The 144,179-nt window shown below is 40.7% G+C and overlaps 1 protein-coding gene across 5 annotated transcripts; it reads left to right on the top strand.

Moving 5' to 3' along the window:
• Window positions 1–70,037: 70,037 nt before the first annotated feature.
• Window positions 70,038–116,305, top strand: LOC147612157 (chromatin-remodeling ATPase INO80-like). 5 transcript variants are annotated; one of them, XM_086784027.1, is made up of 23 exons: window positions 70,038–70,552; window positions 70,752–70,821; window positions 71,062–71,125; window positions 71,225–72,078; window positions 72,207–72,398; window positions 72,476–72,586; window positions 72,954–73,375; window positions 73,486–73,594; window positions 73,809–73,889; window positions 74,005–74,177; window positions 74,262–74,387; window positions 89,614–89,775; window positions 89,897–89,954; window positions 90,412–90,642; window positions 90,792–90,938; window positions 91,033–91,563; window positions 102,065–102,322; window positions 102,459–102,566; window positions 111,027–111,121; window positions 111,198–111,354; window positions 111,455–111,658; window positions 111,764–111,952; window positions 115,512–116,305. In XM_086784027.1, exons 1-23 carry the CDS (start codon window positions 70,527–70,529, stop codon window positions 115,863–115,865), a joined length of 4,722 nt encoding a protein of 1,573 aa, XP_086640153.1. In that variant the 5' UTR covers window positions 70,038–70,526; the 3' UTR covers window positions 115,866–116,305. The 5 variants fall into 5 exon arrangements, with proteins under 5 accessions (XP_086640153.1, XP_086640154.1, XP_086640157.1 ...); XM_086784028.1 differs by having other exon boundaries at window positions 70,046–70,552; window positions 71,237–72,078; XM_086784031.1 differs by lacking the exon at window positions 70,752–70,821 and having other exon boundaries at window positions 70,098–70,552; window positions 71,237–72,078.
• Window positions 116,306–144,179: the final 27,874 nt, after the last annotated feature.

Genomic DNA, 144,179 nt, shown 5'->3' with positions numbered 1-144,179 from the left:
TGTAAAAGGACATGATGATGTCAATTATAAATCGTTGGATCTAGTGAAAATGATTCAAGTTTACCAAGTTTATTTTTGTTGAAATGTTTTAATAAATTGAGTTAAAGATAACTCTCTCTCTCTCTCTCTCTCACACACACACACACGCACACACACACGCATACGCATGCACGTACATATGGACACTCACGCACACGAATAACTATTAGGAAAACACTTTCAGAGTGAATACTTTCAAGAGTATGAGGTGAGGTGGGATGAGGTAAGATAAAGAGAATACGGAAGAGAGGGATATGAAATAAATCCATACTTTCTTGGTGTGATGATCATCAATGAATGTAACATAATACTTGCAACCTGCAATTGTTGTAATCTTGGTTGGTCTCCATACATCCGAATGTGTAATGTTTAATGCTCTTGCATTGACATGCTTTTCATGTGGAAAAGCATGTTTAGCCTGTTTACCAAGTTGGCATGTTTCACATATTTATGCATATCATCAGCTTTAAACTTTGGTAAACTCGTAATAATATTTTAGGTCTGCATAGACTTCAGTCATTGTGTATTCACATGACCAATGCACTTATCCATATATCAATATCTGCAATGATACATGTTCCATGCATAAACATGGTTGCCTTTTACCTCAGGCATGTTCACATCCAAAGTAAATATTCTACCATTTTTGTTATCCTTTACAACTAAGCGACACTAATTTTTGAAGTCATCCATAAAACATCCTTGGGATTAAACCTCACTTGCAAACCGTGCTCAACCATCTGTTCAACAAAAATCAGTCTTTATGTAATATTTAGAATATAAAGTATATTTGCTAAGTACTTCATTTTGCCATCCTACATAAACAATGGCACTTTACTAATATGCGCAATGGGATGCATAGTATTGTCACTTGTTTTTATATATCATATTTTTTTCATTTTTTTGCATGTCTCTAAAATACTCACCACCATGACCAGTCATGTGGTTAGAGGCATCGGAATCCACATACCATATATCTTTAGATCCTGACACATCTCTTGTTTTTGTGGAACTGAGCATGTGTTGCATCACAGACAGCTCTCACTTTTGTTCATCACCACCATGATTACTAGATGATGCATAGTTGTCTTGTTATAACTTTTCACTTTTAATGTCATCCAACTTTTTAAAGTAGTCATTTGCCAAGTGTCCTAGTTTGCCACAATAATAGCACTTTGATATTTGCACTCTAATTTCTTTGCCAATCACCTCGGTCCCTCTGGCTCCCCCTACCTCTAGATTGATCTTTTTCACATGTTTATGATTGTTGTTGCTACTACTGTTGCTCTGCGAATCATTGGACTGTTATCCATAATTCTGGTTTCCATGTCAGCTACCACCTTGGCCTTTAAAACATTTTCTATCTCTAGGCCAAAACAAGTAGAAACAAGATCTTTAATTATTCTGAAAAGGGGATTGATTACAGGGGAAGAAACTGGATATCTTGGGGGGCTGGGGAGGAATCTTACACTCTCCCACTTGAAAAACGCGAGATGTCCTCATCTCGCAAACTGGGGGTAATCCCGCATCAGTTCGGCTTCTTTCTCCCAGGTGGCATCTTCAAAAGGATAGAACTTCCATTTGACTAATAATTCTCTTAGAATTCTGTTCCTGAGAACCTTCTCTTGAACATCAAGGATTTCTTCAGGTTGGAGTTCCATCAGCCCTTGGGTTGAAGAAGTTAAGAGTTCATCACATTAAGCACATGATTCGGGGTCGGTACATACTTTTTAAGTAGGCTGACATGAAATACATTATGTACTTTGAAATGAGAAGGCAGAATAAGTTCATAGGCTAAGTCACCTACTTTCTTTGTAATCAGATATGGCCCACAGTATGTGGGGGATAACTTCTTGTACTTCCCAAGAGATAGAGAACTTCTTTTGGGGCGGCGTACTCGAATGAAGACCATATCTGCTTCTTTGAACTTTCTGTCTGACCTCTTCTTATCTGCATACTGCTTCTGTCTATCCTGGGTAGCTCTTAAATCTTTGCGGATTGGCTGCATCTGCTGCTGCTCCATGTCGTCAAGCATCTCTCTGGACATCTCGACCCTAATCAATGGGTCGGACCAAGTTAATGGTGTTAGGCAGTCTTGTCCATACAAAGCTTTGAAAGGGGTCATCCCGATGCTTCGGGGATAAGAGGCACTATAGGCGAGCTCGACTAGGTGCAGATAGCTTAGCCACTTCTTGCATGACCGAAGTATATCTTCGATTACTTGGTTCACCCTTTCTACTTGACCATCGGTCTCGGGGTGGTAAGCTATGCTGAGATCTAAGAAAGTTCCTACTGCTCAAAAAATGTAGTTCAAAATCTTGATGTGAACTTGGGATCTCGATCACTTACTATTCTCCTGGGTAGGCCATGCAATCTAAAGATTTCCTTGAGGAACACTCTGGCCACATCCATTGCAGTGTAGGTTTCTTTTATTGGAATCAGATGGGCAACTTTGGTTAGTCTCTATCAACAACTACCACGAAGATGGAGTTGTAACCTGATTGCACTGAAGGTAGTCCAGTAATAAAATCCATACTGATACATTCCCACTTCATCTAGGGGATGTCTAATGGATGTAACTTTCCAAGCATTTTTACTCTCTGCTTTGACTTTCTGACAATTCAGGCATTGACGTACATGATTAAGTACATCCTTTTTTTAGTCCAGGCCAAAAGAAGCTTTTCTTTACAGACATGTAGGTCTTGATGAAACCTGGATGTCGTGCAATAAGGCTGTCATCATGGGCTTTATTTAGAATTTGACCCTTAGTTCCCTCATCATTGGGAATGCATAGCCTACTATTGTAATACATAATTCCATCATCTAGGCTGTACCCTTGAAAACTCGGTTCAACTCGTGAGGAGTTTTGCTTTCCTGCATAAGTAGGGTAGCAATAGGGCCAAAGAATCTATTCTGCATGATCTTCTCTCTTGCTTCATTAATTAATGGATTTAACACCACTGTGATTGCAAGCAAGGAGGCTTTTCTGCTGAGGGCATCTGCTACTACATTTTCTTTGCCTGGGTGGTACTTGATTTCAAAATCAAATTCCTGCAGGGTCTGCATCCACCTTCTTTGGCGCATGTTGAGATCCTTCTGAGTGAAGATCCACTTTAAGCTCTGATGATCTATCATCAAAGTGAATCTTTGACCCAGTAGGTAATGTCTCCACAACTTCAGGGCATATACTACTAAAAGTAGCTCCAGGTTGTGGATAGCATAATTTCTCTCATGCGTTTTGAGTTTTCGGGATTCATAGGCCACTGCATAACCTTCCTGCATGAGTGCACCTCCCAGGGCAAAACCACTGGCATCAGTTATTACTATCTCAAAGGGTAGAGATAAATCTGGCAATTTTAGAACGGGATTGGTTACCAAGGCGGCGGTCTTCAGCTTATCAAAAGCACTCTAACACCTGGCAAACCATTGGAACGGAATATTCTTCTTGAGAAGATTAGTCAGGGGGAAAGCTATGAGAGCATACTTAGGTATAAAAATTCTTAGGTATACTTATGAGAGCATACTTAGGTATAAAAATTCTATACCAACCAGTTAATCCCAAGAATCCTCTGACTTCTTTCACTGTCTTTGGTTCAAGCCAATCTATGACTACTTGGACTTTTGCGAAATCTGGAGAAATTTCATCTTTGGATACCAAGAAGCCCAAGTATTCAACATGGTCGGCAAAGAAAGTGCATTTGCTCTTTTTTGCAAAGAGTTGGTGCTTCCTTAGAATCTCAGACGTGAGCTTCATGGTCAGCTGCATTCTTTGAGTTTCAAGGACTCAGAGGGATGAGCTTAGAAGTGAGAACAGATGTTTTGGATGTCAGGGTTTCAGTCACCAGCTTAAAGACTGCCCAACTCCTATCATGTCAAGAGGACAGGGAAGTCAAGGACCTAGAATGCAGAGACCAGCCCCTTCCTATCAGTCAAATCACCATCTCGTCAAAATCAGGGCAATCCCAGGAGGAATCCAGCTCAGCCATCTGCCTCTGTTCAGAGTAATCTCAGAACTCCCTTCTAGAACTGGGGTAACCAAAGACAAAGAGTTCCGCCCCAATCTGCAGCAGCCAGAGCAGTTACAATAACAGAAGTAGGGGAAGAGGAAAGAGGTTAGATTTATGCCGCAATTAAAAACCAAGGGCCAAATCGTCAATTCTTTGTCATCCATACTCCAGCTGAGTATAAGGGTGTCATTCAAACTTTTGATTGATTCAGGTAGTACTCATTCATTTATTTTCCCTGGATGCTTATGTAAGGTAGTCTTAGAACAAAAATCAGGGAAACCTATGCAAGTTAAATTGGCCAATGGGAAGATCCTTTTCACTCACCATGAGATAGATCTTATTCAGTTTAATCTAGATGGAAATATAGCTGACCATCAGTTCAAAGTCCTACCTTTGGGAGTTTTCGACGGGATCCTTGGAATGGATTGGCTCCACAAAAATCAAGCCGACATTCACTGTCATAATGGAACCATTTCCTTCCGTGACCTTCACCACGGAAACAAAGTTCAAGGAACCGGAATTTCAGGATCCCCAAGTCTGCAATTAGTAAAAGCTTCTAAGTTATTGAAAGGACTTAGAAAGAAGCAGCTCATTTACATTATCAAAATGAATCCGATAGACACAAAGTTAAAGGCTAAAGAACCAGAATGGTTAAGTGAGTATGATGATTTATTCCCAGCAGAGCTAACAGAGATGCCTCTAATTTGGGAAGTAGATCATGTGATAGAATTGACCCCCGAAGTTAGCCAGTAGCCCAGCGCACATATAGAATGCTAGTCCCTGAAGCCATTGAACTCAAGGAACAGCTTAGGTAGCTGTTAGAACAAGGGTTTGTAAGACCCAGTGTTTCACCTTGGGGAGTGCCAGTTCTCTTTTAGAAAAAGAAAGATGGAACTCTAAGACTTTATGTGGATTATAGAGGTCTCAATCAGCTGACAGTTAAGAATAAGTATCATATCCCCCCAGAATTGATGAGCTTCTGGACAAGCTAAGTGGAGCCCAGATCTTCACAAAGATAGATCTCAAATCAGGGTATTATCAGATCAAGATTAATGAGCAAGATATCCCAAAGACAGCCATCAATACTCGATACGGGCACTATGAAATTACAGTCATGCCGTTTGGATTGACAAATGCCCCAGCTACATTCAATCGCCTAATGCAGGACATTCTCAGAGAACACTTGGATGATTTTGTTCTTGTTTTCTTTAGAATTTTCAGCTTACATGGAGTTTTGTGAGCTTTAGGGATTGAGGGTTAATGTATTTGGCTCTGGGTAGGAGTAGAGTAACAGTGCATAAACACTATTAAGCTTTTACCAAGGGGGAGGCTTCGCGCTCTGACACCTGGCAAACCATCGGAATGGAATATTCTTCTTGAGAAGATTAGTCATCAGGGGGGAAGCTATGAGAGCATACATAGGTATAAAAATTCTATACCAACCAGTTAATCCCAAGAATCCTCTGACTTCTTTCACTGTCTTTGGTTCAAGCCAATCGATGACTCCTTGGACTTTTGCGAAATAATCTGGAGAAATTCCGTCTTTGGATACCAGGAAGCCCAAGTATTCAACATGGTTGGCAGAGAAAGTGAATTTGCTCTTTTTTGCAAAGAGTTGGTGCTTCCTTAGAATCTTAAGAACTTTTCGAACGTGTGCTTCATGGTCAGCTGCATTCTTTGAGTAAATCAGAATATCATCAGAAAACAAGAACAAAATCATCCAAGTATTCTCTGAGAATGTCCTACATTAGGCGATTTAATGTAGCTGGGGCATTTGTCAATCCAAATGGCATGACTGTAAATTCATAGTGCCCATATTGAGTATTGATGGCTGTCTTTGGGATATCTTGCTCATTAATCCTGATGATCTGATAATACCCTGATTTGAGATCTATCTTTGTGAAGATCTGGGCTCCACTTAGCCTGTCCAGAAGCTCATCAATTCTGGGGATAGGATACTTATTCTTAACTATCAGCAGCTGATTGATACCTCTGTAATCCACACAGAGTCTTAGCATTCCATCTTTCTTTTTCTGAAAGAGAACTGGCGCTCCCCAAGGTGAAACACTGGATCTTACAAACCCTTGTTCTAATAGCTGCCTAAGCTGTTCCTTGAGTTCAATGGCTTCAGGGGCTGGCATCTGTACGTGCACTGGGCTACTGGCTGAGCTCCGGGGGTCAATTCTATCACATGATCTACTTCCCGAATTGGAGGCATCTCTGTTAGCTCTGTTGGGAATAAATCATCATACTCACCTAACCATTCTGGTTCTTTAGCCTTTAACTTTGTGTCTATTGGATTCATTTTGACAACGTAAATGAGCTGCTTCTTTCTAAGTCCTTTCAATAATTTAGAAGCTTTTACTAATTGCACAGGGATCCTGAAATTTCGATTCCTTGAACTTTGTTTCGGTGAAGGTCACACTGAAGGAAATGGTTCCATTATGACAGTGAATGTTGGCTTGATTTTTGTGGAGCCAATCCATTCCAAGAATCCCGTCAAAAACTCCCAAAGGTAGGACTCTGAACTGACAGTCAGTTATATTTCCATCTAGATTAAACTGAATACGATTTGTCTCATGGTGAGTGAAAAGGATCTTCACACTTGCCAATTCAACTTGCATAGGTTTCCCTGATTTCTGTTCTAAGACTAGCTTACGCAAGCATCCAGGGGAAATAAATGAATGAGTACTGCCTGAATCAATCAAAAGTTTGAATGACACCCTTATACTCAACTGGAGTATGGATGACAAAGAATTGACGATTTGGCCCTTGGTTTTTAATTGCGGCATAAATATGACCTCTTTCCTCTTCCACTACTTCTACTATTGTAACTGCTCTAGCTACTGCAGATTGGGGCGGAACTCTTTGTCTTTGGTTACCCCAGTTCTGGGAGGAAGTTCTGAGATTACTCTGAACAGAGGCAGATGGCTGAGCTGGATTCCTCCTGGGATTGCCCTGATTTTGATGAGACGGTGATTTGACTGATAGGAAGGGGCTGGTCTCTGCATTCTAGGTCCTTGACTTCCCTGTCCTCTTGACATGGCAGGAGTTGGGCAGTATTTAAGCTGGTGACCGAAACCCTGACATCCAAAACATCTATTCTCACTTCTAAGCTCATCCCTTTGAATCCTTGAAAAAGGTGGGGCTTCTGAGAAAGTGTTCTGAGGGAAGGGTCTTCCTTCACTTCTGAATCTACCAGCGTCTTGATTCTGGATTGGGCCTTGCTGCCTCTTTGGGGGTGGAAAGATTGAAGCACTTCCCGGGGTTTGGAACCTTTTAAAGTGAGGGTGCAGGCTTTGGTGGGACCTTGACAACAAATGCCTTAGCAAAGTCCTTTGCCATTCTGACAGCTTCTGCCATTGAGACTGGTTTGGCATTTTTCACTAAAGTGTCTAATGGCTCGTTCATTCCTCGAATGAATCTGGCCATCAGCTGCTCTTCATCCAAAAGTGGGGAATATTTGAGGAGAAGGGCAAATGCTTGATGGTATTCTTCAATTGTCCGGCTATCCTACTTCAACTCCAAGAACTCATTCATTTTGGTTTCCAGGAAGCTCGGAGGATAGAACCTCTTTCTGAGGTAAGCTTTAAGATCTGACCAGGTCTGGGTATTTTCGTCAAGACGGTTTGTCTCGCAATGGTTCCTCCATGCGACCCTGGCCGTTTCCACAATTTTTAATCTAGCGAGAGCCATCTTGCTCCTCTCATTGTAATAACCGGTTACATCAAAGTACACTTCCATTGCCTCAATCTATTTTTTCACTGTTTCTCCTAACTGTTCCCCTTCACCCTTAAATGGACCAGGTTGTTGGGATCGGTGCAGGGCTTTACGAACGTCCGGATCTAACTCTTCATCATTGGTAAGAGAATCCGGCTGCCTAGCACGGGCCATGCGCCTCATGATTCTGACAAAACGAGATTTTTGTCAACTTAACTTCGTCTCATCAGATTTATGACTATTTAATTTTTGAGATTTATCTCTTAAATAATTAAATATTCCATCATAATCCTTAAAAACAAGATTCACTCTGATAATTTTGTTAACCAATATTCCCAACCACGAAATCAATTTGGAATCTTTTGCAAAACATCATTTACTATCAAAAGTTTTTGATATATACATAGAGCGTCTCGGCTCCAAAAGTCACTGCCTCAATCGCGTACGCATAAAAAGGCGATATTGCAATGGAGACATGCTGTGATATACACAATTCATCAATCACTGATAAGGGTGCTGTAATTCTACTTCTAGGAATAAAGTGGCTAAGAAGTGTAAAAATTCGGTAAGAATTTCTAAAATTCGGGGCGAATGATTAAACAGTTGGACATAATGAACAACTCCTAGCCCTATCAAGATCATGGCTAGTGAGATATTCTACCTGAGTCTTTGAAGTTGATTGGTATTGACGTTAATACATCAGCCTCCAAAGAACATGTGCTGACGTCGCTCTACTGGATCAGGAAAGTATAGATCCTCAAAGTGACGAGCAAGCCTCACTCTGCTTTCTCGGGTTGTAGTAGAGTTGATGAGATTTTCAAAGGCAAAGGCAATCATATCCTGACTCTGGGAAAGTCTAAGAATGCTAGACAGATTTGGGGTATCCATCTAAAAATCTAATTCAATTTATGAATTCATTTCAAACATAATCTTAGCAAGTGAAAACATTTTTTTCGCAAATTTACTTTAAAATTTTAGGCAATTTCTGCTGTTGTTTCATAAGTTTACAACAACGCTCTGATACCAACTATGGGATCCCACTACCCCCTCCACGGATCGGATTCCTGGTTGCTAGCAGTGGAAGTAGCTTCTTCTTGCGTGGGGCAGGGTTTCCCACACTCAGGGCCTCGCCCCCGAATGTCCGGACACAAGACTGATCTGGTGGTCATTCCGAAACCGAAACCGGGAAAATTTTCCTTGCCCGAAAAACGGGGACAATTCTACCTTTTTGATTTCCTTAACGAATTTTCTAACGGGGTTAAGAGACTAAACTAACCTTCACCTGATTAAACCAGATAGAAGGAAAACTATTACAGACTTAACTTGAAGAAATCAATGCTTTTTTCCTGATTGAATCAGGCACAGCCGTTGATCTATTCATTTGAGAAGTCTTCAGGTTTTTATTTAACTACTCGAGTTCTAAGCGTATTCCTATTATTCAAATTCATTATTAAACTCTACTGATTCCAGCCTACCGGCCCCATGGGTTAGCCACCGACCAACCACTGGAATTGGTAGAGCCAGACAATTACTCACCCACCCATAATTGAATGCCTTTCTTAACTTTTGCTTTCGAATACAGATACCACACACTCCTCTTTAAACTTTAACTTAAAAAACAATCCATTGACAAATAGTTATTGATTCAGATGTCATAACTTTATATTTCTATCCAATCCTTGTTTCTCAAAAAAAAAAAACAGTATCACTATGGACTCTCCGTTGAGACCAGCTGGTCAGCAACGAGATCCAGTATAACAGATTACAATAATCATTGGTCCATCATACAAATCTTCCACGACATACGCATGGGTGTCCTAGGCATCGCGAGCCTGTGCATCGCCTGGTCAGAACCCTCCAGGATCCTCCTTAGGTGTCCTCGCACTTCACTCAGGGATCGCTTCATCGACCCTCGTCTATCGTACCAAAAGCGCACCATTTTAACCATACCGAGGCTGGTCAAGGCTTTGCCGCGTGAGCTGTCCTTTTTGAACACTCCCCGCCAGCTATTGCAACCGAGCTTCACTTAGAAAAACACATACCAAATGCTCCCTCTAGCATTCTGGCATAAGATAGTCCTTTAAGAAAATGGGGTTTCTATGCAAGTTTTCAGTTTGATTTTCTTTTGAATACAATGAGTATATCTTAAATTAGTATCCCCAAAACTTCATAATCGTAATACTAAATTTCAAAATAGAATTCCTCAAATTCTGTAACCTTGATCTTGAGATCAATTCGAAGGGTCTTAACTTAGTTTCAGATTTGGTGGGAGATTTGAGTGTATTTTCCTGTACTGGTCACATCTTCTTTCCTCAAAACTGACGAAAGAGTTTGGTCTTGGTCATAGTCTGATTCAGGGTTCGAGTCTGATAAGGTTCTTCGTGAACTATCTTTCTCAAAAAGGGGGGGGATATTTCACTTTACTATTTTACTGAATTTTATTCATTGAATATTCACTTAGCTGATTTATAAATTAATCATAAATTTTGATGAATAAATTAATCATTTATCTGAAATTTTGACTTCGATAGATTTTTTGAATTTTCTCTTTATAATCCGAGTGAATATAAAACGATAGAAATTTCTCTCTCGCAGTATTTACTTATTCACTTATCAAATACTCATAGAAATTTCTCTCTCCTAGTATTCACTTATCAAATACTCATAGAAATCAAACATAGAATTAAAGAGAAATCTAATTTTGATATAAAAATTCTTTATGCATCTATTTATGCATAAAATCCAACTTCAATGGAAATAACACTTTTATATAAAAGAAAATCCTTTTATGCATCTATTTATGCATAAAATCAATTTAATAGGAATAACACTTTTAAAATAAAAAGAATTTCTTTATGCACCTTTTTATGCATAGAAATTAAATGTAATGAAAATAACACTTTTATAAATAAAAAGTGTTAAATAACACTTTTTAAATTAAAAAAATTCTATTATGCATCTTTCCATGCATAGAATTCAAATTCAATGAAAATAACACTTTTATAATAAAAATTTTCATTATGCATCTTTCCATTCATAGATATTAAATTCAATGAAAATAACACTTTTATAATAAAAAAATTCTATTATGCATCTTTCCATGCATAGAATTTAAATTCAATGAAAATAACACTTTATAATAAAATAATTTCTATTATGCATCTTTCCATGCATAGAATTTAAATTCAATGAAAATAACACTTTAATAATATTAAAAAAATTCTATTATGCATCTTTCCATGGTGGATAGAATTTAAATTCAAAGAAAATAACACTTTTATAATAAAAATAATTTCTATTATGCATCTTTCCATGCATAGAATTTAAATTCAATGAAAATAACACTTTTATAATAAAAAAAATTCTATTATGCATCTTTCCATGCATAGAATTTAAATTCAATGAAAATAACAGTTTTATAATTTAAAAATATTCTATTATGCTTCTTTCCATGCATAGAATTTAAATCTAATGAAAATAACACTTTTATAATTAAAAAATCTATTATTTCTATGCATAGAAATTAAATCTAATGAAAATAACAGTTTTATAATAAAAAGATTTCCAATATGCATCTTTCTATGCATAGAATTTAAATTCAATAATTAATATCAATGATATCCATGCATATTCATAGGTGAATATGTGCATGGAATAAATAAAAATATTTCTTTTAGAATGCACAAACGGTGGGGATTACTCTTTTAGCATAACATAAAAATAAACTTTATTTTTCACAAAATTTAAGAAAATTTTACCATAACTTCCTTTGTATGGCTAACCAATTTTCAATTTTCACATTCTATTTTCAATTTAAAATTAAGCCCAATTTCAAGTAAAGTACTCTAATCTACTTAATTTTCACTTTCTAGAGAGTAAACAATAAGAAAATTTTAATCAATTTATTTGTTACTCAATCTAGGATAAAGAAAGGCTGAATTCTTAAGGAAGAGAAGGGGGTAGCCTTTTCATCAAGGCATAACATCAAGATCAACTAAAAAAAGCAAAGAAATCAGAAAACCATATATTTGAATTTAAAAGTAGAATTTTTAGCTTACATGGAGTTTTGTGAGCTTTCCTTTGGCTTGAGGGATTGAGGGTTCTACTCTTGTTTGGATCAAGAGTGGCCACCAATTTCTTTGTAGAGGATTTAGTCAAAAACAATTGAATTATCAAGTGAATTCAATGTATTTGGCTCTGGTGGGTAGGAGTAGAGTAACAGTGCATAAACACTATTAAGCTTTTACAAAGGGGGAGGCTTCTATTTATAGGAAAAAGTGAGCCTCAAACCAAGCAAACTGATTCTAGAATTTTCCAGATCAGTTTGGTCAATTTTTAACCATTTTTGGATCAGTTCACCTTACTTTTTGGAACTAGACTTGAAATAGGAGAGAGGAGAGATGAAATATCTCATTTTATTGATTTAAAATGGGGAGTAATGATGAGAAAAAAGACACCTCCTTCCTGAGGGGGAATCCCCACTCTGAGGTGTCAAAATTTTATTTTTTTAATGTTTTCTTTGGTCCTTAGTCCACTCTTCATCTTATGTGAGTATTTACTCATTTTTTGGGGGGGGGGTTCTTTATTTCTTCAATTTATCTCTTCCCTACATTTGGATTAATCTGATTGGTCCCTCAGAACCTTAATCCAAAAATTTTTAAAATTTTGGATCCTTAGGCTGTCTTTTGAGCAGATTATAATTTATTTCTAATGCACCTTAGGAAATTCTTTTTAAACTTCTATTTCAGGGGAATTTATTTTAATAAGAAAGGATATTTTTCCATCCAAAGATATCTAAAAACTAAGTTATCTCTCTCTAGAACATTTTCTCTCTCTAGACCAAAACAGGTAAAAAAAGATCTTTTATTATTCTGAAAAGGGGATTGATTACAGGGGAAGAAACTGGACATCTTGGGGGGCTGGGGAGGAATTTTACAAGCATCCACCTCAAGGGCTACCACACAAACCACAAAACCCATATGTGCGACACAGGATACAAAAGCCCAAAAGAAAATTCGATCTCATCGCATGGGTAAACATAATGAAAACCTGACAATCCAAAGAAAGTCAGAAGATGAAACAAGTTCTAGTACGTCAGTGAGGATAAAACAAGTTCTGATTCGTCACTTAGTGCACTTAATAGACCAATCAAGAAACTAGAACCCGCCCAACCACCCCGAATTGAAAATCATGATCACATGACATATGTGGAACACAAAAAGCAACCTCAGGAGAGCATGCTTAGCATGGTTGAGTGTATTATAGGATCACCGATTGTGATTGAACCTCATAAGGCCAATCCTAAAAAAGCAGCCAAAATACAAAACCCAGAGGAGTACCACTTCCCCTTTCAGGAGGAAGACATACTCTCTACAGAAGAGTCATTAGAGACAGACTACACGAATTATGTGGTTGCGAAAGCACGTGAGGAATTCAATGAATCCCTTACAAAACTAAAGCAATCTCTCAAAACCTCATTGGGAGGAATGCTCTTCTCTCATGGTGAAGCCAGCATAGTATCAGCACTTGCACCTTTAATGGCTAAACATGAGTTATACCAAGATATAAAGAGCTACATAGGACAGGATTGTGAGGATTCGCAAGTTTCTAAAGAGAACTCGGTTAGAATTGTCAGAGGACCAAGTGTGCCATTGTACACATTGGGTACTCTTGAAAAAGTTGAGAGCCAAAAAGAGGATGAAAGTGAATGGGAATATGAAACTGAAACGGAATCTGAAGCTAAAACACATAACTGAAACATTCATGGTTCCTCTTGAAGATTCTATCATGGTATGGTTAAATTTTCCTACATGCAATGATGTTAAGCGAAAACACATGTGATTAGCCCTCAAGCTAGTCATAACATCATGAATAGACACTCGGGTTTCATTGGGACAACCTAAACTCATCCCTAAAGATAATGGTCTTGCAAGAGGAGCCAATGGTCAAAACATTGAAGTTCCAAGTTACTTTAGCTGTGCTACTCAAACAATCGGTGGAGATGTGGAATTTAGATTCCATGTTACCACAAAACCCCTTGAGTATGATGTCATCCTTGGCGGAACTTGGATATGTGACTTGTTGTATTCACTTGATAAATCCATGCAAAAAGTCACCTTGAACACTCCTGCAGGCATTGTGCAATTACTCTTACGGGAGGAAAAGACCTCGAAGGAACTGAAACTTCCAACATATCTTACTGAGAATATCCCAAGAATTATGGTTGGATTAGATCTTTCCAATAAAATCACCATAGTCCAAGCACAACTTTATCCAACAAGAGAACACAATCTCATGACCCTCGAGTTATGGGATTTATTAGGTCAACCAACACTCATGGCTCATCCTGAAAGAATTCCATTCACACAAGACTTGAACATGCCATGTTTGGGGTACTTTGAACATATAATGTATATTGAAACTAACCCCCTTACTTGCAAGTTTTTTGTGGTTGAGTATGTGTTAGAAGCAAATTTGATCTTGGGGCATAAATGGATTGTTGCTGCCCAAGCACCATTGTGCTCTGCCAGTGATAGGGTCATATGATGGTCAACGATACAAAGTTGACAATACCATACTCCAAGGAAGAGGAACCGACCCTAATAGATTTCTATGATGCTAAACAAAAGTTATAAGCCTCTTCCTTGGAAGCCTCTGTACACAAAGACCTATCATCTACATCAATGACCAGCTCAGACAAAGCACCTACCCCTTCCACTCCATCCTCACCAACAAAATCCAATGCCAAAAACTCACAATCAAGAGCTATTCTTGAAGAAGATCCCCAACCGACACCATCTATCTCTAAAATGGAACTCAAAGGAAAAGCCTCAGAGCCTATGCCTCTTCATCGGCAAACCTCACCAAAGAAGATGGCTACATACTCAAAAGCATCATCATTGATAGCCACTCCACAAGAGACTCTAGCCTCATCATCGTCAACAATGCACATGAGTCCCAAACCTGTAACCTCAGCGCCAACCAATGTCAAGGAGGGCCCCAACTTTCCGCATCAACCAAAAAGAAAACTCCACCAAAACCAAAATCAAGGCATTTTAATGGTATTAAGATGTGGGTGGAGAAGCAGCTACTTGTAGCTCAAGGCTACTACAAAGGTGTCAATCAAATTTGGGTGCCTTGATCATCAAAGCCTCTTCCTCAACGTAGCACTCAGAGGCTAAGAAAAAAGAAAAGTACTCCACAACACCATCCACAAAATCCTATGCGAGTTCCTCAGCAAACTCCAACATCTCAGCAAGTGTGGGTACCCAAAATATTACTGCAAGCACAAGGGTACTACCAAGGAAATACTAAGCGCATCACAAAGTCCCCTAAGCTTGCACAAAGAAGGAAGCCTCAACACCAAAAGCATCAGCCCACCAATTTATAATGTTCGTCAAAGATGGGTGCCTGTGCACGTGCTTCAATAACAAGGGTACTCTGATGGTAATCCCATCGTGTGGTTGCCAAAATCGAATAGAGTGAAGACAGCCTCGCTATCGACTTTAATCCCAACAGCTTCACCTAAAGTTGGACAAGAATGGAGGCCCAAACAACACCAAGCAAGTCACTCAACCACTATCGTGCATTCAGCACCTACACAAGAGCTTATGTGTTCAAGAAACCCCAATGGTAAGTAACCAACCCGCAGTCATACCTACCGCCTCGACATTAAATACCGCCTCGACAACATTTGAGCCAAAAATTCAAGAATCAATTCCCATGTCTACACAACGGAGACTTATGAGCACATCAAAGATGAACTCACAATGCTCTTTTCACCCCTTTGGATGTGAAGTGTAGGTGAGCCGCCACGCGGCAGACATAAGAACCTATCTCTCAACAAAAAGGAGAGTAGCCACAAGAACCTATTGCTTGCAAGGTAGTAACCGAAAAAAAAAAAGCACAAACACAAGGGAGTTACACATATGGCCTACCTAAAAGTGGTAGAATATCACAAGAAACTCCCACCTACAAGCTTGTCAATTCTCCCCACACAAAGGTCTTCAACGCGATCACGAGGACACAATCACCATCAGGAAGGGGGAAATGTTAACTCATTCCTAGGGTTAACAAGAGCTACCACCATTATCTTACATCAAGGAGTCAAGGTAGATACACCAAAGGGTCATACATTCAAGATATAAAGCAATGGTGTCCAAATCTACCATTTGGACAGGCGCTCGTAATGGTGTGACAGAGTATTTATGGTGATTCCTGCTTCAAGAGCATCTGGTAGCATGTAGGATGAAGTCCCAAGTGATGTGATGTACTTCATGGATATATTATGAGAGTAGTCATTGTAATAGCATTAGGCCTCTTATGAGCCTAAAGTGCCCGGTCGGTCACAGTTTAAGTGAGTGTGAACACTTATGGCCATGTATATATGTGAATTTCTCTCATAATGTAAAATACTCTCGCATTGTGCAATAGAGTCTTGCTCTTGCTAATCCTCTTGCAAATCTCTCTCTCTAATGGATGCTAGTGAGTGTGTGTGAGTGATGTGAGGTGAGAGGAGGGACGAGTACATGTAGTGCAATGCGATGGTGTGACAACGCTCGTGAGTTGTGGTGGAATTTCTTCTCAAAGAGTTGTAGATCTTGGAGACCATTGGAAATATCCTCACGATAGTTGCGGTTCACCAGGTAATCTCTTGTTGGATGTGTTTCAAGGGGGGTTAGGGTGAGCCATAACATGGAGGTGGTAACTGATTCTCCAAGAATTTGATTTTGAGATCCTCCTTCACCCAAGCAAACATCCGTCATGGAAGACCGCCTCTCCCACATCGACACTAGGGAGGTATTGAGGATTACTTTCATGATAATGTTATTTTTAAAGTTGATGCTGCTCTAGACTGGTATGGGGATGTTCCTGCCTTGCTTTGCATAGGACAATTTCTAGTTAGCATTAGCTCAAAGGATAACTGTTGGCTTTTTGGTGGAGTCAACCCTTCCAAATCATAGCTTGTCAACTCTACAAATCTAGTCATGATGGTGTTTTACGAAGGTGCGTCAGCACTAATGAAGTGCCTCACCTGGTCAAAGATACCCACTCTCGTCCTGGTGGTGATAACTATCCCGGCCACATTTCGGTGCCCTCTTGTTCCAACATGGCCTATGGTGGCCAACATGTTTAAAGTTTCCATTCAGTTTGCCAAATCTTGTGATACTTGCCAATGGTGCGAGCCCAAACCCACCCGTCAATCTCACCTACCCCTCACTTGGTCCCCATTTGAGAAATGGGCTCTTGATTCGTGGGGCCCATAGACCCAATGGCACACTCAAGCGGGTGCAGATACATTCTCATCGCCGACTGATTATGCGACCAATTGGGCAGAAGCCCAAGCCACCAAGGATTGCATGGCTCACATGATGGCTGGGTTCTTATACTAACACATCCTGGTCCGCTTTGGATGTCCTTTGGGGAAGTCACCAATGATAGAAGCTCCCACTTTGTTAATGAAATCATTACCACCTTATTAGGCAACTATAAGATCTTCCACCACAAGTTGTGTGCTTATTACCTTTGGGCCAATGGGCAGACAGAAAGCACCAACAAAGTGCTCTGTCACTTACTTCGCAACAAGATGTGCCATCAACACCCTAGTTCACTAATCCGAGGCTCTCCTTAGCACTTTGTGAGCTTATGAACCTGCCTTCAAAGCCACGACACACCACAGTCCCTTTCAGACGGCCTAAAGGCCATCTTGCCCTTCAACTTCAACCTAAGGTCATACCAGGTAGGGACCACCCACTAGGATGACACTACCCATAGTGCTTTGATGCTCCACCTGACCATCCTAGATGAAACTCGGGCATTAGCAAACCAGGATTTGGAGGTGGAAAAAATAGAAGGAAGGCATGGCATGATTAACATCTTAGAGAAAGCCTTGGTTCCAGGAAGGCCAACTGGTATACCAGGCTCGTTATTTGAAATGGGAAAAAATGCTAGTTTCAGCTTGGGAAGGACCATTTCTCATCCACCAAATTCTTTCTCCACGGCGCTGTGTAACTCCGCACTTTGGACAGCTTGGTTCTTCCCCACTGGTCAACGACTCAAGGATCAAGGCTTATTTCCCAAAAGCCTCCCCTTTACCCTCCCCTTAACCACATAATTTCCACCCCACCTTTCCCCAAAAAAAGTAGAAGAAGAAGGGGGGGAAAAAAAGGGGAAAAAAAAGGTCTCCCATCATAGTTTCCCCTTTGTCGACTCGCTCTTAATTGTTTTTTACTCTTCCCTCGTCCATCCACTGCTTAGCCTAATCCTCTCTAATCAACTCAACCACCCCCCTCTCCCAAATCGTTTCCCAAACCCAACCCCTCTTCCTCTCAACTCTCTCTTGTTGAAACTATGGATCAAGCTCTCCTACCACCAAAACATCTATCTAATCGAGCCTAATCTTATACAAATAAACATGATTAATCTAAGGTGGATGTAATTTAAGTTTACTCATGATGATGAGTATATGTAATAGACTCAAGCACAATTAGGTTACAAGATTAAGACTTGTACTCATAAAGAGACTTGAGATGTGTGCAAGTGGTATGATTCATTGCTTGAAACGCCCCCCTTTTATATGAGGAGGTACACCCTTGGGATTGTACATCAATGTGGGATAAATCCCTTTGCTCACATGGCTTCATGCTAGGCTTTGCACTTTCTTGGCTACTCATTCTCACTCCCTACCTCTTCCTTGTGCTCTTTGGTACCATATTTCTCAACACACCCCCTTGGTGTCAAATCTTTGAGCTAATCAAGGTGGTTGGATGTCAATTTTACAACATATTTTCACCCCCTCATTTCTAACTTGGCTGGATAACTCAAAGGCTCTTTAGCTTGGTTACTCTCTAGCTTAGAGGTTACTTTAGAGATTTTCAGGTTGATTTTCACTCCCCCAGGGTGCTGCTTTGGCAACTCTCTTGTGGTCGAGTGTTTTACATTTGCATCACTTCCCCTATCTGGCTACTCTCATAGGTGGTCAAGTGTGCTTAAATTTGCCTACTCATTTGGTGGCTTTTACAACATATGGTTTAGGTTAGGGTAGTGGTTGGTAGCTCGGTGCTGCTCATGTTGATGTCAATGTCGTGGTAGCCTCTTGTGGTTGCTATGACCTTGACTCCACTTCTTATTCTTTTTATCGATGACGTCTTCTTCTTCTTTTGACTCTTTGGTCTTTGTGTGTGCATACCTACGCTTACATACTCATTTGGTTGCAACATTTTTACAAGAGTTGTATGCTTCTTTTTCACATGCACATGCATTAGCTTGCTCATTTGGCCACCTACAACATGATAATTTTTGTTAAGAGTGTCGATTTCAAGGTTAAACATGTCGATGGATGATGACTTTAAATTCTTATTGATGAAGTTCCTAATTTTGATGGATATTTATTTCAAGGCCCAATTTTATGGATACCATGGTAATACAAAACTATGTTAGAAATACATGTTTGCTATTTCTCTTCTTACTACATGTGAACCGCCTCTTAAAAGAGGATAAGGTGCAATACCTTAGGATTTATTTTTATCCTTTTTTTAAGTGAAAACCTTATCACGCTTTTTTTGTGGCTTGAGACATCTACAAGTGCTGCCAAGCGATGGGAGCTGGCCGTATCTGCCTGCTTCTGGTGTGCTCATCACGGTTGCCTCCACGCTCACCGTACTAGAGATGTAGACCAATAAAGATCCACGCCGAGGAGAGGAGATGACGGAAGTGCTACTTTGATTCTCTTGCAGTGCCTAATGCGCTTGCTTATCTGATGCTCTTGCACTACTTGCTCTACTGATGTTTAGTTCGTGGCTTGCAAAGAAGCACAAGATGACTATGCTCCACTTGACAACCACGTGATTAACTGCAGTTTTCTCTTAACTACCCAACCTTTTACATATAAATAATATTTTCTAGTCAATACCCTCTCATGTGATATATCTTTGGGAAAGCTATTGAAGAGTAGATTCTAAATCCACATTCTTTTACAACTTTGGATTTGGTATTCTAAAGATACCAAAAAAAAAAGTAAATTGAAAAACAAATTCTCAAAGTAATGGGATTTTCCTAAACTTCCTAATATGGTCTTAACAAGATGCAAACAACTGGGGCGACTTGTATGAGATCTTCATTGAGACTTCAATTAAATAGAGTAAGAATGAGTTAAACAAAAAGGCAGATGAGCACACTAACAACATATCAATTCATTAATTTGAGAGCCATTTTATAAGCTGAATACAAAGATGCTTAGAGCCTACAACCTGTAATTAGGTACCCATAATTGTTGCCCATGATTATCTCCACCTCTCCTACATCAAAGGAGTCATTTCCTATATTCATGCAAAGGTGAATGTTTTGATGCTTTACTCTTACTCTTTGGTTTATTCATGGTAACCTCTAATGCTTAGTCCTAAAGGTGTTTCACACCCTAAGTGCTAATGCCCAATGCTAATCCTCGAGAGTGGTCATGTTTTGGACATACCCAACAAATCCCCCCCTCCAAATGATGTCCCTTGAGACCTATTTGGATTTACCATCTATGGTGGGTTTACCAACTAAGATTTAGGCTTTTTAGGAATATAATAAGAAGTGGGATGATTAAGGTGAAGACCTTTTTAGAATGCCCAATCATCTTGGACTATCTTGACAGCTTCAAGTGATGTAGAGATTGACCCTTCTTCTTCTTCTTCAACAAGGTTTGCTTGTGCCTTCTTTTTGTAGTAGCAATCTTTGTCGATGTGATTCCCTATTGCTACCCTACTTATGCAGGAATTATGTATTATAATAGCAGGCTATGCATTCCCAATGATGAGGGGACTAAGGGTCAAATTCTGAATGAAGCCCATGATAGCCTTATAGCAGGACATCCAGGTTTCATTAAGACCTACATGTCTGTAAAGAAAAGCTTCTTTTGCCCTGGACTAAAAAAGGATGTATTTAATCATGTACGTCAATGCCTGATATGTCAGAAAGTCAAAGCTGAGAGAGTAAAAATGCCCAGACAGATGCTTGATGACATGGAGCAGTAGATGTAGTCAATCCGCAAGGATATAAAAGTTACCCAGGATAGACAGAAGCAGTATATAGATAAGAAGAGGTCAGACAGAAAATTCGAAGAAGCAGATATGGTCTTCATTCGAGTACGCCCCAAAAGAAGTTCTCTATCTCTTGGGAAGTACAAGAAGTTATTCCCTAGATTCTGTGGGCCATGTCTGATTACAAAGAAAGTAGGTGACTTAGCCTATTAACTTCTTCTGCCTCCTCATCTCAAAGTACATAATGTATTTCATGTCAGCCTACTTAAGAAGTATGCACCGAGCCCGAATCATGTGCTTAATGAACTCTTAACTTCTTCAACCCAAGGGTAGATGGAACTCCAACTTGAAGAAATCCTTGATGTTCGAGAGAAGGTTCTCAAGAACAGAATTCTAACAGAATTATTAGTCAAATGGAAGTTCTATCCTTTTGAAGACGCCACCTGGGAGAAGAAAGCCGAACTGATGCGGGATTACGCCCAGCTTGCGAGATGAGGACATATTGCGTTTTTCAAGTGGGAGAGGATGTAAGATTCCTCCCCAACCCCTCAAGATGTCCAATTTCTTCCCTTGTAATCAATCCCCTTTTCAGAATAATAAGAGATCTTATTTCTACCTGTTTTGGCCTAGAGAGAGAAAATATTCTAGAGAGAGGTAATTCAATTTTTAGATATCTTTGGATGGAAAAATATCCCTTCTTATTAAAATAAATTCCCCTGAAACAGAAGTTTAAAAAGAAATTCCTAAGGTGCACAAAAGACCTTAGCCTAAGGGTCAAGATTTTCTGAAAATTTTGGATTAAGGTTCTTATTGACCAATAAGATTAATCCAAATGTAGGGAGGAGATAAGTTGAAGAATAAAAGAAAAACCTACCAAAAATGAGTAAATGCTCACATAATATGAAGAGTGGACTAAGGACCAAAGAAAAGAGTAAAAAAACTGAATTTTGACACCTCAGAGTGGGGATCTCCCCTCATGAAGTAGGCACCTTTTTTATCATCATTGCCCCCAATTTTTAATCAATAAAATGAGACATTTTCATCTCTCCTCGCTCTTGTTCAAAACTAGATCCAAAAAGTAAGCCGAACTGACCCAAAAATGGTCAAAAATTGACCAAACCGATCTGGAAAATTCTAGAATCAGTTTGCTTGGTTAGAGGCTCACTTTTTCCTATAAATAGAAGCCTCCCCCTTTGTAAAAGCTTACAGGTGTTTATGCACTGTTACTCTACTCCTGCCCTGAGCCATCTACATTGAATTTTTTAATAATTCAAATTGGTGGCCACTCTTGCTTCAAACAAGAGTAGAACCCCCAATCCCTCAAGCCAAAGGAGACCTTACAAGCTCCATATGTAAGCTAATTTTCTTACTTATTTATAAATTTTAATTCTATGATTTTCTTGATTTTTATGTTTTACAATTGATTGAATTAAATTCAAATACTATGCCTTTGAGGAAAAGGCCACCCCCTTCTCTTCTTTACATTCTAGCCTTTCTTAATCCTAGAAAGATTAACCATGGGATTAATTAAACTCTTCTTATTGTCTACTCTCTTGAATTTAGAAAATTGTGTAGATTAGAGTTCTATGAATCTAATTTGGGTTAATTTAAGTTAAATAAAGAATGATAAAAATGAGAAATGGTCAGCCATACAAAGGAGGTTATGGTAAAATTTTTCAAAAAGAAAGTTGTTTTTATGTTATTCCAAAAGGGTAATTCCCACCATTTTTGCATCTAATATAAATATACTAATTGCTCCATGTACATATTCACCTATGAATATGCATGGATATCACTGATATTAATTATTAAAATTGATTTCTATGCATAGAAAGATGCATAATGGAAATTTTTTATTATAAAAGTGTTATTTTCATTAAATTTGATTTTTATGCATAGAAAGATGCATAAAGGAATTTTTTTCTTATTACAAAAGTGTTATTCTTATTAAAATTGATTTTTATGCATAGAAAGATGCATAAAGGAATTTTTTTAATTACAAAAGTGTTATTCTTATTAAAATTGATTTCTATGCATAGAAAGATGCATAAAGGAAAATTTTTTATTACAAAAGTGTTATTCTTATTAAAATTGATCTTTTATGTATAGAAAGATGCATAAAGGAATTTTTTTATTATAAAAGTGTTATTCTTATTAAAATTTATTTCTATGCATAGAAATATGCATAAAAGATTTTTTTACTATAAAAGTGTTATTCTTATTAAAATTTGATTTTTATGCATAGAAAGATGCATAAAGGATTTTTTTAATTATAAAAGTGTTATTCTTATTAAATTTGATTTTTATGCATAAAAAGATGCATAAAGGAAATTTTTTATTACAAAAGTGTTATTCTTATTAAAATTGATTTTTATGCATAGAAAGATGCATAAAGGATACTTTTTTATTATAAAAGTGTTATTCTTATTAAATTAAATTTTTATGCATAGAAAGATGCATAAAGGAATTTTTTTATTATAAAAGCGTTATTCTTATAAAAATTGATTTTTATGCATGAATAGATGCATAAAGAAATTCTTTTTATTTTAAAAGTATTATTCCTATTAAATTTGATTTTATGCATAAATAGATGCATAAAAGGATTTTTTTATAAAAGTATTATTCCCATTGAAGTTGATTTTTATGCATAAATAGATGCATAAAGAATTTTTATATCAAAATTAGAATTCTCTTAAATTCTATGTTTACTCTAAGAGAGAAATTTCTATCGTTTTATATTCACACGGATTGTAAAAAGAAAATTTAGGAAATCTATCAAGATCAAAATATTCAGATAAATGATTAATTTATTCCTCATTGGAATTCATTACTAATTTAGAAGTCAGTTAAGTGAATATTCAAAGAAAGAAATTCAGTAAAATAGTAACTAAATTATCAAACCTTTTTGAGAAAGATAGTTTAGGAAAAATCTTATCCGACTCGAACCTTGAATCAGACTATGACCAAGACCAAACTCTTTTGTCAATTTTGAGGAAAGAAGGTGTGACCAGTTTAGAAAAATACTTTCAAAACTCTCGCCAAATCTGAAACTAAGTTTGAGACCCTTCGAATTGATCTGTGGATCAAGGTTATAGAATTCGAGGAATTCGGGTATGAAATTCAGAATTTTGATCAAGAAGTTTTGGGGATACTGATTCAAGAAATACTCCTTGTATTAAAAAGAAAATCAAACTGAAAACTTGCATAGAAACCCTGTTTTCTTAAAGGACTATCTTACACCAGAATGCTAGGGAGGGAGCATTTGGTATATGTTTTTCTAAGGGAAGTTCGGTTGCAACAGTTGGCAAGGAGTGTTCAAAGGATAGCTCACGCGGCAAAGCCTGCCAAGGTCTTAACTAGCCTCGGTATGGTTGAAAAATGGTGTGCTTCCGGTACGATGGGTGAGGGCCGACGAAGCGATCCCTGAGTGAAGTGCGAGGACACCTAAGGAGGATCTTGGAAGGTTTTGACCAGGTGATGCACGGGCTCGCGGTGCCTAGGACACCCATGCGTATGTCATGGAAGATATGTATGATGGATGAAATTACTATTGTAATCTGTTACTGTATCTCGTTTGCTGACCAGTGGGTCTCAACGGAGAGTCCACAGTGATACTGTTTTTTTGAGAAATAAGGGACTAGATGGAAATTTTGAGTTATAATATCTGTAACCAATAACAGTTTGTCAATGGATTATTTCATATGTTAAAGTTTTAAAGAGGAGTGTGTGTGTATTTGTATTCGAAAGCAAAAGTTAAGAAAGGCATTCAATTATGGGTGGGTGAGTAATTGTCTGGTTCTATCGATTCTAGTGGTTGGGTGGTGGCTAACCCATAGGCTGGATGGGGTTAGGCTGGAATCAATGGAGTTTTAATAATTAAATTGAAATAATAGGAATATGCTTAGAATTCGAGTAGTTAAATAAAACCTTGAAGAATTTCTCAAATGAGTAGATCAACGGCTGTGCTTGATTTCGGTTAGGAAAAAAGCGTTGCTTTCCTCAGATGATTAGATCAACGGATGTGCCTGATTTTGGTTAGGAAAAAGTGATGATTTCTTCAAATTAAGTCAGTGATAGTTTTTCCTTTATCTGGTTTAATCAGGTAAAGAATAGTTTAATCTCTTGAACCCGTTAGAAAATTTGTTAAGAAAATAAAAAAGGTAGAATTGTCCCCATTTTTCGGGCAAGGAAAATTTTCTCGGTTTCGGTTTTGGAATGACCACCAGATTAGTCTCGTGTTCAGACATTCGAGGGCGAGGCCCCAAGTGGGAAACCCTGCCCCACGCAAGAGGAAGCTACTTCCGCTCTAGCAACCGGGAATCCGATGCGCGGAGGGGGCAGAGGGGTCCCACATGCCATATTGGACTAAGCATATGCAAATAGTTCAAGAAAGCAATGAATTGTACCATGTTGTGCATTTGGATGCAAAAAATTTTCTTAGATCTTTGCTTTAAATGGTTCGAGGTTTGGATTTGGACTAGATGCAAATTAGATGATATTCTTCGCATCCTCAATTCATGCTTTCCAAAATATCAAATGAAATTCAAGTATGTGCTGAGCCAAGAGATGTGCCAAGACACTGGGATGTTCTTTAAAAGCCCTATGTTCTTTGGCTATGAGCATGCTTACCACAAGAACCTACTAGCAATCTGGACTTATTTTCAAGACTCGGATGGAGACAACACTTTGATTTTTGATGACACACGGTATCAAATTATGTGGAACACGCCAGGTTTCTATCTTGTATTTCTAGAGCCATGGAATCAGACATCGAAGGAACTTCAAGGCGTCTTAAAAACTACAACTATCCATTGGTTGTGTCAATGGTTATATGCTCATAATAAGAGACGCTACACACAGAACAATAGGTGATGTCATTAAAGGAAAGGTGCTTTGGACACAAAAGCAATGTTCATTCACGTATGTTCTCACAAATCTTGTAAATATTTCAAGTCAAAAGACCCATCTTGACATACAAAATCTCAATGGGTATCCCTTCACTTGTATAACATAAATGTAATTTTAATGTGTACTCTCCTATGAGACAATGTACATTTCTCACCAGAAATAAAAATTTAATGTTATTTGCTAGAGCCTCAAGTCTTATGTATCTTGTTTATTGGTCTTCCTCTTTTATTATTCATGTAGAAGTCTCAAATTTGATTACAAATGCAAGTTATTTGAATCATTCTAGTTTATACCAATTCAAGTGTCAAGATCAGTAACTATCATGCATGGCCTATTGTTATTTGAATCATTCTAGTTTATACCAATTTAAGTGTCAAGATCAGTAGCCATCATGCATGGCATATCGTTTGTTGGTGTCTTCTTTCACATTATTTTATATTTTCATATTTTTCTCATCTTGTTCCACTCCCATTATAAACAAACAGAGGTACAAAATGGTCCTAGGGCCATTCCTCTATTAATACACGTTTTTGTTCTTAAATTTAAGAGAGTCTTGAGCAAGCATGCAATCATATTTACCTCTTCTAATGCCAGATAAGGCACATAGTTTAAGGGACCTATGTCGCAGCGTCTAGAGTAAAACTTATTCTATTATTTGAACTAAAACTTTACTTATTATTTGAAGGTGCACATTAGTGCTAGAATGGTTGATTGCCCACAAACTCCCATCTAACTTCAATGTGTTGCATATAGGGTTTGGTCTACTTTTATTTCAAAGCACCAAATTACATGAGTTTCTCTTTACTCTACAGCCTTAGAATGGTCCTAGGACCATTCTTTTATCTTGTTATTGGACTATTAAAATAACAGTGTGGCACATGGGGGCTCCTAATTTCATAGTATATATCATATATTTCCTAACAAGTTTGCACAGTCTTTTAATATTTTTTTCACATAAAAGCACACAAACATGAAAAACACGACCAACCTGGGAATGGGATTTTTCCCACTTTATCTAATATGGTGTTCATACTTGGACAGTATGTCCAAAACATACTACCTCTACACAAGCCAAATCACGTCACGTGATCTAATCAATGAAATATGATAGCTCACTTGAATCTTTTGTTTCAAACTTCTTCTTGCATCATTTACCTCATGAATATCAACATTATTGTCCCTTGTCACAATCAAGTCATCAACATAGATGAGCTACTAGCATAATGCCCATGTTAGACTTTTTCACATAAAGTGAAAAATATGATGTAGATACTCTCGTATCTTGACTTACCATGGTCTAGGTGCTTACTTTAAGACATACAAGAAAATATGATGTAGATACTCTCGTATCTTGTCTGACCATGCTCTAGGTGCTTACTTTAAGACATACAAGACTTTATGCAACTTGTAAATAAAACATTTGGGTGTACATACTCCTCATATCATGGTGGGGTTGAATCATGTAGACCTCCTTGTGTGAATCACCATGTGTAAAATTGTATTCTTTATATCCATTTTATGTAAAGATCATCCCGCTACATCCATAACAATGATTTCTCTCATCATGCCATCCTAGAAAATGGCTTGAAAGTCTCCTCATCATAGTCAATGCCATAGGTTTGTACATATCCTTTTGCTACCAATCTTGCCCTTGTACTTGCTTATAGACCCATATTAATTCTACTTTACTTTGTATACCCACTTGCATTCAATCACCTTCTCCTCCTTAGGCAAAGGCACCAAATCCCATGCCTCATTTCAATGCAGCCATCTTTTCATCCATGGTATCTTCACAATGCTTGGGTCTAAGTGCCTTCTCAAAAAATATGAGCTCTCTCTTATATGTATCTTTTTTTTTTTGGTTGTTGCTTTGACCATATATGCATAAATTTGGATTGTTTACCCATCATTATATCTCAATTTATCCATTGGATATCTAACCCTCGTAGATGTGCATACACTTGGATCACTGCCAGGTGTTCTCACCAGTTCTTTGGCTTTTTATACATAAGGTGTGACAACAATCGGGATCCCAAACCCCTCATCAAGGATCTATTCTAAGCTACTATTCCCATGATCAAGGATCTACTGAAATGTTAGACATTATGAAAGGTTGATCCATCTTCTTTTTTCCCTTACGTGATACAAGTGAATTTACTGAATTTTTAGCAGATGTAGTACCACTAAATGATGATATATTAGAATTTATGGCATTTTACTTCAACCTTCCTAACCAAGGTCTAGCCCCACTACTAGAGGACTCTCCTCGTCCACTAAGTACATGTGATTGATTTTCTGCTTTCCCTGTACTATAGCCACATTCTTGTTTACATCATGAGCCTCTATGGAATCCTTCACTTGTATATACTAGCTACTCATCTCATCAAATATAAGATACTTGCTCACTTGCATCTCACATGTAGTGAGCTTCTCATCTCATCAAACATAAGATACTTGCTCACTTGCATCTCACATGTAGTGAGGTTAAAGCATCTATAATCTTTCTACTCATTGAGATAATATCTAATAAAGATACATTTTTCTACCTTGGGATCCAATTTACTTTTGACCTTATCCCGTACATGTACATATGTAATACACCTAAACACTTTCAAGTGTGCCAAATCAAGTTTTCTACCAATAAAATTATGTTCAAGCATCCTACTACCAAGGTAGAAAAATGTATCTTTCTGCTTTCCCTTTACTATAGCCACATTCTTGTTTACATCATGAGCCTCTATGGAATCCTTCACTTGTATATACTAGCTACTCATCTCATCAAACATAAGATACTTGCTCACTTGCATCTCACATGTAGTGAGGTTAAAGCATCTATAATCTTTCTACTCATTGAGATAATATCTAATAAAGATACATTTTTCTACCTTGGGATCCAATTTACTTTTGACCTTATCCAGTACATGTACATATGTAATACACATGTAGTGAGGTTAAAGCATTAGTGAGGTTAAAGCATCTATAATCTTTCTACTCATTGAGATAATATCTAATAAAGATACATTTTTCTACCTTGGGATCCAATTTACTTTTGACCTTATCCAGTACATGTACATATGTAATACACCTAAACACTTTCAAGTGTGCCAAATCAAGTTTTCTACCAATAAAATTATGTTCAAGCATCCTACTACCACTTTTTCTCGACTCAATTCAATTAAGTATGAATTTCCGTTCTCTTTTGGATCCTCCCTTTCAAGAATTCCAGATTCCTTTTCTAGGGAATCTAGGAATAAGTTAGTCACAAGTATTTACATTCACCCAACTAAGCGTGTTTCTGGTCTTTTTCTGGGAAATCCCTTTTCCTGTTCAAAGTGTACTTAAGATTCTATTTTTTGAGAATTTAGATGTATACTTCATAATTCCAAAAGTTAATTATGTTCGTGATTCCTCTTTCTGATTTATCCATTTTTTCTCGGCGCATTCCTATGAATATTTTAACATTCTTTTCTCAATTTACCCAAAATAAAATATGCTCAATATTTCTCTTTTTGAATAAAAGATTTTTGCATACGATCTCTTGGGATTTACTAAATTAACTATACCCATAATTCCTCTTTCTGATTAAGAATTTATCAATGTTTTCTCGATGCACCCTTCTGAATATTTTCACATTCTTTTCTCTATTTTTCTAAAATAAAATATCATGAAAATCTCTCTTTTAGCATAAAATATTTATGCATACCTACTAATCCATTTTTATCTAAATGAATTATATTCATAATCATTTCTATAATTCTCATAAATTGAATGAATCTAAAAAATTTGTGCATAACCTTCTTTATTTTTCTAGAGAATGATAATGCTCAAAATTACACTTTTAATATAAAAATCATTTATGCATAAATTTCATTTTCTAATGATAAAGATTTTACCATAACTTCCCCATATTCTCTATGAAATGAGAATGCTTAAAATTCTACTTTTAGCATAAAAATTAATTATGCATAAAATTTATTTTCTAATGTTAAAAATTGTGCTATAGTTTTTCCACATTTTCTATGAAATGATAATACTCAAAATTACACTTTTAGAATAAAATTTATTATGCATAAACCTTCATTTTCTAATGATAACATTTTGCCATAGTTTTCCCACATTTTTAATGATTTGAGAATGTTCAAAATTACACTTTTAACATAAAAATTAGTTTATGCATAAACCTTAGCTTAAACATAAACATTAATTTATCATAAATTAAGAAAAACATGGTTTTAAGAAAAACCATAAAATAAAAATGCTTCCCAAGCATGAGGGAGGTTGGGGAGAAGATTACCATAAAAAAAAGAGAGTAAAACACCATTGGTTTAGGCTTACCCTTGGTTTTTGGCTTGATTCTTTAGGGAGATGTGAAGCGCTCAAAGAAGAAGCTTGGACACCAAGTAGAAGAGGCTAATCTCTAAGAGAAGAAGAGGATTAGTGAAGCTCCAAAGCTTCACAATGGAGAGGCAAGGTAGAGGGATAATGAAATTACACTAAATTGAAAATTACACTAGTATGTAAATACACTAAGATGAAAATACAAAGGAATGGGGGTCTATTTATAGGTGAGGGAGGCCACCAACCAAGTCGAACTGGGATCTAGAGGCTTCCAGCTTCAATTTGATCCAATTTGGACAAGTTAGGCTCACTTTTCTGGACTAGTTTGAAAGAGGAGAGAGGAGAGATGAAATATCTCATTTTTTTGAATTATAAATTAGGGTAATGATGAGCTTTTAGGTGCCTCCTTCATGAGCCCCCTCCCCCTTCCCGAGGTGTTAAAAATTCTATTTTTTTTACTAATAAGTCCCATTTTTTAACTAATAAATCCCAGTACTAGTCAACTCTTCATCTTATGTGAGAATTTACTCATTTTTGGGGATTTTCTTTTATTCTTGCATTTTTCTTATTCAAACACTTAGATTAATCCTATTGGCCCTTTAGAACACTCTTTGGACCTTAATATTTTTTTTTTGAAATTTGGTACCCCTAGGCTAAGGTGTCCAATACACATATTCAATTAATTTCTAATGCACATTGAAACTCTTTTTGAACTTAAGATAAAAGAAAAACTTTGTATCTAAAAATACCTCAAAATTGTATTATCTCTCTCTAGAATATTTTCTCTCTCTAGGCCAAAAACAAGGGAAAACAAGATCTTTTTCCATTATGAAGGGGGGATGATTACAAGAGTCTAAAGGGGAGGTGCTTACATCTTTTTATCATCAAAAGTGGGAAGGAGGAATCCTACAGTATCCAAAAATATCTCAAAACTGTATTATCTCTCTCTAGAATATTTTATCTCTCTAGGCCAAAAACAAGGAAAAACAATGCCTTTTTGCATTCTGAAAAAGGGAATAATATTTGGGGGTTGAAAGAAGAACTTATACATATTTTAGGAGCTCGGGAGGAATCTTACAGGGGCAAACTTGTAACAGTAATTTGGGCATACTTTAGGCTTACATATTTTTCAACCTCGGTTGTGTGAATATTGACATGAGCAATACGTTTATGTCGAATGTCAATGCTATATGTGTCATTTGAAAACATCACAACCTTTACTTCAGAGGCATGTTTACATTTAATACAAACACCAACGTAAATATGCTGCCAATTATGTTCCCCTTTATAGCCATAAGTTTGTAACCATATAGCATTGGTTATTGAAATCTTCTACATAATGTCCATGAGGTTGAAGTCAACTATGCTCAACCATTTAGCCAATAGAAACTAAGTTCTTTGTAATGTTTGAAACATGAAGTACATCATCAGCTAGGTACTTCATTTTGCCATCCTACATGGCACCTTATTAACATGCACAAAGGCTTTGGTTCATTTGAGAGAACTAACGAGGCAAGTAAGAGGCAAGAACAAGGCACAAGAAAAGACGTAGTACTACCCTAGTACTACACGAGTAAGGGTATTCCATATCTTTCTCTCTTTCTCCCCTGTATTCTCCTTATGGTATCAGAGCTCTGGTTTGTGTGAGAACTAAGGGGGTAAGAGGCAAGAACAAGCCACAAGTAAGAAGCAGTACTGCTATATGGGTAGGTAAGGGTATTTTCATCCCTTTTCCTCTTTGATTTTGGATCAACATCTTTGGTAGCTGGTGTGAGAGCTATAGGTAGACAAGGAAGTCATTGTCTCAGATTAAGGCATCCTTTTGGGCGAAGGAAGAAGATAATATTGTGTGTAGTTAACTATATTAAGTACATTTTTGCACGTTTCGATGCGATATAGGTACGTTTTAGACCTTGTTTTGGCTCTACAAGATTTCCGCATGAGTACTCCATGAAAGTGTTGATTTTAACTATATGTTCCCAATTTCTAGTCGAAGAAAAGTTGTAGCAAAAATTCGGTAAGACAGTCTATGTAGAGAATCTAAGTATTGTAGGTGTTGATGGATGTACGTTTATGTGATTGGTCATGTAAACATACATCCATCACATACAGTGACATTATAGACCTATTATAATGTCACATACAGTCAAATTATAGTAGGTCTATAGTACTACTGTTGAAGGCATGATCTTCTCTCTTGCTTCATTAATCAATGGATTCGACACCACTGTGATTGCAAGCAAGGAGGCTTTTCTACTGGGGGCATCTACCACATTTTCTTTGCCTGGGTAGTAATTGATTTCAAAATCAAATTCCTACAAGGTCTGCATCCACCTTCTTTGACGCATGTTGAGATCCTTCTGAGTGAAGATCCACTTTAAGCTCTGATGATCTGTTCATCAAAGTGAATCTTTGACCCAGTAGGTAATGTCTCCACAACTTCAGGGCATAGACTACTGAAAGTAGCTCCAGGTCGTGGACAGCATAATTTCTCTCATGCGTTCTGAGTTTTCGGGATTCATAGTCCACTGCATGACCTTCTTGCATGAGCGCACCTCCCAGGGCAAAACCACTGGCATCAATTACTACCTCAAAGGGTAGAGAGAAATTCGATAACTTCAGAACAGGATTGGTTACCAAGGCGGTCTTCACCTTATCAAAAGCGCTCTGACACCTGGCCGACCATTGAAACGGGGTATTCTTCTTGAGAAAATTAGTCAGGGAGGAAGCTATAAGAGCATACTTAGGTATAAAAATTCTATACCAACCAGTTAGTCCCAAGAATCCTCTGACTTCTTTCACTATCTTTAGTTCAGGCTTTTGGGGAATCTAGAGAAATTCTGTCTTTGGATACCAGAAAGCCCAAGTATTCAACATGGTCGACAGAGAAAGTGCATTTGCTCTTTTTTACAAAGAGTTGGTGCTTCCTTAGAATCTCAAGAACTTTACGGATGTGAGCTTCATGGTCAACTGCATTCTTTGAGTAAATCAGAATATCATCAAAGAAAACAAGAACAAAATCATCCAAGTATTCTCTGAGAATGTCCGCATTAGGCGATTGAATGTAGCTGGGGCATTTATCAATCCAAACGGCATGACAGTAAATTCATAGTGCCCATAGTGAGTATTGATGTGGCTGTCTTCAGGATATCTTGATCATTAATCCTAATCTAGTAATACCATGATTTGAGATCTATCTTTGTGAAGATCTGGGCTCCATTTAGCCTCTCCAAAAGCTCATCAAGTCTGGGCTCCATTTAGCCTCTCCAAAAGCTCATCAAGTCTGGGGATAGGATACTTATTCTTAACTGTCAGAAGCTGATTGAGACCTCTATAATTCACACATAGTCTTAACGCTCCATCTTTCTTTTTTTGAAAGAGAATTGGTGCTCCCCAAGGTGAAACACTGGGTCTTACAAACCCTTGTTCTAACAGCTACCTAAGCTATTCCTTGAGTTCAATGGCTTTAGGGACTGGCATTTTGTACGTGCGCTGGGCTACTGGCTGAGCTCTGGGGGTCAATTCTATCTCATGATCTACTTCCCGAATCGGAGGCATCTCAATTAGCTCTGCTGGGAATAAATCATCATACTCACTTAACCATTCTGGTTCTTTAGCCTTTAACTTTGTGTCTACCATATTCATTTTGACAACATAAATGAGCTGCTTCTTTCTAAGTCCTTTCAGTAACCTAGAGCTTTTACTAACAGATTTGGGGATCCAGAAATTCCAGTTCCTTGAACTTTATTCTTGTGAAGGTCACGGAAGGAAATGGTTCCATTGTGACAGTGAATGTCAGCTTGATTTTTGTGGAGCCAATCCATTCCAAGGATTCCGTTGAAAACTCCCAAAGGTAAGACTCTGAACTGGCAGTCAGTTACATTCCCATCTAGATTAAACTCAATATGATCTATCTTATGGTGAGTGAAAAGAATCTTCCCACTGGCCAATTTAACTTGCATAGGTTTCCCTGATTTCTGTTCTAAGACTAGCTTACGCAAGCATCCTGGGGACATAAATGGATGAGTACTGCCTGAATCAATCAAAAGCTTGAATGGCTTACACTTATACTCAGCTGGAGTATGGATGATAGAGAATTGACAATTTGGCCCTTGGTTTTCAATCACGGCATAAATCTGACCTCTTTCCTCTTCCACTTCTGCTATCGTAACTGCTCTGGCTGCTACTGCAGATTGGGGCGGAACTCTTTCTCTTTGGTTACCCTAGTTCTGGGAGGGAGTTCTGAGACTACTTTGAACAGAGGCAGATGGTTGAGCTGGAGTCCTCCTGGGATTGCTCTGATTTTGGCGAGACGGACCCTAATTTGATTGATACGAAGGGACTGGTCTCTGCACTCAGGGTCCTTGACTTCCTTGTCCTCGACATGGCAAGAGTCAAGCAGCCTTTAAGCTGGTGACCGAAACCCTGACACCCAAAACACCTGTTCTCACGTCTAAGTTCATCGCTCTGAATCCTTGAAAGAGGTGGGGCTTCTAAGAAAGTGTTCTGAGGGAAGGGTCTTCCTTCACTTCTGAATTTCCCAGCATCTTGATTCTGATTAGGGTCTTGCTGCCTCTTTGGGGGTGGAAAGTTTGAAGCACTTCTCGTGGTTTAGAATCTTTTAAACTTTGAGGGTGCAAGCTTCAACGGGACCTTAACAACAAATGCTTTAGCAAAGTCCTTATCCATTCTGACAGCCTCTGCCATTGAGATTGGTTTGGCATTTTTCAGTAAAGTGTCCAATGGCTCGTTCATCCCTCGAATGAATCTGGCCATCAGCTGCTCTTCATCCAAAAGTGGAGAATATTTGAGGAGAAGGGCAAATGCATGATGGTATTCTTCAATCGTCCGACTATCTTGCTTCAACTCCAAGAGCTCATTCATTTTGGTTTCTAGGAAGCCCGGAGGACAAAACCTCTTCCTGAGGTAAGCCTTAAGATTTGACTAGGTCTGGGTATTTCGGTCGAGAAGGTTTGTGCAATGGTTCCTCCATGCGACCTTGGCCGTTTCCACAATTTTCAATCTGGCGAGAGCCATCTTGCTCCTCTCACTATAACCGGTTACATCAAAATACTCTTCCATTGCCTCGATCCATTTTTCCACTACTTATCCTAACTATTTCCCTTCACGCTTGAAGGGACCAGGTTAGGATCGGTGTAGGGCTTTACGAATGTCCGGATCTAACTCTTCATCATCGATAAGAGGATCCGGCTGCCTAGCACGGGCCATGCGCCTCATGATTCTGACAAAACAATATTTTTGTCAACTTAACTTTGTCAACTAATCTATGACTATTTAATTTTTGAGATTTATTTCTTAAACAAATAAATATTCCATCATAATTCTTGAAAACAAGATTCACTCTGATACTTTTATTAACCAATATTCACAACCACCACGAAAACAATTTAGAATCTTTTGTAAAATATTATCAAAAGTTTTTGATATATACATAGAGCGTCTCGGCTCCAAAAGTCACCGCCTCAATCGCGTACGTATAAAAAGGCGATACTGCAATGGAGACATGCTATGATATACACGATTCATCATTGATAATGGTGCTATAATTCTTCTCCTAGGAATAAAGCGGCTAAGAAGTCTAAAAATACGGCAAGAATTTCTAAAATTTCGGGGGTGAGTGATTATAGAGTTGTACATAATGAATAACTCCTAGCCTTATCAAGATCATGGTTAGCGAGATATTCTGTTTGAGTCTCTATCGTTGATTGGTATTGACGTAAATACTTTGCCCTCCAGAGAACCACATATGCTCACATCGTTTTGCTGGATCAGGAAAGTATAGATCCTCAAAGTGACGAGCGAGTCTCACTCTGCTTTCTTGGGTTGTAGCAGAGTTGATGAGATTTTCAAAGGCAAAGGCAATCATATCCTGACTTTGGGAGAGTCCAGGAATGCTAGACAAATTTGGGGTATCCATTTAAAAATCTAGTTTAATTTATGAGTTCTCAATTTATGAAGTTCATTTCAAACATAATCTTAACAAGTGAAAATATTATTTCCCAGATTTACTTTAAAATTTTAGGCAATTTCTACTGCTGTTTTGTAAGTTTACAATAGTGCTCTGATACCAGCTGTGGGACCCCTCTGCCACCTCTGCACATATCAGATTCCCGGTTGCTAGCAGCAAAAGTAGCTTCCTCTTACACGGGGCAGGGTTTCCCACACTCAGGGCCTCACCCTTGAATGTCCGGACACGAGACTAATCTGGTGGTCATTCCAAAACCGAACGGGAAATTTTTCCTTGCCCAAAAAACGGGAACGATTCCACCTTTTTTATTTTCTTAACGAATTTTCTAACGGGTTCAAGAGATTAAACTATCCTTCACCTGATTAAACCAAATAGAAGGAAAACTATCACTGAGTTAATTTGAAGAAATTAACGCTTTTTCCTAATCGAAATCAAGCATAGCCGTTGATCTAATCATCTGACGAAATCAACGCTTTTTTCCTAACCAAAATCAGGCACAACCGTTGATCTACTCATTTGAGAAATTCTTTAAGGTTTTATTTAACTACTCAAATTCTAAGCGTATTCCTATTATTTCAATTTAATTATTAAAACTCCACTGATTCCAGCCTAACCCCATCCGGCCCATGGGTTAGCCACCACCCAACCACTGGAATCAGTAGAACCAGACAATTACTCACCCACCCATAATTGAATGCCTTTCTTAACTTTTACTTTCGAATATAGATACGCACACACTCCTCTTTAAAACTTAACATATGAAATAATCCATTGACAAATAGTTATTGGTTATACATATCATAACTCAAAATTTCCATCCAGTCCCTTGTTTCTCAAAAAAAACAGTATCACTCTTTGGACTCTCCATTGAGATCCACTGATCAGCAACAACGAGATCCAGTAACAGATTACAATAATCATTTCGTCCATCATATATATCTTCCACGACATATGCATGGGTGTCCTAGGCACCGCGAGCTCGTGCATCACCTGGCTAGAACCCTCCAGGATCCTCCTTAGGTGTCCGCACACTTCACTCTCAGGGAGACCGCTTCGTTGGCCCTCACCCATTGTACAGGAAGCACACCATTTTTCAACCATACCGAGCCTGGTCAAGACCTGCTTTGCCGCGTAAGCCGTCCTTTGAACACTCCCCGCCAGCTGTTGCAACCGAACTTCACTTAGAAAAATATATACCAAATGCTCCCTCTAGCATTCTGGCGTAAGACAGTCCTTTAAGAAAACAGGGTTTCTATGCAAGTTTTCAGTTTGATTTTCTTTTTAATACAAGGAGTATTTCTTGAATCAGTATCCCCAAAACTTCTTGATCGGAATTCTAAATTTCATACCATAATTCCTTGAATTCTATAACCTTGATCCACAGATCAATTCAAAGGGTCTCAAACTTAGTTTCAGATTTGGCGAGAGTTTTGAGAGTATTTTTCTAAACTGGTCACACCTTCTTTCCTCGTAACTGACAAAAGAGTTTGGTCTTGGTCATAGTCTGATTTAAGGTTCGAGTCGGATAAGATTTTTTCCTGAACTATCTTTCTCGAAAAGGTTTGATAATTCAGTTACTATTTTACTGAATTTCTTTCTTTGAATATTCACTTAACTGATTTCTAAATTAGTTATGAATTCCAATGAGGAATAAATTAAGCATTTATCTGAATATTTCGATCTCGATAGATTTCTTAAATTTTCTTTTTACAATCCGTGTGAATATAAAACGATAAAAATTTCTCTCTTAGAGTATTTAATTATTCATTTATCAAATACTCATAGATTTTAAATATAAAATTTAAGAGAATTCTAATTTTGATATAAAAATTCTTTATGTATCTATTTATGCATAAAAATCAACTTCAATGGGAATAACACTTTTATTTTAAAAAAAACCTTTTATGCATCTATTTAGGCATAAAATCAAATTTAATAGGAATAACACTTTTAAAATAAAAAGAATTTCTTTATGCATCTATTTATACATAAAAATCATTTTTTATAAGAATAAGGCTTTTATAATTAAAAAAATTCCTTTATGCATGTTTCTATGCATAAAAATTCAATTGAATAAGAATAACACTTTTATAATAAAAAAATATCCTTTATGCATCTTTCTATGCATAAAAATCAATTTTAATAACACTTTTGTAATAAAAAGTTTCCTTTATGTATCTTTCTATGCATAAAAATCAAATTTAATAAGAGTAGCACTTTTATAATAATAAAAATTCTTTTATGCATCTTTCTATGCATAAAAATCAAATTTAATAATAATAACACTTTAATAATAATAAAAATAACTTTATGCATCTTTCTATGCATAGAAATAAATTTTAATAAGAATAACACTTTTGTAATAAAAAAATTCTTTTATGCATCTTTCTATGCATAAAAATCAATTTTAATAAGAATAACACTTTTGTAATTAAAAAAATTTCCTTTATTCATAGAAATTAATTTTAATAAGAATAACACTTTTGTAATTAAAAAAATCCTTTGTGCATCTTTCTATGCATAAAAAATAATTTTAATAAGAATAACACTTTTGTAATAAGAAAAAAATTCCTTTATGCATCTTTCTATGCATAAAAATTAAATTTAATGAGAATAACACTTTTATAATAAAAAATTTCCATTATGCATCTTTCTATGCATAGAAATCAATTTTAATAATTAATATCAGTGATATCCATACATATTCATAGGTGAATACATACATGGAGTAATTAGAATATTTCTTTTAGATGCAAAAATGGTGGGAATTACTCTTTTGGAATAACATAAAAACAACTTTCTTTTCCACAAAATTCTGGAACATTTTTCCATAACCTCCTTTGTATGGCTGACCATTTCTCATTTTTATCATTCTTTATTTAACTTAAATTAATCCAAATTAGATTCATAGAACTCTAATCTATACAATTTTCTAAATTCAAGAGAGTAAACAATAAAAAGAGTTTAATTAATCCCTTAGTTAATCTTTCTAGGATTAAGAAAGGCTGGAATGTAAAGAAGAGAAAGGGGTGGTCTTTTCTTCAAAGGCATAGTATTTGAATTTAATTCAATCAACTGTAAAACATAAAAATCAAGAAAACCATATGAAAGATCCCTGTCCCCACCGCGCAACGAATTCAAGGGTGCTAGCAGTGGAAGTAGCACTTGTGCGCGGGGCAGGGTCCCTCACTTGGGGCCTCGCCCACCACGAATATCCAAACAAGATACTAATCCATCAGTTCTTCCAAAAACAAACCCGAAAAAACTTCCCTTGCTCGGAAAGCATGAGCGATTCCTCCAGGATAATTTTACTCTAACATAGTCAAAAGCCTTAACTAACTGAACTGATCTGAAACATAACTCGTAAGTCCCATAGTCAGATCAAGGAAAAGATTGCACTTGGATCATAGAGACCAATGCTTTTTTCCTCATTGAGAAGCACAGCCATTGATTCTTTTCCATAGAATAATTTTTATCCGGGATTTACTTCATCTATCGTACCATAACAGGATTGAGTCTCAATTTAGGGATCCATCAGTCCCATCCAGTCATGTGGGTTAGAACCGTCCAACCACTGTAGTGATGGGATCCATTTAAGAATTTGGTTAGGTTTTATCTCGGGTACCGGGGAAAAGAGTTCCCAGGCCCCCTAGCCAGATATTCATGCAAACGTAAAACTAGTCACACCACTTACACACCCAATATGACATTGCCTTTTTCACAAAATCAGCTTTTTTTAAAACAATCATTTAATGAAACCATAGTGTCACTGATCATAATCCTCCAAAATATCTGGTTGAATCCTAATTTCCAATTTTTCCTTCATCGGTGTACCTATGGCATCATTGGCAAACAACCAGAACGCTCAACACCTGTCCACTCAGGGGCCTTTTCGATAGTTCCTAGCTCATATAGTAACCGGCAATATTTTCACTTATAAAAATCAAAATGTAATCTCTGTTGAAGATCAGCAAGATTAACCAACAAATCCATATAAAAGAGCCATGGACTCATCCGTTGTTGTTGAGGACCAGCAAGGTCAATCAACCAGATTCATGCCCGAATTCAGAAAACAACTCTTACTCCTTGTTCCAATATCTTCCATGACGCACGTGTGGGTATCTTCGGTGACCCAGAGCCCGAGCATCATACGGTCAGAACCCTCTAGGATCCTTTGCAGGTCACCTAGCGCTTCACTCATAGGTCGCTTCCTTGGTCCCTCATCCACCGGAAGCTCACCATTTAAATCAAACCGAGGCTGGTCAAGACCTCAGCCAACCTTGATATGCAAGACATCCTCCATTGACTCTCCGTCTCAGCTGTTGCAGCTTTATCAGATTAGGTCTTCACACGACCTCATTCACAAGATGGTCAAAATGCTTCCCCAGCATTCTTGACATAAAACAGTCATTTAAAAAACAGGCCATAAATATAATTTCTATAACGAACTCTCGTCTTTCCACCTTGTTCCACATCAATCCACATTATTTAAATCACATCCATTTCATATGTATTCCCATTCTCATCACATCATTTTCCATCTCATCACATCTTTTCTCATTTATCCGCATTAGATCTCATCCACTCGCATCTACCCAATCTCCACATCTCATCACATCACATTCATTCACATCTCATCCAATCATATCTACCTCGATCCACATCACATCCATTTCACCTCACATCTCATTCATTCACATCTATCCCGATTCACATCACATTCACTCATATCCATCACATTCATTCTCATCACCATCCCATCACATATATAACATCACATCACATCTATCCACATCATATCTCATTCATACACATCTCATCTCATTCATCCAATCGTTCACCTGTACGACTTCTCACATATATAACATCACATCACATCTATCCACATCATATCTCATTCATACACATCTCATCCACATTCATCTAATCGTTCACCTGTACGACTTCTCACATCTATCCATACATTCATATCTATCACTACACATCCACATATATTCATGTCACATCACATCACATTCTTTCTCATACACATCCACATCCATTCTTTCACAAACATATCCACATCGATTCTTTCACATACATCCACATCCATTCTTTCATTTATACATTCATATCCATTTTCATCACATATCATCCACTCGTATTCCATATCATTCATTTACATCTCATATCATTCATTTTCATCACATATCATCCACTTGTATCCCATATCATTCATTTATATCCTGATTCACATGACATTACATCTCATCAATTCATTCACATCTATTTGATTCACATCACATCTATTCACCTCGCACCTCATCACCTCTATTCACATCACATCCATCCATCCATTTATTCACACCTATCTGATTCTCATCACATCTCATCACATCACATCCATCCATCCATCCATCCATTTATTCACACCTATCTGATTCTCATCGCATCTCATTACATCTATTCACCTCACATCTCATCACCTCTATTCACATCACATCCATTCATCCATTCATTCACATCCATCTAATTCACATCACATCTCATCACATCTATTCGCCTCTCATCTCATCACCTCTATTCACATCACATCACATCCATCCATTCATTCACATCTATCTGATTCACATCACATCTATTCACCTCGCATCTCATCACCTCTATTCACCTCTCATCTCATCACCTCTATTCACATCACATCCATCCATCCATTCATTCACATCTATCTGATTCACATCACATCTATTCACCTCGCATCTCATCACCTCTATTCACCTCACATCTCATCACCTCTATTCACATCACATCCATCCATCCACTCATTCACATCTATCTGATTCACATCACATCTCAGTACATCTCATCACCTCACATCTCATCACCTCTATTCACTTCACATCTATCCATCCATTCATTCACACCTATCTGATTCTCATCACATCTCATTACATCTATTCATAGAATTTAAACATAGAATTTAAGAGGATTCTAATTTTGATATAAAGATTCTTTACGCATCTATTTATGCATTTATAAAAATCAACTTCAGTGGGAATAACGCTTTTATGAAAATCCTTTTATGCATCTATTTATGCATAAAAATCAACTTTAATGAGAATAACACTTTTGAAATAAAAATAAATCCTTTATGCATCTTTCTATGCACAAAATCAATTTTAATGAGTAACACTTTTGAAATAAAAATAAATTTCCATTATGCATCTCTCTATGCATAGAAATCAATTTTAATAATTAATATCAGTGATATCCATGCATATTCATAGGTGAATATGTACATGGAGTAATTAGAATATTTCTTTTAGAATGCACAAACGGTGGGAATTACTCTTTTGGAATAACATAAAAATAAACTTTCTTTTCTACAAAATTCTAGAAAATTTTGCCATAACCTCCTTTGTATGGCTGACCATTTCTCATTTTCTCATTCTAACTTCAACTTAAATTAACCCAATCTAGATGTATATGAGTCTAACTACTCAATTTTCAGAAATCAAGAGAGTAAATAATAAGAAAAGTTTAATTTATCATTTAACTAATCTTCTAGGATTAAGAAAGGTTGAATTGTAAAGTAGAGAAGGGGGGTGGCCTTTTCATCAAGGCATAGCATTAGAATTTACTTCAATCAACTATAAAATAAGAAAATCAAGAAAACCATAGATTTAAAATTAAAAAAAGTAAGAAAATTTAGCTTACATGGAGCTTGTAAGCTCTCCTTTGTCTTGAGGGATTGAGGGTTCTACTCTTGTTTGAAGCAAGAGTGGCCACCAATTACTTTGGAGAGGATTAAGCCAAAAACAATTGAATTATCAAGAAATTCAATGTAAATGGCTCACAACAAGAGCAGAGTAACAGTGCATAAACACCATTAAGCTTGTACAAAGGGGGAGGCTTATATTTATAGAAAAAAGTGAACCTCTAACCAAGCAAAATGATTCTAGAATTTTTCAGATCAGTTTGGTCAATTTTTGACCATTTTTGGGTCAGTTTAGCTTACTTTTTGGATCTAGTTGTAATAGGAGAGAGGAGAGATAAAAATATCTCATTATTTTTTAGTTTAAAACTCCTCCACACATGTGAAACAAGCGCCTCCTTCATGAGGGGAGATCCCCACACTGAGGTGTCAAAAATACATCATTTTCTCTAAATATCTCTTAATTTTTAACTAATAAACCTTGTATTCAGTCAGCTCTTCATCTTATATGAGAATTTACTCATTTTTGGGGGTTTTTCTTTTATTCTTCAATTTATCTCCTCCCTACATTTGGATTAATCTTATTGGTCCATAGGAACCTTAATTGGACCATAATCCAAAAATTTCTAAAAATCTGGACCCTTAGGCTAAGGTCCTTTTTACCTATTTTCAATTAATTCCAATTGCACATTGGAAAGTTCTTTTTGGATTTCTGTTTTAGAGGAAACCATTTTAGACACTAGGAGGATTTTTATATCAAAAAATATCTCAATTTTGAATTACCTCCCTCTAGACATTTTCTCTCTCCAGGCCAAAATAGGGTAAAGTAGGATCTTTCTTTTATTTCAGAGAGGGGGATAATTATAAGATCAGAAGGGGAGGTTCTTACACCTGCACACCTCAAAAGCTGGAGGGAGGAATCTTACAAATCAACCAAGTGTTGATTGAGGAGCCCTTGGATGAAGTAGAAATCATGCACAAACCACTAGTATAAACCAATGTGGCATTGAGGGTTCTACTCTTGTTTGAAGCAAGAGTGGCCACCAATTCACTTTGGAGAGGATTAGGCCAAAAACAATTGAATTATTAAAAAATTCAATGTAGATAGCTCAGGGCAGGAGTAGAGTAACAGTGCATAAACACCATTGGAGAGGATTAGGCCAAAAACAATTAAATTATTAAAAAATTCAATGTAGATGGCTCAAGGCGGCAGGAGTAGAGTAACAGTGCATAAACACCATTAAGCTTTTACAAAGGGAGAGGCTTCTATTTATAGGAAAAACAATGGATTTGACGGCTTGCAAACATTTTGATTTGCCAAGATTTCTCCTATGCTATCATCTAAAATAGGAACACACATAATTAGCCAAATTCCTTCATTCATTACAAGACAAGGAAAGAATAAAAACCCTTTATGTCTAGGCTCAAACAAGGGCTTACTAGTGGTTAGTGATCTTGGGGCCATTTCAAAGAGAAATAGTGCAAAAGTGTGTATAGTAGGATGGCCCTAGGATCATTCTGCACCCCTTCTTACACGACAATATATTACCACAATATAATAGTCCTAGTAAGGCATGTTAATCTAGACCTTGAGAAAACTTACAGACAAAGGACTTGAGGACTTGAGGACTTATGGTCATGCAAAAATGACCCTAGGGCCATTCTTGCACTTGTTCCACATGAAAAGAATGGCCCTAGGGCCATTCTTTGGATGCCCCAAGGCCACTATTGAATGCGCTTTAAGGCCTTTGAGGCTAAACAAGGGCCTTATTTACCATAAAAAGAAAGGCCCCATGGCCATTCTTACACCTGTTGTGCATGAAAAGAATGGCCCTAAGGCCATTCTTTGATACACTGAGGAGAATACAAGAAAGTTGAATGATCCAAGAATGGCCCTAGGGCCATTCTTTGATGCCTAGAAGGATGCATGAAAGTTGGATGATCCACCAAGACAATGCTAGAATGGCCCGAGGTCCATTCTTGGATGCCCCATGGCCATCTCCAACATGACCTTGAGGACTTGGGGTCATGCAAGAATGGCCTAGGCCATTCTTGCTCTTGTTGTGCATGAAGATTCCCCATGGCCACTCATGCATGCTCTTTGAGACCTTCAAGGGAAAACAGTGACCTTATTTACCATAAAAGAATGGCCCTAGGTGTATGTTATAGAATGGTCCTAGGGCCATTCAAAACTCCTTGTGCAAAGCTATTAGTACAAGGTGCTAATCAAACCTTGAGCGAGGGGCTTTAAATTATAGAAGGACAAAAGAGAAGATACTAAATAATAGATTATAGAATGGTTTTTAGGTACATTATAAGAAACAAGTGGTATATAAACTTTATGTTGTGAACACACTTATGAACAAGCCTTGAGAGGGTGCACTCTGACGAAGAAATTGTCTGACAAAATATGAGAAAAATTGCAATAAAGAAGCCTCCTTAGAATAGTATGCACTCCTACTATAGGCTAAGGAGGTTCCCACTATAGGCTAACACTAGAAAAAATGCAACAAAGTTCAAGACCCTAAAGATTGAAATAATCCATCAAAACTTAAATAAAGAGAATAAACATGTACATCAAGAGAATAGAGTTATCTCCACAAAACTTGAATAGATTCATCACATCAAGAGAATAAACATGTACATCATTGTGAATATTTCTAAACTTCCAAGTTATATCTTGATTTAAAGTTCTTAATCCATTACATTACATGAATAGATCTTTTGGAAATTCTAAAACCTAGAAAAACCTGCGCACACAAAAGGTGATGATGAAAGTTAGAATGTTACAATACACAATTTCTGAATGTATCTGTAATATAGTGAGAAATTCTAGATAGGATAATACCTTTGCTCTACTTATTCCTGATATTTAGAAGACCATGATCGTTTAGTAATTTATTGATAAATGCCTTTGCCAACTGAGACCTCAAGTTACTCCCTCCTTTGGAGCTCCTTTACAACCCAATCTTTTAGCTAGAGAAAACAATTTTGATGGCTTCGGGCTTGAAATTTGAGGACCTTCTTTTATTAGAATATCCTTTATCTCATCTTTATCATCTCTCTTTCCACCTGTGTCCTTCACCTTAGAAGAGTCCTGTAATTGACTTGTAAGAGGAAGTTTACCAGTGTTGAACCTTGTTTGTGACCAAATCACATTATACTCTTGCCATTTGTCAATAACATCACTAACAAGGTTATATAAATTATGGCCATTCGATACTGGGAGGAGCTGACCATATCGATTATTTTCAACGACAATATGTATATCTTCTACATCATCAAGAAGCATTAAGTATGGTAGTAGCTATCCCATGAGAACATTGTCATCTTCCTTATCTAAATCAAACTTGTTTGGAAAGATGCAGTTATTAGAGGGAGCAACACAAGCTTTATATGGAGAGTCATCAATAAGAACTGTCCTCCCTGGATTATATTGAAAGGCTTTTGACATTCTTACAAGTGGTTTAAACATTGCCTCAACACCTGGGTTATCTAGCCTGAACACTTTTCTCTTCTCAAAACTATAACATGCATTCTGACTCCAAATAGCAAAGAAAGGAAGTATTCTCCTAGCTTTATCTTGCAAAGCTCTCACCATCTAGAGAACACTCTCCTGTGTTACAGTTGACCAAATACCAACATTGAATTTTTCTAAAACATTCTGCAAAAATGATATACACCCTGGACGAAGTATAAGGTATCTATTTGGAGCATACATAATGGATTGGTGTAGAGAACATGGCTGTAAGCAATGCTTCAAGAGTAATCCATTTAAATCCAATACCACAGTCAACATTGTTCTCTTAGATGTGTTTTGTATTGAAAAAATCTCCTTCTCAAGTGGAATTAACTCCTCACAACTTTAATAGCAATTTCATTCGTGCTAGTATCCATGATGCTTGATGTTATAGTAATTTCATATGGATCGTAAGAGGCTCTTGCACAAAATAACTCTAATGATAACATTTTTAAGCATGATATGGCCTAGACAATGGTGTACCCATATGCATTGTAAACAAATATGTTCTTTTTTAAGCAAATATTTTCTCAAGGAAATATATATCTACTTAAAAATAATAAAGCTCCTAGATAGAACTTTTGATATATTTGCTGCCGTAGCAGAATGGTTTCAATTCTAATGCATGAGAAATTTGCAACGACTTGGTAGCATCCACAGTTCATAATGCAAATCTCAACAAACTAAAGGGATGCACAAAACTTAACTAACAAGTAAACAGTTCTCAAACAAAAAGATGTGGTAGCCAATTTAATTCTCTAACTTACATAAAATTTAAACTATTATAACCTTGCTCTAGGAGCATTCTTTCCATGCACAATAGCATTAGGAATGGCCCTAGGGCCATTCTTGCATGACCCCAAGGCCATCCTTGCATGCTCTAATGGCCTGATTGCCATGTTAGAGTGGCCTTGGGCATCAAAAAATGGCCCTAGGGCCATTCTTCTCATGCACAACAATTGCAAAAATTATCCTAGGGTCATTCTTACATGCTTTAATGGCCTCAAGGTCATGTTGGAATGGCCCTAGGTCATCTATGCCCATAGAGCGGTGCTCTCCCGGCCATAATCTGTGAATCCGGTCGTAGGGCCATTCTTTTAATGCACAACCATTCCAAGAATAGACCATTATTCTCATGCACAAGGGCTATTCTATGATGCCCCAAGGCCAGTCCAACGCGACCTCTAGGGCCATTCTTCTAATGCACAAATAGGAATAGGAATGGCACTAGTAGGGATATTCTCACATGCTCTAATGCAAGCCCATGTTTGGGCATCTAAGAATGGCCCTAGGAGATTCTTGCATGCTCTAATGCAAGTCCATGTTGGAGTGACCTTGGGCATCTAAGAATGGCCCTAGGTTCTATCTTCTCATACACAACAATTGCAATGATGATCCTATGGCCATTCTGACATGCCCTAATGACCTGAAGGTCATGTTGAAATGACCTTGGCACATCTAATAATAGTCTTGGAGTCATTCTCACATGAACAAGAGGAGAAAGAATGGCCCTAGGCCATTCTTGCTTCACTCCAAGGCCACACTGGAGTTATCACAATGAGGCATCGAAGAATGGTCCTTAACCATTCTTAGTTAGCCTCAAGGCCATGTTGGAGTGGCTTGGGGCATTCAAGAATGGCCTAGGGCCAATCTTTCCATGCACGACAATTACACGAATAGACTATGTACAACATTGGGGCATTCAAGAATGGCCTAGGGCCATTCTTTCCATGCACGATAATTACACAAATAGACTATGTACAACAATCACGACGTTTACACTAAAACTATGAAAGAGATTAAGTTGGAAAAATAATTAAACGTGGCAATGTAAACGATTAATATTTCTATCGTCAATCATCAAGAATGTACATAGAATGAAAGAAATCTATAATTAGCTAACAACTCTTAACCAGCATGAATATTGCATAAGGTTTTCACATATATGTAGCCATACTCTATTGAATTGACATTCTTATCTAGTGTACACCAAGAGGGTAATTCTGGGTGAAGAGTAAAACAAACATTTGGTCTCATGTTTGTGCCTTAATAGTTGTTTATGTATCCTGCTACATTTCCATACTCTACATCACCAACAATGTACACCCTATCCTCTGGACTATCTACCTTGGGATCCTCTTCAAATTAGTACTTCAAAGATCTTGGATTCAACTTGCACAACTCCTTCCAAATCATGGAGATAATACTTGTCTCCACCATAATGAAGAATAGTCACACCTCTTGGAAGAGAAGAGGATTAAAAAAGTCCAAAACCTACTTCTCATATGGTTGAAGAATGGACCATAAAGGTTACATTATTAATTTCAAACATTTCATCAATTGGTAGGAAAAATGGATGTTCCAAGAGGATTACGCTCTCTCACATATTGCACAACACATGGTATAGGGAGCTATGCTTGATTTTCTGGGTCTGTACCAAGCACAAGCAGTATAAGTGAAATTAGAAACCCATGCTATAACTATTATATACTAGCTTGTGCATTATACATGGTTGTATGTAGATACGAGTTTACTTTGCACCATTAGTAGACACAAGGGAGAGTAGATAGGCACCTGTTGTACATTCTAATATCCAACAAGGTACAAAGGGAGTAGATGCCAATCTTCATCGAACACAAAAAAGCAAAAAGCATGTCTTGAAGCCAATATAAAATGGTAAGAAAGGTATAAATTGGATCTATGCCATTAAAGAAGAGAATATATCTCTTCTTTCATGTACGGAGAATAAATTTTCCCTGAGGCCACTCTATGCTCATCTATACGTGGAGAGATGAGAATTGACCTATTATATGCTCATCTATACGTGGAGAGATGAGAATTGACCTATTATGTGCGAAAAGCATGCAAGAAAGTTAGGTGATCCATCAAGCCCATTCTAGAATGTCCCCTGGGCCATTCTTGCATGCCCAAGAGCATCAAGAATGGGCCATTCTTACACTTGTTGTGCATGAAAAGAATGGCCCTAGGGCCATTCTTGTAGCCCCATGGCCATTCCAACACAACCTTAAGATTGAAAGAGGATGCAAGAATGGCCTTGGAGAATGGCATTCTTCGACTTGTGGTGCAAGAAACGAATGGCCCACGGGCCATTCTTGCACTTGTTGTGCATGACAAGAATGGCCATTCTTTCAGGCCACTCTTGAATACTCTTTCAGGCCTTATTTGCCATGAAAGAATGGCCCTAGAACCATTCTTGCACATGAGGCCATTCTAGGATGCCCCAAGGCCATTCTTACATGTTGTTTGAGGCATGTAAGGCAAGTAGTGACCATTTCTTTCACCTCCTATGCATGAAAACAATTGCCCTAGGGCCATTCTTGGATGTCCCATGGCCATCTCAAATATGACCTTGAAGCCATCGAGTCATGCAAGAATGGCCATGGGGCCATTTAAGGATTCCCAAGGGCCACTCTTACATGTTCTTTGAGGCCTTTAAGGCAAAATAAGGGCTTTATTTGCCATGCAAGGATGGCCTTAGGGGCCATTCTTAGATGCCCACGAGCATGCAAGAAGTTGGGTGATCTACCAAGCCCATGCTAAAATGGCCCCAGGGCCATTCTTGCATGCACAAGAGAATCAAGAATGGCCCATTCTTACACTTATTGTGCATGAAAATAATGGCCCCCTAATGTCATTCTTGGATGCCCCATGGCCATTCCAACACAACCTTAAGACCAAAAGAGGATGCATGGCCTTAGACTTAGAGAATAGCCCTAGGATCATGCAAGAATGGCCCACAAATTCTTGCATGCCCTAGGGCAACTCTCAGAGAGTGCTTTTTGAGGCCCTTATATCAAAATAGTGGCCTTAGTTGCCATGAAAGAATGTCCCTACTAGGGCCATTCTTGCACCTGTTGTGCAAGAATAGAATGGCCTTAGGGCCATTCTTGTGTGCCCAAGAGCAGAAAGTTTGGTGTGGCACCAAGGCTAGAATGGCCCCCGGCCATTCTTGGGTGCCCAAGAGCATGCAAGAATGGCCCTAGTGCCATTCTTGAGGTTGATGTGCCCAAGAGCATGCAAGAATGGCCCTAGTGCCATTCTTGAGGTTGATGTGCATAAAAATAATGGCTCTATGACCATTATTAAATCATTATATTGTGCATAAAAGAGACCATTATTAAATCATTATATTGTGCATAAAAGAGACCGTGCATAGCAAAAAAACCTGACTTTTCATATGTAGTTTGGACCTAGGGTCATTCTATTGTGCATAGAAGAGACAAGAATAACTTCCAACAAAATATTTAACTAGAAACCTTAAGGTAAACGACAAATTTATATTCAATAAAGAAAAATACATTTACAAAATCAATACCGCTAGCTCATGAGACTCCTTGTAGAAGAAAGCTCTCTCAGCATCTAGTGAACAGTTACACAAATTATTTTCTTTTCTCTGAGTGTATAAGCTTAGAAACCAACCCTGCAATAGAAATTTCTCATAGGCAAGGTTTGGGCTTCTTCAGCTGCTTACGAAACAGATGCTTAGGAGGTAGAAGTAGCAGTTAGTTGTGGGTTCTCAGGGATCTTTGCCCACTGTCTAACACTGATCTAACTTTGCAAACGCCAAGAGATTGGAATGCATGTCATCACGGTCTTAAGCTCTCTCAACTAGACATATTACCTCTCTTTTTGCCTTCAGTGCTTGCTTTGACACAAAGCCATTACTATATGCATCAATCATTATAAGATCTTGTATACATAGACTCTTTATGCACTGATCGATGACCATGGCCTTTTTCAATTGTAAAAAGACTATGGGGTCCATACTCTTTACTTTATCATACTCCAATGGTAACATAGTTGCATCTAAGATGGGACCCTGAGAGCGCCAACATAGTTGTCATAGCCTTCATATGTGTTTTCCTTGCTCAAAACATTAAGCACACTGAAGAGCTCGATTGCACCACTGCATGGTGCATCATGCACAAAATGTAGAGCACCATAGAACATTCTATGCCATCCAGGAACTTTCTGTATAGCATCTTGCAAATGCACAATATCAACAATCTTTAAAAAGGCAAGGAATGCATACTATGATTGTGAGACTGCTAGGATGCCATTCAACAATTGAGAAAATCTCTCAATGCTCCACTGCATATCTCTTGCACTTCCTTATGTGCTATCCAAGACGACACACAATCCAATCGGCATTTGATTTTGATAAAATCGAGCTAAAAAGTCCCCATATCCATCCTAAAATGACCTTGAGGCCTTAGGGTCATGTAAGAGTGGCCCTATGACCATTCTTTCACCTGTTGCACATGTAAAGAGGCCATCCCTAGATGCCCCAATGGCCATTGCAAAATGACCTTGAGGCCTTGAGGTCATGCAAGAATTGCCTTTGGGGTCATTCTTCCACCTATTGTCCATGAAAAGAATGGCCCTGTGACCATTCTTGGATGTCTCCATGGCCATCCCGAAAGGACCTTGAGGCCTTGGGGTCATGCTAGAATGGCCCTAGTGCCATTCTTCCACATGCTAGGTATGAAAAGAATGGCCATTCTTGGATGCCTCGATATCCATCCCAAAATGACCTTCAGGCCTTGGGGTCATGCAAGAATGGCCCTACGGCCATTCTTCCACCCGTTGTGCATGAAAAGAGGCCATCCTTGGATGTCCCATGGCTATTTCAAAATGACCTTGAGGCCTTGGGGTCATGCAAGAATGGCCTTTAGGGTCATTCTTCCACCTGTTGTGCATGAAACGAATGGGCCAGGGCCATTCTTGGATGCCCATTGCCATCCCAAGAATGATCTTGAGGCCTTGGGGTCATGCAAGAATGGGCCTAGGGCCATTCTTCCTCATGTTGTACATGAACAAAATGGCCCTAGGACCATTCTTTGATGCACCCATGGCCCCTTGGGGTCATGCAAGAATGGCCCTTTGGCCATTCTTGGATCCCCCCCACTATTTCATGCATTGTGCTGCATTTTAAAGTAAAATAGTGGATATTTTAGGCCTTGGAGTCATGTTGGAATGGTCCTTACACCTATTGTACATAAAAAGAATGGCCCTAAGGCCATTCGTGGGATACCCCATGGCCATCCCACAAATAACCTTGAGGCCTTGGGGTCATGCACGAATGAAAAAGAATGACATGGTCAAGGTGTCGATGAGTAGAAAATTATCCCAAGTTAGACTTAGTAGACTATCTTAAAGGTTTCCCCTAATTAGGAAGGGGGGACCTTACAATAGTTGTCGTGGAAATGTGTTAACCAATATGCGGTTAACAATCAAAATCTATTTCTCTTCCCTTTCCCTCTCCCTCTCCCTCCCTCTCTCTCTCTCTCTCCATCTCCCTCTCTCTCTATCCCTCTCTCTCTCTCTCTCTCTCTCTCTCTCTCTCTCACACACACACACACACAAATAGATTTATTTGCACGTAAATACTCAAAATCTTAACTTTAAGGAGAGGATAACTATTAAAGGAAAAAACAAACAATATCATACTTGCTGAAATAACTTCATGTACACAATTAAGTATCCTATGGGGCAACAATTTAAGTTTACAAAAAAAACACACAATTATCAGGTACAAAAAAGTCCATACAAACAAGAGATCTCTAACAAAATGAGCAAGTCCACACATTTACATCTTCTAGTTACCATGATTATTCTCTTTTATTCAATTCATGGCAACACTATATGGTCTATTAGCGCTTCTGAACTAGGTGTCTTTTTCTTGCACTTCCTTTCCAAGCTCCTCTCAAATAATAGATTCTTCATTGTCGCTTATGTAGCCATATGCACGCCAACTCTCTATTTTGTAGTACTCAATTTCATATTCCATTGATATACAATTCCATCTTTAAATGGACCATATTCATTGAGTTTGTTCCATAGCTTTTGTGCTTCTAGACTCTGCTGCATGCACTCTAACCTCTAACACTTCGCATCCATTCTAGCTCTTATCTTTCATCTGCACCCTTTTCTTAGACAAGACTGTGGAGATGGCTTCTTTGATATTTGGCATAGTACTGCTTGAGCTACACATTTTGGAAGAATGAGAGGGTGAGAGATAGAGGGTTTGGGGTTGATGTGAGAGAGAGACATAGAGGGAGAGAGGAACAACTTGTTGAGGGACTATGCATTTAAAGAGAGGGATTATGGTAGAACTAATGAGCTCCAATCCATACCTTTAGATAGTTTAAAGTTAGTCTAATTATAGCCTCCGCATGTCACTTTCAATAGGGACCTCTCCTTTTTTTGTTGCATGCAAAAAAGAGTGATGAAAGGAACACCTGATCCCATCCTATTTACAATCTAAACACTCGTTATTTGAAAAAGAAAAAGTGAATTCTAGTTTTATGTTTAATTTAATGAAAGTCAATTATCAGTACACTGTTCACAAGGTCATTTGAAAGACACAAATTCCCCAATTGTTGGCTTCATGGTAAAATCTTTCAAAACTATTTGTTTTATTTAAAAAAAAATCAGAGAATACTTCATAGGTTCTGGACAATGTGCGAAGACATGTAGGTCAAGAAATCCAAAACCTTAAAAAAACTTGACATAAACAGAAATACAACAAAACCATTCAATGGCTTTTATTCATGACACTACAAGTCCTCCCATCATGCCACTCTATGACATTTTAAAAAAGAGATAGACACAACACTTCCTTGGGCACACCATGCTCACATTGGCATTGACCTTTGGGCACTCAAAATCCTAGCCAGATCTTCCTTTTTAAGATGTGGCTAGTGTATAAACATGTTATTGTTTGCATCGAGCCCAAGTACACACATATAGACAATATACATGTGCTTACATAACCGACGTCATTTGCCACTTGCTCTCATCTAAAAATCTGAACATGTACAACATGGTATCTTTGTAATTGTGACATCATACCTCTCACCTTGTATCCTTGAAGAACGAGTCTCTACTACAAAATGCCTCATGTTCCATTTTCTTGAAAACCCTTTCTGCAATGATTAAAACTAACAAAGTGAGAGCATTGACTATCGTCTTGGCTGCTATCTGCGACACTCCTATCTTGTACCTTAGGGTTATGCATCTTGTTGTGTTCTCTTCTTGAAAACTCCCCTTCTATAGAACAAATACAGCTCCTTCTAGAGCTTGCACCTTGTAATATATATTTGTTACATTTTTTATTGTTGAATATTATTATAATCTTATAACCGATGTGAATAGCCTAGTCATGTGTGATATTGTATTAAGTCTCTCCTCAATGTCTTATACATTTTATGCTTGCTATTTAGACAATACGCATCTGCTAGATGGCCAACATTGTTGATACAGTTGGATGGTTGCAAGATGATCCAAAAAAAGATGAGGTAACAATAGTATTATTTGGTATTACAATGGTAATTTCAAGAACTATTATTAAATATATATTTAATTTCATTATTTTTAGGAACTTGTGCATAATGACGAAGTGTTTTATTTTACTTATTGTTAGGAATTTATGAGTAATGAAGTTGTGTCCATTATGTTTGCGAGAAGGAAGGTTAGGTGTGGACGCGTAACGCATACATCCACAAGTAAAACTATGCATTTGTGACCTATTCCAAAAGGCAATGTAGAAGTTATGGTCAAGAATTTTTTGAAGCAAGACATTCCCTTGTTGTATCCAATTGGGCAGGGTGACATGTATATGTTATATGATGTCATGAATTCATTTGTGATATGGGAAAAGGTTAACTTGGTGAGTGTACTTTGTTAGTGTCACTTTTGTGATTTGTGTACTTTATTTTGACTACTAACTAAAAGCAAATAGTTTAAAGGAGATGCGAGTACAATACATATGTCTCAGCAGACACTCACACAGCACATCCGGAAGTTCTCTTTCAACAATCACAAAAGGTTCCTGCAATTAAGACAACCAATGAGAGAGAGAGAGAGAGAGAGAGAGAGAGAGAGAGAGAGAGATAACAAGATAGTGATGAGGATTACATAGTGAAGGTGCCAGCAACATCTAGAAAGTGAGGCATGAAAAGGAAAGAAGATGACAACAATAATGACTACATAGAGAAGGTCCGCAAAAAAAGCCAAAAGGAAGAGGAAAATTGAAAGTAACACAAGTGGAGGCAGAAGATATACAAGTGAAATTAAAAGGCAAATCAAAAGCAAACAAGAATACCACTCAAACAGTGAGTGAGGATGACTAGGTCAAAGATGAGCAACAAGATGCTTTCGTTATCAACTATGGTAGGGAATTACATGTCGACATGCTATAAGAGGTCTTGGATAGATTGACGATATGACATGCTCTCAAAAGCTAAATATATAAATCGAAAAACCTATAGTAGCGATGACAAAGGTTTGTGGGATGAGATATGGAAGAGAAAAAACCAAGAGTTTGAGGATCAAATCAAAGGGACAGGGTGGAAGTGTTTTGTGTTTGGGATGGCAACCATTGCTTATATGCTTGGATGGAAGAAATAAAAAGAGGTATAGTGTTGTTATATATATCTTGTACCGTGCATAGAATATAGTTTTGTGTATTGAAATAATTTCAATGTAGCATTCACACAGGACAATTCAAGGCATACATTTATCGAGGCTCACCTATTGGATGTTTCCACACATGATAAAGTAGAGGTGTTATTGGTGATCTCTTGACTTAACAAGTGAGTATTCTAAGCTATATCTCGTTAAACTAAAATGTATGTAACTTCATTATTAAAACATAGCATTTAAACTTACAGCATTAATGAGAATGGATATGTGTGTTCCATGGTGACAACTAATAAGATATGCATGATTTATAAACTAGGATGCGCAAAAAAGAGATGTTGCTTCTCCAAGCTTCACCAAAGGACAAGAGGTGGATGGAGAAACATATGGAGAAGGAGTCTCGTGGTGGTCGACAACCGTGGTACAATTGTCCCTTACTGTTCTCTCACAAATTGTTTTGCAAGAGCAATGTCTTCTAATATCAATGGGTTTTGAGTCAATTGTAACCAAGCTAAAAATCTAATACTATGGAATATCATACTTGTAGGATGACTACCAGGACAGGCTACGTGAAACTCTCTAGTAAAAGGATTTTTTGGATCCTTACACCTTTCTAAGTAAGTGGAGAGAGGCATTTTATGAAGTTGATGCAAGGTATCAGAATGCAACTAGGAGACTTCCCAACAATGGTAGATCTAATTAATGGCAAAGATTTCTTAGGTTTGTATCTTCTCCTTGTTTATTTACCACAAAAGCAGCATGTAACATGTACTATTTATAAGTGTAATATATTGTACCTACTAAAGGATGTAGACAAGGACACAAGGGTTGTGCATCATGTGCCTCGTGGTAAGTGCAATTGCCAAAGTAGTGCTAACAATCTTGGAACTCATGCTAACCCAAGAACGGTACTAACTTTTCCATTATGAACAATGTGCGCAAACACGTAGGACTTCAAGAAGTTCTTGAAAAGAGAGATGCTATGGAGCCAAATTTTAGAACAAAGCATCTCGACAATCTAAAATATAAAGACAACCTACAAATTGAAATTTCTCGATAGTCACTGTACTCGAAACCAAAAGGAAGTACTTTAATTACACGTTTGACGAGCTAATTGAGAGATTAGTCTTTCTTCACAATTGACAAGTAGCCCAGATTAAAGCAAGCACCAAAGAGATGCGTATTCAAGTACTTTCTTGTTGACTAAGCTTCCGACACCTTGTTATATGGCACTGTATAGCCCACATTTTGCAATCCCTTTGGGTTGCATGCAGGTGGCTTAGAGCATGCACTTTAGCTCAAGAAATCAAGGCAATGCCCCCAATCATCAAGTCTTGGATGGATAGGTCCTCCACGACACAATGTACACAAATTTGCATGCTAATGATTTTTGGGAGGAGGATGTATTTCTTACTTGTCCTTGGTGGTTGGACTTCTCTCATGGAAAGTATCCTACAAAAAAGCAAGAAGAATTTCTACTATAAGAAAAGAAAAGGATAGTCAGCTAGTAAGTAAGCGTGATTTAAAAAATAATGAATAATGTTGGACCCACTCTATGTAAAAATAAACAACCATTGGTTTTATTTCATAGGGAAGAAGAATGAGAAGCCTGAAGGAAAAGCAGATTGGTACATGCAATAATGAGGATTCACCAGTTAATAATGAATCATGTGAGCCTCCTTCTTCTAAATCCAGAGCTGACACACTTGACCTCGTTGAGTGTTTAATATGCACATTGTAATTACAAGCAAACCTCCAACATATGAGTAGCCATAAGTAGAAGTAATGGAGTGTTGTGTGTGGCTCGAAGATTGTAACTGCACGCATGGATAAAGAATGACAACATGCAATATGGTTGCATCAAAGGATCACTTAGAACTTGTAGCTTGTGTGATTACTTACTTGGGTATTATTATAAATAGCAAACAGTCATGTATTTCAGATGTTATCTCGTTGAGGATAAGCTTTGACATGACCAACTACCCGTTATGGTCCTATATGATGCTACATATATTGGTAGCCAAAGAGCTATATCGAATGTTATGGTTGGTACTAAGAATTCCTCTAATGAACATGATACAAAAGGCACGTCTACAAGATGGACTAAGTTTCACATGGTGCATTACCACAGGATAGCATACCTCCTACACATGAACAAACAAAGTGGGATGGAAGAGATGTGCAGGCACATGCATTTCTTGATTTATCAGTCAAGAGGAGTATCATTCCACATTCAGTCATGTAGGATTGCTAAACATGCTTGGGATACACTTGCATCATTATGCTAGGTATGTAATGAAGCACGTGTTACTTATATATGCAAACAATAAGAGTCAAAGCATATGAATGAGGAAGACTCCATGGACAAATTCTTTTAAAAAAATCAAGGATTTCAAGGAGCATTTGGACAGTGTTGATGAAGTATATCCTGACAGTTCATTGGTGCCTATATATCCTGACAGTTCATTGGTGCCTAATGTCTTGAATGCGTTGTCGGACTTGTATCAAAGTTTTGCTTCTACCATCATACTCTTGATGAAAGGAAATCCAAATGCCTTGAAGTTTGAGGAGTTAGTTTCTATGCTCTTGCAAGAAGAGAAATCCAGGCAAAACAGATCTATCATGCATACAGGAGATCGAGTTTTTAGGACTAGTCAACAAAGAGGCAAAGGTAAATCCTTTCCTTAGGGTAGTTACAAGCCAGAATAAGATTCATCAGATAAGCCTACAAATAAGGAAGGCAATAAACCAAAGAAAAAAGGAAAATGTGTGAAGTAATCTGGTTGAGAAGGATTTTAGGAGACACACCCCAAAGAATGTCAACTTAGAGTATGTTGACTAGAAAGAAATCCATTTGAACATAATCACACTAAGGTGATGGGATGAATTGTATTAGAAAACTTGATCACCACACAAAAAGGGTTGCCATCATCAAAGTGCACCAGATTTTCTAAGGCAATAATCCTTTTGAAAGGGATGTGAACAATAAAGTATAACCTATCATCCATTGGAATGGTAAGATGACAAAAAGTACATAAGGCCATAATCTTGAAAAATCCTCAAAAGGGATGTTAACAATAAAGTATAATCTATCATCCATTGGAATGGCAAGATGACATGGCATGCCTAACATGCAAATGATCCTTGTACTACCAAGTTCCCTACTACCTATAGTCATAAATACTAAGCCTTTCATTGTTGCATTAATGGTGCAATACATCCTCGCGATGCTTTCAATAGCCTTAACCATATTTGGCCATTAGATCAACACATATGGGATCATAAAACAAATGAGAAGAAATGATGTTTCAATAAGACATAATAACAATAGGCAAAATATCATGTTCTCATTCTCACAAAGAGCCCATGTGACTCCATAATAGGCAAAATATCATGTTCTCATCTTCACAAAGAGCAAATAAAATCACATGATGCATGATCCCACCCCCTCTAAGAAAGTACCCCCCTATAAAATAAAATCTTAATAACGTTGATATTCTCATGGCCCCAACTATCACAACTACGATGATTACACTAAAATAGCTTTATGAATTGACATTTAGCTAATATACACATGATGGCTTTAGATAACATGTGCATGTTTGGCCATATATATTTAACCAAAAAAACCATGGCATTGTGTCAAAGTTCCCGAACACTTTGTAGCTACCATTAAATCACCCAAGCCAAGCCCATAAGGCCAAGGCTAACAAATCCATGACCATTTTGTAGCAAATGCCATGGAGGGTCCTAGGAATGCCAATTTTGCCATGCAGCCCACCACCCAATAAGGTCCTCTTTTCAAGCTATTTTTTTCTTTTTTTTAAAAACCTAAGCAAAAGGGATAAGCTTTTTATTCCAATCTTCTTTTGTGCTTAAAAATCAAGATACAATGGTTTAGAACAATAAAAATCATGGCTTCCTCCTTGTTGGAAGCAAAAGCATAGTCGCCTCCTCACCTCCTATATCAAAAGCAAAAAGTATATTGTAGTCTTTCTAATACAACTAAAAAAATAAAAAACATTTGTTTTTCTATGCTGGTATAAAATATGTATATTTAGAGGCTGGTGACTATAATGCTACTTGCATTATAAGCTTGAGGACTTGTAAGATTAGGACTTTGATTCTTCACCCACCCACATCCCAAATGGACCCTAAACTCGTGGTTATATAGACACATGATCTTCCGACTTCACCCCCTTAACCTTTCATTGGCTAACATTGCCTTTTCATTTAGCCAAATGTCTCTTCAGCTACCCCTAGAAGAGGTCGCTCTCTTTTGTGTCCCTTGGGCTTCCATTGTGCACCATTTACTTCCCCTTTTACTTTAACTTTAATGTCTATTAACCACTGCTTAGATGTTTCCTATTTGAAATCCCGTGAACCTTATTTATATACAAACCTTGTACATATAAATAATATTTCCTAGTCTTACCTTTCAGTGTTTTATGTCAATCTCGTAACATTTCTTCCTCCTTGAAAGAAAAGTTTTCATCCTCGAAGACAAACTTAGGAAACCTTTTTCTTTGGTGTAGCCACTCTTTCCCAAGTTGATTTTTCTTCTGGTCTATCTTTCCACTTTACTAAACATTCTTTAAACATAGAATGTCTAGTTTTCTTTTCTCGATATTCGAGAATCTTTTCAGGCTTGTGTGGAAGAATAGGTGGTTTTATAAAATCCACTATTGCTTCTATGTTGTCATTGTTCTCCATCTTGTGTTTCAATCTACTAACATGAAAGACATGATGCATTATGGAACCTTCAGGTAAAGCTACCTTGTAAGCTACACTTCTAATTTTTTAACGTATTGTATAAGGACCACAACACCTTGGACTTAATTTTGGAACTTTTCCACTTTTTAAAGTTTCTCACTTTTCAGAAACTTTTACATAAACTAATTCACCTTCTTCAAAATTAATTGTTCTTCTTTTACCTTTCTCATAACTAATAGAACAATCTTGTGCTCTTTTAACGTTGCTTCTTGCAATGTTTAGCATGTCTTGCATGTCTTTGAGAAAGTCTTTTACACTCTACAATTTTTCTTTTTGTAACCCTACTGCTATGGGTGCTCTAGGTTGAAATCTATACATTAGCATGAATGGACTAAAACTAGTAGCATAATGTTTAGCACTATTATAAGCAAATTCTAATAATGGAAGATACTACTTTATGAGTAACATATGATCGAAGCATATCTTCTAGGACTTGGTTAACCCTTTCCATCTGTCTCGCTTTGTAGATGTTCAGATGTACTCATACTAAGTTTGGTGTCTAAATTTTTGAACACTTCTTTCAAAAAATGGCTTGTAAACTTTGTATTTCGGTCGCTTACTATGTCTACTAGCAATCCATACAATCTATATAGATGATGTATAAACATTCTAGCTAATTTTGGTGTTTTTACTTCTTTTTTAGGTAGTATAAATTGTACCAATTTCTTTAAACTATCCACAACTACCCACACTCAATCATGCCCTCTACTTGTTTGCGGTAGTCCCACTATGAAATCCATAGAAATACTTTCTTACTTACCCTCAGGTATTTGTAGTGGTTTTAAGCACTCAGCTTTATTGACTTGGCACTTAGGGCATTTTATAACATAATTCTAGATGTCCTTCTTTAAACCTGCCCAATAAAATTGTCTTTTAACAAGTGCATAGGTCTTGAAAATTTGCGGGTGCCTCGCACTTAGATTATCATGACATTCTAGTAATATATTCTCATAAATATTTTCTTCTTTAGGTACACAAATGCGACCTTTATATAATAAGTACCCATTATCGGCGATGAACTTAAGTGATTCCTTTTAACCACTAAGTTTTTTTAGTGACACCTTTACATCACTAGTAGCTTCATTTTCTTTACTCTCTATTTGAGAGTTAACTTGATAGCTAGGTCTTTAGCACATTTTCCTTTTAAGTGAGCCAACAACTCACTTTCTAGTTGAGTAAAACTCAACTTATTTATCATGGGTGCTTGAATTAGAGCATTTGCCACGATATTAAATTTTCCTTTTCTATATTTGATTTGAAAATCAAACTCTTGTATGATTTGAGCCCGTCTAGTCTTCCTACCTCTTAACTCATTTTAAGTATTTAACCATTTAAGACTTTCATGGTCATATAATACTTCAAAATTGGCACCATACAAATAATGATGTCACTTTTTAAGAGCATGCATAACTGCAAACAGTTCTTTTTCATAAGTTGAATAGTTACTTTAAGCTTCCTTCAACTTTAAGCTTTCAAATGCAACTCCACTTTTGTAGTAATATTGCTCCTACATGAAAATTACTAGCATCCATTTCCAATACAACTAGTTCATTTGGATCCACTATTTGTAAAATAGGAGGAGTAGCTATTGCTACTTTCAATTTATCAAAACTAGTTTGTTGATCATGAGTCCAAATAAATTGTTTTACTTCTTCTTTAAGCTGGTTCACCATTAGAACATCTATCTTAGCATATTTCCTTATAAAATTTCAATAGAACCCTGTAAGTCCTAAAAAGGTTTGTAATTCATCTACATTGGATGGGGCCTTCCATCTCAATATAGCTTCAACTTTATCAGGATCCATACAAATCCCTTCTTCTTTTTTAAAGTCACAGTTAGATTTTTTAGCAAATAATTCATTTTTCCTCAATAATTAAAATACTGCTTTGTTCTAAATATTCAGGCAAATATTTTTCAACTTCTTGTCTTTCACTCAAACTTACTCTATAAGGTAGCTTACTAATTGGCTTTGAATCCTTTAAAACTTCTATGGGATTATTTATCCCTCTATCCGGAGGTAAACCTTTTGGAAATGTTTTCAAAAAAACATCTTTAAATTCTTCTAATAAATTGTTCAAAGAAGAGTTAATCACTTCACAAATACTTGAATCAAGCTTTTCATAATGGTTTTTAAATTGAGGCATTGCATAACACAAAAACATTTGTTCTATTCCATTATCTTGATGAAGCTTTTAGAGCTCAATATCACGTATCAAAGGAGAAAATGGTACATTGTTCTCTCCTTGCAATGTAATGAATTTTCCTTTATGCTCAAATGTTAGTGTATTATGCAAATAGCTTCTCGAAAGTGTTTCCCCCAGTGAAAATAACCGTTCTCTCCCAAGAATTACATCTGCGAGGGCGATAAACGCATTACTTGAAAATCAACTTCATACTCTTGAATCTTTATCCCAACTTGGTTTACCATAGTATCCCACTCATCTTTATCACAGCCCCACTGGCTATTGATACTATATACTTATGAGAACTTGGGACTTGAGGCAACATAAGTTTCTTAACCAAGTTGTAATTTAAAAAGTTGTGTGTGGCCGTATCATCTATGAGGATTCTAATTTTTTTATCTTTAATATTTCCATGCACTCGAACCAAATCATGTGGTCCAAATGATGGTTCCCACATAGATTTTGCCACCATACAACAATGCTTTTCATTAGAATGGTAAACCTCGATCAATTTATATTTAGGAGAATCCTTAAATGTCAACACTTGAATAGTGTGCACTACTCTTTCTTTAGGTTTATCATTACCATTCCTAGCAAGTTCTTGGTCCTTGGGACTTAGAACAATTTGTTTTATCATGTCTCGGCTCAAGACAAGAGAAGAAAAGTTTTTCTTTAATCGCTCTCTCAAAATCTTATTTTTTTAGAAACTTACTAGGATTAGATTTTTGCTTTCTTGAAGGTTCTTCCTTTTTAAAGAAAAAACCCTTTCTTTTTTTAGAGCCAAATTTTTCTCTATAAGATTTATATGATTTTTTTAAAACGGTTACCATTACCCGTGGTATTGTCAATTTTTTTTGCAAATCTTATAACCTCATCTAAGTTTTTTGGGCTCTTTGGAGCAAACTTCCTTCTTTTACTTCCTTTTCAAGCTTTTAATGAAGCCTCTTACTTTTTGAAAATTATCTATGCCCTTAAGTTTTAAGACAATTTCTCTATAGCAAGCTATATATCGAGTGAGATTTATATTCTTTTTTTCTATAGAACAATTATCCCACTCCTCCCAATTTTGATCTTCTTCATTTTTAGGAAGATATTCCATAATTCCTTGAATACATCCCAAGAATCGTGTACTTGCCTAGCTTCCGCTAAATTCATCCACCACTTATAAGCTTTGCCTTGTAATAAGGATAGGCTTGTTCAGGCAGATTTCTTAAAAGATGCAAATCTTACCATTTTTATAGAAAAATATGGACTGCATCTTTATTTCTCTCCTTATCTTCTCCACTAAAAGTGGTGCCTTTTAAATCTTTGAATATCATACCCTGGTCTCTTGTTTTGGGACCCTCTTTAATTATGGTTTCATTCAGCCCTTTTTCTATAGTTTTTTCTCTTCCCTCTCACCAATGTTACTTTTAGATATTTTTTTGCTCCCAATTCTTCTTCTCCCATCAAGGAGCTAAGAAGACCCATCATTTTCTCAAGTTTGTTTTCTATATTAGAGATTTTTTCTTTCATCTCCTTCATTTTCATATTCTCATAATCATTCAATTCTAAATCTTGCATATCTATTTCATTTGGTTTTATAATATCATCTTCCATATGGAAAGAGGACATTAGGTTTTCCCCCTTCTCACCATTTTCATCCTTCCCACCTTGAGAAGCCATTTACTCTAACACTAAGCAAAATGAAAAAGTTCTTACAAAGCAAAAAAAATGTATCACAATGACCTTACTTGGTTGGGTAATTATGAATTGTCCCTAATTATGTTGATTCCTCCTTGTTGATATTTGCTTCAATGATCCTTCAAGGTTGTCTTGTACTCCACTTGCTCCATGTAGAACTCCAAAGTGTGCCCAATTTATTAGACAAGAGGTATTTTGCTATGGAGAAGATTTGAGAAATATAGGGATTAGCTTATGGAAATTCATAGAAAAGAGATTAAGGAGCAGAGATTAATGGGTATAAGAATAATTAGAGTTAGCACCAATGAGTAACTCAATGGAAACATGGAAGATAAAGAACTTGGATCTAATACCAATGTAATGCTCCTTGTATTATAAGCTTGAGGACTTGTAAGACTAGTATTTTGATTCTCCACCCAACCACATCCCAAATGGACCCTAAACTCATGGTTGTATAGGCCTAAGTGGTGCATGACCTTTTAACTTCAGCCCCTTGACCTTTCATTGACTAACATTGCCTTTTAATTATAGCCAAATGTCTCTTTAGCTACCCCTAGAAGGCGGCACCCTATTTTGTGTCCCTTGGGCTTCCATTGTGCACCATTTACTTCCCCTTTTACTTTAACTTTAATGCCTATTAACCATTGCTTATATATTTCCTATTTGAAATCCCATGAGCCTTATTTATATGCAAACCTTTTATATATAAATAATCTTTCTTAGTCTTACCTTTTAGTGTTTCCTGTTAGTCTCATAATAGTGACCCTCATGTGGTGTTATGAAAGGTTGAAATTGTAAATATGGCCTTGAGCATTAGCCTTGGTTTCTCCTTGGTTCTCCCTTGGTTGTAATCGCTCTATTTAGTAACTCTCTTAAAAAAGAAGAAGAAACAAGCCCTCTTATTTGTGATTCCCCCCAACTCAATACGGGTTGCTAGCTACCTTACTACCCAACCATAGGTCTGCCCAATACTAAGGTTAGATAAACCACCACTCAAAATGCCATGATCTCCTAGGAATCTTGTAAAAGCATATACAAAATTAGAGCCCCATGCTCGCCTACCATGGGGGGCTAAAGTCCTAGCATGGAGGTCATGGTGGTTTTGCCCTTGTTTGCTGTAATGAGGAGCGATGCATAAAAAGTGATGGGCTAGTTAACAATAGGTCCTTCACACACTAGGCACCGATCGAAGGCATGCCAAACCTGACCTAGTGATAAAGCTAGTTTGGTACCATAACATATATGCACCTTGAGATCATTTATGATATAAAGCTAGTCTTGTAGTGAAGAGTTATACACAAGAAAAAGGGTTTTATTATAACAAACTCCTGGCCTTATAGCTAATTGGTCACTTGCATGACTTGAAACTCATCAAGGATAGAAAGTGTATGAAATGGATGGGCAAGTTGATTGTCAGAGGACTCCTACCTAGTGGTGAGCCTTGGAAGGATTTCCTCTTGGCCCAGATTTCAGCCCACACTCCGAGCCTTGGAGGCCCGTGACCACAGACTACTAGATGGATCTTCACAGAGATGCGAGCATGCAGTTTTAGCACTGCCTTTGAGGATAGATTCGTAGCCAGTCTACTTCGTGCTTAGGATCATATCAGGCTTAGACAGAGCATTCTAGTGGCCTCAGAGGAGTAGCTTTGGCAACTTGGTCTGGAACCCCTTGGTCCGTTTACCCACATGCTAGGGGCCCGATTGCATATATCCTGGGGCACCTTGAGCATGGGACTAGTCAGGTCTCTTAGAGATTGGATTGCACATAGGCAATTACCTCAGGAGGAGCAAGAGAGAGGCCATACAGGGATCTGGGGTAGAAGACATGATATCCATGTGGCAATCTATGGAGCAGATGAGGACAGTGGTCTGCTCACTTTTTCTATTGGATCCCATGGCATACTAGAGAGATCAGAGCACCCCTTGGAGGATTTCAAAGGCTGTACCTTACGAAGGGTAAGGGTGATTGGTTTTTAGGCATGGGAATGGCACATAGATCCATGGCCAAGGTGGCCATGGAAAGACTATGGCGGCTTTGAATTTGGGAGAGCCGACCTCTCACACGGTTGCAGTGAGACCCTAGGGAGTGGACTTGGTATGATCCCATAGATCGGGAGGAGACTCTCGATCCCCCCTTCTTTGCATATATAGCACGGCTTGGCCGCAGGATCCAGATGCCAGAGATAGATGGCACACCGAGCACGCACATTGGCATTCTTAGGGCCTAGCACAACGCTTTCTTTCATATTTTTTAAAGAGGCTTTGGGGTAGCTTTCGGCCGAGGAAGATCACTCTCTTTCTTTGGTTGATGGCCCACCGGACTCTGGCAGTCGGTACTTGGTTGGCAGTCAACAGCTTGCCCGAGGTGTGCGGCCACCCCCAGGAGTCAACAAGATTGTCTTTGGGATTGCCTGAAGGCTCAACAGATTTGGCAACGAATTTTCTGCATCTTCCCTATGGATAGGGCATCGACTCGGATTATGACCTGGGGTACTGTCGCTTGGGCCACCAAGGCTAGAGTGGTCAGGACTTACGAGGAGGACGGGGGAGGACTTTCCCTTCAAGTCTCCCACCATTGTATTGCAGCAGTACTAGTCACTGCCCCACTACCAGGTGCCTGCTGACCAAGCTCATGCCAAAGATGGGACTTACGAGGAGGATGGGGGAGGACTTTCCCTTCAAGTCTCCCACCATTGTATTGCAACAGTACTAGTCACTGCCCCACTACCAGGTGCCTGGTGACCAAGCTCATGCCAAAGATGGGAGACTTCCAGTAGCATATGGCTGCCCCATCGCCAAGTGCTTGGCGACCAAGGTCATGCCAGAGATGGGAGACTTGCAGTAGCATACCAACATGGCACATCTACGTGCTAAATGCAATGAAGCCATCGAGGGTACCCACACTCCGCCCGCGCTAAGACCATTTTTCAGGAGCATATGGCTTGATATCATCCACACCCTTTGCGGGTCAGTGGTGGAAGCTGCAGGGAGGCTCTGACCTCATGATGCAAAAGCAGCGGGAGGCCTTCTTGAGACTTTGGAGGCCTGCCCCTTTCCTCACAGGTAGAGGCCACAGATAGAGGCGATGACCTCCCTTGGCATTATAGACCACTTGTATGGTGTTTCTCTCACTCTCCCCCCCCCTCCTCCCCCTGTATGAGATAACCTTCTCCTCACAGAACGGCTAGTAGGAGGAGAAGCATCTCTTCCCCTTTTGATCATTTGTTTCCCGCCCTTATATAAGGTGAGTTTGTATCTAGCCCGTCATGGTTTGTACTTATCCCTTTGCTGGTTTTTTTCTTTAACTAATTGAAGGATCTTTTTATGTATGAAATGGATGCTAAGATGGATTTCTTGGATGGAGGGCACGTGCAAAGTAGCCACTTTTATCATTTATGATATAAAGCTAGTCTTGTAGTAGTAAGAACTTGTGGTCTTATAGGCAATTGGTCACTTGCATGTCTTGCAACTCATCATCAAGGATAGAAAGTGTAAGAAATGGATTTCTTTGATGGTGGCCTCAAGGATGAGGTCTATGTGAAGTAGCCACTTTGATCTTATGGTTTGGGATAAGAAGGCAAGGTATGCATGCTCAATAGAGTGCTACAGACACAAGCAAGATCCAAGAGCTATAAAAAAAGGTACATGTATGCTTTACATTAGAACTTAACAACTTCGTTGAGCTTACACTTTATGTCTTTAAAAATGAAGCCTATTTTGTACACTTGTCATTACTTACATAATCTTAGTTTTAAGAATTACATTATCAAGGTCGATTTGTCCTTCACTTTTGAGATGCTATATTTGGTTTTTCTACACTATTGCTAGGGAATTGAATTTTAGTAAACCAAAGAAGGTATATTCATGTTATAAACAAAACATACCATAGAAAGATCATAATCTCCTATGTGGTTGGCTTACTCAGCTATTTTATTCGCCCACAAACTTGCACTAGAAGACTAGGCATAATCTCCTATGTGGTTAGCTTACTTAGCTAATTTATCAACCCGTAAATTTATCATTGCAAAGCGGCTAAGTAAGTATTTAAACATCTACAAGGCACACTACATTATGGTAGGATAATCAAGTACATTATCTTCCCTTGCATGGTTATTGTAATTCAAATTGTGAACATGATATCGGCAAAAAATGATCCACCACAAAGGATCAAGATTGCTATATTACCAAAATCAAGTTTGTTAGTGCTAATTTGCGAGAAATAGGGCTTTATAAGTCCATGTAGCCATCCTATTCTTTGTCATTCGTACACACACACGCACACACGCATGTATGCACCCATGCACACGCTATTTACCATACTTAGCGTGTGCATGCACTCATGCACATGCTATTTACCATACTTAGCATATAAACAAGAGTCTCATAAATCTTATCAAGGCAGCTATGCATAGTTCATGGCTCTTATGAGATGTCTTTCTCCATAACACTCTGGGATACAAGCTTCAATTTTTTACTATAATAGCGCTACATTGATATTGTTTTTGTAATCATATGCATCTCTAGATGCTTCATATGCTGGATGAATGTAGTTGAGGATGACATTTTTTCAAATCTTTTCAAATTCTATCAATTGTATAAAATACATTGAAAAGTATCATATGGAGATTGATGACGAAAGCATATTGCAAACAAAAATGTATGCTCTTGTATCTCTACCATAGGACTATGTAATTCATTTGTGTCTTAATCGTGATGAATTATGAAGTCTGATTTGACTAAAAAGTTAATGTTGGCTGAGGTTGCGCGCATGTCCCACCGAGCTACCTTAGACACAGCAGAAGTCCCCCCCCAAACCTCCGCAATATATTTACTAAGATTAACACCACACTTAGTCTTCAAAACCTAACTAGAGTTAAGTGAGAGATGCCAGTAATATAATCAACACAACATCAATTGTAATATCTTAGTAGGTTGATATTGCACTTCAACCAAACCTTCACATGATCTCTTATCCCCAATGTTGCATGTTCGTACGATGAAAGTTCAAATGCCCTTTATGCTTTTATCAAAGTAATTTAAACGCCACAAAAGAAAACCTCACGAAAGAGAGTTTGTTTTTGAGTTGGCTTACTATAAAGACCTGGTGTGCGACCTCTAAAACCTTATCATTCATGAACCGCTTTCAACAAAGTATTTTGAATATGCCACAAAAGAAAACCTCTTAAAAAAGAGTTTGTTTTTGAGTTGGGTTACTATCAAAACGTTGTGTGACCTCTAAAACCTTATTATAAGTGAACCCTAAAGAAATGACATAACTTATACAGAGATTTAGCAAAAAAATTTTGATCCTAGGAAACAGGGAGGGGTAATCCTATCATTCATGAACCGCTTTCAACAAAGTATTTTGAATGCCACAAAAGAAATCCTCTTAAAAGAGAGTTTGTTTTTCAGTTGGGTTACTATCAAAACCTTGTGTGACCTCTAAAACCTTATTATAAGTGAACCCTAACGATACGTAGGATTAGGAAGTTGTGAATGAAACAATAAATGAGATGCCAATTTGTGCCAATGTTACATGGGTGATAAAAAGTGTTAGATCATAGTATCAAAATTATTATAGTGCTTAAAGTAAAAGATTTAAGGCATGTGACATGTAGGTCTATTATTGTAAAACATGTGGATGAGGCCAATGTAAAATGTGAGAGAGCTTAGTTTTACAAAATTGACAAAAAAAACACATTAGCTTTTTCGTTGAATTGAGAACGATGATGATGGAAGAGGAGGATGGCATGCTAGCCAGGTACACCTCCGACGTTGGGGGTCGCTTTTGCCAGCACAGGAAGAGAAGAAAGAAGAACAGCAGCAGCAAGAACCACAAAGGAACACACACATCCCTACGCACACAGTACAACGAGGCCATCCCTATGCCCGCCTCATCACGCCATAGCCGGAGCACACAAAAGCAGCAGCTTTTTTTCTTTTTTCTTTTTGGTGCCCTTGCTTTTTTCTCCCCCTTTCTTCTAGCGAAACCCTAAGTCTTTCTTGCTAAGCTTTCTTGCTCGCGCCATATTGCCGCGGGCCTCTGCTTTGGCTGCGGCGATGAAGAAAACCGAGGCGCTGGTGCCTATCCCTTTCGGCGAGAATCGCTAGGGTCGGCTCAGCACATACCATCGAGGCAGGATTTGCAGAGAAACAGGAGAGCGAATCGGGAGAGAGCCTTGCGGCGCAACCCTAGTTCCGTTATGCCCGCATCATCTGGCGACAAAAGGTAAGGTCAGAGTTCACCTTGGGCTAGGGTTAGGGTTAGGGTTTTCCTGTTCTTATGAATATGCATTACACTCACATCATGTTTGGCTTTATCATAGCATTTCTCTTGCTTTCGAAACCTCATTGAAAATCCGCAGAGTGTTGCTTTCTGACTTTGCTCGAAAGACTCTGCATTCGTCTGAAATGGTCTTCTTAAACAGGATGGAACACAGGAGCACACAAAGTTTTTCAAGAAGTTCTTACTCCTATGAGAATCTCTTTAACCTAGATGTAAGATTAAAAGCCTCAAGCCTATCTGATTCAGTATGCTTTTAGTATGCATGTGAATTAAGAGGTCATGACAAGGCCTGGTTCGTGCTAATCATAGTTCTTAATTTTCTGGGAACCAGAAAGGAGGACTCCTTCAAGGAAAACTGCTAATGCGTTCTAACTCATATAATAAGCTGTGGTAGATGTTTGTATGTCCATGATGTTATGATTTTGATACTTGTTGTTTTTGGTGGTATGTAGTCTGTAGCTAGTTTTCAACTCCCTCTCAGGGACGACAGTTTTGGTGAAAATGTCCGTAGCAGAGGTATGGATGTAGCCATGTAAACACAAAGCGTTCTTATGTTGAGAGCCATCAAATTTTGCAGTAACTTCTGTTAAAAGCGTAGCACATTCGTGAATTCAGTGGCCATGGCAGGCGGTCAAAGGAGGTTGAACGAGTCTGCAAATGGAGGTAGTGCAAAAAGGCCAGCAGATGTTCAATCAGAGATGATTTTAAAAAGGAGAAGGGTGCAAGTGGAAGCAGAGGCCGGAAGTAACACATTGCAGCGAGAGGATGCAGACAGCAATGATGAGATCAACACAAATGGCATCAGCATATCTGAAGAGCATTACCGTGATATGCTAGGTGATCATTTGAAGAAATATAGGAGTGCTCAATTGCGAGAAGCTGTTGCAGCTCGGTTCCGTGCAACCACAAAGAAAAAGCCAGGGGAACCTTCTTTTCCTAGTGTCAACAGAAAGTCTCAGAAGCTGGAGCCTGGGAAAGAAGATCTCATGGGGGCCTCTTACACAGAGGGTAGGACAGTCCAACATTCAGACAATGGCTGGCAGGAGAATGAGACACCAGGTCTGCGAAGGTGCAGCATTTTCAATCTTCTTGATATCGGGGATGGAATTCTCTTGGAGGTACCACCTTTTTATGATCAGCTGGCTCCTATGCTTGGATTACCAGACCTCGAAGCACTAGAAATAGATGAGCGCGTTCTAAATGGGCAGCCGAGGATGGATGTTCTTGTTTCCATGGTGGCCTCTGATGCTTCAGCAAAGTTGTGGAAAGCTTCAGACCAGAGCAGAAGCTTCAAGCAAAGTCTTGGTCCTAAGAAGTTTCCCTTGAAAGTGCTTGAGTCAACGCCGAGCTCATCATCTTTGCTCCCTGAACAGCAGGAAATGCCTGGTACATGGAGGCACATTTTATCAGAGACGGGGGTTTCGATGCAATGCGAGGTGGAGATCATAAACAAGGGTGATGGATTTGAAGTAAGTGGCCTTTGTAATGTACGTGTGTGGTCATTTGATAAGCTTAATCTCCCTCTATATCAATAGGCTTCTGCATCTCTTTTAACCGACATTCTGTTTGCTGTATTTGTGGAACCATTTGTGGGCAGCTTGTTAAGAGGAGACTGCCTAAGAAGGTGGTGGATCCTGCTGTTGTCTTGAAAGAGGATAATGACAAGGTTGGAAAGTACTGGGCCAGCCTTGTGAGGAAGGATTTGCCTAGACATCATAGGAACTTTCTTGCCTATTACAGGAAACAGTCACTTGATGCCAAGAAGTTTGCCGAATGTTGTCAACGGGAGGTGAGTCTTTAAGGACATGCCGCAACCTGTTGTTTCTATTCATTGTAAAGTACATCTCACTGTTGTTTGGGATGCAGGTGAAATATCGGGGTCTGCGGTCACTGAAAGTAATGAAAGCTGCTCCAATGCGAATCAGGAAATTGGCAAGGGACATGGTTATCTTTTGGAAGAAAGTAGACAAAGAGCAGGTAATATGGAAGCACATGCTCTGTGCAATTGGTCTCTTCTGTTTTGTTTAAGTGAAAAAAAATCGCTTGTAAGTATCTGAGTCACGGTGGATTATGCCTAGAACTTTCAACTCAGCTGCTCATGGGTAACTAAGAACCATTATTATCTCCCATGTAGCAACATCTGCAATGGGGAGCACAGTTTGAATCACCCTAATTTTCACATACAATGGTTTTCAAGGAAGATCAAGGCTTTAGGAGCGCTTTGTGTTGTATAGATATAATTGTAATTTGATTTGCATCTACTTGGCCTAGTCAAGAGTATATTGCGTTAGCAGGAATCAAGGCTTGCACAAGATTGATTCTTTTGGTTCACCATTTTTATCAGGCAGAGGTGAGGAAAAAAGAAGAAAAAGAAGCGGCAGAGGCTTTGAAGCGGGAGGAAGAACTTCGTGAAGCAAGACGGCAGCAGCAGCGTCTGAATTTTCTACTCACACAAACGGAACTTTACAGTCATTTTATGCAGAATAAAACGGCAGGCTTGGGTTCTTCTCAGCCTACCTTGGGTTCTGAGTCAGCAAGTGAAGTTGGCCCGTTAGGGAATTTGCCAGGAGATGCTACTCTGAGCTTAGCTGAGGATGCAGCTGAAGAAGCTGCTTTGCAAGAGGAGGCCTTACGTGCAGCTCAAAGTGCAGCGTCTCAACAGAGAGAGAAGACTGATGCGTTTGATAATGAATGCTTCAAGCTTCGTGAGGACAAAGTGCATGATGGACATCTTGATGCTGCTTCAGACATTGACCTGCTTCATCCGTAAGTTTAGATATCGGCAGTTTTTGTGGGTGCTTAATGTTTCAATGTTTGCAAAGGAGTATATCAGTTTTCTCACTGATTTTTGCTTTTTGTTTGTGCCATGTGTTCAGGTCAACAATGCCAGTGACTTCTTCAGTCTTGCAGCCAATGCTTTTTGAAGGAATTTTGAAGGAATACCAGCTGAAAGGCTTGCAGTGGCTTGTGAATTGCTATGAGCAGGTATGCACGCACGTGTGCACACACACACACACACACTCACATGCATGCACGTATGCATGCAAAAGAGCCAGGGGGATCATTGAACAGCATATTGGTCCCCCAGAAAAAATTGATGTTATGTGCACTTGTTTCGAGGGTCAAATGCCCACAGTAGTTTTTCTAGCAATGTTCTTTTCTGCACCTTCTTGAGCTTCATAATGGGCTGTTTACACAGGGTCTCAATGGAATTCTAGCTGATGAGATGGGGCTAGGAAAGACAATCCAAGCCATGGCTTTTCTTGCACACCTTGCTGAGGTATGTAACTGCTGTTTTATGTGTGATGGCTTATTGCTGATGATGTAACACACTGCATATTTTGTACTTGTTTTTGTTTATTTGTATTTTCATGTAAGTGATCACATTTCTGCAGGAGAAGAACATTTGGGGACCCTTTCTGGTTGTAGCACCTGCATCGGTGCTAAATAACTGGGCAGATGAAGTAAACCGTTTTTGCCCAGAGTTTAAAATCTTGCCTTACTGGGGTGGACTTCAAGAGCGGACTGTGCTCAGAAAGAACATCAATCCCAAGCGTCTTTATAGAAGGCAGGAATCATTTGACTCAGTTCAAGTAAGTTTTTGCTGTGAAGAGCTTTAATATTGAAGTTCCTCTGTTTTCCATGAATGTAGGGATGCAGTTTTCCACATTCTTATCACAAGCTATCAGCTTTTGGTAACTGATGAAAAATATTTGAGGCGGGTGAAGTGGCAGTACATGGTGTTGGATGAAGCCCAGGCAATCAAGAGCTCAACCAGGTTTGTACAATATTGACAATGGGTTGTGGAGTATTCGTCTTGCATCCTTGTTTTTATGTCAATAGCACCGATTCTCGGTGGATGATGCTCGCTATTGCGTGGTTTCAGCACCCTTTAAACATACACGAAGGAATTAAGGTTTGTATTAAAGGGATCCCTTAACCAGCTTTAGCTTGTAAGAATCTCAACATACAGCTAGCTTCCAACTCCAATCAGGGAGGGGATTTTCTAGCTTACTGTTAGGATAAGGCATACCTGGAACCCTCCTTAGGTCAAGATATCCCGTCTGAGAATCGTGATAGAATCCAGCTAGTGACTCACCTTCCAGCTATAGGTTTCGACCAGAACCACCCTGGAGCTTGAGGTCTAGATTGCCTTGAGTCAGCCCGGCTATGGCAATGGGCCTTGGTGTCCCATTCCACCAAGACATACTCTTCCTTGAGCTACTTGTGGTTTTGAGGATCCATGCTTTTGGCAGATGGCTCTACCGGTGGGTTCCTCCATGGTTTCTAGGTACTCTTTTATAGACTAGCCTTGGTTCACAACTTAAAAAGGCATAGAACATGCAAGAAAATAAATGGCAAATAAATTGGCCAAAGAAGTTTTGGATTCATACATAAAATGGAAAACGTACTGAACTCATGTTGCCCTTGAAAAGGTGTTCTTGAGTCTATAGAATCCTATCCTATGATCCAGCCCCTACACGATTGAGATAACCAACAATGAGCTATGTGCCGCCTTATATAGGCCTTGGAAGGACATGTGGACTGGCCGACCTGCTGTTGGCTAGGTCCTTGGACATAAAATAATCCTTTGCTGTCGACAACACCTGCTAGATCTCCTATCTGTTGGTGGAAGGAACTTGGTTCATCCCATCGTCTTCCATGCCTTAGCACATCCCCTTTTGCTAAACTTGATTACGGGATTCCAACTTTTGACCCTGGATGACTGTCATCATCCCTTTGTCTCCAGATGACTGTCATCATCCCTTTGTCTCCACATGGACTTACTCCTCTTCTATAGGCAGCTGCGTGGGGCTGCACTCCCCTCTACAGGCGGCTGCATGGGGTTGCACCTCCCTTCCATAGGCGGCTACAGGTGGCTCTGCACCTCCTAGGTGGCTACACCTTCTACACAGGCAGCTCCTCCTCCTCCTCCTCGACAGGCTGCTGCGCCCTGGTGTCCCTCTCAAGTAGCTGCACACAGACACCTCGGGTATCTGTCTTCCATTTGCGAGCTACAAGTAAGTGAATTCAGATTTAAGTAAAGAACTTTGTTGTAAATCTGATAAAGGATTCTCTCTACCGCTAACACCTGTTCGGTGCCGGGTAGTCCAAGCTTTTGGAGAACCACGGTCCAAAGGTGCCGAGATCGGGAGATCCAGGCGTTAGTACGGGAGCGCCTGTTTGTGCGTGGCCTTGGAACACCAGTGGGGGCTCTCCGCGGATTCCAATGAAGGCACAGGACCGTAGAGACTGGACCACTCAAGTGGTCGCTCTCCTTCGAACATCTACTTCGAGCCTCTTGTTTGGTACTGTATTCATTTCAGTTGTACATGGACATCATCTGGTTCATTGAACCCATGGAGCATTGTATTTGTTAAATACTCCCAATAATATATTATATATTGAGGAGGCGGTCGGCCCGTTCCGGCCCCAGTGCTGGTGTCCATCTATCAACATTTCATTTCATTTCAATTTTCAGTTGTTATTAAGTTGTCCATTTCAAATTGTGATATTAAGTTGTGCTATTACGTGTGTCCAATGGAGTCTATTCCCACTTGACGGGATCGGTTTCAGGATCCATCGTCAACTTTTTCAAGAAGGCGAGCCTGTGGGTCGACACATTTAATACTATGGCTGGAACTGGTGCGGAGATGAAGGATTTATCTTTAGAAGAGGACGACTACTTTGAAGAAGATGAGGAAAGCGAGCAAGAAATCTCTCTCGATATGCCAGAATTTGAAGACGATGATGCCACCTATGAAGCAAAGATGCAGAGCTTGATGGAGGGATTAATGGAACTCGCAAAGGACTCACGTTTTTCACAAAACTTCAAAGTTGATTCTAAACCGTATGAGAAGAAAGCTAAGCCTCAACATTTGGCTCCCATCTACCCAAATTTTCAGCCATACCCTGATTCTCCTTCTTCTTTTCCCCCAACAAATGAAGAAAAGAAAGAACTTATAGTTGCCAACAAATGTTTCTATTGTGGAGAAGAGGGACATCGCTACTATAGGTTTCGGAAGAGAGCACTTAAAAATGCAGATGACTCATAGGAAGAGCCTGAAGCAAAGAAGCAAAAACCGTCTGCTGGACTGGTACCTGACTTGATAGGGTTGAAGCAAGGGGACGCATCTTCAGAGTTGTGCAGAGCATGGGGAAGACTTCGAGATTAGGAGGTTTTGATCTTTTTCGATCCTGGGGCTCGTGCAAACTTCATCACCCCCGAGCTTGCGTCAAAGTTGGGCATCAAACCAAAAGAGATGAGTGTGTTGCATGAGGCTACTTTGGCTTGCCCTGGACATACGGTTGAGGTTACGCCGATCATTGGGAACTGCGTTTGAGTGTGCAGACTTACACGGACAGAGAGGATGATTTCTACATTATGCCGTTGGAGGGTTGTGATGTTTTGTTGGGTATGCCTTGGTGCCATAAAGTACCTTTTGTGGTATAGTGTGATGCATGTGGGAATAGCATTGGAGCTGTTCTTATGCAGGATGGACATGTTATTGCTTATGAGAGTAGAACTTTGTCACTAGTAGAAAGGAATCTACAAGTATATGAGAAGGAGCTTCTTGCGGTTATTCATGCTCTTTCTACTTGGAAGCATTACCTTCTTGGGATTGATTTCATTGTTCAGAGTGATTATCAGACTCTACGATACTTCCTTGTTGGTGTTGGACTCACACACTCACACACACACAAACCTGCACATTAGGGTTAGGTGCAGGATGGAGAAGCTCACACAGAAATGAGAGAGAGAGAGAGAGAGAGCCAAAAGTGTGGTAGCCACAAAATGCAAGTCAACCCTTGCATGTGTGTCACATCCATATAATATAGAAGTACAAAATATTATATGTAGAGTGTCCTTTCAACACTTGATATCCAAGGGGAAAAACCACATGGAAAAAAGTGCCCTTGGTTAAGCCTTGTTCACACAGCACTGCCATAAGTGAGCATATGCCTACAAATCCCCCCTGTAGTGGAAGTGTGAACCTGTACAAGGTAGCAGATCACTCTCTGTATGAGAGTAAGCCCAAAGCTTTGCGGAAAGCTTCAAACTTTTCTTGAGGTAAAGCCTTTGTGAATAGATCTGCAACATTATCATGTGTAGGGCAGTAAGATAAACTGATCTCCCTTGCATGTAACCTTTCTCTGACATAGTGATAATGAATCTCAATGTGCTTGGTACGTGCATGAAATACTGGATTACGGCCATAGCACTCTGGCTATCAGTGAGAATGGTGGTGGGTGCCTGCTGACACTCACGAAGATCAGCCAATAATCTCCTCAACCATACACAATCTACTGCAGGTGTGAAGATTGCCCTGTACTCAGCCTCACAAGTAGATGTGGCAATAGTGGGTTGCTTTTTACTCAACCAAGATATGCATGAACTGCCAAGAAAAAAACAATTCCCACTGGTGGATTGCCTGGTATCATAATCACCAGTCCAATTTGAATCACTGTATGCATAAAGCTGCAAGCTATCCCCCCCCCCCCCCCCCCCCCCCAAACCAAGATCCAGGGTATCCTGAAGATAACGAAAAATGCGTTTGACTGCTTGCCAATGCTTTGTGCCTGGGCTGTGCATGAATTTGCTCAACAAAGACACCCCAAAAGATATGTGTGGCCTCGTGTTACACAAGTAAATGAGACATCCCGCTGTAAATGCCGGCCTCAAAAGGCTCTCCAATATCATGCATAGTAAGCCGTACACCTGGTTCTATTGGAGTAGAAATGGACTTACATTCATCCATGTGAAACCTTTTTAGTAAACTTTTTATGTACTTAGTTTGCCAAATAACAATGCCATCATCTGTATGCATAAACTGTATGCCGAGATAGTAGTGTAAAGGCCCCAAATCTGACATCAAATTCAGCTTTGAAATCTGAAATTTGTGCTTTGCTAGTACCTGTAATGAGCATGTCATCTACATACAAGATGACTATGAGAATATCGGCACCGGTTTTCTTCACATACAATGTGCTTTCAGCTGGACTATTCACATAACCTTGGTTGGTTAGATGAGCATGTATTTTATCATACCAAGCTCTTGGAGCTTGCTTTAACCCATACAATGCTTTTTGTAACCTGCATACTTTATGTTCCTCACCAGGAACTACAAAACCAATGGGCTGATTTACATATACTTCCTCCTGTAAATCCCCATTTAAGAATGCAGTTTTGATGTCCAATTGATGCACTTTCCATCTTTTATGTGCAGCCAATGCAATCACTGATCTTATTGTGGTCATTCTTGAAGTAGGAGCAAAAGTCTCCTCATAATCTATTCCCTTTTTCTGGGAGTAGCCTTTAGCCACAAGTCTTGCTTTGTACCTGTCAATAGTACCATCAGACTTCCTTTTGACTTTGTACACCCACTTTGTTCCAATGACATGCTTGCCTTTAGGCAATTCCACAAGATCCCAAGTATTGTTCTTCATGATAGAAGAGATTTCATCTTGCATAGCTTGCACCCAATGCTCATTGTCATGTGCTTCTTCATAAGAAGAAGGCTCTTTTGAATCAAAGAGACCACCCATGGCTAATGCAGACTCCCCACGATGTATATTCAATGCATGGCTGGAACTAGCTCTTGTTCTACCTGTGAGTGGAGCTGCAAGTTTGCTTTCTTGCAAAGTTTTCATCAACCATCTTGGCACTGACTTGGCTGTGTCTATGGCTGTTTGCTCTTCCCTGACAAGATCTTCTAGTTCTTCCATAGAAGGGGGCTGAATGGCTGGCTGTTCCACATGTTCTACATGAGGATTTTCTTGTGTAGGGGCTGGTTGATCTGAATCCCCCCTAATTGCAATGGGTAATAGTCCAGTAAACATGTCCTGTATGCCTGTATCATTACTTTTATACAAGCTGTACATGGGCTGTTCTGAATTTTCAACAAATACCACATCTCTACTGACAAAAATCCTTCGTGTTGTTGGATTATAAAGACGGTATCCCTTGCTCTCATTGTTGTAGCCCACAAAAATGCATTTCATTGCTTTGTCATCTAGCTTTGTTCGGAGTTGTTCTGGCACATGTGCAGCATATAATCCACTGTTGGCTTTCAGCTATACCGAGCCTCAAATGGTGTTATGGTTTTCAAAGCTTTTGTTGGACACCTGTTCAACACATGAGTTGCACACATTATAGCTTCCATCCAAAAATTGTGAGGCAAGCATATAATCCTTGAATGCATTTGACATGTATTCTCCATCTCTATCTGAGCGGAGTGTTTGGACTTTACATCCACACATATTTTCAGCCATTGCTACAAAGTGTTGAAAGCATGCAAAAACCTCTGCTTTCGCTTTCAAAGGGTAAACCCAAGCAAACTTGGAGTAGTCATCAATGAATGTGACGAAGTAAAGATGCCCCCCTATGGATGGTGTCCGCATTGGACCACATACATCACTATGTATGAGCTGTAATTTACTTTCAGCTCTAACAGCTCCATCTTTGGGGAATGGTTTTCGTTGCATCTTTCCCAAAATACACCCCTCACATACATGTCTTGGTGGAGACTCAAGAGGCGGCATATTATCAACCATATGATGCTTCTGCAAAAGCATCAAACTTCAAAAATTTACATGTCCAAAACGAGCATGTCATAGCTCTGCATCATGCATAGCAGGAGTGTGGGCAGCCACTGTATTTGCATCATAAGTACGCTTGTCATAGCTGTCCAGCTTATACAAGCCTTTGTATCGTGTTCCAGAAGTGACTATTTCATAACCCTTTGATGGGTCTTGTACTAAACACTTCCCATCTTCAAATTCAACCTTTAAACCTTGGTCGTTTATGGTTGAGACAGAGAGCAGATTTTTCTTTATGCTTGGAACATACAATACATTTTTCATACATATATTAGCACCATTGGCTGCAATAAGTATGACATTGCCAATTCCCTTTACTGGATATGTGGTATGATCTGCACATGATACAGTGCGGCCATTTGAAGCATAAACCAAGTGCTGAAATACATCTTTGCATTAAGTGATGTGGCTTGAAGCACCACTATCAAAATACCATGATACATCCTGTCTGTCAGATGCGATGCAAGACATATCATTGTCTGAAGCACTTGGTGTGTGGCTAGTGCATGTGACCAAAAAAGTGTACTCTTCCTGAATTACATTAGTTGATTGCTGTGCTTTGTCATCAGAAGAGTCTGCTACTGCATTGCTTGCTTCTTTCCTTTTCTCTTTTGCAATCCGCTTCCTACATTCACTGATGTAGTGTCCAGGCTTATGACAGTAGTGACATTTGCCCTTCTTTTTGGGCTTGTTTGCATCCCCTTTGTCAGACTTTTCACCACCAGTAGAGGGCTATCCATGACCAGCCTTGCTAGACTGTTGTCCCCCATGCTTAAAGCTCTTTGCTTTACCCTTATCCTTGGCTGTAAATGTCTTGTCTCCACCACGGTTGCTCGATAAGTTTGCTCTTGTTTGCTCTTCCTGCAAGAGTAAACCCAGCAGCTCTTCAAAAGTGACGGGATCACCACCTCCTATCATAGAGAGGTTGAGAGAGGTATGAAAGCCCAAGTAGGAAGGTGGTAAAGAATGAAGAGTGTTGGTGACCTGTCTGGGATAACCTCATCAATGTTGAGCAATTGTTCCTGTAAATCTTTCACTTTGGTGAGATGATCTGCCATGGAGTCACCCTCATCCATAGAAAGAAGATCCAATTGCCTCTTCAAGTAGGCAACTCTTGGCTCGTTGCGTACCTAATACATTGCTTTCAGTGTGTCCCATGCAAGCTTCGATGTCTTGCAAGAACGAATGTGCGGAATAATAGTCCTTTTCACTGAAAGGGCTATCAATGACATGGCCTGTGCATCCCTTGAGTCCCATCTCTTCTGCTCGTGTGGGAGCAGGTTCTACTTCAGGAGCTCTTTGAGCACCTCCCCTTTGAGGCATGGCTGGCTGTATGGTAAGTGGGCGCGTGTCATGACCACACACGATGCCCCAAAGCCCTTTGGCTACCAGCAAATTACGGATCATGAAACTCTAGAGGGAGTAGTTAGATCCATCCAACTTGTCCTCCTAGGTGAGCACACCAAATACATCTGTAGCATTTTGAGCCATGTCAACAAAATATACCTGCAGGCAAACCAAGCACCAATGTGCACTGCCAGGCAACCAAATGTCCTATGCAAATGTTTGTCTGCAAACTGAAGCAAGTGTAAACTTGCACCAAATTGTCCAATTACACACAATGTGTATACATATGCGACAAATCACAGCTGTAATGCCCAATTACATGCTCCAATCTGAAGAGGTCTGCTCTGAAGCGAGCCAGTCGCTCCACACCCTCTCTGTGAAACTGAGCTCTGATCTTTGTCATCTCTCTCTGGTATAGGTGTGGTGTCCGAAAGCCAGGTGTCCTCTGTCTCTTGTGGGCTCTGAGTGTCTCTGCTCTCTGGAGAGTAATTCTTTGCTGTGTAGGGGCTGGGAGTGGGGTGGATCTCTCAAAAAATGTAGTAATCTGTGTCTGTCGTCCCCCCTCTGGAGCTGTCTGAGCCTGTAATGATGTCTCTCTGTGACGCTGTATGTCTAGAATGAATCTCCCCAGTATGCGCTGGTCTGCTGCCTCAAAGATCTGGCGTAGGGAATGTGGCTCTCTGAATAAAATGGGATATCTCTCTCTGATGGCTGTATATGCTCTGCATCTGCATACATAATGCTCCTCACTCTCCACCTCCTCGCTGCACAATCTGCATACCCTCTCCTCCCAGGGGATCCGTGCTGCTCTGCTAGTCTCGATCTCCAATCGATGTGATGAGACTCTAAGCTGACCAATAGCTACTTGGGAGCCATGTGGTAAAAAGCCCTCCATGTATCTAGGCCTCTCTATAAATCCATCATCAGTGATACTCATGAAGTGATCTCTATAGTATAGCATCTTCGGTGGAAGAGGCTGTGTAGGCGATGTATAGAGCTGCCATAGGTCCTGTCTCAATACTTTGTTCCTCTCACTATGAGAGAGACGGATATGTGGTGCATCCCTGTCATACTAGAATGGTGGTAGATGATCCATGTCTAGGCCATGTTGTGAGAACCAATGTGTGACCTGTGCATACCATGATCCTCTGCCTCCTGCCTCAGCCAGCTGGCTAGATGCCTCAAAAGCTCTGTATGACAATTTGTCCCGTGGCATCTCTTTGAATCTGTCTAGGAGGCATATAGTCTTGAATATGGCCTACCATCATAGGAGGCGCAACAAACTGTGCTTGGATAATGTGATGAGGTACTGACGGTTTGCTGCGTATCATGCGTGCCATCATGAGGGCCTGTGGTCTCTCTATCTGTGTCCACCAATGGGTAGCAAGGCCTGGCGCCCATACCGCTGCTCCATACATCAGTGCCGGTGTGACTAATGTGTCAAATAGCCACCCCTTCATCCGGGGCTCCTGAAAATGCGCCTGGTGGCACTGTCTGCACTGTCTTTCTAGCATAGCCAATGCTGCATATCCTCCTGTCAATCTGGCTCTGGCTGCTGAACCCATGGTGAAGCGCGTGGCTGCTGCAGAGAAGGTAATCCCTAGGTATACGAATGATGTCGCCACCTCCACCTGGCGTCCTGCGAGAGTGAATGTCAACTGACTCTTGCCGTGTCTCGATGTATGAAAGACCATAACCTTGGTTTTCCCAAGGTTCACAGTAAGACCCCTCTGTGTGCAGAAATCATCGAGTGCATGTAGATGGTGTTGTAGACCTCCTAGAGACTCAGATACTAATACAATATCATCAGCATAAAGCATAATATGTACTGAGGTACCTGCTAGATCAACTCCATCTCTGCCTCCCCGTGTAATGAAGTCAGCCACCTCATCAATGTATAACCCAAATAGCGTGGGGTAAAGTGGGCATCCTTGCTTCACACCAATGGTGCTAGCAATAGTCTCGGACATACCTCCTGGGCATCTGACTCGCCCAAAAACCTGCTCATATAATGCATAGATGCCCCATGTCATATCTGCTGGTATGCCAAGAGACTACATGCGCTGAAAGAGCCTCTCTTGTGGTACTGTGTCAAATGCCTTGCGGAAATCCACAAAGCAGCAATAGAGCTTTCTCTTCCTCACTCTGGCCTGATCAATCATACATCTCAACGTGAATACATGGTCAGTGGTAGAGAAAGCTCTCCTGAAGCCTGCCTGCCCTGATGAGCGTAAACCTGCTCGCTCAGCATATAAGCTAAGCTCTTGCTCCAACACTGCACCATAGAGTTTGGCCAACACGTGGCCAACCATAACCGTCCTGTAGTTGCTCGGATCGAGCATATCCCCTGTTTTGTGGATCGCCACAATGGTGTGCATCGTCCACTCCGCAGGCAAACCCTCTGCTAGTGCCTTGTTAAACAGGTGTGCAAGAAAAGGAGCCAAAGAATCTACTGCATATATGAGATGCTCACCCTGTAGGCCCATATGGTCGGCGGCCCGTCCATGCTGTAGGCGGCGGATAGCTTCCTTTACCATCGAGTGGGTAAAGAAGCTAGCTGTGGTAGGTCGAGGCTCTTGTGGGGCTGAGGTATAGGTGGCTGTTGTGGGGCGTGGTATAGGCCCTCTGCATATGTGTGCCATGTCTGTGGGTCTGCAATGGGTGTCGGTGTCCGGGGCTCTTTGAAGTGCCGCCATGAGATAGGGCTATCTCTACTCATGAAGAAATGGAAGATCTCTAGCTCCTGTATCTCTACGAAGGCCCGCCTTTTGCGGTGAGTCAGTCTCCTCATCTCTCTCCTTGACTCCTGCTCTGTGATGGCTCCCAAGGCTCTCTATATGCGAAGCCGTATAGGGCTCTGCACTCGTCATCATACCATCTGTTCTGGGGCATAGTCCCAGATCTCGCAGGCTCTCCTGAGTGGACACGATGTGGGAAGCTCTGTAATGCGGTCGTGTGTAGGAGTGATGCCAGCTGGGTTGTAATGGTATCCATAGGTGCCAGGGGATCCATGAGTAGGAGCCCATTCTCTACTCTGCCAGTGTATATGTCTGCCATGTCATGTGTGAAGTAGATGGTAGTGTGTCAACATGGTAAGAGAAAAAAACCCAAAAACACATACATGCACATGTACATACATATGAGCATGCACACACATGTACTCACACACTGTACATGTATTTGTACCCACACGTGTACAATCTTACATATGCATATACAGAGTAAAACATGATTAGTGAATGCTAAACATGCTTAAAACATAATTGCAATGCTTAAGAAAAGAGGTAAAATACTCAGTCCTGTAACATACCCCCCTCTTAAAACAAAGCTATCGTCCTCGATTGTTCAATCAAAGGATCTGCCATACTGAAACAAAACCTAAGAGACCAATGAGAAAGCTATGTCCTGCCAATTGAAACAGAACATCTGAATAACATAAATGAAGAGCATCCACCTCGTGAATAGTCGTGTCCCCCTGTATGCTTTACCTGCTCTGCTCATGGCCATCCCACAGGACCCACGATCAGCAATACATCATGAACATGAGTAAATATTGATGCATATCAAATGAAAGTCTAGAATAGGCATCCCCATTCTCTCAAAAAGATCCGTATATCCATGAATCAAACCATGTGACTAGTACACATATATCATAGAAGTCCCATAGGCAGATATACTGTCAGTTCAGTATCTCGGGTGTGCTGAATAAGAACATCAAGCGACTTCTAGATCTCATCCAAGTGAACTCTATGACAAGGGAGCGGAGTCACCCCCCTCTTGAGTAACAGGTAGTACTCTAGAATCCACAGCTGAACCTATTGAAGCACTTTCTAAGGTAGGCTCCAAACCAAAAGCTTCGAGGTAAAGTTTTAGTATCCTCGGTGAATCTGCCAAGTCACACTCCTCCATCCACTTCGAATCCATGGGTGAATAGTTCACAAACTTCACCAAATATCGACATGAAACTTTTCCTCTGACTTTTCTTTCTTTATGTGTCAAAATCTGTTCCGGTTGAAGAATCTCATCTAATTCTTTGACTTCTGGTTGTGGCTCATCAACCTGATCTGAGGGTACTTCCACCTCTGAAAGGTTTAAGAAGACTCACATGGAATGCATTATGAATCCTCCAATGATCCGGTAACTGAAGACGATAAGAAACATCACTCATCTTCTCAATCACCTGTAAAGGCCCATAGTAATACACAGTTTAGGATATAAGCATTGTTTACCCTTCATTTTCCTGAGTCTAGCCTTCTCAAATCTCAAAAGCATCCGATCACCCAATTCAAAAACCAATGATCGACGGTGAAGGTTTGCTGCTTTCCTCTGTTTCTCTTGAGTCCTTTGAAGAGCCAACTTCACCTTCTTGTAAGCCTCATCCATATTCTCCACAAAACGATCTACCTCAAAGATCTTATCTTTTGTATGTAGGATCGGAGGTACTTTCTTCCCGCCTTCCACAATCTCAAAAGGTGCCTTACCTGTCGAAGTGTGAATGATGTTGTTGTAAGCAAACTCTACCAAAGGAAGATACTTTTTCCACTACTCCTTATGATCTGAAACATAACACTTTAGAAGATCCAATACAACTGAGTTGGCAAACTCTTCCCGCCTTCCACAATCTCAAAAGGTGCCTTACCTGTCGAAGTGTGAATGATGATGTTGTAAGCAAACTCTACCAAAGGAAGATACTTTTCCCACTACTCCTTATGATCTGAAACATAACACTTTAGAAGATCCAATACAACTGAGTTGGCAATTTCCGATTGCACGTCTGTTTGTGGATGAAAAGACAATGAGAACTTCAACGAAGTCTTCATGTTCTCAAACAATGCTCTCCAAAATAAACCCGTCATTCGAGAATCTCAGTCACTAACAATAGATGTGGGCATCCCATGGTACTTGAAGATATTTGTCAAAAATATTCTCACCATTTGCTCTGCATTAATCTTCTTCCTGACTGGAATGAAACGGGCCTACTTGCTGAAACGATCACAATAGTCCAGATGCCATCATTCCCACTCTTTGTCCTAGGAACATCAAAGATAAAATCCATAGCAATACTCTCCCACGGTCTATATGGAATAGGCAAAGGATGAAGTAACCTAGGTGTCTTTTGACGGTCATACTTCACCTTCTGACAAATGATGCAATCACGAACAAAAGCATCAGCATCCCTGCGCATACTAGGCCTGTCAAATCCCCACGGATCCCCTCGTGATCGATCTTGGTTCGAACTCGAATCCTGCAAACAAACGAACAAACAAACAAGCAAGGGGGCCTGACTCACCTCCCAACCATGACAGCCGTGGGCAAGCCCACAGTCTTGGCTGTCCCCTCCGAGCCACGAGCTGAGCTAACTAGGTTGACGTACCGACCAATCTCCTCCTCGTGACGTCCCATACCGCCACGAAGCTGCCCTCGCGGGCCTCGAGATTGCTGTCGGCCTCGGCTGCATAAAGCAGGTGCACGTCTGCACTAGATCCAGGCTCCAAGACCATAGAGCTCTCACAAACTCGCGAGACTCTCTATAATACAATAACTAACCTTGGCCACCCTTTTATAGGCTCTTGGCCGGTCATCGGGCGTCCACACTTGGGTGCCCGCCCGTCCATACTTGGGTGCCCGCCCGTTAGTATTTCCCTAACTTAGCTCGTCAATTAGCCTGCCTAGTTCCAAGCTTCCCCAAGCCTCGAAACTAGTCTTGCATGGGTATAGCACACGGTAGATACCCACTGTGCACATGACATACGCCCCTTCCTCTAAGAGCTCACTCCTGAGCTCACTAAAAAGCCAGGGTAATCTCTCTGAAGAGAAGTCAATGTCTCCCATGTAGCGTCCTCCTCAACACGATCCTTCCACTTGATCTTGTATTCCGTGTGATAAGCGTATGACGCAATCTTCGTTCACGAAAGCCAAGAATCTTTTCAGGTTCGTGCGGAACAACCCAAAAAAAAAAAACACAAAAGCTAAAGCAAAAGCTAAGCCTAGCTTTTGCAGGTTTTTTGGCTTTTGGGAAACCTTTATAAACCCCTCTAGTGGGCTTCTTGCCACACATCTCTCGAGTTCTCAAGTTCTCAAGCTTTCAAATTCTCAAGCTCTCGAGTTCACTCGCACTTTCATTGTGCAAAGATCGAATTTTCTCTCCGCGTACCCTCTTCACGATGTCGACCCAAGAATCAGAGTTGGAGCCCCCCTGTCAAATCCCCACGGATCCCCTCGTGATCGATCTTGGTTCGAACTCGAATCCTGCAAACAAACGAGCAAACAAACAAGCAAGGGGGTGCAGGCTTGACTCACCTCCCAACCATGACAGCCGTGGGCAAGCCCACAGTCTTGTAATTTTTTTTAAAAAAAGAAATAAAAATAAAAATAAAGAAAAGCACTCGTAGAAGTTTTTTTTTTTAAAAAAAAGGGGGAAAAGCTATGCTTTTTTCACCCCAAACTTGTATAAAAAGGGGGCCAAGGCTCTTGTATCCCACAACACAAATCTGGGTGAAAGTTTCAAGGAGTCTCCTTCTACGTGAAGCAAGGAGATATCTTCTCGGAAGTTGTACAAGGGCTACGCCGACTTCAAGTGATAAATAATTACTTGCAGGGGCGCCACGCTTTGGGGCCTATTGGTCTCTTGTGAGGAGCACTCTAGCTCTCCACCTCTTTTTCTTTTTCTTCTTCCAAGTTTATTGTTCCAGTGCATAAAGAGTTTTAAGTGTGATTAAATTGTGCTCACCGCCCGTCAAGTTTCTGAAGGCCGGTTTCACAAATAGAGGGTAGAGTCCAACCCATTTGGGTGGATTAAATCTAAATCATCGTTGGCCATTGATTTAATGAAGAAAACAAGTTGAATTCTAGCTAAAAGCAAGCCGACTACTATCTCGCCACAAACTTGTTCCTGTTCTCTGCCCTGTTTTGCGAAGATCTCCAAGAAATTACTTGTGTCAATTGCCGATTTCTCAAAGGATTCATGGTACACAGCCCTAGAATTAACTTGAAAATAAGCTTTGGAATGCAACGAATAGCCACCTAGCAAGTAGATTACAAGGCATTGGCGATGGGAGGAAGGCTAAAGGAAGCAAAATGATGGTTGTAAGCACTAGCAGGTTGGAAAATACACATGGAGGTACTGGGATTTGCAATTTAGAATCTTAGCCTAGTTGAGGATGTAACTCACCACTAAGCCTTAGCTCCCATCAGAAGCACCCTCCTAGACTAACACGAAATCATGACCCTGACCCAAGTTTTGGTGCCCCATACCACTAGAACCCACGTTCTAATAAATTTCTTGGTGGATGAAGGTGTGAGATCACTAACCAAGGATTAGAATCCATTAAATAGGCTCACAAATAGTAGAGTAAAACAAGCTATAAAATATTATTTGAAGACTTAAAATGCTTGCTTGCTTGCTTACTTTCTTTATAAAAAGGTACATATGTATAACCTTAGAGAAGGGCATCTCAGTCCACTTATCTCTTCTAGATTCGTGTCCTAGAATCACTCTATTACTCCCACCTCTACTATGATTTCTCAATCACACCTACTCATCACGCTACTCTAGTTTCACCTACTAGCATAAATTTTAATGTTCCCCACAACATTGACTCTAAGGTTATTCAACCATTACAAATTCGCATTGCCAAATACACTTATGTTTTAACACCTTCCAGCTAGGCTTGAGCCTGTCATAGGCTTGTTACAGTTTCTGACCCAGGGGTTTCCATCAATGGACACATATCTCCCTCGTAAAGTCATCAAGTGAGAGTGCCCTTAACTGAAGGCTACTTTACATAGGATCATCAACTTGTAACTTGTTAATACTTAATTAGTGTTTTTAATCCATCATTAGTGCCTCTTGCTGGTATTAGGCTAGCCTCATCATTAAAGGCAACCTAGCTACATTTTTTGGGACTTAACATTTGATCTCTGATTACATCAAGCTTGCTGTGTTCTGCCATATTATAACTGAGACAAACTAGGAAGTTTTTTTGTCTTTTGGCTTAGTATGATTTTCACGTGCAGTCAAGGAACTTATGTCTCTTTGCTTTTTCTCCTTTTTCCAGCATAAGATGGAAGACGTTGCTCAGTTTTAACTGCCGGAATCGTTTGCTACTCACTGGTACTCCAATACAGAACAACATGGCAGAGCTTTGGGCATTGTTACATTTCATTATGCCAACACTTTTTGACAGCCATGAACAGTTCAATGAATGGTTCTCCAAAGGGTAATTACAAATTTTGTATCCAACATATTTCTACTTCTCATGGTTCCTTGCTGTGAATCTGTTTGGCATTGTAGAAAGATTTACCAATCACCTAAAAGAAATGTTCTTTCATGTTTGACAGCATCGAGAGTCATGCAGAGCATGGAGGAACGCTGAATGAGCACCAGCTCAATAGACTGGTCTCTGCACAGTTCTCCTTTTTTTTCTTCCTTCTGTTATTGTTTTTCAGATACAAGCTTAAACAGAGATTTTGTCTCTTGGGGGCTCTATGTTTGATCAGAGGGAAGTTTCTGTTCAAAATGTGGTGGTCTGTGTGTTTGTGTGGTCGAAGGTCTGTGTGTTGTGTGTGAGGGAATCTTTTGTCCACAACTTGTGTCTGTGAAAGGCAAGATTTTAAAAAAGGTGTTAAGGTCAGTGGATCCTCCAATACTAGACTGTGAGTAGATGTGTTGTTTCCTCCTTTGTATCTTTGCGGTCATTGAAGTTCTTGTAAGCTCTGCTGCTGTTAGTTCAGTAGATAAAAGGGTAATTCAAATGCTTTTCTTTGTATCTTTCCTCTTGTGTTGTGTGCTTGTTAGTCTTGGAAGAGTCACAATTCAAATGCTTTTCTTTCTGAAATTATGTGTCCTTTTTCAGCATTCGATTTTGAAGCCCTTTATGCTCCGGCGTGTGAAGAAGGATGTCATTACAGAAATGACCAATAAAAAAGAAGTCGTCATTTCTTGCACCTTGAGCTCTCGTCAGCAAGCCTTTTATCAAGCCATCAAGAACAAAATCTCTGTTGCAGACTTGTTTGATAACAGTGGAGGCCATTTGAATGAAAAGAAAGTGCTGAATCTCATGAACATTGTGATACAGCTAAGAAAGGTACTCTCTCTCTCTCTCTCTCTCTCTCTCTCTCTCACCCCTTTTTTTCTTTCTTGAAAAAGAGACCTGCTCTGCCCTTGAGACTGGAATAAGCGTTGTGTGGGTTGCTTTTCCTTGTCAATGATCACATCTGAACTTTGGTTTTGTAGGTATGCAATCATCCTGATCTGTTTGAACGAAATGAGGGGCATACATTTGTACAGTTCTCTGTCATGCAACCTGCACTCCTTCCTCCTCCTTTTGGCGAGCTGGAGAATGTTCACTGTTCTGGTGTTCACAATCCAATAACCTACAAGGTAGTGCTGAAAGCACTCAAGTGTGGGCGTTGCCTGTAATTTCTGTTAGGTTATCTATTGCTCATAGAATGCTTCTTGTCCTGTGGCCATCCAGGTTCCAAAGATTCTGTATCGTGATGGCATGCAATGCTTGCCCACTGCCAGCTCGGGGTCTGCACAAGGATTTAGAGAAAGATGGTTGAACAACAGCTTCAACATTTTTTCACCTGCAAATGTCTATATGTCTATATTCCCTGAGATGGGGCATTCAACTGAGCTTCAGGCCATTCACAGTAATGGTCTTGGTTTCACTCGGTTGTTAAACCTTTCACCAGCTGAAGTTGGGTTTTCGGCAAGGGCCACTGTTTTGGAAAGACTGCTATTCTCGCTCTCTCAGCAGGAGGATATGGAGGAATTCATACAAGGCTATGTGAGTCAGACGGATGATGTAAGACTTAGAGCAGTGAGCAGATTGCTGATGTGTCCCATTCGATCAAAGTTGGCCTTTCTACAAAACAAGCTGGCCACTGGGTTGCCTAATTTGCCTTTTGAGGCTTTGATCACATCTTATGAGCAACGCTTTCTTGATAATATAGCATTATTGAGGTCTACAAATACATTCATGCCAGCTGTACGAGCTCCCCAGGTAAATATTTTGTTGGTGTAATTCTTGCATGGATTGGCTGGCTGGACATATTTTTAAAAGAAAATGAAAATGATTATCTAGTTTGTATCTTTGTCTTGTTGTATTACATTTCTTCTCATCAAGTTGCTTCTCTTAATGTATACAAAGCCCATTCTCAAAAAACAAACCCACACTGAGGTTAGCTTGTTTGAAATTTGCAGACATTTTAAGGCTGTGAACTTTTTTTTGTAGTTTTGCGTCAACGTCGAGAGAGTGTTTCGAGGCACATTTCTAAGAGCTTTGTACTAAGTGTTGGCTCTTTGACACTAGTACGACTAGTAGCTATGTATGGGGCAGCCTTTTGAGGACCAGGCCTAGGGAAGGATGAGTGGAGGAGTAGAGAGAGGCTACAGGTGATGATGTGTGTCACACATCATCAGGGGTGCCACATGATAATTATTTGCAGAGTTTGGGGTGGCCACATTGGTTACAGATGCTGTCTTTTAGATCGTCACTTTCAGTACGAGCACGTATACACTGACACACATCTCACACGCACATACACATGGGCAACAACTAAGTTGGGCAGCCCGTGGGGAGGTGCAGGTGCCATGTGGCAGGTGGTGATGTGGCAATTAGGGCAACTGGTTGTGATAAAACCAGCCGACTAGGAAAAATTGAACTTATCAGTGTAGCGCGATCTACTCTCTCCCCCCCCTTCTGTGTTTCTGCCTGCGACCCCCCACCCTTGCTGTCACCATCGCCCTTTCCTTCAGCCTCGCCTCCCCCTGCTGCCACCCCTCCCAGCCCCCGTTTCCCCCCTTTTTTCTGCCTCCTCCCCACCCCCCCCCCTCTTCTCTTGCCACCCCCCTCCTCCCGTGTCTCCCCGTTCCTTTTCGGTAGCCTCTCGTCCGTTTCGCCTCCTCTCGTCTTCAGGCAATCTTCTCAGTTCTAGGGGCTTTCTCCTATTGGCAAGTCTCGGCTTTTTCTGGTCTTCACCCTCAGGACGACTACATGGTAGCCGCTCTGTCAACCCCAACCGAGACTGCAGTTACTTGCTTATCATTTTCTGAAGTGGACCTTCAGCTTCTCGCTATGACTGTTGCATCATTAGAGGCATCCACTCTGGTATGCAAGATTGTCAGTAGCTGCCTAGCGCGCGGACAACTCAAGAGATCTTCTGCCGTGCGAGCCTCATCGGTACACGAGGTTCTAGACCCAGTAGAATGTAAACACTAATCCTCCAGGCGACCACGACAACACAACGAGCTTTATACATGTGTTTTTACACCTTATTGGCATCTGCTTCAGCACGGATCTCCCGGAGGGTATCAAGGTGGGTTATCACCACTGCTTCCCCGCTGCTCATCCTAAGTTCTGGTGTGAGAAAGGCTTTGCGATTCTTGCTCTACCTTTGTAAGCTTGTAGCACATTTCAACCATGCCATTCGTCAGCTGTTTGAACTAATTCTCGGATTTCTTGAGCTGAGCATCCTTGTTCCGAAGTTGCTCTTGTAAGTCAAGGATCCGAACTGTTTTATCTTGGCATTCTGCTAGAGTTGATCTGAGACTCTCTCCCATCTCGTCCTTTATTCCTAGTGCAGTGTAGCTCCAATGCCTTTGCTTCGTGGAGCTGCTCAACTCTAGCTTTTTGAGCGTCTTCTAGCTCCAATGGCTGTGGTTTTTGGAGCTACTACTCAACTCTAGCTTTTTTGGTCACCGTGTCTTCTAGATGAATTTGTAAAGCTGACTCCTTTTCCTACAGACATATCGATGCCTGGGCCACATTTGGAAAATAATTCAAAGATTGCTCGACCCACGATTGTCGGATTTCACAAGGAAATATGGGAGGATCGGGGGCAATCATATGAAAACACCTAATCCCCTGACCTCCCCTCCATTTTGTGCTACTTGGCTTTGACTTCCGCGGGGGCCTAGGGTTTGGGGGGGGGGGAACTGACAACCACATTTACTAAATCTGTCATAGATGGCTAGAAGGGCCAACATCTTGGGTGGAAGCGAGGTTGATCTGCGCAGTTCCCATCCTTGCCTTTCTAGTAGGTTTTCTGGTAAAACGTCAACCGGTTTCTCCCTTTCGGCAGGCTTGGTTGTCTCCGTCTCTGTACGCTTCTTTACTTCTGCAAGTTTCTCTTCTTCTATAGGCTTATCTGTTTCGGAGGTAACCACTATCTGCCCGTGTAATCTTTTAATGCCTTTAGCTGAAACACTGTTGACCCACCACTGGGATCACACTAGGGCTCGCATCTTCGGTGGTGATGACAATGCCAAACACAGTGCCAATAGGAGGTGGTAACACACCAGCGGCGGGGACACCATGTAAAGTAGCCAAATATGGCCCTATCTTTGTATGGGCTTTCTCTGAAAGCTTCTTGATCTCCTGGGTAAGCTGATGGTGAAGCAATTCCGCCTAGGGGACCACATCTCCCTGTTGAACCGTTAAGATCCCGCTGACCACTTGTCTTGAAGCATAAGAGAGTTTGTTGGTCAAGGAGATCATCTCCACCAAAAAGTGGACCTGCAAGCGAGTGCATATTCTTGCAGCTCTGAATGAGAAATACCTTTTTCTTTAAAGTTTTGAACTAGGCAACCATCTCCTCCTTTGTGGCTTGGACAGGGTGCGTGTCATCGAGCGGAAGAGAAAATACCGTGTCACGTGCATCCCGCACTTGGATGCCACGTAGACATATTTGTACAGAAGGTGCAGGACCTGGGATGGTGAACTGGTCCCATGTGAGCCCAGTCCGGGACGAGTCAGCCAGGGATCCATCTCAGTTGTCCGAGGTCAGGTGTGCACTGTCCTGCACATGAAACAGTGCCAGTCCGCGCTGTGAGTCTCCCTCTGGAATGATGTCAGTGATTCTGTGTATCTGGTATGATGCCAGATCACTGAGTAGTTAGTTAGGGTTTGCTTTTAGAACAAGGGGCCAGCCCATAGGGCTACCCCGGGTCTTTGTGTGAGCATGGGGATAGTGTGAAACCACCCCCATGAGGACCAGGAAGGCCCTGGCTGAACCCACCAGTCATGGAGGGGCTGCCCTAGGGGCAGGCTAAAGGCAGACATTCAGGAGATGCAGCCTTTGTATGGCTGTAGGGCAGGTATGGGGCAGCCCATACAGGCTGGCCAGCCCTCAAATTGTTTGCAAAAGCCTTGTCCAGCCCATCCAGAATTAGGCGCATGATGGCCAGCCAATATACGGAACAATGCGCAGCATTTTATGGAATTTATGTGAATTTTTTCAGCATTAAATGCTGAATTATTCAATCGTGGGACATTTAATGCTGGCCGCTTGGACTTCAGCTGGCCGACTGCTCTAGATGGAGTAGTATAAATTTGTGAGCCCATAATCCCATTTGTTCATCTCAGATTTCACCAAGAGCTCAAGCATAAAGGGGCTAGACAAGCCAAAAAGGTGCTAAGCAAAGGGGGGGAGGACTGCAGGTCAAGGGCAGGGAATTCCCAGCCAAAAAGGTCAAGGTTTTCTGTATCTTCTGTATTTTCTATCCGATTCACATCATTCTAATAAAGCAAATACACCATCCGTGGTGGGGGCCCTACAGAGGGTATTTGGGACCCAATACTGTGTCCTCTCTCTCTCTCTCTCTCTCTCTCTCTCTCTCTCTCTCTCTCTCTTCTGCACATCTTCATTCAGTTTGTGCGTTAATTCCGTCGCGAAACGAGTGCTGATTTTTGAGCATTGAAGTTACCAATCTTCCCCGAAGCTTCCGCATGTTACAGTGGTATCAGAGTGTACTTCAAGTGCAAAGATTCAGCAAAGAAACCATAATTTTTTCTTGCACGTGTGATTGGTTTTCAGACGCAGGTGGACTACCCCTTTCGGAGTGACTCCTGTTCCTTGGAGGAGGGTTGGTTTTCGGCCTCCGGAAGCCTCCCACACAGATAGTGGATGGTCAGATTGCGTTCTGGAAAGGAAGTGTATTTTTCTACTATGGCGAGCTTCGACGACGAGAGAGACCAAGAACCATGGGACCAGAGTGCACTAGGCAGCCCAGCTAGGGCACCAGGCTTGAGTGTTACAGACATGTTCCAGCAGATGATGCGAATAATCGCAGAACAGACAACCAAGTTGGATGAGCAGAAGGCGCAGATCTTGGCTCTGGAAGAGCGTACCCGTTCTCCAGCGTCGCATTTTCCATCTCCTCCTCCCTCTCCTTCCGTATCCCAGATTCCAGATGCTTGACACAGGGACCCTCTCGCGGGGTCACAGCTGCTGTCGAGCTCTTTGCTTGAGTTGCAGATGCGCGCATTGGAGATCCAACAACGAGAAGACGAAGCCATGCGACGCGTGGAACACGAGCGTTACCTCAAAGCTTTGGACGCCAGATTGACATCGGCGGCGCCCTCGAATCATTTTCCCGAGAAAATGAACTTTAGTAAGTATAATGGTAAACTTGACCCCAAAACTCTTTCTTCATGGTTGCATCAATTTGAAGCTTACTTTGCCATAGTTAGAAAAACAGATAATGACAGAGTGATCTTAGCCAGTTGGTACTTGGAAGGTGAGGCCATTCCTTGGTGGACTCAGTGGACTCATGCCCACACTAGATTAGGTATGGCAGCTTATGTGTGGGACGAGTTTGTTCGCGACCTTAAGCAGTGGTTTCTACCGCCCCATTGACTCGAAGACAAGTTCAAGGAGGCGCGTCAGAACGCGCAACCAGTCCTTCAGTTTGCCAATAGAATTTCGACTTTATGTCTGTAATTAGGCTTATTTGATACGGACAAGAAAGGACAGTTTTTTTGTATGGCCTTGACACGCAAATCCAATGGGAGGTGCGTATGTATAGGCCAGCCACCTTTGAAGACGCGCTCTCGCTTGCGCAGAGTGTAGAAATGAAACATAATGGTGGTAAGCCCAAGACTTTCTTGCTGGCTTCTCCCAGGGCTACCGCCTTGGGGAGCAAAAACCAGAACTAGACGCGGTCTTCCCCAAGACAGAGCCCGGGAGACTTTGGAGCATGCGTCTAAGCTTACTCCAGACCAGAAAGCGGAGGCAGGCAAGACAGGTGGCAAGTTGAGTGCTGAGGAGCTTTCTTAGTACAAGAAGGAGGGTAGATGTTTCTTTTGTCATACAAAAGGACATACTTCTCGGGATTATCCGAAGAAGCCTCCAAAGCCTGCCGTCGCCGCCACCGCCGTGGTGAGCTTAGCTCCCACACAGACCCCAGCGGCTATCCCTAGTTCTTCAAACCCCGGTGCTTCAGTTGGAGCAATTATTAGCCGGGAGCTCGAAGATAAGTTGAAGGGCGTCCATGACTAGGCGTATGAGCGCAACGAATTGATCAAGTCCTTTGGCTACATAGGTGGCCAGAGAGTCGTCGTCTTGTTTGATAGCGGCAGCACGGAGGATGTGGTCACAGAACAGGCCGCTAGGCGTGCCCGTTTCGATCTGACTTCGGTGGACAAACAGGTTGAGGGTTTTAGCACAGGCATGACAACGAGTGTCAAGTATGAAGCTCTAGGTGCTAAGTTAGTTATTCAGGGCATCGAATTTGTGCGTGATTTTATGGTTGCCCCTCTTGTAGGAGCAGATATAATTTTGGGTATTCAGTGGTTTCACAAGTTTTTTCCAGATGTCAAGTGGGACAAGCACACGTTCCAGATCAATCGGAATGTGTCAAACGTCCCAGTGACCATTAAGTGTGAGCCAGGAATTCCGAACTTTCCGTTCATAAGCCACTTGCAGGCTAAGCGAGCAGTCAAGAAAGGCGCACAATGTGCGATGATTTACATCCAGACAGCCCAGACGGTGGCCAGTGCTTCCGAGAAGTACTCGGTTCTCCATGAAAAGTTCCAGAAGATTTTTCATCGGGATAGCCTCCCTCCCCAGCTCCCTGCCGTCCAGACCGGAGAACCACAAGATTGACCTCCTCCTAGGCTCGGAACTCTCGAGCAAGTTTCCGTATCGCCTTTCTAAGGCAATGGAATCGGAGTTGGACCGCCAACTCCAAGAATTGTTGCAATCTGGCTTCATCCGCCCCAGCGTGTCGCTATTTGCAGCACCGATCTTATTTGTCAAGAAGAAAGATGGGTCTTTCCATTTGTGTGTCGATTATCGTGCACTCAACAAGCTGACTATCAAGAGCAGATTCCCGATGCCTCGAATTGATTATATTCTCGAGAGGCTGAATGGAGCAAAGGTGTTCTCGAAACTTGATTTAAAGAGTGGGTACCACCAGGTGCGGATTGTGGAGGGGGACATCCCCAAGACAGCCTTCCGTACGGAACGGGTCCACTATGAATTTGTGGTCATGCCATTTGGCTTGACGAACGCTCCAGCTACATTTAACCGCATGATGATGCGTGTTTTTCAGGATTTGATTGGAAAGTGTGTGTTCATATTTTTGGACGACATACTGGTATTTTCAGCTATGGTTGAGCAGCATGACATTGATGTGGAGAAAGTCCTTAAGTTGCTGGAAAGCAACGAGCTCTACGTCAATGAAAAGAAGTCAGAATTTTATCTGTTCTAGGTGCATTACTTGGGATACATAATTAGTGCTGAAGGCATTCGACTTGATCCGGCTAAAGTGGCCGAGATTGTCAACTAGGAAGTACCTCAGACAGCCTATGACATCAGATCATTTGTGGGTATATGCCAGGCATATTCCACCCACATCAACAAGTTTTCTGACCTCTCGGCAGATCTCACCAATTTGCTAAAGGGAGTGAAGACAAGGAGGCAAAAGATTCGAATGACTCCACGAGCGTTGGAAGCATTCAAGAACCTCAAGGTGGCTTTATCAGAAGCGCCTTATTTAGCACTTGCCTTGTGGGATGAACCATTTCAGGTGATCACCGATGCGAGTAACATCGCAATTGGAGGTGTATTGCAACAGAATGTTCATCCAGTAGCTTACATGTCTCATAAGTTACTGCCCGCAGAGAGAAACTACTCAGTCTATGATCGTGAACTCCTAGCAGTTATACAGGCCTTGAAACATTGGAAACATTTTCTGTATGGCCGTGACTTTGAGGTTCGCATTCACCATCAGGCATTACGCTGGATTCAGACAATGCCAAGTGCACAGTGGAGTGATCGACAACACTGCTGGAGTGAGATATTCCAACAATTCGGTGGTATGATTGAGTACCTTTCAGGAAAGGCCAATGCAGGAAGGGACAAGTTTGAAGTGACTACGATTCAAACCACTAGACTCGATCTTGTTGGTACAGGACTAGATGACATGAAGCACACATACGCGGATTCCGAGGAATTCGGTACACAGTGGGAACAGGCATTGGATGCCACAGGACCATGCCACTTTCTGATACGCGATGGTTGGCTTTTCTACAAAGGCCGACTGTGTGTCATGAAGTCGTTCAGGGCAGCTCTTCTCCATGATGCCCATGACGCCATTACAGGTGGTCATAGGGGGCATGAATTCGACTATGGAGACATTGGAACGGCAATATTATTGGCCAAAGATGAGGCGAGATATGCACAACGTTGTGATATTTGTCAAAAGGTGAAAGCTCTTCGTGGAAAGAAGATAGGGTTGTTACAACCCTTGCCAATTCGTGAGGGTCCTTTCCAAGACATTTCAATGGACTTTGTCACGAATCTGCCTCCCAGTCCGAGTAAGCGTAATACGCAGTGCTTAACTATTGTTGATAGATTTAGCAAATTTGTTATGCTTATTCCTTGCAGGGCATTCCAGTGCATTCCACCCACAGATGGATGGCGAGACAGAGATATACAACCAGTTGGCCTTTGATGTGCTGAAGTGTTATGTCCACGATCAGCAAGGTAAGTGGGAATCATATTTGCCTTTAGTTCAAGCTGTTTTGAATGATTCTTTTTTTTCAGCTATTGGCAGGACTCCATATGAGGTAGCATTTGGAAGGCCTTTCCAGTCATTGTTGACCAGGACCTCGTCTTCAGTACCTGAAGCGAACAGAGTGACGGAGTCTTACCAGGAGATTTTAGAGTCAGTAAAAGACAGATTGGCTAAAGCGCAAGAGGCCTACACTCGACAGGCCAATAAAGACCGAAGGGATATGGAGTTTTCGGAAGGGGATTGGGTTTATCTTCGGATTATGAAGCAAAGATTGAAACAGGTGGGCAAGCGATGCCCAAAGTTGTCTTTCAGGAGCTTCGGACCTTTTCCTAGTTAAAGCTACCTCCGAGTTGGACTATGCACGATGTGTTTCACGTCAGTTGGTTAAAGCCATATGCAGGTCCTATCCCATCAGAAGTCAAAGACGAAGCGGAACCAGATATTGTTGATGAAGCAGAAGTTATGGTTCCAAAACAGATTCTTTTGCACCGTTTCAAGCATGGCTCATGCCGAAGACTAAGACAGTTTCTCACGAGGTTTCAGGACCGAGGGACCCATGAAGCGGTATGGCTCGACACAAAGAGTTTTTCGAAGACTATCCGGCGTTATTGACGGATTATTTGGAGGCTATGCAGCTTCCGTCAAGTTAAGCAGAAGGGGATGTCACGTGCATCCCGTACTTGGATGCCACGTAGACATATCTGTACAGAAGGTGCAGGACTTGGGATGGTGAACTGGTCCCATGTGAGCCCAGTCCGGGATGAGTTAGCCAGGGATCCATCTCAGTTGTCCGAGGTCAGGTGTGCACTGTCCTACACAAGAGTCTAAGGTCAGGTGTGCACTGTCCTGCACATGAGACAGTGCCAGTCCGTGCTGTGAGTCTCCCTCTGGAATGATGTCAGTGATTTTGTGTATCCGGTATGGTACCGGATGCAAGATCACTGAGTAGTTAGTTAGGGTTTGCTTTGAGAACAAGGGGCCAGCCCATAGGGCTACCCCGGGTCTTTGTGTGGGCATGGGGATAGTGTGAAACCACCCCCATGAGTGCCAGGAAGGCCCTGGCTGAACCCACCAGCCATGGAGGGGCTGTAGGACAGCCCTAGGGGCAGGCTAAAGGCAGACATTCAGGAGATGTAGCCTTTGTATGGCTGTAGGGCAGGTATGGGGCAGCCCATACAGGCTGGCCAGCCCTCAAATTGTTTGCAAAAGCCTTGTCCAGCCCATCCAGAATCAGGCGGATGATGGCCAGCCATATATGGAACAATGCGCAACATTCTATGGAATTTATGTGAATTTTTTCAGCATTAAATGCTGAATTATTCAATCATGGGACATTTAATGCTGGCTGCGTGGACTTCAGCTGGCCGACTACTCTAGATGGAGTAGTATAAATAGGAGAGCCCATAATCCCATTTGTTCATCTCAGTTTTCACCAAGAGCTCAAGCATAAAGGGGCTAGACAAGCCAAAAAGGTGCTAAGCAAAGGGGTGAAGGACTGCAGGTCAAGGGCAGGGAATTCCCAGCCAAGAAAGGTCAAGGTTTTCTGTATTTTCTGTATTTTCTATCCGATTCACATCATTCTAATAAAGCAAATACACCATCCGTGGTGGGGGCCCTACAGAGGGTATTTGGGACCCAATACTGTGTCCTCTCTCTCTCTCTCTCTCTCTCTCTCTCTTTTGCACATCTTCATTCGGTTTGTGCGTTAATTCCGTCGCGAAACGAGTGCTGATTTCTGAGCATTGAAGTTACCGATCTTCTCCGAAGCTTCCGCATGTTACATACCATGGCCACCATCTTGATTGTGAGAGGCGCGCTCCATCCATCCAGTTGGACCACCACCAATTCGTGTTGTAGGGATGAGATTCCCAAGTACTTGAAGCCAAGGCGATGAAATTCTACAATCTAGTGTGCCTAGCCATTGTTGATTTGCCTCCGCCCGTATGTTGGCTAGAGTGGCGACGCTCTCAAACTCTACCATGTTTGGAGACGGTGTGAATGACAAGGAAGGTGAGGGAGTGGGTAAGTAATCAAAGATAGAACTGCAAAGAAGGTTGTCTGAGCGGCAACACAACAAGAAACAAGAAAAGTGAAAAATTTTGAGGGAAAAAGAACTTGCCCAAATCGCCAAGATCTTCCAACAGTCTCCATGCTGCCTCTTGCCTTGGGGACTGTTCTTCTTTGATGCCTCTCCACATTTAGTGGACCAAAGCGATCCCACAGAAATGCATGCCTCATGTTGATCCTTCCGTTTGACGACGTGACGGGCTTGAGGGTGGCTGCTCCTCGTGATGTGGGTATATGCTCGTAAAAGAGAGCTAGAAATAATTGCCAATGCATGGCGAACATGTGTCCTCAACTCATCTTATTTGCTCACCAGGGCATTGTTTTAGCCACAAGATATTGAATTTTACAATACTGGCTATTTGAAAATGTGTTGTAAATACCAAGGAAAACTGCATTTTTAAACACAAAAATGGCCAGGAAACACCCATTCACGGATAGAAAGTTTACTGCTGAGGCATGGTGATGTTTTCTCGAGATAAATGTGGCCACGAGGCCTGCTGAATCTGTTCTGTCTTGTCCTTGATGCACAATGCTGCTCTTTAAATTGCAATCAGTTTTTCCATTATTTTGAACTTAATGCAAAGACTTTGACATCTGTCAGGCTTATGCTTATTTTGAATCTGCTTGTTTTCTAGATTGAGGTCCTGTGCTCAGATCGGGGTTTCACATATCAGAGGGAAGAAGAGCTGCAAAACCCTTGGATCAAAAGGCTTCTTTTGGGTTTTGCTCGCACTTCGGATCGGAATGGGCCGGCTGTTCCAGCTTCACCACACCATTACATTCAGGATCAAGATTTAAGAGTTCATTCACAGCAACCATTGTTGGCATTACCATATCACATCTTTGGGTCGTCTCCACCTTTACAAAGTTTTGACTTTGCAAAGATGCTCATTGTAAGTTCTAAATGGTGATCCTTGCAGTTCTTCGAAGTTGCATGAACTTTGCAGTAACTCTTACCAAGTAAGGCTAAGTTGGTAGGTTCATACTTTTTTGAGCAATTTCCAACCTCTCGTTCTTTTTTAAAAATAGGATTCTGGAAAGCTGCAAACACTCGATGTTCTACTGAAGCGTCTTCGAGCTGAGAATCATAGGGTTCTTTTGTTTGCTCAAATGACAAAGATGCTCAATATTTTGGAGGTAACAAGCTAATAGAAACTTCTGGTCCAAGTGTTATCTTTGCTGGTTGCCTTTGTCTAACACAACTAAACTTATTTGAATTAGTATTGTAAGGTCTTTGGCTGTGTATCCTTACTTATGCATGATCCTTTCACCAGCTATTATGATTCTCACAAGGAGCAAGTAATCTTTTGCCAAATGCAACTTTATTGAATTAACACAACTTTTTTAGAAGTCTCTCTTTCAAGTAGAATCTGAATATGTAGAGTGCATTCTATTTCAGAATTCTAAGTGTTTAGTGTGAGTAATATGATCTACACGAGGCAGGCTAGGCCTTTTACAATGTCTCACAAAACTACAGAGTGATCGACACATTTTGAGGCAAAAACTACCTCTGCTTCAGTTTCTCCAAATTATCTTGCACACCTATGGTTGTGTGTGTGGTTATGTGGCTCTTCTCACCACTATGATTTTATGTACTACAAGGATCAAAGAGCACCACCACTCTAAAAATTTCTCATGGGGAAACCCCCTTCTGATTTAGAGCTCCCTTCCCACTGATTTTCAGGCCATAATAACACACTAACATTTCCTTCTCTCCATAGAAAAAAGAGTGTTTTGAGTCTACGAAACTTTTGAAACGTTTCTGGGATGAAACGTTTCCAAAAACCTGTGAAAAACGGTTTCGCTGTGCCTGTTTGGTTCACTCTCTCCCTACACATCTCCTTGCCTATTTTCGAGCTCTTTTGCAGGCTGTTGCTCATCCTTGGACCGCCTTCGTGCTCCTTCCTTGCTCCCCCTTGGCTCTCTTTTCTTCATGTTTTTTTCGTTTCCCTTTGCTCTCCTCCAATTTTCTTTTTCCCCCTCTACTCTGTTTTCTTCAATTCTCCTCTCTTCAGTTTTTTCCTCCTCTCTCTTGAACCTCTATCTCCACTCCAAATTTTTCAACATCTCTGTATTTTTCCTAGTTGCTGGAATCCTGGTGCTTCTACATGTGATGTATGGGAAGACACCGTTCTAATTCACGTTTGGCACAAAAGTCATGGGAAGACACCGTTCTAAAAATTTCTCATGGGGAAACCCCCTTCTGATTTAGAGCTCCCTTCCCAATGATTTTCAGGCCATAATAACACACTAACATTTCCTTCTCTCCATAGAAAAAAGAGTGTGTAGAAATTGCTTTTTCCCCCTCTGGCCTCCGCTCTGTTTTCTTCAGTTCTCCTCTCTTCAGTTTTTTCCTCCTCTCTCTTGAACCTCTATCTCCACTCCAAATTTTTTAACATCTCTGTATTTTTCCTAGTTGCTGGAATCCTGGTGCTTCTACATGTGATGTATGGGAAGACACCGTTCTAATTCACGTTTGGCACAAAAGTCATGGGTTGAAAGTATTGCGCACATTACATGGGAGTAGCAATGAACACAAGGTGCTTTATCCCTTTTAGTGTTGACATTATAGAATTGCCATGAGTGACCATACTTACTCATAAGCTTTGATATATTTGAAGTTTGAAGTTGTATTATGATTTTGGAATCTGGATTATTAGAAACTGAGTTACTAGTTTATGTTCAGAAACTGGTAATTAATTTTTCCAAACCTTTCGTTTTTTTTTTGGGGGGTGGAGAAACTTCAAAAAACCTCGAAATGTATCTTGTGACTATGCTTCTCTCCTGTGCTTTATGTTCAATGTCTTGCTATCCTTGAGCTTTGAACAATTGTCAGGGGGGTATTGTTGCCCAAGCAAGGCCTAGGTCATGTCCTAGCCACACACTTGGATGGTGGGCTTCAGTGGTATGGGACGCCACAAAAAAAAGTATGGCTCGGTGTTGGACTAGTCTTAAGATCGGGAGTGCTCCGGATAGATCCTGCCAGCCACTTCTATGATTGGCTTGTGTGTGTATTTGTGTGTGTGTGCACATGTGCTTTGAAGGTACTATCCTAGAGTTCACGGGATGTTTCCACACTCCATTAAAAACCTCAAGGACAAATACTAGACATTTGGTTTAAAGCATAGAGAAGTGGTGATAACTGTAGCTTGCCACCTAGTCAGCTCAAGCTTTTCTTATTTTGAGATTATGATCTTCCCACCCTAGACAATACTCTCTCTTTGCCTCTATGTGACACAACTCATGAGCCATATAGGCTTTGCTTGTAATAAAATCACCTCTAAAAATAAATAGGTCCTTACACATAAGCATGTGGCGTAAGTGATCCACAAGTCACTTGTAACCTTTAGAATCCTTGTCCAAGGCTGCTCATGGGTATAAGCCTAACCTTAAAATATAAATGCTAGCCACGTCATGACCTGTAGGCCCATAACATATTTCCTCCTTTAAATTAGGCCCCCTCATCCAATGGAAGTCAAGGAATTGTAGTCTTTGGTGTTGGAGCCCGATTTCTTGCTCTTACGCTGTTGCTGCTTCTTGCAAGAAGTATTAGACATAGATGACAAATGAGCACTCTTATGTTTTTTTGGATCCAATTGTGTTATCGTAAGTCTTGAAGAAGTGCAGAAAACATTCCAAGGTGGTTGGTTTGTTCTTTCTTTCTTCAATTTGACGATTTCACTGAGTCCATGGTCAAACTTTAAATACCAAACTTGCTCACATTTGTTAAAAAATTGCTTTTACAAAAAGGGAGATAGAGACAAAGCTCTACCACACGAAGGAAACTACTGTTATGATGATTTGGCTTTTTAAAGTCCTAGATATGTGTTGTTTTTTGTGAAGTTGTGTGCTATTTTCAGTTGTGTGTGTGTGTGTGATCCGATCCTTGTTTGTTCTTACCCATGGGATCCCATAACTAGCCTGTGAAACTAGAGCCATGTGATTCATCCTTAACCAGGAAAACTTCCATGAGAAACCATGAGCCTAGATTTATTCTTGATAGAGTATGAGGTAATCCCTTGAGGAGGGGGGGGGTGTGAACCCACTCTTATGAGTGTGGTAGTATGTTTGTGTGTGAAACACCTCTTAGAGGGGTATCGATAATTTCTAGATATTTGTGCGTATGATGTCATAAGATCAACCTTTGTAATAGAAAAAGGTACTTGTACTTCATTAAATTAATCAAGCAACTATCACATCATTCAGTTGTGTCCCGCCTTGTAACAAGACTGCGGTACGTTGGGAGAGCTAGGCCATCACCACAATGCCGAGGAAACTCACCTACGCAAGTGCCCTGGCCACACTGACCAAGCCATTGACTAGTCACAGCCCGAGCTCGTGGGAGGTGCTTCTCTTAGTAGAGATCAACAAGCTGCGAGAAGAAAACGAAGCCTTGAAGAAGCAGCTCAGCAAAGTTGAGGCCAGGGTGGCCACTCTCGAGGGCAAGCCTGACCCAGTTCAAGAAGTTCAGGAGCAGATCCAAGAAGCCAAGAAGGAGCTCATTGACGCCTGCCGCCACCAAAGGTATGCAACAACATATAAAATTAGATGTTATTTCCACCATCAAGGAAGAAAAACTTCAAGTGTCGGTTGTTCGAGACATTCAGGTATGGGGACTCCCACAAGGTTGGGACAAGCAAGAGGTAAGGGAGCAAACCGAGATTGATGCAGATGACTACATCCCTGATACGGACATCTGGAAGAGGAGAATCAGCAAGGTTCTCCCCTCCATCGACATAGGCAATCCATATCTCATTACCCCGAAAGGGGGGACAGGCCGTCCTATGCTATGAAACCAAGAAGGACAAGAGCAAGGTTTTACGACAATCCAAGGCACTCCAAGGCACCAAGCTGTGGCTAGCCCTATGTAGCTCAAAAACAAAAGTGCAGAACTTGCTAAAGTTTGAGAAGCCCGCCAAGCTGGAAAGTGGGTTGTCTACCGCGAAGGAAGAGCAATAATTGAAGACTTCCGGAAGCCTAAACCCCACTAACTGGCTCTCTCCTACGTACCACAAGCATTTCATATTACACATGGTAGTTGACCGTTAGCTTTTTATTTTTATTTTCAATGTTCGCACTTATGTAGATCTTTCAATCTCCATAGCTGAGCTCTGTACCTGGAAACCCTAGCTGCAGCTCTACCGTGAACTTCAACATCCCTCAACCAAGTATATGCTTTATCCATCAAGTGCTTGTCAATTCATCTGATTCATATAAGCAAGTAGTTCCTCAAGGTAGAGGGGACATTTTGAGTAGCCGGAGACATGGGAGTTGTTGATGCCACTTGAGACATCGATCGGCTGGAGCTATTGATGTCGTTTGAGGCATCGGTGCTGCCCGAGCTGTCGATGCTGTCTACATAATGGTTGAGTTGCCTTGAGCTTGTGCGGTTCCATTTGATTTTTTGTTCTATGCGACGATAAAGCCATGTCTTACTCCTCAATATCACCTTGAATACATCTTCCACTCATGCAAGGAATAAGTATGTATATGAATATAGCAACCCGTGTGATCACCCCGAAAAAGATTTGTAAGAAGTGTTTGTCATGTATGTCAGTTTTATGTGTTTGTACTCCCTTGTGTTTTAAAAGGCTCCAATATTTCAATTTATCCCTGTATAGATCCTAGGGGGTTTGACTTTCTGAGAAATTGATGTAAATGGAAGTCATGAGTGGTCGAGCTCTTTTGGCACATGTTCCCTAGCCCTCTTGAGTTTGTGTGTGTCCATGCTTGTTGAGCCTATGAGCCTTTTGTGCCAAACTCACTAGCCTTTGAACCACGCTTACTAGTCTCTGAGTTTGTAGCAAGGAACATTTCTTAGATGGAGCATTAGAGTGTAGTGTTGAGCCCAAATCACAATGGCTATTGAAGGTCTATCTCGAGACATCTCCACCTTTAGTCCAAAGGGGGGTTTGTTGGGTATTTTAGAGACTGTGTTTGTACCCATCGTGTACGTGTATCCTTATTTGTGTACCCGCTTGTGTTTGCATGTGAATAGCCCTTGTTTGTGTGTGCACACTCACTTATGTGAGTAAGCGAGTCAATACATGTGAACCACTGCTTATAGCCACTTAAGTGTTTGTGTGTGTAAGCATCGATGTCACTGTTATGGCCAATCCTTCATTTTTTTTCACTATTTGTACCCGCACTCTCCTCATTTCTATCCCTCCTTTTTCGGTGTTTACTCTCTAGCTTTCTAGCAAGCAACCTTCTCTTCTTGATTTAAAGCAACAGACCTGAGCAGAGGACCCGTGACTCAACACACACACATAAAAACATAGATATTGGGAGATTAAATCCCCCCCTCAAACAGATGTCCGTGATGAATCTTCTTCCGGTGGTGTTGCTAGGTAGTCAACACCTAGCTTTAGGCTCTGAGGCTAGGGCAAAGAACCCGGAATTGCAAAAATTGAGAGCTATGCATAAGAAATCCGAAGTTTTTGTCGACATACTAGCTTCAATTTGATGTAGAGGGCTTAATTTTGGAAAAGCTTTGATTTGGTTTTTTTCTCCTTTTTTGAGAAAATCCCGAATTCTAAATGCTGTAGTGGCTTCAATGTTGATGTAGGAGCTCGATTTTTGGAAAAACCCCAAATTTTTGCACATACATATGCTTAAAAGCATAAGTTGGTCACCTAGTGCTGCTGAGCCAGCAGATGACAGGGTGAGAGAGGCTCGGGAGGCAGTCTGGAGCTTCACGAGACCAGTTGTGCCGGCCCATTTACAGCACTCCCTTCTCTCCCCCTTCTCGGATACGGAACTGGAGGAGGCTCTTCAGGCATTACCTCGGGGCAAATGCCCAGGAGAGGACGGTCTTTCGGTGGCTTTCTTCCAGAGGTACTGGGGCCTCTTACACAGGGGCTTCAGATTGGCATTCCAGGAGATTATGGAGTCAGGAGTCATGTCGGACAGCATGGCTGAGGGTTTGATCCACTTGATCCCCAAAGAGGGAGGAGACAGACTGGAGATCAGACAGTGGAGACCGATCACCTTGCTAGGCACGGCCTACAAGGTCCTAGCTAAGGCGATCAGCAGGCGGCTTCAGCCTCACCTTCCGGACATCATCCACTCCACGCAGACTGGCTTCATCCAGGATAGGAGCATTCTGGATAACATTTTCTCCTTCTGGGAGGCTACGGCTCTGGCTAGATTTCGACAGGAGGATCTGGCAGTGCTCCTTCTCGACTTCGAGAAGGCATATGATCGGGTGGACTGGGCCTTCTTGGAAGGCACTATGGAGAGGATGGGCTTCCCCCCTCAGTGGATCCGTGGGGTCTCTGCACTCTACTCTTCGGCTCATAGCCAGGTGCTGATACAGGGCGTGCGCGGAGAGAGGTTCCAGCTCTCGCGCTCGGTGCGGCAGGGGTGCCCCTTAGCGCCCTTTCTTTTTCTTTTTGTGGCGGAGGCCATGAGCACTTTTTTGACGGCACAGGATACAGGTTTGCGGGGCCTCCAGCTTCCCATCCGTACCTCGGAGGAGCTCCTAGACTCGGAGTTTGCGGATGACACTGCTGTCTATCTTCAGGGAGGTGAGGAGAACCTCCGCCGCTTCGCCTTAGCCATGGACAGGTTTTGCAGAGCTTCGGGCGCTTTGATCAACTGGCACAAGTCGTGTGGGCTGTGGGTCAGCTCTATGCCCCCCCCGACTTGGAGGCCAGTTGACGGTTTTCAGTGGCTGCCCCCTGGTACTACAGTGCGTTATTTGGGATGTTATGTGGGCATTGACATATCTCCGGAGCAGCAGATAGCCCCCCTTCTTCTGAGCATTCGGAAGAAGCTTCTGTATTGGAGTACCGCTCGTTTATCTCTGGCTGGCCGAGTAGTTGTGGCCAACCAGGTTCTGCTTGCTACTATGTGGTACATCACTTCCTGCTGGGCCTTCTCTCGGGCATGCATTGGCCAGGTGCAGCGGCTCATCAGGAACTTTCTTTGGTCCGGTGGCGACGGGCGGCCCGCCAGGGCCAAGGTGGCATGGGCGGTGATCACTCAGCCGAGGGAGAGAGGCGGCCTGGGCATTGTTGATCCTATTTGCCAAAGCCGAGCATTGCTTGGCAAGTTGGTAGTTCGTGGCCTCCTGCCAGGCGCTGAGCCGTGGAAGGAGTTTCTTGTTTCCAGGATGCTCAGCCGCACCCCCTCTCTTAGCGGCCCCTGGACCCCCAGCATTAGGTGGATCTTTACAGAGCAGCGATCCAGAGGAGTGGGCCTTGGCTTCGAGGAGCGTTTTGCAGCTAGCGAGCACCCCGGCGGCGGCCGAGCATTGGCGGCGACAGGGGCTCTCCCCTGCCTTTCTTAGGGACTTCTGGCAGCGCCTTTGGGCCAGCTTCCGGCCCCGGAAGGTGACGCTTTTTCTCTGGCTCACAGCGCATAGAGGACTGGCTGTGGGGGCATGGCTAGCTTTTGGCAGACACCCAGCGTCCTGCCCTCGGTGCGGCCATGCACAGGAGTCGCAGCGGCACTGCTTATGGGATTGCCCACAGGCTCAGCAGGTCTGGCAGCGCGCTCTCAGGATGGTTTTTGCAGGCTCACCAGGTGAGATGCTGGTGACGTGGGGTGCGGTGGCTTGGGCCACGGACAGCGGCCCGGCCCTTGGATATGAGGACGTCCCTGGCAGCGCGACCATCCAGGTCTCTGACAGGGCGATGGCGGTGGTTCCGACGCCAGACTTCTCATCGGCAGCCCCTCAGGAGGGGGTCGGGCACAGATGGGAGATGATCAGCAGCATGACGGCTTGGCACATATGGAGAGCCCGATGCAGGGAGGCCATTGACCGCCAGGCGACTCCACCGGCGGAGGTCATACAGGCCCTCTGGGTGGACATCATTCACACCTTGAGAGGACACTGGGGGAAACTCCAGGGCGACTCGGATCGCATGAGAGGGCGCCGCAAGGCTTTCCTCCGCACTTGGCACCCTGGTCCTTTCCTCACCGCGAGGGGCGAGGATGTCACTTGGCACTACAGGCCTCCAGTCTGGCTTTTCTCACCTCCCACATGTACTACTAGGTAGCCCCCCCCAGAGAGCGGCCAGCCACGGGGGTGGAGCTCAGGAGTTCACTGTGTTCTATCCCTCCTTGCGAGGTGAGCTTTGTAGCCTTATGGCGTTTTCTCATTAACTAATAGAAGGATCTTTTTCCCGGAAAAAAAAAAAGTTGGTCACCTAGTGTTCTGCTGTCCTTGGAGTTTTGTTCTCCTGGGATCTGCCTGTCCTGGATCTTCTGTGCTCAACCTGTCTGGGTCCGTGCCATTGTTCAACATCTGCATGTGTGGTTGGTTATTGTGCAACATTTGCATCATCATCTGCTGCATCATCTGGATTGTAGGCATACCAATATACCATATAGTAGTTTTAGAAGGTGACGGCAAGCTCATTGGTTACTTATGGGTATAGCGTTGTTTGAGAACTTTAGACAATACAAGCATCACCATCTATGGTATAATCTTGCATATGGAGGGTGTCATTTAAATTTGTCTTGGTGTTTAATAAATTTAGATGTCTCTGTTGATTATAACATTATGTTTTAAGCAGAAAATTCCTATCAATATAATCATTTTGTGTTTATATGATCAACTTGGCCCTATAAGCAGTGGTTTTGTTTCAGGATTATATGAACTACCGCAAGTACAAGTATCTTCGACTTGATGGGTCTTCGAGTATAATGGATCGTAGGGATATGGTCAAGGATTTCCAGCATAGGTGAGAATGCTACCTAGTTGATCGATTTACTAGTTTTTTTCATACATGAGTGTCCTAACCTGTTGGAGTTTTACAGGGGGGACATTTTTGTTTTTCTCCTAAGCACAAGGGCAGGTGGACTCGGGATTAACTTGACGGCTGCTGATACTGTCATTTTTTATGAAAGTGATTGGAACCCAACCATGGACCTGCAGGCCATGGATAGAGCTCATCGACTTGGGCAAACCAAGGAGGTAAAATATTGTAGTTTTTTTTTTTTGACATGGCCAATTTTGAAGGAAGCATGTGATGCCTTGTGGACATTGTACTCACCACTACTTTTCGTATGAACAGGTGACTGTGTACAGATTAATTTGTAAAGGAACTGTGGAAGAAAAAATTGTGAAGCGTGCCAGTCAAAAGAATACTGTGCAGCAATTAGTGATGACAGGTGGGCATTCTCAGGGGGATATTTTTGAAGCTGAAGAGGTTGTGTCTTTACTTCTGGATGATGCTGAGCTCGAACAGAAAATGAAAGAACAAATCTCAAAGCAAGCGGTACTTTTTGATTTTTTCTTGGTTTGTGTTTCCTTAAGTTTTCTCAAGTGTTAAAACCTTGAATACTCCCATCATTTGAAAAGCATCAAACCATGCATGGTGCAGTTGCAGGATAAGCCTGAGACACGAAAGAAAGGATGGGGGGTGGTAACTTCGGGTGTCAAGCATGCTGTAAGGCTAGATGCAGAGGGTGGTGCATCTATCGAGGAGGAAGAAAATCCTTTGGTGGGAGATGGTAGTCCTGAAAAGGGTATGGAAAATGCAGTTCCTGCAGCTAAACAACGGCAGAGCAAGGTGAGAACTTTGTTGTGGGTTTGTTGTGGACTGACTGTGCTCTAATCACTCGTCAACAATTTCGTCTTCCTGCATTGAAATTTGCAGAACGCTGTCACTAGTGTTGCATGATGTTTGTGGCTGGTTGCCAAGCCACACACACTGTTGAAGGTTCATATTTCTCCCAAGTCGTCCTCTCATAAAACAACAGTTTTACCTAAAGCTTCTTACATTCCTTCCTATGGTTAACCCCATTTACCATGGCTACAAGTAGCTTTCTTTTTTAAAACATAAACTACATTAGTTTTTTTATGGACCTTTGGAACCCTATATCTATCTATCAGTAGATCGGGTACAGGGCATTTAGAAAATGCTTCTAATCATGTTCACATTTTGACAATCTTTCTTGTCAAGTAAGGGCTGAGAATGCTGATTTGCGGAGGCATTGCGAAACTACTTTGCCATAACATTGGGTTGCTATGGCTACAAGTAGTTTACTTTTTAAAACATAAACTACATTAGTTTTTTTATGGACCTTTGGAACCCTATATCTATCTATCGGTAGACTGGATACAGGGCATTTATAAAATGCTCCACATTCTGACAATCTTTCTTGTCATGTAAGGGCCGAGAATGCTGATTTGCGGAGGCATTGCGAAGCTACTTTGCCATAACATTTGATTGTTATACCAAAAGTGATGTTTCTGATCAGGTCCTTTTATGCTTAAACAGCATGGGCAGGTCATGCTAATTGGATTAGCATTGAGGCTTGAGCCTGGAGCCAGATGGCAGAGATTCTGGCCCCGGAGGCTTGAATCCAAGAATGCAGAGCACTAATTTTGCTAGTATTTTTTCTTTCCTGGCTGCTAGCTGAAGTCCAACAATGCAGATCATTTACCAAATTGCATCTGGTCAGCTCTTTATCTGTTAGTAAGTTTTGTTGTGCGAAAAGTGTTAAGACCTTTAAAGAAGGAAGAAGAAATGGGAGCGGCTGTGCTTCTTCTGGCACTCTTGGTAAGGAATGCTAGACCACCTACTTTTTTCCATACAAAGACTTGAGCACTTTGGATACCATTGACATATGCTGTGACATGTTTGAGCAAAGAAACTAGGCAGTGAGGGTTTATACTAATTCTTTAAAGCGGTGTGACTACCTGACTAGGTACCTTGTGTGCGTGCACTTTGTCATGTGCACAATGTGTATCTATCGTGTGCTACACGCACACAAGACTAGCTTCGAGGCTTGGGGAAGCTTGGAGCTAGGCAGGCTGATTGGCGAGTTGGGCTAGGGATAGATTAACAGGCGGGCACCCAAGTATGGACGGGAAGGTGCCCAAGTGTGCACGCCCGTTGACCGGCCAAGAGCCTATAAAAGGGTGGCCAAGGTTAGTCATTAGTTCATAGAGTCTCGTGTGTCTTTGTGAGAGCTCTATGGTCTGGAGCTTGTATCTGGTGCAGACGTGCACGTGCTTTTTGCAGCCAAGGCCGGCAGCAGTCTCGAGGCCCGTGAGGGTAGCTCCGTGGCGGTATGGGACGTCACGAGGTAGAGATTGACCAGGTTGATTGGCGAGTTGGGTTAGGGATAAACTAACAGGCGTGCACCCAAGTATGGACGGGCCCTATAAAAGGGTGGCCAAGGTTAGTCATTAGTTCATAGAGTCTCGTTTGTCTTTGTGAGAGCTCTATGGTCTGGAGCCTGGATCTAGTGCAGACGTGCACCTGCTTTTTGCAGCCAAGGCCGGCAGCAGTCTCGAGGCCCGCGAGGGTAGCTCCGTGGTGGTATGGGACGTCATGAGGTAGAGATTGGTCGGATTGTCAAGCTAGTTAGCCCACCTCGTGGCTTGGTGGGGACAACCAAGACTTGTGGGCTTGCCCACGGCAGTCAAGGTTGGGAGGTGAGTCAGGCCTGCACCCCCTTCACGTTTGCTTGGTTTGTTTGCAGGTTTCGAGTCTTGTGCGTGGAGCATTCTACGAGGTGATCTTGCGGGGATTTGACACACTCGCGTGTGCAGTAGCCTCCATCATGGACTAGTCTACTCTGCATCATGGCTGAATCTACCCTTCCATCTCCGGAGAAGTGATAGAATCTCTCTCACACCATAGACATAAGAGGGCAAGGAGATAAGAACTAGACTCAATTGGCACGAAGGGGGATTGTCTTTGCATTATGGCATAAAATGTATCGCTTGCAAATTTTGTGGAGAAGGTATCTTGAATGTTTCTCTTTCTATGTTATAGACTTAAAATGCGACTTGTATTAGTTACCATCATGCTTATATAACAAGTGTCACTTCGAAACCTGTCCGTTGCTTCCAAAGAGACCAAACGAAATGAAACAAAACCTTTCGAATCAATGAAACGGACGAAACATTTCTTGTGAGTATGGTTTGTGAATGGTCTTATCTTTGACGACCTCATGTGATGCAAGAGGGCAAGCCATTTTGTTGCACTGCATTCATCAACTATCTTTGAGCAGTAGAAGTCATGGATCAGAATATGAAATAGAGTCGACAGAGCAACCTCTACAGAATGGGATCTCTAGAGATGGGGACACTTTCGGATTGGAGGCTTGTCTCCAGGTTAAATTCATATCTTGTGCAGGTGAGAGAGAGCCATTTTGTTGCCCTGCATTTATCAACTATCTTTGAGCAATAGAAGTCATAGATTAAAGTATATGAACTAGAGAGTAGTGATGAGGGCCAGTTTTTGGATAGGAGGCTTGTCTTCAGGTCTATATTGTGCAGGTCATGTTGTTATACAGGTGACATGGCTCCATAGATGTTTCTATAGTCTCGATCATAGTAACAAAAAAAACCTGTTTCTAGCTTTCGAAACCTCAAACCTTTGAAATGGTTTTTAAAAACCTCAAAACCTCTCCACTACAGCAGTTTCGCCCAAATTTCAGGTTTTGTTTTCTCCCCTTGATTTTTTTGGGGATTTTTTAATTTTTGTTTTTCTTCCATATCTCCTCATTACCTTAAGAGACCATTTTTTCATCATTACACTATGTTTTTAGATGGCTACTATAATTTTTTTGAGTATTTATTACTTTATGAAATTGTTGATTTTTCGAAACCTCGCGGTTTCTTAGCCGAGGGACGAAACCTTTCAAAACAAAACCCCAAAAACCTCGAAATGAAAAAAAAACCTCGAAACGTTTCTTGTGACTATGGTTTCGATTGCATAAGGGAGACTTGGTCCTCAGTAGTAGAGAGCTAAACTGGTGGTCAGGTGAAGTGTGTAATCCTGCATGATCTCACTCACTCTAGGGTTCATGTCTCAGCTTTTCGTACTCTTCCTGGTTATATATTTGTGTCTGCATACAAATTTGGAATTGCACTTTCGTCCTCAATTTTATATTGGCATGCACTTGCATGGCTGAGGCAAAAACCCTTGCTTTTCACATTAGAATTGTTGGCCAGGTCAGAACTTTGTCAAAATTAAAAAAAAAAATTCGTAAAATAAAATCACCATGAGAGTGTGCATGGCTTTGTGTATGGGTTGTAAAAAAGGAGGAAGAAATTGCACATCTTTCGTTTATGGTCATGGCATGGGTAACAAATTATTTTTTGTTTTGCAGAGAAAGGGTGATGTGGAAGGTAAGCCATCAAAGCCACCAAAAGTGCCAAAAGTGAACAAGGGTTCAAATGTAAAAAAAGATGTGAAAGAACCCTCAGAGGTTACTGATGTTGGCGTGTCAAAGGTGAGAGGAAGGTCAAGAAAGAGTGCTTCTATCACAGCTATGGCAAGTGGTAATCATGATAGTCTTCAGGTGCTGAACAGTGGTGAAAGCGTCGTCGTGGAGAGTTCAGCTCAACATGATGTGCATAAAATGGTGGAAAATGAGCAACTTAGTCCACAAGAAGGGTTCTCTGATGCTTCATCCTTCCCTTCACATAATGAGAACTATTTTGGCCAAGTCCCTTTTCTATAAGTAGGGGCTCCAAAACCTACGGAATGCAAATAGTACCTGAAACGTCCAGCCTCATCAGTAATGTCTGCCAGTTCCTTCCAAGTAAAGAAGCCAGGCAAGCTCTCACAGAGGCAGAGTCTCTCTACTTTCTCGTATCTTGTTGCAGGCACAAATTTTGTAGCCAACTATGTTGAAGGTGCCAGGGCCAAATATGCTGCTTTACATTGATAAATTATGTATAATTGAATGGTGGGACACTGATTAATTATGTATAATTAAATGGTAGGTCACCATAAGGTTGAAGTGGGTGGAATGCATTCACAAGATTCCTCAAGCATTTACATTTCTGACTACTGCTGCCCAACCCCAATAAGTTGGTTGAATTGGAGGAGAGGTACTACGGTACAGTGGTATGATACATTTTTTTTGTCTAACCCATGTGGAAAGATTTAAATGACTCATCTCCATCTTTAACACAAGGATGACCGTTAACATGGTTTTGTGCAACTTGCACTCCATTACTTTTGCTAGAAAATGTTTATTTTTGTTTTTGCACGTGTATATACACACACACACACACACACACACACACACACACACACACACGGATTTAGTATTACATAACCTAATAGATGCAATATGCTTGAGCCTTGCCTCACTCCATGCGTTAGTTCATCCTCCATGCTTCATGCTTGATCCTTGCCTCATCCCATTCTTGAGTTTAACTTAGAGTCATCGTGTCCATAAGAACATGGAGTCCAAAAGTGCTGTTTTTTTTTTTGAGCATATGTTCTTTTATCAATCAAGTTTTAGTATTACATAACCTAATAGATGCAATATGCTTGAGCCTTGCCTCACTCCATGCGTGAGTTCATCCTCCATGCTTCATGCTTGATCCTTGCCTCATCCCATTCTTGAGTTTAACTTAGAGTCATCGTGTCCATAAGAACATGGAGTCCAAAAGTGCTGTTTTTTTTTTTGGCATATGTTCTTTTACCAATCAAATTGTTATCTCAGCATACCTGGATCCTGTATCAAGTTTCTTTCTTACTTAACAGCCTGCGACCAGTGCCTCAAGTCCCTAAACTCCATAGTCCTTGACACTCGCTCTCTCTATTTGTCCAAGGCTACTATAAGTGCCCGCGACCTTGACTAAAGTGCTCACATTCATCTATCACGTGGCTTACATCATCGGTGGCTTAGAGGTGGTTTTACTTTGTTGGGGCAGGTTACATTGGGTTGTGGGGTCTCTCTCTCTCTCTCTCTCTCTCTCTCTCTCTCTCTCTGAGATTTTCACATGGCTTCTCACTCTTTGGAGCCTTACATCTTCTCTTGTCTTCAGTCTTCTTGTCGTGGCAGCTTCTCTTCACGCGTCCGTCTCTTCTTTCAGTCTTCTTGGGGCAGCTTCTCTTCTCGTGGCAGCTTCTCTTCTCGTGTCCATGTCTTCCTTCAGATCTTCTTCTCGGTGTGGATCCTCTTCTTGGAAAGAGATATTCTTCTTCTTTTATGGTTGGGGCCATGAGCTCATCCGTCAGATCATTTTGTTCCATGTGAGCAACATGTTTCAATGTTTTGCTGACAGTTCCTTTGGGCTTTTTATGTTTATTTTATATTATTATGCAATGCAAACCTAAATTTATGCGGGAGGTCTTACCTCTTGCCTTATTCTGAATAAGGGCAGTATCTGTTTTCATTTTTACACTGATGCAATGTGTCCAATACATAATGCGTATAGCATTCATTCTCATGCACATTCTAAATGCAACTCTGGCTGTGAATAATCTTGAATTTGAGTGAGATTTACAGGCATTAATCAAGGGTTAAATGTAAAATGATGATTTTCACAAATTTATCAGCACAATTTTATCAGAAATTACATTAAATCAAGGGTAACCAATTTGTACGGGATGGTTGGAGTATCAAACCAACTCCGATTTGCAATCTGAAGTTTTGGGGATCTGTATCAGATACTTAATGGTTAATTTGAACCCTCAATTGCACCAAAATTAATTAGCAAATTAATGCTCTGTTTTGTGTGCAAAAAACAGAGTATGCGGGGAGTCCAGATCTGGTGCCTTACACTTCAAATGAGCTCAAATGCTTTCAAAGGCATCAAACAGCAATGAGTCTAGTAGAGGATTAAGCTAAGAAACACAAGATTTGATCAAATATTGAAAGCTTAATCTCTGTTTTACCAAAGTCACATGTAGATTTGATGAAGAGCTTGGATCTCAATGTAGACTTGATGAAACTCAATTCTGTCTTCACCAGCTTGTAGAGCATGCTTGATTACACCTTGGGCTAGGAGGAATTAGAAGGATTTGACTTGATGAAGTAGCAATGGTAAAAATTCCTCAGAAAAATGACGTCCTTCAATCTGCAAAAATCTACAGTTTTGCACTGAATTGGCCCACAAGATTTGAGGTGTGTGTAGCCCTATGAGTCTACTATAAGTACCTAAAAGGGCTTAGCCTAATGTTATGTGTGCAAGGAGAATGGAGTCCTCCACTAGCTGGGGGTGAAGGGAAAAGTGAAAAACTCACTAAAAATTTGATTTTTTGTTAATTATCTACTAATTTTAATTAATTAACTAATGGGCTCATAAACCTAATTGATTCTAGGTATGGTTCTGATACCATGTTGAAATTTGAGCATAATGATGAGCTATGGTGGATCATACACTAGAATCAACATCATTAACAAAGTGATTAGTAAATGATTAAGACGTAATTAGTGAATAATTAGCAAATAGATTAATGTAGGCATGGATAGTCAAAAACCAGTAAATTCTCATTAGGGCTATGCCTCAATTTATAGAGTTTACATCAAGCATCAAATCCCATTGATTTCTCCATGATTCACTCCCAGAATATCTCCACCTTTTACCTGATTCTCTCCACCTCTTCTCTTTTCCCTGAATATCTCCCAGAATAACTCCACACTCCTAAATTCTCTCATGCTACCCTTTATTCTCTCCCAGTAGATTTTTCTCACCTTCTCACAGGTTCTTTCACAATTACATCGCCTCTTTTACAGCCTCTAACCAAGGGCTTGTTCTCGCACACACCCTATTCACTTGTATTTTCAACATAAGCTAGGATGGTTAGCACGAGGGTTTTTTGCAAAATAGTGGGAGGATGGGTTTTGGCCAGATAAAATCCCTTGTTTTTTTGACTAAATCCAGAACAATGGGACATCCAAAGCTCAAGGTGAAGGTGTGGAAGAGGTATGAGAAACCTTAAGCTCATTCGCTAGGGTTTAGAGGAGTAATACAAGCTTAATTCATAAAATTAGTCACTAATGATATTGTGAAATCCAATGACATAGGCTTGATACAGTTCAAATCTTGGCAAATCTACATGAAATTATATCGTTTCAACATTAGTGGAGCCTCTAGCAGGGCGTGATGCATATGCTTAAAACCTTTCATTTCTTGATTTTGCTCTCTCGACGTATATAGAGATTAAGGGTCACCTCTCCTAAAAGCAAACCACAACAACATGTACTTACAATACCACCTGAATGTGCAATCATTGCTAGGAGCTAGCTGCATTTTCATATAACAAAAACGGGTAGTACGTCCAGATTTGGTAGAGAATAAACTTTTTGCAAGTAGTTCACAGTGAACAAGTGTCTTTTTGAAGCACTCAAATTAGTAATTGAGCTAATAAAGGTATTAAACACTCATTTTTTAGTAGGGCGGTCAAAGTGAAGCAAAAAGAGTATCGAGATTATGGTTTTTTGGTGGGATGTTTTATATGAAGTAAGTGGACCTTAGGCATATTTGGGATGCCTAAATCCACAAGCACTCAAGGCTCTTCAAACATAAAAACGTAAACTAAACTAAAGAAAATGAACAAAAGCACCAAGCTTTATTACTATCAATATGGCAAGGCAATGGGGTTTAATGAATTTCTTTCTTGTAACATGCATTTATATGGTGATGGTAATTGATGATCTCCTGTTGTAATAGTACTTGGCACACAACTCTTTGTAAAATCCTTATTTATAAAGGATTTTTAGTCATTATTTCTTGCTTCTTTTCAATATGGCCATGGGAGGGGAATTTATTTCAAAAAACAAGATAAATTTGATAAATCAATGTATCATGCATGGTCCATTAAGATGCAAATGGTAGTGATTAATCGAGATATGTGGGGCATTCTCAATGGGACATCAAGAAAACCAAGTGGTAGAGATCTTGAGGGGGCAACCACGTGGGAGAATTCAGACTCCAAGGCTTTGTCTTACATTATACATGGTTTAGTTGACTCAAAGTTTACAAAGACACCAAGTGGCTAACTCAAAGTTTACAAAGACACCAAGTGGCTAACTCAAAGTTTGCAAGTGAGGCTTGGGTTACACTTGAGGGAATATTTGGTCACGTCAATGCAACAACACGTCTTTTCTTAAAAAGAAACTTTATAGGATGTACATGGGCAAAGATGACATGGTAGCTAGTGATGTGAATAATGCAAGTTTGGTCATAGAAGAGGAGGAAGTGGTTTTTATTCTACTTTCCTCTATGCGACCACATTATGATCAAGTGGTAGGGGTCATTGTTTGCAAATCAAGCTAGGTAAACACTTGTTTCAGTAGGTAGTATCTCTTGTAATGGAAAAGGTTATGCCATCATCTAAGGACTCAAGGAGTGGGGCAGGTTTGGACAACCAACTGTCTTCTTCTTCAGAGGCCTTCTTAGAGAAGAAACAAGAAGACGAATAAGAAATGGCCGAAGTCTTGCTATTATTGCACGAAAAAGAGGCATTTGATGAAGGATTGCTTTAAATGAATTGAAGATAAATAAAAGCTAAAAGGATCAAAGAAAAAGGTTGACGACAATGCCAATCTGGCTTCTATCGACTTTAACTATGCCAATGGGTCTTCTTTTGTAAATAATTTTTATTTTGTGTGTTGTGTGTTGTGAGTACATTCCCCTACGTGTGGTGGGTGCTAAATCAAGTGGAAAAATGTTAGATATATTGAAATATCAACCTTAGTGTCATAGTGGTACAACCTTAGTGTCATAGTGGTACAACCTTAGTGGGGGGCAATATTAATCTCTATAGAGTTTTAGCTTAAGGTACATATTTGAAGTATAGAGGGGGCATATCCACATGATGGGGTTGGTCCTAGGTGGCATCTTATTGTTTGTTAGGGGGAGCCTTAGGAGATTTTATAAGAGGTCATGGGCTGGCGATGAGATGGAATAGGTTCCCTCTTCATGCATGGATCTATATAGGAAACACTCATCTATCTTATCTTTGCACTTGAGGCTTATACCCGTGATAGTTGTTTCCCTAATGAAACAATAAGCTTAGTGCTTAGCTCTTTGTGAGCTTATCACTCATTGGTCTCTTGTGTTGAGTATTCTCACTCTTTAATTGTGTATTAGTCATGCTTGTTAAGCTCTAGCTCTAACCAACAAATGGTATTAGAGGTATTGTTGGTGTACGAGTGATTAAGCTAACTATGTGCATGTGTAATATGAGATCTAGAGAGAATGGGTATTAAGGGATTGTGTGCTTCTTTGTGAGCTTAGTAATCCTTAATATTATTCATTTTTAGTCAAGAATAAATAGTGATTAGAGAGAGGAGAATCTTTGATTTGATGCTATTATTGTGCTTGAGAGTAGTTGTGTGAGGTATTCTTGTTTTTTTTTTTGGGACGGGCGGGGATTTATGAAAAACTCATCTTTGTGGTCCAATGCAATGAACATAATCTAGTTGCACAGGTGTGGGCTTCTTCTTCAAAGATCAAGAGGCTGAACTTAAGGTGGTGTGAGCATCTACAAGGGCTCTACATCAACATTCAAATCTCTACAACTCTACTGCAAACTATAAAGGGTATCAATTTTGGAGAAGTGCTTTGAGAAGGTAACCATTGCAAATATTGTGTTGAAGTGATTTGATTTGAGAGGCTTGAAAGTGGAGCAAGAGGACTTTGGTCATTGGTTGTGGCTTAAATCACGAAGCTAGGGTGGTTAGCATGGGGTTTTTTTGCAAAATAGTGGGATGATTGGTTTTGGCCCAATAAGATTCCTTGTTGTTTTGATTAAAGGCAGAGCATTGGGACATCCAAAGCTTAAGGTGAAGGTGTAGAATTGTCAATCCCATTTTGGATTAACAAATATTCTCTTCCATTTGAGGACATTAATAAGTGTGATGCAAAGGCACTATAAAGGTTGTACATTATGTGATATTGGCCACCCAAGGTCTTAGTACGTTTTGGGTGTGCAAGTGTGAATAAGAGCCAATTGTATACAAGGCATTTTCTCATAATAGAAGGACATAATTTTCCTTTGTGCTATGAGAGCTCTTGCCTTGTCTTGTGAAAGAGAGAGAGAGAGAGAGTGTACTCTAGTGCATGTGCCTTTTCTATGCATGTATGTGTAGAAGAGTTAGAGAGAGATTACCTTGTGTGGTGGTGTGAGCTACTCCACGGTGAGGGCGTGGAGGTAGAAGTTGGAGGATTAGAGCTTTCGGAAGAGAGCTTGGAGACCTTAAGGGACATGAGCTCCGAGCATTGGTAAGTCCCCAACGATGGTTATTGTTTATTGCTTCATTCAATGGTGTATATTAGAGTTCTCTCTTTGGAGGTGTGGTAGCCCATAACATTTTTGGCACTGTCGGGGGAAACACCATTGTTTCTTTCGTTCTCCTTGAGTTGCATCTCCCACTATACAAGTTTTATTATTGCCTTTGCATTCAGGAATTTGCACTCAGGAAGTGCATTGTGTAAAGAATGAATGGATAAGGTTTGAGTGGAAGTGAAGATTTGTTAGAAATGGTTTGCTTTTGGTGTGTGGGTGAGTACTTTGGTGACCCTAGAGGAAAGGTACAACGTTTTTTCTTTTAATTTTGATGTTTGTATCACCAAAGCTGCTAGTGTGAATCAGTATGTGTGATACTCTATTTTTTATTTTTTCAAGAAATCCACAAAAATCACAAAAATAAGGAGCCATAGGTTGTGCTTTGAACTTGCATTACACTCCTTACTACTACTAGCACAACCATTTTGGAGTATCTTGCTTTCACAATGAGCACCGTAAATTGCGGGATTACCTTGCTAAAAATAGGGTACCTTATCTTGACACGTTTGACACAACGGATCCTACGGAATCTTATCCCATGAATTAGCAGAAAATAGTTCATGACGTGAATTGTCTACCTTTTCACAACGTGAACTATTTTCTACATGACGTGAATTGTCCATCATTTCACAGCATAAACCATTTTGATTTCATGACGTGAACCACCAGACTTTTCACGACGTGAACTATTCAATACTTCATGATGTCTCACAGTGTGGACCCTTGCTTGCTACATCATGACGTGAATTGACTTCTGCGGTTTAACGACGTGAGCTATCATTGACGGATCTAATTTGTGAACCAAGGATTGTCAGGTTAAAGTTAGGAAAGTGTCTTTATTACATAAATTGAGACCAACCAACTCAGATTAGGACAACACGGACCAAAAATTCGAAGTGACTTTTGAACACATGAAAGTGCAAAAAATAGTTCACGACATGAACCATTTATGGATTCACGACGTGAACCATTCCCTGCTATCTCACGGCGTGAATCGCTATCTGCAGTCTCACGACCTGAAAATTCAGATCGATAGAACCTTATGAAAATTCATTTGGGGTAGTGATTTAGCCTATCAAATCATATTCTCGTGCACTTGAGGTCTAGTAAACTCATTGGAGACGACGTTACTCCCAACGATAAGTACCCAAAATCTTCCTATCAAAAGATTGTTGGTTCATGCCACTCTGCGAGCACTCAATTGAGTGTTTCGGCTCAGAGAAATCTACCCACCATTGATACAAGAAGTTAAGAGTCTCATGGAAGAAGGACTACGATTCTCTGGGATTGGAGAGGAAGAAAAACCATCTTCCCCTACAAGATCTAGTGGTATCTTTGACATAGCTAAGAGATTTTTTGGTCTCCAAACCAATAACGTTGATGAAGCGCAATCTGCGGGTACGGGCCCGTCAACCAGCGTGTTGGACAAGCTCCAAGACCAAAAGTACCAACCCAACCTTAGAGTTCTAGGCTGTCTAACATTGTGAGGATCAGTGGAACTCCCAGGGTGAGGAGATGCAAGGAAAGTGCAGCCAGGACGACCGAAAAACAAGAGCTCGATACTCGAAGAACAAGGGCTAAACAAAAGAAAATGGAAAATGTAAATCCATTTCAATCACGTGGTAATAAGGAACTAGAAATGTTTAGGAATGCCACTGATGGTATGGAAATGGGTATGACTGAGAGAGCAATCCCAAATCTAGAATCCATTAATGAAGAGCCAAGAGCGGAGGAAGGATTTGATACCCAAGGTGAAGGGGATAATTTACCCAGGGAAACTGTTGAAGTTGAGAACCACCTGTACACAAAGGAAGACATAGAGCAACAAATGATTAATCATCCCACATTCTTGGAGGACATTGAGCTCTTAATTCAAAAAAAGACGGGTGGAGGTTGCTAATAATGAGCCAGGCCATGATGAGTTGGCAGGGCCTACCCATAGACTCGAAATGCCTAGAAGAGGAAATGCAGAAAGAAGACGAGGTCTAGGTAGGGGGGGAGTATCTCCTTGAAGACCCATGGCGGATCGGAATGTAGATCTTAACGTGGCTACAAGGGTAGATTTGCTTAATATGCCTGCAGAAATGGACCGAGGAATGATTAGGGAACTAGGCACTGCTCTAGAATCTAGACCATCCCAAATGAAGCCACACACCATTTCCAAGCTTATACAAAATTTCTCAGGGGATGGGGACCCGATCCAACATGTTGAGATCTTTTAATCCACATGCAAAACCTGTGGGGGGGATAGTAAGTGACGTGACCATGATTCATGCCTTTTCACTGACCTTAGAAGGAAAGGCTCATCAATGGTTTCGAACCCTAAATCCAAAAGATAAGATCAATTTCACTTGGCTCAAGAATGTGTTCGTGCCAAGCTGCTTTGCCCAAAGTGGTGACAGATGGAGTCCTGTGGCGGCACAATTGTGTAATATCAAACAAAAAGGAAATGAGTCTATGTGAGACTATATATCCTGGCTCCAGCACTTGAATTCAAGATGTAAGCTATGGGAAAGGCTAACTGATGAGATCAGATAATATTGCCCTGCTTCTAGAGAGGAGTTCGAGATCATAGAATGCATGATTATCTAGTATTAGCCCGACCGGCTACTCTAGATGCATGCTGTAAGTTGGCAATCGAATATGAAGACAATATGCTTGAATTGCCACAACCTGAAGATGTCAAGGCAGCTTTTGCAGCAACAACAACATTGTGAGTCTCGAGTCACCAAAGACATAGGAACCCGGAGCAAACAAGTTGGGAACATGATTGTGGAAGAACTCAGTAATGCTATACTGGACAAAATAAAAGTCAAGGATGGAAGAGAAGCATCAAGGCGCATGTGCATGCTCATCCCTACCCCTTGGAGAGATCTAGTATGGTGTTCTATGTGCAGAATGAATCACACCACTACTGAATGCCCTCAATTAAGAGTAAGGCTGCTACTCTATTGTGCTCATTGTGTGAAATTAGGGAACCATGACACTTCCATGTGTAGGTATCCGAGATTCCAAATTGTAGCACATCTACCGGCACCTAGAATGCCACTAGCCTTACCAGCACCACCAATGCAAATCATTGCGGCTGTGCAGGCCACCTAGCCAAACCTATCCTACTTACCGAGAGGGATGTTCCGGATACAGGACATGTCGCCTCTCCTGCCGCCACCTATTCTACCACCATAGGCTAAAATCAACCAAGTGTTGATTGAGGAGCCATCTGATGAGGGTGAGATGGTGCGTGGTGAGGTAGAAATCAATAGTGAGTACTATGAGGAGGTCGCGCGGGGATTGCGCCAGAATTTTATGTCTTACGAAATAACATGCTAGTACCAGTGTTCCAAACCACGGTATAGTGGAAAGGTAAAGATATAAACTCAAATATGACAGTGCCGCCATTCGGTCGTCTCGCTGAGTTTGTTGCGCATGACTTGGTGTGGGTTGATCAAAGATCAAAGACTGCCCATGGATGTGCCTACTCCAATTCTAGAAGAGTCTAAAGGAGAAACTCAAAGTGACCTCATGGCAAGGATGTTTGAGGACGCTGAGCAAGATGTGTCCATTCATTCATTCATTCCCTAGGGGTGAATATGAGATGCACACATGTGGAAGGATCCCTCACTTGCCAGAGAGCCAAGAGACATAGCTAGTCTCGCAGGCGTACTGTCCACTCCCGTCCAAATGCCACAATTGTTACGTAGTTCACCGACATTGTGGGCGGACATAAAAGAATGTGTAAAGGGAGGATTAATCCCAATGACCACTGCAGAGGAGACCCAGTCACCTCTAGCAGAAAGAAACTTAAAACATGTAGGGGTAAGAATGCCTAGATTTGTCAAGATATACCGATCAATCAATTGGGCTGATATTATGAGAGTGACAACACTAATGCTACAATTCCAATTCATCATAACAGGCACTAAGCATTGGCTATTCTGGATGGAGGAGCAGGAGTCAACATCATTACCAAACGATGTTGGGAGAATTGGGGAAAATCAGATCTGGAAAGAGCAGATCTAATTGTCAAAATGGCAGACAAAACATCTTCAAGACCCTTGGGGCTATTGAAGAATGTACGACCTAAACTCTTTACGTTCCTCAACCGTACATATTTGTTGTAATGGACTTTCGGCACCAACCGGACTCATACAACATCATCTTGGGAAGACCCTTCATGAGGGAATCCAAATTGGGCATTAGACCATGTGTATGTTTGAAGGGACTTACAAATCGTAAAAATAGATCTACGAACGTGAAAAGTGCATCCAATGGAAGGGAATCCAAAATTAGGATTTCCACGTTCGTAGATCTATCTTTAGGATTTGTGAGTTTGTTAAAACATACAGATGGTCTAATGCCCAATTATGCATCAATTTGGATTCCCTCATGAAGGGTCTTCCCAAGATGATGTCGTATGAGTTTGGTTGGTGCTGCAGAAAGTCCATTGCAAAAAATGTATGATGGTTGCAGAACGTAAAGATGTTAAGTCGTATATTCTTCAATAGCCCCATGGGTTTTGAAGATGTTCTGTCTGCCATTTTGACAATTAGATCTGCTCTTTCCAGATCTGGTTTTCCCCAATTCTCCCAACATCGTTTGGTAACAATGTTGACTCCCACACCTCCATCCAGGATAGCCAATGCTTGGTACCTATTATGATGAATTGGAATTGTAGCATTAGTGTTGTCACTCTCATAATATCCGCCCAATTGATTGATCGGTATCTTGACCAATCTAGGCATTCTTACCCCTGCATGTTTTAAGTTTATTTCTACTAGAGGTGACTAGGTCTCCTCTGCAGTGGTCATTGGGTTTAATCCTCCCTTTACCCATTCTTTTATGTTTGCCCACAATGTCAGTGAACTACATAACAATTGTTCCAATGGCATTTGGACGGAAGTCGACAGTATGCCTGCGAGACTACCTATGTCTCTTGGCTCTCTGGTAAGTGAGGGCTCCTTCCACATGTGTGAGTCTCATATTCACCCCTAGGGAATGAATGAATGAATGGACACATCTTGCTCAGCGTCCTCAAACATCCTTGCCATGAGTTCACTTTGAGTTCCTCCTTTAGACTCTTCTGGAATTGGAGTAGGCACATCCAATTTTCTTTCTCGTATCAGCTCATTTCTTGGATACATTGTATCCTTGTCCCGATTAGCCCTTAATTTGGCTTCGTGAAGGGTATTCACCAATCCCCTTAAGGGTTGCTGGTCTCTCTCTTTGTGCCTCTTGGGTAAGCTCATCTGATTTGGGCACTTGATCGCTCTCTTCCTTTGATTGGGTGGATCCGGTCAATGGTATCTTCTTTGGACCCATCCTGGATTATTGTGACCATGGTGTCACCTTTACCCACTTTTTTCGCTCTCCTCCTTCTTCCAGTTCTAGAGGTTGTGGCACCTATTGGGTTATTTCCTTGGTCCCCTTGTTTGGCTTGGGTGGCTCGTGTTAGGACATTTAGTGGTGTGATGTTTCCAAATTGCACACTTATGGTTTTGATAGTGGCCTTGGGAAGTCTTTGATCAAATGATTAACCCACACCGTATTATGATATGGGCAGTCCTTACAAGCCTACCAACCATGGTAGAATTTTCAAAGGAGGAGGAAGAAGCCAAAATGTATATGTCGCTCTCCCCTCCAGACTTCAGCGAAAACTGGATGCATGTGCTGGCCCACGATAGATGTTATGCAGCCCAGAGAGGAACCCAATATGTCGAATCTGGGAACGTTCCCACCACCTCAGTGTGTATGGTCAATGTGCAACCGAGAAGAGGATTCGGAGGATAAAACCTCCAGCATAAACGGGATTGGATCACAAGGCCATACTAGTGCCCAATGCCTTAGAAGATGGCAAAAATGGAAGAGGTATATTGCTTGACACAATGCCCTCTTATGAAGTAAACCCATGGATGCCCAGTGGTAGGCTGAGATACCTCGAAGCCACTAAGGTTGTCACGTAGGCTGTAATGCCTGTGACCGACGGCAGACCGGATGGCCATGTCCGGGGTTCAGTGGGAGAGGACGCCCATACGGAGTCATGGGCGGCCAGGCTAGTGTGGACGGCAGGCCACACACTATATAGCCTGGGGGATGAGGGGCAATTCTCATTCTTCCTCTATGGCTGGGTGGTGAGCCAGAGGCCGTCCCCTCTTGTGGTAATGCCCGTAGCAGCGTTACGGGAATGTAACACTGGTATCAGAGCGTGGTTCGAGGGAATCGTGAGAGTCCGCGCGTGAACGGGGGACCGGAGCCCACTCGAAGGTTTTCGACCATTCGTCTCCTTATCCTTATCTCGAATGGAGGGTGTGGAAGGAGGCAGCCATGGAAGAATGGAGGGGAAGAACTCTCTCTCTCTCTCTCTCCCCATCACACACAGCAAGCAATGGAGGTAAGAAATTTTCGTTTTCTTTTCTATACGATTGAAATTTCTGCGTTGAATGTCTGCCAAAGTACGTTGAAGCTGTGTGGAAAAAAGGGGGGGGGGGCAGAGCCCATGGAAAACCCGCTTTGATGTGAAGCGAAGCGCAGCCCCACTGCGGAATTAGCCCACGAGCCCCACGGCTGCGTGGAAGAGCCTGGGGGAGGGCCTACTTGCGTGTGAACAGCCCCACGTTTGAACGGGGAAGCAGCGGGCGAAGAGCAGCCCACTGTCTGCGAAAGCTTCGTTGAAGCTTGTGTGTGGGGGGGGGCGAAGACCACCAGCCCACGCTGCTGTGAATAGACCACGACGCTGCTTTGAATTTTGCCTCGACTACTGCTGAATGCCGGCGCAGACCAGCCCCACAATGACCACTGGGGGAGGCATTGAAGCGTCTGCTTGAATGATGACCTCCAGGCGGCGATGGCGGGTGTGTGGAGGTGATGCCCTGCTGAGGCCTAGCCCAGGGCCAGCCAGCCAACCAGGCGGCGGCGGCGGCGGCGGCAGCGCCGGCCAGCCCCAACGCCGGCCAGCCAGCGGCAGTGGCGGCCAGCCACCAGCCCGCCCAGCAAGCGCTGCAGGCATCAGCAAACGCTGCAGAAAAAAAAGAAAAAAAAATTTCTTTATTTTTTTTAATTAATTTCATTATTCAATTTTATAAAATTAAAAAATGAAAAATCAAACAAACGCTCTCTCTCGGCTGTAAAAAGGATAATGTCTGATTCGTGCCGTAGTGCACATGCTTTGCATTCATGGTGTAGTAGACGAATATATGTGCCGTAGCACACTAACCCCCCACCAACACTTGGAGTTATATCTTTGGGAGAAGTGTGGCACAGTCGTGCCGTAGTGCACCTGGCCATTTGTGGCATAACGCACTTGCTCGTGCGGTGCACGTACGTCTAAGGGTGCCGTAGCGTGCCCATGTCTGCTGAACCATTGACAGTCTTGCACACACAAGTCATGTCATGGCGTGCACATGTTGGTGTCACGTCGTAAGTGCACATTGTGCCGTAGTGCACTAGAATTTTTTTTTAAGGTGGCAAGAGGGAAATCGATGGTAATGTTCTCGCGTAGTTCGAGAAGTATTCGTTGACAATACATAAATACATGATATAAATTCTCTCTGTTAGTGGTTTAACCATGTGGTTTACCACAAAGAAATATGAGAGCAGATCAGACACATTGTTCTTGTTGAAAGTCCACAAGAAGAAGTTCGTGACTCCAATGTGCTTAGACCCAATGAAAAATGTCTACTTGGATGTGGTCCATTGTGACGAACAAGTGTAGTCCATAGAAACACTTTTGCAAGCGCAGTCTTGCCATGGTCATGACTTCTAAAATTAGTCAATGGCATTAAAGATAGCTGGGATTGAGGTCGCCTTTGTCGATTACCTGCTCTAGTAGCCTTGATCACATGACCCCATTAGCAACGTACTCTCTAGACATGACTAGTGTTAGACTCTGGGAGCGTAGCCTCGCCAGATTTCAATTTCCACTTTTGCGAGCGTCGTCTTGCTAGAGTTAAAGTTTTGTTCGGACAAATTTAAGTTTGTTTTGTAGTGACAAACAAATCTGAAGGGGTATAGTCTTGAGATGTAATGCTCAATGCCCTTATACAATTTGATCGAAGAGAACTGTTCTTAAACTTACTAGCATGGTTTTCTCTTCTTTTTATTGCCATGCGTTGACATCCCACTGCTCGAGAGTTTGTGGTGACCTTTCGAGGGGGGAAAGAGCCTTTTTATATGTCACATCAATTAATTTGGTGGTAATTTGATGGTATGGGACATCAAATTCTCATGGAATCGATAGTCTTGGTGGAATGGGACGCCAAGGCTTGTGCATGTAACTTGACTCTTTGGCAGGTTGTATGTACACTTGTCTGTAGTGATAAAGTGTGCAAGATAAAATTTGAACTTTGAAAATTACCAAATATAGCCATAAGATGGGATAAAACCCAGTTACGAGTTCGGAGAAGCTCTAGGTAGCAAGACCATGATGGTGTACTAGTGCTAACAGAGTGATTTAGTTCCGGAGTGATCTAAATCTAGAGGTTAGCAGTAAGACTAGTTGGTTGGACAGTTTCATGCATGGGGGACGCCCTATAGCATTTTGCAAGCGTAGTCTTACCTATGTTCAACATAAGTGTGCGATTGTGAGCACATTTTAGTTGCTACCATATGAATTTGGAAAATATATTACTTTCCTACATAAGCAATTGTAATATTGCATGACCGGCTATTTTGCTTACAAGTTCATGTGCGTGTAAACCCTATAAGTCGTATGACCCCTTGGGAATGAGTGGAGCATTCCATGGATTTAATAAGGTTTTACATGGCAATAGTGAGTAGTATCTCACTCCAGATGAGCCTGGTTGTTGTTAGTATCGGATCCGACATATGAAGTGTACATAAACTCGGGCTGAGTTAGGATAGAAGGCTAAGCCGGAGAGCTTAGTGGTAAATCCTACTGTATCTGGTGAGTTTTGACTTAACCGGAGTGTTAAGAAGTAAACTCAAAGTCTGGAACTGAACCGGAGTGTTCGGAGGTAGACATATCTTTTGTTAAATCGGAGAATTTAGCAAAAGATGAGCTTAGGGTGAACCATGGTACCCAGGAAAAAAGCTCTTCACACTAAAATAGTGCACAATAATTTTAGGGTGATAAAAATCCATCTCGCAGAAATGTTTTACAACTTTCCATAGATGATAGATGAAGACCATGTACTTTACGGAGTTAAAGTACATAGGTGGTGACTTCGGCGCCACATTTTTTGTAGGAAGTCACCAGTGGAATGGTTAGGTCAGCCGAGACTCCACAAGACCTATGCACTAGTTTTTAAGTTGACCTCTATGATAAGGACGTCCAAAAAATTCGTGTTGTAATACCATAAATTGTACTGCAATGTGCAATGGAGGGGTCAATTTGTGTAGTCACTTCTTAGCAGCAAGTGACTTAAGCATCTTGTTATAGATGGCTGTATATGGTACTCCCACTCGGGGGAGGTACACCATTGGGTACGGAGTTACTCACAGACTAGTATGGAGCTACTACTAGTGTGATGATAGTGGGTACGCAGTTACTTACTACTAATACATAACTGCTAATAACATTAAGATCCTCGAGTGAAAGATACTCTAGATCAACATTTTAAATTACCGAACCACAATTCATGAGTATCGAGGTACTCATAAATATGTTGACGTTGCTCAAATCGAGGGATCGATTTGTTCGATGGTATGGAATAAGCAAGGAGAGTGGAATAACTTAAAAGTTACACATCACTAGTCCTAGTGAGTTCTCAAGGTCATCCGTAGTTTGATGATCCCCTCTACCTATCAGACAACATTCAATTTTGCAAGCCGTGGCATTTAATCCGTAGTGATTATGAGTTTGGTGTGAGATATGGTTATGAAGTTCTTACAAGAGTACTCGTTTATTTGCTAGTCATTAATTATAGCTTGGTAGAGATTGCCACCTGTGATGGGTAGGTAGCTTTGCCGCTATGATGAGGAGGCAGCAAATAATGTTCTCATAATTATACTTCATACCAACACCAAACAGGGATAGGATGAAATTCCTAAGTTCATCATCACGAAGTACTGTGATGTTTGCATTTATATTGAATGTATGATGTAATGAGACATTGGGCTTGTGTAATTACCATCAATTATCTAGCAACCTATGGCTTCGCAGCAAGCTCAGTCATTATCTGTGGATTGATAATGTGGTTATTAGTAGTTTGGAATTTTTCTTGATAGATGGTACAACCTACCCAAATGATTCATAAGTGTGTAACCGCTTATGAAGGGTAATAATATGCAACAATGAGGCACTTTGTTACAAGTGTGAAACCACTGATCTGTTGCAAAGCAGTTTATCAATAGTACCACCATATGTGCATAGACACTATACCACATCTTCGTTGCAAGATGTTTAAAAGTTTCTTGGAAGGACTCAAGAATATAACATATGATATTTAACACGGTCTAGATTTGTTCTTGGACCTATGACACTAGCGCGTAGTCCGCTTGAGAGTACGGTTTTTGAGGACAAAAACCTTTCTTGAGGGAAAGGAGGGATATCCTCAAATATCACATAAACTCGAATAGTTGTGTGAGTCCAGACAATACTTGAAGGGATGTGTCTGGTAATAGCAACAAAGAGTTGTAAGTGATTGGATGTAACTCCAGACACCCGTAGTGGTGCAAAATCTTTATCAAACATCTCCACATACTATATGGTCCCCGCAAAGATAGTATGGCATAAGAGATAGGAAGTTTGATTGTTATATTTGAAGGGAAATCTTCAAAACTTACATTTACTTTGAGTTAGAGTGGAGTTTAACCATCCGTAGATTGATGGTAGTTAGAAACTCAACAAGATTCTAGAGCATATGCTTGTGCAAAGATGTTACTCTAAGAGAGAAAGTATCTCTCAGCTTTGGAACTAATCCTTGTGATTCATGATTAGATTGGCTCTAGTTTATTTCTCCTATGGCCGTGGAGCTTTCCAAGGAGAAGTTTTAACAAGTTGGTGAAGCAACATGGTAGCGTAGTCTACAAATATCTAGTAGCATAGTCTAAGAACTTGCACTACTAGAGTGCTCTCTAGTACATTAGCTTCTGTGCTAATGACATGATGCAAAATCAAGGCATAAAAATTGCCTTAAGATTTTGGTTGAAATACCAAATCATGGCTTGTGTGAGCATGATCCTGTCTTTACAGAGGTCTGGCGCGCTGTACGCGTACGCACTGTCACAGCCGTGCCCACCCTCCTCGCCTCCACGTAATGCTAGTCCGGCCGAAGAGACTGGCCGTAGGTGCGGCGGGTAGCGAAGCGAGAGTTAGTCCGAAGAGGCTAGCCGAGTCTTCAGGGTATAGTTTTGATAGTCCTAGTGTGGATCATCCTGGGATTCAGAAGACCTATGCACTAGTAAAAATTGAGTTTTATTGGCCTAGTTTGTTTAAGAACATCCAGACTTACATGCTGAAATGCAGTAAGTGCCGAGCAATAAACATGAACGTCTTAAGTTGGAGGACTACTCCATCCACTGGAGATTCCTCATGGGAAATGGGAAAGCATTTCCATGGATTTCATTACCGGTTTACCCAAGACGAGTCGAGGGAATGACTCGGTGTGGGTGGTAGTGGACAAATTAACTAAACTGGCAAAGTTTATTACCACGAAGAAAAACTGTAAAAACACCAGAGTTGGCAAAACTCTTTATTGAACATCTCTATAAGCTATATGGCCTGCCCGCAGATATAGTGTCGGATAGAGATAGAAAGTTCAACAGTCATTTTTGGAGGGAAGTCTTCAAAAAGCTGGATACTACTCTGAGTATGAGTACGGCAGATCATCCGGAGTCTGATGGTCAAACTGAAAGAGTTAACCAAATTCTAGAGGATATGTTGCGTTCTTATGTTAGTAAGAAGCAATCTAATTGGGAAGAGTACTTGCCCTTATTGGAGTTTGCCTATAACAGCTCCAAACACTCAGCGAGACTGGATTTACACCATTCATGTTAATGTATGGATTCCAGTCGAGATCTCCGATGGCTGTAGGCCTGGAAAAGGAGAAGATTCAATCTGTCAAGGAGTTCCTTGATAAATGAATGATATGCTCAAAGCTGCACGCGAGAGCATCCGTAGCGCACAGGATCGCGCTAAAACATTTGCCGATAAAGGACGCAGACAAGTGACCTTTGCAGAAGGTGACTTTGTATTTTTAAAGGTTCCTGCGCAGTCAGCAACCATGAAAACGGGAAAGTGTCATAAACTTTCTCCTAGATATTGCGGTCCTTTCAAGGTCCTTAAGAAAATTGGGGACGTAGCCTACAAACTTGAGTTACCGGAGAGTTCTCAAGTTCATCCTGTCTTCCATGTTAGTAAACTGAAGAAATCAGTTCACGGGTTAGAAAACGTAGTTTCTCTAGATATTTTGGTGGAATTGATCACTCCACCAAAGATACCACATGAACCGGAAAGGATTCTTGGGTATCGAGACAGACAAACCCGACATAAATGTACCAGGAGGTACTTGTTAAATGGACAGATAGGGATGAGGAAGTGGCAACCTGGGAACGCCGTAGTGCAATTTTCAAAAGGTTTTCCCAGTTTGTTTTCGAGGACGAAAACTCTTCTTAAGGGGGGGGTAATGTCACGTAGGCTGTAATGCCTGTGACCGACGGCAGACCGGATGGCCATGTCCGGGGTTCAGTGGGAGAGGACGCCCATACGAAGTCATGGGCGGCCAGGCTAGTGTGGACGGCAAGCCACACACTATATAGCCTGGGGGATGCGGGGCAATCCTCATTCTTCCTCTATGGCTGGGTGGTGAGCCAGAGGCCGTCCCCTCTTGTGGTAATGCCCGTAGCGGCGTTACGGGAATGTAACAAAGGTGCACGAGGATTTTTCTAAGAATTGGGGTGAAGAGTTTAGTAAGATATCCCTGGAAGGAAAACATAAGGAGGTCATCCCTTAAGAGCCGAAAACGACAAATCTCACAAAAGCAATGCGCCAAAACTGAAACAAGGTTCTAGTTGAAGTCGAGCGTGAAGCCAAGAAGGTGATGGTTCAAACAAAAAGAGAGGATGAAGATAAACCAGACCTACTCTGAGTGTGCTGCTGGACCATTTTGAGACATGATTGAAGAACAAAAAGTGATGCAATTGATAGCCAAAAGAGTAAAGGAAGATGGTCTGTCCACATCATACGATGGTCCAACAGTTGAGATTAAAGAAATTGATATTGCAGAGCCACGGGAGGAAACCAAACCTATCTATATCGCGAAGGACTTGAATCCAACTGAGGAAAAGGAACTCATTGCTCTCCTCAAAGAATTTAAGGATTGCTTTGCTTGGAAATACACGGAGATGTGAAGTGGTACAATATGGAAGGATCAAGACCAACCATGCAAAAACTGTACTAGATGAATCCAAAATATGCAGCAATTGTAAAGGAGGAAATTCACAAACTCATTGCTATGGATTTCATCTATGAGATTGAGCACACCGATTGGCTATCAACAATCATGATAGTGCCAAAGAAGAATGGGAAACTAAGGGTCTGCATTGATCTCAAGAAGGTCAATGCAACCACTAGAAAGGATCATTACCCATTGCTCTATACTAAACACGTATTGGAATGGGTAGGTGGTGAAGAAGCTTAGAGCTTCTTAGGTGGATTTTTAGGCTACAATCAGGTGTCTATAGCACCCAAAGACCAACATAAAATGGCCTTCAATACTATGTGGGGGACATATGCTTACAAGGTTATGCCATTTGGCCTCACCAATGCCCCTGATGTGCACAGCCTTCAAAGATTACTTGCAAAAGTGGTTGGAGGTATTCATTGATGATCTATGTGCACACTCACGATGGTCGGACTATCTGGCTTGTTTGAGGAAGGTGTTTGAGCGATGTCGATTGTATCGTATATCCTTAAACCCTTTGAAATGCCAATTTTGGGTCAAACATGGTTTGATCTTGGGAGACATCATCTCTAAGAACGGTACTTCCATGGACAAAAGCAAGGTCAAACTGATCTTGGAATTACCCCCACACCCACCAATTACAAAGGTGTACAGAGGTTTATGGGCCACGTTGGGCACTATCGCCGTTTCATAATATTCTACGCTGAAATTGCCAGACCATTGTAGAGACTACTCATTGTCTTTGAATAGATTGAGGAATGCCAAGAAGCGTACGATAAGTTGAAGAAATCACTGACTAGTGCACCAATTCTGAGACCACCCAACTGGGATCTTATATTCAATGTGCACATCGATGTATCAAACTTTGCAATAGGATGTGTACTGTCATAGCCTAGTGAGTTCAAATTGGATTATCCAGTCTATTTTGCCAGTCACATCAATTAAATGATGCAGAGATAAATTACACGACTACGGAATGAGAAGGGTTGGCCATGGTTTATGCTGTCAAGAAGTATCGACATTACCTATTGGCCAACAAATTTGGATTTTTTGTGGACCATTAGACCTTTTATTATATTTGGTGAATAAGCCTTACACCACGGGAAGAATCACCCGGTTGCTCTTACTCTGGAATTCAACTTCACGGTCACAGTAAGAAAAGGAACAAAACATGTGTTGGTTGATCACATGTCTAGAACTCTGAATGGGGAACCTGCAAACTGGTGTTTATGATGATCTCCCAGATGCTTGTTTGTTTAAATTAGATGTGGTGCCTAAATGGAGTGAGGAGATATTAGACTATCTAGCTCATGGTTTTTTGCAAGAACGACATTTGAACAAGGATAAAATGTGCCGGTTTATTAAGCTGGGTGCACCTTATCAATTAATTGCTGGAGAATTGTACAAGCTAGGTAAGGACAATATCTTAAGAAGATGTGTGCGGGAAGACGAATTTGTCACAATACTAGATGAAGCACATTAAGAATAGCCGGAGGACACTTTGCTGGGGAAATTACAGCTCGCAAGGTGCTTCAAGCAGGACTATGGTGGCCCATGTTATTCGGGGATGCCATGGAGTTTGTAAAAAGATGCAAAGAGTGTCAAAGATTTCCTATTCCACAAAAAAGAGACAGGATGTCACTCACCCTTGTGTTTGTAAGACGACCATTTGAGAAGTGGGGTATTGATTTTGTTGGACCCATTAGTCTAGTTGCACATTCATCACAAGCCCGATATGTGATTATGGTCACAGACTATTTCACAAAATGGGCAAAGGTAAGAGCCTCTAAGCAAGCTGATGCACGAACAACGGCTAAGTTCTTAAATGAACAAATCATTTCTAGATTTGGTTGCCCATTGGAATTAGTTAGTGATCGGGGTTCACATTTCATTAATGAGGTGATTGATCACTTACTTGGACTCCTTGTAGTCCACCAAAAGTCATCACCTTATTATCCACAGGCAAATGCTCGTGGAGAGTACAAATAAGATATTATGTACTATCTTGATGAAAACATTAAATGCTAGCCGCACGGATTGGGAACATGAGCTGATTGCAGCTTTATGGGTATATCGAACATCGTATACGGGATATACTCTCTTTCATCTAGCTTATGGTGTTGAGGCAGTGATGCCTATGTAGTACTTAGCTCCAAGCCCGCGAATTGCAGTGCAAGAAAGGTTAATTAAAAATGCATTAGCCGAAAGATTAATTGATTTAGAGAATCTTGATGAAACCCAGCTAATTGCATCACATGGGCTTATGGTCGAGAAATTTTGAAGAAAGCGTTGGTTTGACCCCATAACCTGAAACAAAAAGAACTGGAAATGGGTGACTTATTCCTCATGTAGGGTGTTGGAAGCACCAAGAAAAAGAAACTTAAGTACAGAGGTTTAGGACCACTTAGAGTGTCCGAAAGCACCCCTCAAGGGTCGGTCCGAATTGAAACTATCGAGGGAGTGCAAATGGAAGGGTACATCAATGGAAGCAAACTTAAGAAATATTACGGACCACTAACCCAAGAGATGCTCATGCAAGAGCATCGACTGAAACAAAAGAAAGAGCTGGCTAAGGAAAAAATCAAGCAAGCTCAAGATGAAGCCAAGGCACAAGAAGCCAAGGCCAAATAGAGACTCCATGAGAGAATATTGCATGTGAACATGGCTTCACTAACCTTCCTTGATGAGGATGATGTGGACATTGAGCCGACACGGCTCAATGTAAAAGTCTCTACGACCAAGGCATGAGAAGCCAAGGCCAAACAAAGACTCCATGAGAGAATATTGCATGTGAACATGGCTTCACTAACCTTCCTTGATTTTGAGGCCACCAATGCACAAGTTCAAAGTGTGCATTTGTCAACTATCAAAGTTGTGGGATTTTTAAATGTTAATATTTCCATCAGAAATAAATCCTTGGTTGGAAAGGTATTTGTCATGCTTGCAAGATCTATGGAAGAAGAAATGATCCTGGGTTTATGTGAGTAATTGTAATATCCAGTGGGAAAAGAGGGCAACTCAACTCAATGAGGGCAAGGAGACCATTACTGTGCCATTATGGAGTCCCTTAAATAAAGGAAAATAGGCAATGATGGATGACACAAAACCACCAATGCCACAACAACCAACAATCGTACCAAAAGAGGGGTCAACGTCACACCTCTGACGCAAAAAATAGTTAAAGTATCCAGTAATTCAGGAGTGGCTTCATAAGGATGAACTTTGAACCCAGGGATACTATGATGCAAAAGGAGTAGCCAGGGAGTTAAGGCAAAAAAATTAAGCTACGAACAAAGAAAAGAGAAGGCCATTCAAAGACAGCATATGCAGTATTCCAAGCAGAGCCACCACCAGCATATGCAGTATTCCAAGCAGAGCCACCACCCACAAAATTCTCAAAAGCAATAGGTTAGTAAGGACTTGCTAGCTGCATAGGAGTATTAGTAGGGTAATACATCAATATGGGTGCCTAAATCTTACCCGAGTTCCAAGCCTCCCCCTTTGTAAAAGCTTAATGGTGTTTATGCACTGTTACTCTACTCTTGCCCTGAGCCATCTACATTGAATTTTTTAATAATTCAATTGTTTTTGGCCTAATCCTCTCCAAAGTGAATTGGTGGCCACTCTTGCTTCAAACAAGAGTAGAACCCTCAATCCCTCAAGCCAAAGGAGAGCTTACAAACTCCATGTAAGCTAATTTTCTACTTTAATTAATGAAAAATCTATGGCTTTCTTGATTTTTATGTTTTATAAATGTTTGAATTAAATTCAAATGATATGCCTTTGATAAAAAGGCCACCCCCTTCTCTTCTTTACATTTCGACATTTCTCAATTCTAGAAAGATTAACCAAGGGATTAATTAAAATCTTCTTATTGTTTACTCTCTTGAATTTAGAAAATTATGTAGATTAGAGTTCTATAAATCTGATTTCGGTTAATTTAAGTCAAATAAAGAATGATAAAAATGAGAAATGGTCAGCCATACAAAGGAGGTTATGGCAAAATTTTCCAAAATTTTGTGGAAAAGAAAGTTTGTTTTTATGTTATTCCAAAAGAGTAATTCCCACCATTTTTGCATCTAAAAGAAATATTCTAATTACTCCATGTACATATTCCCTATGAATATGCATGGATATCACTGATATTAATTATTAAAATTGATTTCTATGCATAGAAAGATGCATAAAGGAATTTTTTTATATAAAAGTGTTATTCTTATTAAATTTAATTTCTATGCATAGAAAGATGCATAAAGGAATTTTTTTAATAAAAGTATTATTCTTATTAAATTTAATTTCTATGCATAGAAAGATGCAGAATGAATTTTTTTTAATTATAAAAGTGTTATTCATATTAAATTTAATTTCTATGCATAGAAAGATGCATAATGGAATTTTTTATTATTAGAAAAGTGTTGTTCTTAATAAATTTAATTTCTATGCATAGAAAGATGCATAATGGAATATTTTTATTACAAAAGTGTTATTCTTATTAAAATTGATTTTTTATGCATAGAAAGATGCATAAAGAAAATTTTTTATTATAAAAGCGTTATTCTTATAAAAATTGATTTTTATGCATAAATAGATGCATAAAGAAATTCTTTTTATTTTAAAAGTGTTATTCTTATTAAATTTGATTTTATGCATAAATAGATGCATAAAAGGATTTTTTTAAATAAAAGTGTTATTCCCATTGAAGTTGATTTTTATGCATAAATAGATGCATAAAGAATTTTTATATCAAAATTAGAACTCTCTTAAATTCTATGTTTAAATTCTATGAGTATTTGATAAATGAATAATTAAATACTCTAAGAGAGAAGTTTCTATCGTTTTATATTCACACGGATTGTAAAAAGAAAATTCAAGAAATCTATCGAGATCGAAATATTCAGATAAATGATTAATTTATTCCTCATTGGAATTCGTAACTAATTTAGAAATCAGTTGAGTGAATATTCGAAGAAAGAAATTCAGTAAAATAGTAACTGAATTATCAAACCTTTTAGAGAAAGATAGTTCAGGAAAAATCTTATCCGACTCGAACCTTGAATCAGACTATGACCAAGACCAAATTATTTTGCCAGTTTCGAGGAAAGAAGGTGTGACCAGTTTAGAAAAATACACTCAAAACTCTCGCCAAATCTGAAACTAAGTTTGAGACCCTTCGAATTGATTTGTGGATCAAGGTTATAGAATTCGAGAAATTCTAGTATGAAATTCAGAATGCCGATCGAGAAGTTTTGGGGATACTGATTCAAGAAATACTCCGTGTATGCAAAAGAAAATCAAACGAAAACTTGCATAGAAACCCTGTTTTCGTAAAGGACTCTCTTACGCCAGAATGCTGGAGGGAGCATTTGGTATGTGTTTTTCTAAGGGAAGTTCGGTTGCAACAGTTGGCGGGGAGTGTTCAAAGGACAGCTCATGCGACAAAGCCTGACCAGCCTTGGTATGGTTAAAATGGTGCCAAGGGAACAAGAATAAAGAGTGGGGCATTGCCATTTGTTAACTACTCACATGCTCAAAGACAGAAACGCTACACTATGGAGACAAGTCCAAGAAGCAAGTGACCATGTTGAGATGCTCCAAGAACAAATGGCAGCAACAACGGCTACACATAAAGATGTCATCCTCAAAGGCTTAAAGGTTGTAGAAGAATAGGTAGCAAGATACCAGGTTTTAGAAGGCAACAACCAAGTACTCAGCCAGACAATTGTGCAACGGATTAAGGAAAATACGGACCTGAAGGCACAAGTAGAGCAAGCAAAGGATCAACTTCAAAAAGAAGTCACACATACTAAGGAACAAGCAAGGCAACATGCTCAACAGCTTCATGAGGCTAACAAACATTCTAGGCCAAAGAAGAGGCATTCACAAAGACCATGGCTACCATCAATGAAGCCCTCGCATGTGCTGAGAGCAAAAGGTACTTCATCTTCAAAACGAAAGGGAACATATAAACAAAGCACATGGAGAGAAAGTTAAAGCATTGAATGAGATGATCACTGCCAAATCCTTGGAGATTGAGCAGATGTCCATTAGCCGCAAATAGGAAGTGGAACATGTCACTTAGCAACTCTAGGCCAGCCAAGTATTGGCAGCAGAAAGGCTCAAGCAGATTGAAGATGCTCAAGCTTTGGAAGCTTCAGCCAAAAAGGGCACATGAAGCCACCACACGCAGATTCAACTTAGATGCGGCTACCAAAGACTCAAGAATAGAGGAATTGGAGCGCAAGCTGGCCGTCCGAGCAAGAAGTGAAAGACAGGAACCTATAGACGAATTGCAACTACTTATTGAAGCCTTGGAAATAGGTTCGTTCTAGTGACTCCTCGGGCCCCTCCTCAAACTCTAACTTTGTTTTTGTCTACACTAACCCTCTCACTTCTCCAATATGAAATTAACTTATCTGAAGACCTTAGTTTAGGGGACTTAACACTAATTAAACAAAATACAGACATAGATGCAGACCCAACTATCATCATGGGAATTTTTTGAGGGGACTTAGTAGTACTAACAGATCCAAGTGATATATTCTTCTACCCCTTGCATCCAATTGTGTTAAACCTACGTAGTTGGTGTCAGGTGTTGCAGTAAAGCTACCACTAGATCATTAGTCATGGGTGGATAGAAATCTATAATACACACCAACACTTAAATCTAACCGAATCCACCCTTTATCATCCATATGACATTCTGAAGCTCTATCACTATATACATAAACACTTAGAAGCCATGATGACTACTGTGGTATATAACTTTGATAAAATACATATTGAATATCCTGACATAACTTCAGAAGATATCACAGAACTCTAGGAGTTTATGAAAATACAAAAGCCCGCCGACCCACCCCCTAGTTCAGGAGAGGGCCAGGAAGAAACACAACGTTCTTCAACTCCATATACTTATCCGATGTTTTCTTCTATCGTCAGTAAAATACTAAACCCTTATCCAAGTGCTAGTCCAACTAACAAATCTAAGGCAGACTGCATTTTCTCTCATCTTCCTTCTATACCTATAGATTTTCCCACTTACACTCTTGCCCTCAAGGAGTTGTCGGCACCCCACCCGTCTCCACCAAGGCTGCTTCAAAAGGTACGTCACATTCAATCAAGAGATGACCTTCAGCCCTTTGCTGACAACAATATTCTTGAGTCCTTATCTTGTGCAGAGTATGAAGGGTTTATCAGGGGCAGGAAACCCCGTACTGCAGCCAAAGCTAGTGTTTAAGGTGGTGATGCAAATCACACTGTTTGAACCAACCCACATAATCTTGCCAAATGCCTATGCTACGATGACATCAAGATGGAAAGCTTATGTGCCCTATCCTCTCCGTGCACCGATGCTTGATTTGGAGGAGCTCTTATTGATGGCAAGCGAAGGTACATTATGGGAAAATGTGGCAAAGCATACAAAGCTGGCGAACCCCCACTTAGCGGACCTGCTGGAGATCTGAATGGTTACATTCATGATTAGTTACTATTTCTGCAGGTGGTGCAAAGCAAATCCACAGTTCACACAAGGGGAGGTTACACAACCATCATCATAGATAATACCAATCCCCACATTTAGGATTTCGGTATACAACCGGAATGGTGTAAGGAATATCTTACAATTCCAAAATATAGTTAGCAGTATCAGTGCTCTCCGCCAACCAAAAGGGTTGATCCACTATACATGCCTAGCAAACGAAGGTTGACACCATTACAATTCCATGATGCCAAATGCCGGGATTCTCATGTTTGTTATATTTTCCATAGTTTGCACCATCAACATTTTTCAGATATTACAAGTCAAAGACAGTAAATGCTTACTTGGATACGAGTTTAGAACCGTATTCCAGATCCAAATATCATGGCAATAGTCAGATTTTTGATGCTGATAGTGGTCCTAATAGATCAACCTAAGGAACGCTATGAAGCTGACCAACTCTACTTTGACATGAACACAGGTCCTGATGAAAGAGGCATGATGCTATACTATCATCGCCTAAGGTGCCTTTCAGGTTACATGCACATATTTTATGTGAAGTAAGTGGATTCTTGGCATATTTGGGATGCTTAAGTCCACAAGCACTAGAGGCTCTTCAAACATAAAAACTTCAACCAAACCAAAGAAAGGAATATACAAAAAGAACAAAAGCACCAAGCCTTATTACTATTAATATGGCAAGGCAATGGGGGTTTAATGAATTTCTTTCTTGTAACATGCATTTATATGGTGATGGTAATTGGTGATCTCATGTTGTAATAGTACTTGGCACACAACTCTTTGTAAAATCCTTATTTATAAAGGATTTCTAGTCATTATTCCTTGCTTCTTTTCAATATGGCCATGGGAGGGGTACTAATTTCGATAAACAAGACAAATTTGATAA

Source organism: Cibotium barometz, chromosome 46, assembly GCF_041138505.1.
Source record: "Cibotium barometz isolate CiBa-2024 chromosome 46, ASM4113850v1, whole genome shotgun sequence".
Taxonomy (NCBI): Eukaryota; Viridiplantae; Streptophyta; class Polypodiopsida; order Cyatheales; family Cibotiaceae; genus Cibotium; species Cibotium barometz.
Note: the sequence above shows the minus strand (reverse complement) of the source record. Positions and strands in the feature narration are given on the sequence as shown.

Excerpts from the sequence above, each read along its gene's own strand:
- LOC147612157 (XM_086784027.1), top strand. The coding sequence starts at position 70,527 with ATGCCCGCATCATCTGGCGACAAAAG. Across the intron at positions 90,643-90,791 it reads TTGTGATACAGCTAAGAAAG|GTATGCAATCATCCTGATCT; the intron begins GTACTCTCTCTC and ends TTGGTTTTGTAG. Across the intron at positions 102,567-111,026 it reads AGATGCTCAATATTTTGGAG|GATTATATGAACTACCGCAA; the intron begins GTAACAAGCTAA and ends GTTTTGTTTCAG.